Source organism: Humulus lupulus, chromosome 6 (genome assembly GCF_963169125.1).
Source record: "Humulus lupulus chromosome 6, drHumLupu1.1, whole genome shotgun sequence".
NCBI classification, from domain to species: domain Eukaryota; kingdom Viridiplantae; phylum Streptophyta; class Magnoliopsida; order Rosales; family Cannabaceae; genus Humulus; species Humulus lupulus.
In genome coordinates, this window is record NC_084798.1 from 212,513,290 (window position 1) to 212,657,468 (window position 144,179).

At 36.1% G+C, this 144,179-nt stretch overlaps 5 protein-coding genes and 1 long non-coding RNA gene across 6 annotated transcripts; 2 read left to right on the forward strand and 4 right to left on the reverse strand.

Annotated features, from left to right (window-relative positions):
• The first annotated feature begins 28,114 nt into the window (after window positions 1–28,114).
• On the forward strand, window positions 28,115–29,905 carry LOC133784461 (uncharacterized). Its single transcript, XR_009871353.1, has 4 exons — window positions 28,115–28,274; window positions 28,355–28,429; window positions 28,898–28,959; window positions 29,678–29,905. It is a non-coding gene; the product is annotated as an uncharacterized LOC133784461 (long non-coding RNA).
• An 832-nt stretch (window positions 29,906–30,737) lies between these two features.
• On the forward strand, window positions 30,738–31,826 carry LOC133785964 (receptor-like protein 9DC3). Its single transcript, XM_062225176.1, has one exon. The coding sequence runs from the start codon at window positions 30,738–30,740 to the stop codon at window positions 31,824–31,826; it is 1,089 nt and encodes a 362-aa protein (XP_062081160.1).
• Window positions 31,827–37,957: 6,131 nt separating this feature from the next.
• Window positions 37,958–40,732, reverse strand: LOC133785965 (receptor-like protein Cf-9). Its single transcript, XM_062225177.1, has one exon. The coding sequence runs from the start codon at window positions 40,730–40,732 to the stop codon at window positions 37,958–37,960; it is 2,775 nt and encodes a 924-aa protein (XP_062081161.1).
• Window positions 40,733–46,862: 6,130 nt separating this feature from the next.
• On the reverse strand, window positions 46,863–47,714 carry LOC133785966 (UPF0481 protein At3g47200-like). The gene is made up of 2 exons (XM_062225178.1): window positions 47,623–47,714; window positions 46,863–47,397 (listed from the first exon to the last, which is right to left on the reverse strand). Exons 1-2 carry the CDS (start codon window positions 47,712–47,714, stop codon window positions 46,863–46,865), a joined length of 627 nt encoding a protein of 208 aa, XP_062081162.1.
• Window positions 47,715–49,903: 2,189 nt separating this feature from the next.
• LOC133783165 (uncharacterized) lies at window positions 49,904–56,285 on the reverse strand. The gene is made up of 4 exons (XM_062222712.1): window positions 56,260–56,285; window positions 56,036–56,151; window positions 54,399–54,558; window positions 49,904–54,003 (listed from the first exon to the last, which is right to left on the reverse strand). Exon 4 carries the CDS (start codon window positions 52,797–52,799, stop codon window positions 50,166–50,168), a length of 2,634 nt encoding a protein of 877 aa, XP_062078696.1. The 5' UTR covers window positions 52,800–54,003; window positions 54,399–54,558; window positions 56,036–56,151; window positions 56,260–56,285; the 3' UTR covers window positions 49,904–50,165.
• Window positions 56,286–58,415: 2,130 nt separating this feature from the next.
• Window positions 58,416–77,755, reverse strand: LOC133785967 (receptor-like protein 6). The gene is made up of 4 exons (XM_062225179.1): window positions 75,394–77,755; window positions 74,762–75,303; window positions 74,666–74,676; window positions 58,416–58,938 (listed from the first exon to the last, which is right to left on the reverse strand). Exons 1-4 carry the CDS (start codon window positions 77,753–77,755, stop codon window positions 58,416–58,418), a joined length of 3,438 nt encoding a protein of 1,145 aa, XP_062081163.1.
• Window positions 77,756–144,179: the final 66,424 nt, after the last annotated feature.

A 144,179-nucleotide genomic window follows, 5' to 3' on the forward strand; every position in this document is an offset into this window, starting at 1 on the left:
GTTTTCACGCGGAGGCGGGGGCTGAGCCACCTGCGCCTCTGCGGCTATCCTTGCCAACTCCTCATTCCGTTTGTTGGCCTCTGCCAACTGCTGTTTCAGTTGCCGGTTCTCAAGTTCCACAATGGGAACATACCGCTTAGGATTGTAATACATATCCTCATCCCTTGGTGGAGCAGGTGGTCCACGAGAATCGGAAGATCCACTTCTTTCTTCGACATCTGGGTTTTCCATTGGCTGTTTCCCAGGACGTCTTGGGTAATTCTCTTAAGGAGCGTTCTGATTATTAGTGGCCATAACTTATTTAGGGACTGAATGCTTAAGGCTCTCAATGAAAGCACCAAACTGTTGACGCCGTTTTTCGTCAACAGTGAAAGAAGAGCACGTAAACAATAATTAGTAATAGCCAATAAAAATACGATAACACAAACATGATTTTTTACGTGGTTCAGCAGTTAAATCTACCTAGTTCATGAGTCTTTGTTATTGAACTTAAGATGATCTCTAAAAATTCTTCAAGGATGAATTCTTCAGAGTTTTCTCTCAAGATCACAAAATTTCGGTCCCTTACAATGGTGCATGACCTCTCTATTTATAGAGAAGATTTCATAATACTATCCCACATATTTCGGGAAGTTTCTCTATATATGCAAATAATTTAAATGGCATTAAATGCCTGCAATCCGATATAAAAGGAAACGTTCCCTGAAGATCAGGGGGCGTATAACTGATCAAATAATATCCCTTGGTTGTAGGGGATTTACAGTAATAAATGTAGACCGAGTCTCTTATAGATGACTCATTAGGATATTCAAAGTTATTATCATATATCACCAAGGCCCTATTCTCCCAGGTTTCTTATTGACTTTCGAGCTATAACATCTCCCGAGGCCACACGACTTCGAGCTCGTACGCGCGTCAGGCTCGGAGCCCCTGATCCGAGGCCATCCCGAGAACAGATGTACCTCGGGGTCTATCTTTCGAGCTTGTGAGGATTTCGAGGCTATCATCTTTGAAGTTGTCTCTGCTTCGCAGGTTCGATGTTTAGATTTCGAACATATTCCAGACTTTACGAGTTCATTCATTATGAATCCAGCTTTCGAGGTCACAATTCTCTTGCTCGAAATCTGGGTATAACACTGTCTAATTGTGATGATCTTAGGAAGCTTCTAATAAATTAATAATAAAAACCCATTAAAATAATTAAGCTTAATTAATAAATAAAAAAATATCAATCTTATTAAGCACACAAAATTTTTAAGTAAATTTTTTTTTTTAAAAATACGATATAAAAGATAAAATAATTTTATATTTTATATTAAATTTTTATTTTGACTTATGTGGCAATGTCATCCAAAGTATCACGTCATCATTCTCTCGCAGACAGTGATAATTGTTTGGAAGTGTTTAACGCCCAAATCATGACAACCACTAAGCGATGGTTGTAGTATAGATTGGGTGGTCGATCCACAAGGAGGTAACCTACACTACTACAAAAATGGATTTTTAGGACTAGCATTGCCAGTCCTCTATTTGAGAGCCTTAAAAATTGAGGTTTTTTAGGACTTGCGTTGCGAGTCCTAAAAAATTTGGTTGAGTGTCTTTAAGTAATTTTTTAGGACTCGCTTTGCATGCCCTTAAAAGTAAGTTTTTTTTAAAAAAAAATGCAGCTACAATTTTTATATTGATTTAGAAAAAATATATCCCTTTGAGTGTCCAAAATGTATTATATAAGTTAGATTTCTAAAATTTCAAAAGAAAATACAACCAAATATTTTTTTATTAATTACTCAAAAATATAATTTTAGTATTTAGTCTACTCGGCTTACAAAATCATATTAGATGATAGTTTATACTACAATTAAATTTTATCATCGCCAAATATTAAACAAGAAATGTATCCAATGTTAGTGAAATATATTTTTTATTCTAAAAACTTCAACTGTCAATGTTGTCTAGTATTGCGCCAAAGAAATGCATCTCAATATAGACCTGCACATTATAAAAAAATTCTTTAATTATAAATATATTAGAATTCAAACTTATAAATAAGTAGACACACACAACAATTATAAATATATATATATAAGAAATGCAAGAATTAAACTATCATTATCATTATAGGTATTCATATAGTCAAGGAGCAAACAATTTCTTGTTAGATAGTACTATTTCATAAAATGTTATTCATCCAGTATAGAGGTATTTCAAAACAGTAGCAAACTACACCAAAATCAGCAACAAAATAGACCATAAATTTAGTAATTAAAAATTTATCTCAGATCTAAGTATGTATTTAAAATTCTATAATCAACTTAATTATTAATTAGACAGTCAAATGTTAAATATCCGGATCACAAATTTATCATTATGACAGTTATCTTTTTCATATTTCCACACAAAACTAAGTACAAAAAAATCTATAGAAAATCAGACAACATATCCTCTAATTTACTAGCCTAGCCATCTGTCACAATCAACACCAACATGTCAAACAAATCAAACAACACATAGGTTTTCATCCATATATCACCGCAGCACACAAAATTCTCAGAACCTACTTCACTAAAACATGTAAGTTCTCAATCTTTCGTTATCACCGCAGCACACAGAATTCCCAGAACCTACTTCACTGCGGATGAATAACTAAGATATTCAAACTCCACTAAAGTGTAATACTAAAGCAATTAGAGAATAAACACATACACATTCCTTCATTTGATCAAAGGGAAACATAATTACCAAATCAATTACTAATTCTATTGTTAAGAGACAAACTCAGAATAAGACATTATCCACTCTAAGTTTAAAAATAGATATCAAGAGCTACGTTAGATTTGAATAAATATTTTAATATAATGCCATGTAACTCATAAATCATGGATGATGAACTAGACTAGCGGTAAATTTTTATTGAAATGGTTTCAAAAATCCTTAATGGAAAACATTGTCTAATAGAAAGCAACACCTCATTTATTTGAAAAATATTTCCCTGAACAACTTCTTAAAGATTAAAAAAAAAAGAGAGATGAAAAGGTTAACATGAAAAGCGTACTAAGTTATACTCATACCTGCTTCCATAGCTCTTCAACTTCCTTTATACAGACGCACATTTTTGCTCTATTAGATATTGCTATTGCCCAAAAGCCTATCCAGAAATACAATAAATAAAATTTCACTTCGTTGAGTTACAGAAACCGCAAAAAGATTGGCTAACGATAGAAAAAAGGGACAAAAAATGATGCTAATTCCAAACTTAAACCCATTTAATCACACACCCAATACCAAAAACAAAAACTACAGAAGTTGAGAGTTGAAAAAGAATGAACAAGCTTTCCTTAGGTCTGCTGTTTAGGCGCAGCAGCAAGTAATCTTCTTAAATTTACTTCTGTTTTTCTAGTTCCCATATTTCAAAAACCTACAAAAAGCAAAACTCAATTTTAAGCCCAAAAATATCAATCAATTTAGAATTGACCAAATTAATCATATTAATCCATTCAAACCGGTTGCAAAATGAACCAAAATCCAGTCAAGAAATATACCAAAAGCTAGTAGCAAAATACAAGTAGTAGCCTGTGATGCCCCGAATTCTCCGATATGGTTTAATGGCGGGAATAGTAGGCCGGGAGGGCCATACTTGTTTAATTATTCCATTAATTGGTATAATGCATGTATATGTGAATTATATTATAATATGATGTTAAATGCATGCATGTGGGTCCACACTTTTAAATTACAAGGGTGTGATGATAATTTTGCCCGTTGAGGGTATGATTGTATAATTGTATGCATGTTGGTGATATATTGTTTAGACCACATTATAATGTGGGTTTGTTCGAGCCATTCGGCATGAGACGACCATGGTATATTAATTAGCGGTCTAGTCATAACAGGTTTAAGTTCGGGGCTTGGGATGAGTCTCGGGGTGATTTTAATGATTAGAGCGTTATCGGGAATTAAAGGGTAACGGGATATAAATTATTGATGTTTGAGATTATTGATAATGGCAGGAATTTGAGAGCGTTAATTATGATTAACGAGATAGGTTGGAAATGACAAGTTTGCCCTTGGGAGCCTTTAGAAATCTTTAATTGACCTAGGGGTATAATGGTCTTTTTACCCCTAGGATAGATATAAATTGATTTAGGCTGTGGAATTGAAGGGAAAACAGAGCAAGTCTTAAAGCTTACCCGTACGTTCCTTTTCCTTCATCTTTCTTTGTGATTTTTGAGCTCTTGTTGAGGATTCTAGCTTGGGAAGTAGGCCTTGGGAGTTTGGGAGAGTGGTCTACCATTGAAGAGCATCACAACCTGAGTTTGAGGTGAGTTTATAGCCATTAGTTTCCTGGTTTACTCTGTTTTGGTTGTTAGTTTCAGCTTTTGATTTTGTGGTGGATTGTTGGAATTGATGGAAGTTTTGATTGAGGTATAACTTGGGTTTTGATGAGAGAGTGTTATAGATCAAGTTTAGGGGTTGTATTGGAGGTTTGAATGGTGTTTGAGCTTGGTTTGAAAGGTTGGTTCCAAGGAAAATCGCAGGGGAAGAAAAACCAGAGTTTTGGCTGAACTGGGGGTTGGGTCGCGGCATGGCCAGGGAGGGCCGCGGATCTTGAGAGGTGCTGAAGGGGGCCGCCTCTGTTTGAGGGGTGGGCCGCGGCATGGCCAAGGAGGGTCGCGGCCCTTAGTGGAATTTTTGCCAGAAATGGGTTTTTGGCTTGGAGATTCCAGCCTTAGGCTTCGTGATCGATCCTACTACCCTGTTTAGTAGTATTCGATGTCTCGGACGCTAGGTTTTGGTTTGGGAACCTTTGTTATTCATTTTATTGATGGAATCCCATAATTGGTTATGACCAGGAAACCGCTAAGGGGACAAAAGACAGGTCATTCTCAAGGGTCGTTCTTACATTAATTCTCGCTCGAACCAAAGGTAAGAAAACTGCACCCCAAATGTGACATGCATGGTTGTTCATGAAGCATGTTGATTGTGTAAATGTGGACATGGTTTGATTACTGAATGCTTAGCAAATCTTGCTCACTTGTGCATGGTACTAGCTCATTAGTCAGATTTGGCAAAGGAGTCAGTATCAACTGTGAAGCTGTGACTCATTAGTCAGGTTCGGCAGTGGTACTGGGCACTGGTCACACAGTGCTGACTCATAAGTCAGGACGACCTTAGCGTGTTCAACGCAAGCCAATAAAGATTAGATCTAATTGATAACTGCATTGGATGACTCAAAGAGCATTAATGCCAGACCGACCTCAAGTTCGATGAATACTATAAGCGCTTGTGTGACTTACCCATAAGTCACTCAACTATTAAATTAGAGACTTACCCATCAGTCTCTCATCTGTTTAAGGCTAGTGGCTTACCCAGCAGCCACTCTTCTAGTTAAGTTAGTGACTTGTTTGTCAGTCACTCAGTATGGCTTTCTAGAACCTCAAGTGATATTCACTCATCTGTTTAAGAGCTATAAGCTCTGTGTGATTATAATGATAATCATTTGATAATGTTTATATGCAATACTGTGTTTTCTTGCTGGGCTTTGGCTCATGGGTGCTATGTGGTGCAGGTAGAGGGAAAGAAAAGCTCACCCAGCCCTGGGTGGAGAACTTAGGTGGTGATGTGTACATATTCGGCCGCTTGACCACCACGGCCTTGGAGTTCTCAGAGGAACTAGGGGGTTTACCCTATTTTTGTCGCTTAGGTCGGCGGATTTGTAAATTTGAAAGTAATGACCATTTTGAGTTGTAAATAACTTGTAAATGTTTTGAAGAGTTCATGAATAGTTTATATACTTTATAAAATATATCCTTTCCTTTTTATTGATTTTCACCTTAGCCTGTTAATAGCACTTTTAACCAAAGGACTCGGGTAGCGGGTCAAATTTTCGGTTCACCGTTCACCGTAACTGTTCTGGGGTAACCAGGGCGTTACAACTTGGTATCAGAGCGTGCCAAGGTTAAGGTTCCTGTAGACTGGCTGGGCATGTACACACATCACTGAAGTCAAGCTCGACTCATGGTTTGGTAACTATTTATGTAGTTATATGTATAACTGCTTAAATATAGTATATATGCTTTACCTGTATGCATGAGACACCATGTTGAACTTGTGCCTTGAAATATGCTATCCTCAGCAACCGTGTGCTAATTAGTACTGAAATTGCTGGAACATACTCATTAGTATGGTTTTTTATGAATTATTATGCGATGCATGCTAAGTGCTGAATGTTGAATGCTATAAACATGTATCTGCTTGTATAATTGAATGATTGTGGAATGTGATAATTGTCTGCTTGTTCTTGGACTGTAAGGCGACAAAAGGTTTAATTATTACTACCTGACTGGCCGTATTGATCATTATTTCAGCAAGGTGTCAAATAAGAATGAATCCAGGGCAGACTGATACTTCAGCTGGCCAGAGTGATCAGGACCAGAATAATAATAACAGTCAGGGTCAGGAAAATGACCAGTCTCAGATTCCACAGCCAGCTCCTGCAAACTAGCAGCGGTTGTTTAATGATTTGCAGGCAACAGTGTTGAAACAGGGAGAAGAGCTTCGTCTCCTGAGACAGTAACAAGTGCCTGCAGTGGCTAGTGTATCAGAGGCACCTCCTGTGTCGGTGCCAGTAGCAAAGCAGCTGCCTGAGGTAGGAAATAAATGGGAACCTCTCTATGAAAGGTTCAGGAAGAAACAACCTCCAGTATTTGAGGGCAGTGTAGATCCTGCCAAAGCTGAACAATGGATGAGTATGATTACCACTATCCTTGACTTTATGAGGGTAGCTGGTAATGAGAGGGTGTCCTGTGCCACCTATATGTTTCAGGAGGATGCCCGAATTTGGTGGGAGGTGATTACCTAGACCAAGAATGTTAATGCCCTGAGTTGGGAGGAGTTTCAAACTCTGTTTAATGAGAAACACTATAATGATGCTATCAGGGTAGCTAAAGCTGAGGAATTCATTAGGCTACTTCAGGGAAGTTTGTCAGTCACTGAGTATGCCTTGAAGTTCGATCGTTTGGCGAAATTTTCCATGGAGTTGGTGCCCACTGATGGGACCAGAAGAGAGAGGTTTCTGCAGGGGCTAGCCCAGATTAGCTCGTGATGTACGTATCACCACTGTGGCTGGGGTTACTACCTATGCACAAGTGGTTGAGAAGGCACTCACAGCTGAGAGTGCAGAGAACAAGATCTGGCGTGATAGTGCAGCCAGGAGGACAGTTCCTCAATTTGTGGGTTTTAGTAGGGGTGTTGGCCCCAGTGATCAAAAGAGGAAGGTTCCTGACACCTTCCCAGTTCTAGGTCCTGATAGGCGGCCCCGTGGTATTTCAATGGGTCGTCTAGGGGGTAGTGAAGCCTAGAAGACTCGTCCTGAATACCCTAGATGCAAGAGGCGTCATTTGGGAGAGTGTAGGCCGAAGGCCTGCTACTTATGTGGAGCAGTAGGTCATTTTAAGAAAGATTGCCCTCAGGTAAGAAAGGAAGAACTCAGAAAAGCGGACAGCTCGGCCCCAGCTCGAGTGTTCGCGTTGACACAAGCAGAAGCTGAGGCTTCTTCCTCAGTTGTTACAGGTCAGCTTCTTAGTGCTGGAACCCTTTATAATGTCTTGATTGATTCTGGTGCTACACACTCTTTTGTTGCTAGTAGTGTTATTAATAGACTGTGTAGACCCTGTGATTTTTATGCTGTGGGGTTTGGTACTTTGTTACTCACTGGAGAGTTAGTGGTATCCAGGAGATGGGTTAGATCTTTTCCAGTGACAGTAGAGGGTAAAGAATTGTCAGTGTACTTGATAGAGTTAGTTATGACTGACTTCGATATGATATTGGGTATGGATTAGTTGGCAAAGTATGGGGCAACCATTGATTGCAGAAGGAAGATGGTCACCTTTGAGCCTGAAGGTGAGGATCGTTTTGTGTTTGTTGGTGATGTGCATGGACCCCGTATCCCTATGATTTCTGTGTTGAGGGCTAGGGATTTATTGCAAAGAGGTTGCATTGGATTCTTAGCCAGTGTGATTGATACCACTCAGGTCATCCCAGTGAGACCAGAGGATACTAGACTTGTTTGTGAATTTCTGGATGTGTTTCCAGAAGATTTGCTAGGGTTGCCACCACACAGAGAAATTGAGTTCGTTATAGAACTGGCACCAGAGACGGAGCCAGTGTCTAGAGCGCCTTACAGAATGGCCCCAGCTGAGTTAAAAGAATTAAAAGTGCAGTTGCAAGAGCTGTTGGATTTGGGTTTTATCAGACCTAGTTTCTCACCTTGGGATGCGCCAGTTCTGTTTGTGAAGAAGAATGATGGTTCTTTGAGAATGTGTATTGATTACAGAGAACTGAATAAGCTGACAATTAAGAATAAGTATCCTTTGCCAAGGATAGATGATCTGTTTGATCAGTTGCACGGTAAGAAGGTATTCTCTAAGATCGACCTTCGTTCTGGTTATCATCAGTTGAGGGTCAAGGAGGGAGACATACCGAAGACTGCTTTTCGTACCAGGTATGGGCATTATGAGTTTTTAGTCATGTCATTTGGATTGACTAATGCCCCTGCTGCTTTTATGGATCTGATGAACAGAGTGTTCAAGGATTATCTGGACCAGTTTGTGATCATCTTCATTGATGATATTCTGGTATATTCTCAGACTGAGTCAGAGCATGAGCAGCATCTGAGGTTGGTTCTACAGAGACTGAGGGAACACAGATTGTTCGCTAAGTTCAAGAAATGGGAGTTCTGGTTGTCTCAGGTATCCTTTCTTGGACACATTGCCAGTAAGGAGGGGATTAGGTAGATCCAGCAAAGATTGAAGCGGTCAGAGATTGGCCAAGGCCAAAGAATGCTTCTGAGGTTAGAAGTTTCCTTTGGTTGGCAGGTTATTATAGGCGTTTCGTGGAAGGGTTCTCAAAGATTGCTAGTGCTTTGACTGAACTGACACGCAAGAGTCAGAAATTTGTGTGGTCAGATAAATGTGAGAACAACTTCCAGGAATTGAAGCAGAGATTGATTACAGCTCCGATTCTGAGTCTTCCGACAGATCAGGAGAAGTTTGTGATTTATTGTGATGCAGTCCATCAGGGTTTGGGCTATGTTCTGATGCAATCAGAGAAGGTGATCGCTTATGCTTCTCGTCAGTTGAAGGAGTATGAAAAGAGATATCCTACTCATGATTTAGAGTTGGCGGCTGTGGTTTTTGCTTTAAAGATATGGAGGCATTATCTCTATGGAGAGAAGTGTGAGACCTATACAAACCACAAGAGCCTAAAGTACTTCTTCACCCAGAAAGATCTTAATATGAGGCAAAGGCGTTGGCTGGAGTTAGTAAAAGATTATGATTGTGAAATTCTGTATCATCCAGGAAAAGCCAACGCGGTAGCTGATGCTTTAAGCCGGAAGGGTCCGGGACAGATTTATGGTATGAGGCTGATAGCCAGAGAGTTAGCAGATGATATGACCAGAGCTGGTATAGAGTTGTTGGTGGGCCAGTTGGCTAACATTCACTACTAGAAATATAGGCTTTTACTTCGTTTTTTACACATAGAATATAAAAAAACTGAAGTAAAAGCCTTTCAATGGGTTTTTACTTCGCTTTTGGGAATGGTAGTACATAAAAAATGGATATTACTTCGGTTTCTTAAAAAAACGAAGTTAAAATAGAAAACAGACGAGCCATGTTTGGTTTGCACACTATATTGGGGCTTTTCACTTCGGTTTTTATGAAAAAACCGAAGTGAAAAGTGGAGCAAGCCAATCGCGGCCCTGAAGGCTTTTACTTTGGTTCTTATATAAAAATCGAAGTAAAAGAGTTTTAATACCCTTAATATATACCCCCCGCCCCTCATTCGTCTCTCTGAAGCAAAAATCTCAAACGCCAAACCCAGAAAACCTCCATTGTTGTCGTACTCCCACGAGGATTTGAAACCATTTTTCTTACTTAAAAGCAGAAATATTAGTTCCATTTTTATTTTTTAGGGAGAAAATAAAGACTTTGGGTGTGCGTATTTTTAGGGTTCAAAAATGGGTATTGTTACTGGACTTTGACTGGTTTTCTTACATTAAAATAAGTTCTTGAGTTTCAAAAAAGGTATGAATCACTAAATCTTTGTTTGTGTGATTTTTTTTATTTTCTAAATTATTTTCAGATTTTTTTTCTTATAGATATAATGTGTTTATTATATATAGGTTTCAGAGTTGCTAATATTGATTTAGATGTTATTTTGAGCATCAAAGAAGGTTTGTTATCTTAAAACTTTGTTTGTGTTAATTTTTTTTTTATATTATTCCGAATTTAATACTTATTTTTTAGTATATTTGTGTTATATTTTATTTATTTATTTTGTTATTTTATATAATGTTATTAATTATATATATTAGTAAAATTTAATAATTGTTGTGACTTGCTATTTAAATTTTTAAACATAGCTTCAATAGGTAATGTTGTTGCCAATGTTAGAACTTGAAATGTTTGGATTATTAGTGACATTTGTTTTTTATTTTCTATAACTAGCTAGCTTGATATGTTGTTTGATGATTATGTAACTAGTTTAATTAATTATGTAATTGATTTTTATTTGTTTTTGTTTAAGCTTTTTGGTAGGGTTGTTGATTTAGTTGCCAATTTGGTATTGATTTTGGGTGACTTCAAGAGTAATATTGGAGGTGAGTAATCTTTAAATTTTATTTATTACTATTGCAATATTTATTTATAAAATTAGAGTTAAATCATGCATGTTTTACTTTAGCGAAGTAGGTTTTGGGAAATTTGTTGTTGGCGGTGATATAAGGATGGAATTATGTATGTTGATTTTGTGTTTGTTTGTGTTGAATTTATATATAGCTATAAAATTGGTATATGCTACAAAAACAAAGGAAACTCTGCCAATTTTTTATAGATTTTATTAATTGTTTTTCTTTTTCAATTCGCACACTATGTCGAGATGTTTTGTGTGTTATTTACAAGTTTTAAAAATTTTGGAGATGTTAAAATGCAGTTGTTATGTTGCCGAAATTTTGTTAGACTTAGAAAACTTTAATAATTAAACTTCAATTATGTTTGATGTCCTAGAAAAAAGAACTAGAAGTGGATGCTGTAGATGGATATGAAATTTGGATAAGAGCACGAGAAATGAAGAAGACTCTTGTTGAAGATAATTTGGACAACAAAATTGAAGAAAGAGTTGTAAGTGTTTTAAAGCAAAGTTGGAATTTTTTTTAAGTGTTGTTACAAGTTACTAATTTAATATATCATTGGTTTGTTTCGTAGAATGAACTAAATGACAAAGTTACTAGTAGTCAAATTTGTCGCCAAGGGTCGGGAGGACATCTTGCCAATCCAACAAGAATAGTTAAGCCGATTGACGACTTAAATTTATTAGTAAGACTATTTTTTTTATACATACCTTTAGTTTTATGTGAATGTATGTATAAATGTTTAGGCTATTTTACTTAATTACAATTATGTGAATGTATATATGAATGATTAGGTTATTCTACTTAACAATTATGTAAATGTATAAATATTTAATTTTAAAAGAATTTTAATTCTAAGTGTATAAATTTTGTGATTTTTATTTTTATTATAAATTAAATGAAAATAAACCAATTCCAATTGCAAAAATATATATAACTATAAATTCATATAATTAGACTCTTAAAAAAAAAATTAGGGCAAAAAAAAAATATAAATAGAATTGGGCCATTTAAAAATAATTATTAAAAGGGGGGGGGGGGGGGAGGGGCTTTCTACTTTAGTTATTATGTAAAAACCGAAGTAGAAAGTGGTGATTCTACTTCGGTTTTTACATAATAACCGAAGTAGAAAGTGCCCTGCAAGGAAGCGTACCCCACTTTCTACTTCGGTTATTATGTAAAAACCGAAGTAGAATCCCCACTTTCTACTTCGGTTTTTATATAATAACCGAAGTAGAAAGCCTATTTTTTACTTCGGTTTTTAACTACTTTTTACTTCGCTCCGAACTACTGCGGTTGCGAATTTTAGCGAAAATCGAAGTAAATCCAGCTTAAAAATCGAAGTAAAAGCTCTTTTTTCTTGTTGTAATTACGCTACAGTCTACGCTGTTAGAGAGGATCAAGGAAGGTCAGCTGAGTGATCCACAGTTGATTAAGATCAGAGAGGATGTTTTGGTTGGAGCATCCAGAGATTATACAACGTCTGAGTTAGGTTTGCTGAGATACAAAGGGCGGATATGTGTTCCGCTGGACACTGCTTTGAGGCGAGAGATTCTGGATGAATCTCATACTACACCTTACTCTTTGCATCCAGGCACCACGAAGATGTATCAGGATGTGAGATCGTTGTATTGGTGGCCAGGGATGAAGAGGGATGTAGTGGAATATGTGGCTAAGTGCTTGACTTGTCAACAGGTCAAGGATGAGCATCAGAGGCCGGCAGGGTTATTGCAGCCTCTGGATATCCCAGAATGGAAATGGGAAGACATCACAATGGATTTTGTGGTGGGCTTACCTAGGACTATTGGTCAGCATGATTCTATTTGGGTGATAGTGGATCGCTACACCAAATCATCTCACTTCTTCCCAGTGAGGACTACTTATACAGTTGACCAGTATGCAGATCCTTATGTGAGAGAGATCGTGCGTCTCCATGGAGCACCTAGGTCGATCGTGTCGGATCGGGACCCCACTTTTACTTCCAAGTTTTGGGGGAGTTTGCAGAAGGCCATGGGGACACAGCTGAAGTTCCGTACTGCTTATCATCCTCAGACAGATGGGCTATCTGAGAGGACGATCCAGATTTTGGAAGACATGTTGCGGGCATGTGTGCTGGACTTTGGTGGATCTTGGAGAAAGTATCTACCTTTGATAGAGTTCTCCTACAATAACAGTTATCAGTCCACCATTGGAGTTGGACTTTATGAGATGCTGTATGGTAGGAAGTGCAGATCTCCCATTCATTGGGATAAGACAGGTGAAAGGAGATACTTAGGTCCTGAAGCAGTTCAGAGGACCAGTGAGGCCATTGAGAAGATTAGAGCTCGGATGCTCGCTTCTCAAAGTAGACAGAAGAGCTATGCAGATCCCAAGCGTAGGAACGTGGAGTTCCAGGTAGGAGACTATGTTTTCCTTAGAGTCTCGCCATGGAAAGGGGTGAGAAGGTTTGGGAAGAAAGGCAAGCTGAGTCCTAGATTTGTAGGTCCATTTGAGATCCTGAAGAGGGTTGGTCAGGTGGCTTACAGATTGGCTTTGCCTCCGGTGTTTTCAGCTGTGCATAATGTATTTCATGTCTCAACTCTACGGAGGTATGTATCTGATGTGAGCCATATTTTGAGTTATGAAGATCTGGAGCTTGAGCCAGATCTCTCCTTTGAGGAGCATCCAGTTCAGATACTCGACAAAAAAGACAAGGTCCTCAAGAATAAGACGATACCTTTGGTTAAGGTATTGTGGAGGAACAGCAAGGTCGAGGAAGCGACCTGGGAGCTGGAGTCAGATATGCAGAGTCAGTATCCCGAGCTGTTCAGGTAAATTTCGAGGATGAAATTTCTGTAAGGAGGGGATAGTTGTGATGCCCCGAATTCTCCGATATGGTTTAATGGCGGGAATAGTAGGCCGAGAGGGCCACACTTGTTTAATTATTCCATTAATTGGTAGAATGCATGTATATGTGAATTATATTATAATATGATGTTAAATGCATGCATGTGGGTCCACACTTTTAAATAACAACGGTGTGATAATAATTTCTCCCGTTGAGGGTATGAATGTATAATTGTATGCATGTCGGTGATATATTGTTGAGACCACATTATAATGTGGGTTTGTTCGAGCCATTCGGCATGAGACGACCATGGTATATTAATTAGTGGTCTAGTCATAACAGGTTTAAGTTCGGGGCTCGGGATGAGTCTCGGGGTGATTTTAATGATTAGAGCGTTACCGTGAATTAAAGGGTAACGGGATATAAATTATTGATGTCTGAGATTATTGAGAATAGCAGGAATTGGAGAGCATTAATTATGATTAACGAGATAGGTTGGAAAGGAAAATTTGCCCTTGGGAGCCTTTAGAAATCTTTAATTGACCTAGGGGTATAATGGTCTTTTTACCCCTAGGATAGATATAAACTGATTTAGGCTGTGGAATTGAAGGGAAAACAGAGCAAGTCTTGAAGCTTACCCGTACCTTCCTTCTCCTTCATCTTCTTTGTGATTTTTGAGCTCTTGTTGAGGATTCCAGCTTGGGAAGTAGGCCTTGGGAGTTTGGGAGAGTGGTCTACCATTGAAGAGCATCACAACCTGAGTTTGAGGTGAGTTTCTAGCCGTTAGTTTCCTGGTTTACTCTGTTTTGGTTGTTAGTTTCAGCTTATGATTTTGTGGTGGATTGTTGGAATTGGTGGAAGTTTTGATTGGGGTATAACTTGGGTTTTGATGAGGGAGTGTTATAGATCAAGTTTAGGGGTTGTATTGGAGGTTTGAGTGGTGTTTGAGCTTGGTTTGAAAGGTTGGTTCCAAGGAAAATCGTAGAGGAAGAAAAATCAGAGTTTTGGCTGAACTGGGGGTTGGGCCGCGGCATGGCCAGGGAGGGCCACGGCTCTTGAGAGGTGCTGAAGGAGGCCGCCTCTGTTTGAGGGGCGGGCTGCGGCATGGCCAAGGAGGGTCGCGACCCTTAGTGGCATTTTGGCCAGAAATGGGTTTTTGGCTTGGGGATTCTAGCCTTAGGCTTCGGGATCGATCCTACTACCCGGTTTAGTAGTATTCGATGTCTCGGAGGCTAGGTTTTGGTTTGGGAACCTTTGTTATTCATTTTATTGATGGAATCCCATAATTGGTTATGACCAGGAAACCGCTAAGGGGACAAAAGACAGGTCATTCTTACATTAATTCTCGCTCGAACCAAATGTAAGAAAACTGCACCCCAAATGTGACATGCATGGTTGTTCATGAAGCATGTTGATTGTGTAAATGTGGACATGGTTTGATTACTGAATGCTTAGCAAATCTTGCTCACTTGTGCATGGTACTGGCTCATTAGTCAGATTTGGCAAAGGTGTCAGTATCAACTATGAAGCTGTGACTCATTAGTCAGGTTCGGCAGTGGTACTGGGCACTGGTCACACAGTGCTGACTCATAAGTCAGGACGACCTTAGCGTGTTCAACGCAAGCCAATAAAGATTAGATCTAATTGATAACTGCATTGGATGACTCAAAGAGCATTTGATATGAACCACGCCAGCAAATGTGACGAAACCTGAACCAAATCTGGACAAACAACCCAAGAACACTCGAAATTGGAATGGATAACCGCGACCCAATGCTTAGCAAAGCACGAACCTTGGTATGGTGAAGGACGCCACAAACGGGGATGGAATATCCGTTTGATAAGTCAGGTTGAACACCACAAGGAAACCCTTGATAAGTTCGAAAAGTCTCTTCAAGAACTCAAGAAGAAAACTCACAATATTTTTCATTAACCAAAAAAAATCTGCCTTCCAAGTTGTCCACAAGGCCTAATATAGCCGAAAATACAAAGAGGGTTTTTTTAGACAAATAAAAACCCTAAAATAACCATAATGAAAATGCCCAAAACAAAAGCTCAAAATGACATGTCTTTTGACTCCAACAAAGACTCTAATAAAACATGAAAATATAGTTCAAACTAAAAACAAATATTAAAGGAATCAAGCTCCTAAACTGAATCAACTTTGATGAGCAACACAAGCTTTTGTTCACCCTCAATAGTGAACTCGACCTCTTCCTGTTGTAGAATTCTCCGAATTAAGTTGTTAAGTTCTTCTTTGAATCTCCTAGCTCGCGCCCTCGTCACCGGACCAACTGGAACTTGAATTGGGTCGTTAGTCTTGATGTCCTCATCAGCATTAATGCCGGATCGACCTCAAGTTCGATGAATACTATAAGCGCTTGTGTGACTTACCCATCAGTCACTCATCTGTTAAATTAGAGACTTACCCATCAGTCTCTCATCTGTTTAAGGCTAGTGGCTTACCCAGCAGCCACTCTTCTGGTTAAGTTAGTGACTTGTTTGTCAGTCACTCAGTATGGCTTTCTAGAACCTCAAGTGATATTCACTCATCTGTTTAAGAGCTATAAGCTTTGTGTGATTATAATGATAATCATTTGATAATGTTTATATGCAATACTGTGTTTTCTTGCTGGGCTTTGGCTCATGGGTGCTATGTGGTGCAGGTAGAGGGAAAGAAAAGCTCACCCAGCCCTGGGTGGAGAGCTTAGGTGGTGATGTGTACATATGCGGCCGCTTGACCACCACGGCCAAGGAGTTCTCAGAGGAACTAGGGGGTTTACCCTATTTTTTCTGCTTAGGTCGGCGGGTTTGTAAATTTGAAACAGTAATGACCATTTTAAGTTGTAAATAACTTGTAAATGTTTTGATGAGCTCATGAACAATTTATATACTTAATAAAATATATCATTTCCTTTTTATTGATTTTCACCTTAGCCTGTTAATAGCACTTAGAACACGTTTTTAACCAAAGGACTCGGGTAGCGGGTCAAATTTCCGGTTCACCGTAACTGTTCTGGGGTAACCAGGGTGTTACATAGCCATTAAAGAAGCAGCAAAAAAAAATCAGTAATTACACACAGCTACACATAGATACCCTATTTCACATTATATGGTGCACATACTGGAGTGGTTTCCATTCTTTAGTTTGTCAATATCTTGAATATGAAATCAAATATTCAAATATGTGTAATTACACACAGCTACACATAGCTACCTTATTTCACATTATATGTTCATTTCCCTTTCATTTTAAAATTTGATTAAGACATCAAACATGAGATTGATTCTATTGTAAAAAATATGCATACTATTTCAAAGAATACAAAAAGGTCATAACATGTAATTTATCTTCCCAATTCTACAAACCTTTAGTGTGATGACCGCCGTTCTCTTTGCTTGGTCCGAGCTGCAATTTTCCATGGTCCAAGTCATCGACTTGAGGTGCGGAAAAATTCCCTGAATATTAGTTGAAAGCCATTTATTTAAATGTGAGTCTCTAGTAGTTTAAACAAAAAGAAACTCATAATGAAGTTGCAACCAACTAAACCAAGAATTGATAAACCTCTATCTCTAACATCTGATATCATAACAAAAGGTTTGATAAATCCACATTTATCAATGGTGTATACCAGGAATGTATGTGCTAAGAAATAGGTTGTCTAAAGCACAAAATACAATAAATCAAACCCCAACAAAAGAAATAAAGAAACAAACAAGTGAGAGCTTCCTCCTACCATGTTTTCAGGAATAATTGGTGCGGTAGCAGTAGCCCCAAGCCCAGCCACCGTCCCTGTCGAGCCCAGCCACCATCCCAGCCCGAGCCCCTCCCTTCACAGTCGATCCAGACCCAGCCCAGCCCAACCCTAACCCCTCCCTGCGCTATCCTTGCACGATCGATCCCACCCCCCGAGACCCCCGCGCCGTCGAGCCCAGCCAGCCCGGAGAACCCAAATCGTCGTCGAGCCCACCCCCTGAGCCCCCAGCCACTGTCGAGCCCTTGAACCCCTAGCCGACATCGAGCCCAGGCAGAGCGAGAGATGGGAGGACGAAGGAGTGAGAGAGCCGAGCCCCTTGCCTCTGCATCGAGCCTGCCGCCGTGATCCGACCACTAGCCACCCACCTACCGTGACCCATGCATGCCGTTAAAGAGGAGGGTTGAGGGCTGGTTTTTGAGTTGAGGAAACGAACAAGAGAGAGAAAGAGAGAGAGTGAGATTGAGGTTGAGGGATATGGTTTAGTTATTATTATGATTATTTTTAAAAAAAATATATAGTTATTATTATGAAAATATATAAATACAAAGTATAATGATATTAAGAAAAAATAATATTAGTTTTTATTTTTTAAGTAACAACTTATAATTTTTTTTAAGAAATTATTAAAACATTTAACCATATATAAATAACTTACTTTCAACTATTACTTTCAGCCCAGTTGTTTTTAGGACTCATAAAGTGAGTCCTTAAAGAGTATTAAGGACTCTCAAAGCAAGTCCTTAAAATTATTAAGTAAAACACTTATTTTTTAGCCCAGATTTTTTTAGGACTCACATATTTTTTTAGGACACTCATTGCGAGTCCTAAATTGTGTTTTTTCAGGACTCTCAATGAGTGTCCTAAAAACTCCATAAATATTTTTAAGGACTTGCATTTATGTGCAAGTCCTAAAAAAGTGTCCCATAAAAGGTATTTTGTAGTAGTGCTAAAACCAAAAGATTAGTAGAAAACAACACAAAAAGTTAGTAACATAAAATAATAAATGGAAATGGAAAGAGATTTGAGATTTTTGTATTGTCTTTTTGATGAAGTGATAAAATGAGATAAGTGAAATAAAAGTAGGGGTAATCAAGATTTTGATAAATACAAAGGTTTTAAGAATCATCCATATGATTGTTTAGTTACTTGTTTACTTGATTTACAAAAATACACAAGTAAATAGTTCACATCCCAACATTTACTTGGAAAATCTAACATTAAAGTCCATATTCTTTTCAAGCAAAAGTCAATTTGAGTTATAAAGTTCTTTACTTTAAAAGCACAATGTTAATTTTATGAAAAATCTAAAAATGACAAAATACCCAATGTTAATCTTAGGTTTAAGTTCCCATGATTAAAAACCCATTTTGGCCATTTCTGCCCTTTTGGGTCGCGACCCCAACACCTTAGGCCGCGGCCTGATCAAGAACAAGGGCTACACCCCTCTCTGTCTGTGTCGTGGGTCACAGCTTGACAAAAAGGGGAAGCAACCCAAAGTGCCCCCAACAGCCAAAAACCTCATATTTTCAAGCCTGGGCCATGGCACACAATAAAAGGGCCGCGGCCCAACCACGAACACAGCCAAGAAACTCCATTTTTCCCATTTTAAATTCTTCCAAAAACCTATCCAAACATACCCAAATCTCATCAACAAAGTTTCCAATCATCTCAATGGCCCAAAACCATCAAAACCCAAGCTTCAATTCATCCAAAAACTCATCAAAATGAAAAATCCAATTTCAAAACTTAAGAAATTTTAGGAAACGGAAACTCAGAAATTCAAAGCTGAAATTACCTCTGATTATGTTATTTTTCACTGAATCCTCCGGCTAAAAAGCTTCTAATCATTCCTAGAATTGCTATGCCTCGATCCTTGCTTGAATCCGAAATCTAAAACTTGAGTTTCCTTCGAAAATGCGAACGGGTGTCGAAAATGGAACAGGAGGGAGAGAGAACATTCTTTTTATGTTTATGACAGGTTACTTCGAGCTTAAGTAATCTCAAGCAAATCCTAATGCTCGGGGTTCCAAAAACACCCCCATGGTAAAATAGTCAAAATTCCAAGAATTCCCTCATGATCTTACTAACTCCAAATTTATCATCAAATATTTATTCCTATTACCCAATATCCCGATAATGTGCTAAATACCCCTTGACTCACTCCGAGTCAAGTATGGATCCCATTGTGAGTTTCCCACTGGCTTGCCTCCTAGGATCGTCTCATGCTGAGTAACCTTAGCATAACCAAATAATAATGAAGTACCACACACATACCTATTATATGCCAAATATACCCAAAACGGACTAAATTATGAAAATTACCCAATTAAACATAAATGGGTCCACATGCATATTTAATACACCTAAACATGCATATCAAGTCATATTATAATATTATTCACATGATCACATACTGATACACATACATATCATATAATCACATAATTCCAAAATTCGCCATCATGGTCCCCTAATCAAAGCTCTAACCTTATTAGGAAATTTGGGTCGTTACATTGATACCAAGCGAAACTGTCAAACTTAGTTCGCGCATATGCTGATGTCGTGGCATACTTGCTTATTTCGAGTCTATCTTTCGAGACCATAATTTCTATTCTCGAAATTTGGTTGTAAAAAAAACATTTTTAAACTTAAGTGTATTTAAAGAGAATTTTGAATAATTTTTCTTTTATTGATTTTTTTAACATTTTTTCTTTAAATTTTTTCAAGAACTAATAGAAAAATAGAATTTTAAATTTTTATAATTAAAGGCGGCACAATTTGGTAGTTGTCAAAGTTCGGAGACAAAAATGTTAGTTATTTTATGCAAATTGTAACAGGGGGCACGATCTGATAATATCAATAGTTCATGAGGAAATTTGAACATACCATATATTTTAGAGGACACAATTAATCTCATAATATCAAATGTTCAGCAAGAAAAAATATTGTTTATTCAAAAATAAAATTTAAAATCTGCGTTATAAAGTCAAATAATTATGAATTATATATCCAAATATTAAAAGATCAAATGATTGTTAATTGCTAAAAGATAAAATAAAGTTAGATGTTTGGGGTTCTCAAAGTTGAAAAAAATCGTAATCTTACATGCTTTGATACCATTAGGTGTTCCTGCTATAAGTTAATTAGACAAACTATCGAATTAATAAATCCAGTCACGACTTACACTCCAATCTACGTGACTTATGATCATAAATGATAGATTGCTAGATCAATTAACTCAAAGGTTAATCTAGTAATTTATAACAGTAGCTGCCCTCAGATACGATCCATAATGCATACGATGCTTAGAAAGTTTAAGAATTGTAATTAAATTATAAATATTTATAATGATCAAATTTTCATTAGTAAAATTGTTAAATACTAAATAATCAAATTTTCAATTTGAGTTCTATAAACCCAAGATATATATACATATATTCATTATTATTTCATAACAAGCCCCTCAAATAGAACTATTTTTTATTTATTAATTTTTAATGCAATACACAACATTACGTACTTATATATTTTGACCACAAACTTGACTTGGACAAATTAATAATGTAAGCAAAATAACATTAATTAAATAAAAATATGACATGATGCATGGTGTGCATGACATATTATTGGAGAAGTTTCTTTATTACAGAGTACAAAGGCACAACTACTCAAACTGATAATTAATAATAGTTTTCTTCAGAGTCCAACTAAGTTTAATATTTAGTTAAAACTCGTCGACGATATTCTCCTATAGCCCATATTGGAAAGATATTACGATATGATGCGAAGTTTAACACCCCATTCTTCATATGTATTCCATTTACTTCCTGCAATCAAATATGTTTGATAATATATGTAAATCCTATAATTTGTATTTTTATAGAAATATCTTTTTTTCTTAAAAGAGAAAAATTGTTAATTTAATTGTTTATTTTTATTATAATTTTTGGAAATATTTGTTTTCCTTTTATTATAATTTTCGGAAATATTTGTTTTCCTTTCTTATATTTTTCGGATTTGTTTGGAAAATATTTGGTTTCCTTTATTCCAATTTTCGGAATCTCTCTTTTCCTTTTGTGTGATTTTTGGTCAATAATATGCTTCCTTATTTAACATATATTGTCTCTTTTTGTTTATAAAGGAAACAAAGGTTATTGCAAATATTCGGTACTTACCCAAAGTTATTTTTTGGATTATTTGCTGACATATTTTCGTGCAGCTCAAGGATTGCAATCAGGAAACTAGTTCTTAATGTCATTAATTACTGTTTCATTTTTAAGCTTGTTTTGAGCCGACACAGGTCTGAGCTGTCCCCACCGATATCGCATCTGTCGGATCAGCATCTTCTAAATAAGACAACTCTTCATCAATCAAGATTAACTACTGTGATTCTTGCCTTTATTAGAAGAATTCTTTCTCTGCCTTTGTGAGCACGAAAAAGACTATAAATAGGGCTCTAAAGGCAGTGAGAAAGACGAACTCTTTGGTGCATTATTCGTGAGCTTTATTGTAATATTTGAGAGTTCCTCTTTGTATTCAAGATCATAAGTATTCACGTGATCTTGTAGAATTATGTGTGTTTAGTTTTTAGTAGTGAGCTTATACCATGTTCATGAGTGAATACACATTGTAATTTGAACACAGCGTTTGTAGTCTTCGGGAGAAGATTTTTTACAAGCCTTGCGTCGGGAGGATGCAAGCACTCGCTGACCATTGAAGGGAGTTCAAGTGGTTGAGCGTTTCAATCAAGATTAGATTAGTGAAGAGAAGTACAACAAGTTGCGGAAAATCTCAAGAGGGAGTCTTGTTTTGTTTAAGTCAATGTTTTTGTACTTGTGATTCTTTATTAATTGGTTTTATTCTCTGGGCGTGGCCCCAAGGAGTAGGTTATCCGAAAGGGTTTCTGAACCTTGTAAAAATTCGCTGTGTTCTTTATTGTTTTGCACTGTCTTTTTATTGTGTTCAGTTTCTGTCGTGACAAGTTTGGTTTCTGTCCCGACAGAACTGTATTCTGTGTAAACAGTTAATTACCATTCCGCACTTTAATTAATTCACTTGGCTTAATTAATTTGGTAATTATTAAAAATGGAATTTCAATATATTCATCAAATTAAACATACTACCTAATAGAGCTTACATGAAAAATCACACTTTGCGAGGTATATATTTATACTATAGGAGTTTCAAAAAAAGCCCCGGCTGTTGTGTATTCCCAACCTGTGAATAGTTTTCGGCGCGATTTTTTTCATTACCATATATTTTGTAGTTATTTAGTAGAGTATCCTACAAATTTTCAGAAAATTCTGAACAATTTACAGTGCCGAAAACTAGATTCAAAACAAATTGTTGCATGCGTGACTAATTTTTTTATGCACGTGGAAAAAAACATGTTTGTACTTAATTTTCGGCACTGTAAATTATTCAAAATTTTCTAAAAAATTTATGAGTGCTCTAAATAACTACAAAATATACTGTCATAAAAAAAATCGCGCAAAAAACTATTCACGGGTCGAGAATACACAAAAATCCTACCAATAAAGCTCTTTTGGCTGAATCCCCTACAATAAAATTTGTCTATTCATTTATACAATTTATGAGAGTTATACATGTATATGTACACATATTGTGTACATATATAATTAATGTCATATATACCTGTTGAGGAAAGTCACCATCTTCAATTTATTCATTGATCAATAATCTTATTCCTCGATGTATGGGTTTTGGATCGATATCAGCCTGAAATTGAATATAACATTACGTGGATTATGTGTCTTATTACATTGATGAAACTTTTAATAATAATTTCTTATTCAACTTTTAACATTTTAATTTCATAATACATATATATTTCCTGATAATTTTTTTTATTTTTTTTTTTATAAATCAGAAAATTTTCATTAATCAACCAACAATTATTACAATTAAGTCCTCAAACAGCCAGAGCTACAAAAACAGGACAAACCCAAATAGACTCAATACAGATTCCCGTTACAAATTCCCAAACCAAACTAAGTTTCTTTGACTAATTTTCTTTGGCATTATATATGCAATTTTTGTCTTTACATTGAATTTCGTATTCTGTACAATCTTCTCAGGCTGAGTAATTTTCCCCAGCCAAAAAATCTCATTCCTCACCCTCCAAATTTGGTAAACCAGAGCTACAATGGCAGCCGAGTAGACCTGCTTCCTAAAAGTAATAACTTTGGCACGATCAATTCATCTAGTCACTTTCAACAGAGTTGTTGAATTAGTTTTCCAATTCAACCAAAGCAGAACTTGCTGAAAGCATTCAAATTTTTTTTTAGTTTTGATTAATTTTTTGTTTGATATTATTTTATTTATTTAAAATTAAAAATATATTAAAAGTAAGAGGGTTGGGCAATCTGCTAACAAAAAATATAATAATAAAATGGGGACAAAATAGTAATAATTTCTTAATATTTGTTGATGAAAAATTAAAATTTGGGGATCATTTTATCAACAAAAAAAAAGTTAAATAAAGACTAATTAATCTGCCTACACACACAAATGATCGAGACCAACAGTACAAATAAGCCTATAAGAGAATTTTCAATGGAATGCTAAATAAATGATGCATTGCTATATATTTATATATCTATATATACATCAATTTGCATATTAAAATGTTATTTTGCTGCTTTGTCCATTTTTTGTGACAAATTTAACACAATTCAGATGTTGTATATTAGAAGTGGTCTATCAATCTATGTTTGTAATTGGAAATATAATATACTCTCTCTCAACCACAGTGTCTGCAAGGAACTCTATGGGATTTAAGTACTGCAAGATAAGAGAGCTAAAATTACAAAATAATTAAGCTTTTTCTTCAATAATCATTTAAGGTAATTATTTAAGGAGATGTAGACTCTCTGCACATATGGACAGGTCCTATAATTATTTAATGTAATTACTGTATTATTTAAAAAAAAAAAAATCCCATGACAATGTGATCTGTGGGTATTTTCTAACATTATATTTTTTTTACTAATTTGTTATGCAACAGCAATAACTAACTATAATAATTCTCACCAAAAAATAAATGCTAAACTATATAATAAATACATTTCGTCAGCATGTGAAGATTAGTCAAGTAAACGTCATTGTCGTCTGCCTAACAAAAAGATGGGACCATAATGAAAGAAATTTCGTCCATAGTCCGCCAATTGTAAAATAAGTTATCAATAATTCAATTCCTCCATAGAAAAGTTCCGTCCGCCAATTGTAAGTATTTTGTAAGAGGGTTGGCTGGCCATAAATATAGATGATCCAATAGCATGTGACACACACTACTCATCCAACATTAATATATTAATCTCTGCTTCTCTTCCATACACTACAACAAAAAAGATCATTTACGTCAGTTTATAACTGTCACAATTGATTTTTTGCATCAGTTTGATATATGACGCAATTGCCTACAACGCAAACCAGAGTGTCATTTGCGTCAGTGGGGCACTGTCACAAACTGGCATTTGTGGCAGTGCCCCACTGACGCAAACGCTTGGCATTGATGATCTTTTTTATCAATTACAAGGAAGAGGAGTATTTTCAAAGATTGATTTGAGATCTGGGTATCACCAATTAAAGATTAAAAAAGAGGATGTACCAAAAACCGCATTTTGAACTCGGTATGGCCATTATGAGTTCCTTGTGATGCCATTTGGATTAACTAATGCTCCAGCTGCATTTATGGACTTGATGAACAGGGTGTTTAAGGACTACCTTAATAAGTTTGTAATAGTGTTTATTGATGATATTTTGGTGTATTCTCGATCCGAAGAAGAACACGAGGAACATTTGAGGTTGACGTTGGAGAAATTAAAAGAAAAACAACTCTATGCCAAATTTAAGAAATGTGAATTTTGGCTAGAGAAGGTGGCATTTTTGGGCCATATAGTCTCAAAAGATGGTATTTCAGTGGATCCATCAAAGATTGAAGCTGTTAGTAAGTGGAATAGACCAACAAATGTTTCAGAAGTAAGGAGTTTTCTAGGATTAGCAGGCTAATACCGAAGATTTGTTGAAGGATTTTCCAAGATAGTAATGCCATTGACACAACTGACGAGGAAGAATATTAAGTTTGAATGGACTGAAGCTTGTGAGAAAAGCTTTCAAGAGTTGAAGCAAAGATTGGTTTCTGCTCCAATACTTACTATTCCATCTGGATCAGGAGGACTTGTGATTTATAGTGACGCTTCAAAGCAAGGTTTAGGGTGTGTGTTGATACAGAATGGAAAAGTCATAGCTTATGCTTCTAGACAATTGAAGGACTATGAACAGAAGTATCCAACACATGATCTGGAGTTGGCAGCAGTTGTTTTTGCACTAAAGATTTGGAGACATTATCTGTATGGTGAGAAGTGCGAAATATATACCGATCATAAAAGTCTCAAGTATTTCTTCACTCAGAAGGAATTAAATATGAGACAAAGGAGATGGTTGGAGCTAGTGAAAAATTATGATTTTCAAATACTTTATCATCCTGGAAAAGCAAATGTAGTTGCAGACGCACTGAGTAGAAAGTCTCATGGTAATGTGTCATTTTTTAGGAAATTGACAAGACCACTTCAAGAGGACATGTGCAGAGCGGAGATTGAGGTAATCACAGGAAGATTATCATTAATGACTATTCAGTCTACCTTGTTAGAGAGAATCAAACAAGGTCAACGTGAGGATCCTTACTTGGTGGAACAAAAAGGTGAATTGGAAAGTGGGAAGGTCAATGAGTTTAGTGTGTCATGTAATGGGATGCTAAAGTTCAAGGAAAGAGTTTGTGTCCCTAATAATGAGGAGTTGAAGAGAGACATCCTTACTGAAGCTCACAATACCTTGTATTCAGTACATCCGGGAACGACCAAGATGTTTAATGACTTGAAAAGACACTATTGGTGGCCCAACATGAGAAAGGATGTGGTCGAGTTTGTAGCCAAATGTTTAACCTGTCAACAAGTGAAAGCTGAACATCAGAAACCTGCTGGTTTACTACAACCAATACAGATACCAGAGTGGAAATGGGAAGAGATTACTATGGATTTTGTAGTTGGATTGCCAAAGACTTCTAAACAACATGATGCTATCTGGGTTATAGTAGACCGATATACCAAATCAGCACACTTTCTTCCGGTACGCATGACTTATACTATGGATCAGTGGGCTGAATTATATGTTCAGGAGATTGTTAGACTTCATGGAGTGCCAGTATCTATAATTGCAGACCGGGATGCTCGATTTACTTCATTGTTTTGGGAAAGTTTGCAAAGAGCATTGGGTACAAAATTGAAGTTTACTACGGCATATCACCCCCAATCTAATGGACAATCTGAAAGGACCATTCAAACTCTTGAAGATATGCTTCGAGCTTGTGTCCTAGATTTTCAAGGATCATGGGAGAAGTATTTGTGTCTGATAGAGTTTTCCTATAACAATAGCTTTCATGCAACGATTGGTGTAGCACCATATGAAATGTTATATGGCAGATCACCAATTCATTGGGATGAAATGGGGGAAAGAAAGTATCTTGGTCCAGATCTGGTCAGAAGGACAACTGAAGCAGCAGAGAAAATAAGAAAAAGAATGTTAACTGCTCAGAGTAGACAAAAGAGTTATGCTGATCGAAAGCGAAGAGATGTGGAGTTCAACATTGGGGACAAGGTATTTCTGAAAATTGCCCCTATGAAAGGAGCAATGAGGTTTGGAAAGAAAGGGAAGCTAAGCCCAAGATTTATTGGACCTTTTGAAGTATTGGAAAAGGTGGGAAAGGTAGCCTATAGACTGGCATTACCGCCATCACTGTCAAATGTCCACGATGTTTTTCATGTCTCATTATTGAGAAAATACGTGCCAGATCCTTCACATGTGCTAAACTACGAGCCAATAGAAGTTGAACAAGACCTAACATATGAAGAAAAACCAGTGAAAATTCTTGACAGAAAAGAGAAAGAGTTGAGAAATAAGAAGATTTCACTGGTTAAGGTCTTGTGGAGAAGTTCAAACATTGAGGAAATGACGTGGGAACGGGAAGATGAAATGAGATCTAAATACCTAGAGCTATTTGGGTAAGAGAAATTTCGAGGACGAAATTTTTATAAGGTGTAGAGGATTGTAGCACCCACATTATTTTGATATAATATAGCCAATAATCACATGATTGCATTGCATTGCATTATATATCATACAATATGTATAATTTGAGCATATGCATATTCTTACAAGTGTTTTCATGTATAAGTATAAAAGTTGTGTATGTGATGCCTGTATGTATGCTCAATATTATTAACCTTGTGGCATTTGAGTTGTCTTTATGGGTGTTTGATGTGCTCAAGATATAAGAAAGTATGAAAAATATGGATGAGGCATGGAATTAAGTGAGGAAAGTGAGATATAGAAGGCAAAAGATGTTAAGTGGTGAAAAATAGTACAATGTCGATTACTAGTATTTCAGGGTAAAATTGAGTATTAGTGGATTTGCCAAATATAATTGAGGTATGATTAAGGTCTCATTGATGAAGTAAAAGTGGTTTTAGAACCATTAGATCAATTCTTGATGGGAGGTATACATAATCAGTGGTATTGATGCAAAGTCAAAACGAGCTTAGTATAAGTGCGCTACGCTCGATCGGGTAAGCATAACTATTGGGTATGAACTCATATAGACCTAAGGTTTGGTGTGAGTGTTTTACACATAAGGATAATAGGCCTAGCAGATGATTAAGTCGAAATTATTGAAGTGATAAGGTTCTCATAAGTCAAAAGGTGAAATGATGAGATGAAAGGTGTCAAATTTTGATACAATAAGGCCAAATCATTGAAAATAAAGAATTTTCATCAACCATTATCACTTTGCACGACCATTACTCTGAAAAACAGAGAGAAAAGAAAACCAAAAACCATTTCTTGGCTGGTTTGAAGAAATTCTAAGGAGATCCAAGTGAAATCAAAGCCAAAGAAGTGGATTAAGCTTAGTTCTAGCCTTTTTATGGTAAGTTCTTGTACTTGGAAGTTAAACCATGTTTTTGAATTTTTCTGAGAGCTTATCTATGGTATTTTATCTTTTCTAAGATATTTCTTGGTGGTTTCCAAGTGGTTTGAGGTTTAGAAAGCTTGAAGAGATTGTTTTCGCCGAAAAGTTACTCGGTAAGTGAAATTTTGTGTTTTATGAGGTTTTTGGGGTTCTTGGAGTACAAGCTGATTTTTAGTTATTTGATTGAGTATATAAGAGAGTATATATGTTTATAAATGTTTGAATAGATGTGGAGAATCATTTAATTTGGTTGATGATCTAGGAAATTAGAATTTTATCAAAATCGGTATATGATAACTTTATGATGAATTATGTTGGTATTTGGGATATATGGTTGTGGCAGGTTATTCGATGTTGATTATTGGTTGATTTTGATATTTGAGGATAGCTAAAATTAAGGGGAAACTCTGTCAAAATTTCTCCAAATGTCTAAGATAAATCTAATGCTCGATCTAGGTGGTTTAAGGCATTTTAGGCATGTTTTGGGTATGAAATTTGATATGATGTTTTATGGGTATTTTTAAATGAGAGTTCAATGTATTACTGCCATCATTATGATGAGAAATCCATGCCATTGTCAGGATAAGCACATCAATACCTAAGACACCACTTGTTACATGGTGAAATATATTTTGGACAGAAGGTAAGTAAAGTACTCAACTGCAACACAAGAGTTACATGTTATGTGAAAGTATGCATTATATGAATATTTTGTGAGTAAGTGGTATTAACATACATTGACACTTCATCATAAATTTGTATGCATGGCATAATAATGATATGGTAAATTATTATATGATATAAGACCATGCATGATATTATGATGATTAATTATATGATGCCTTTGCAAGTTTTGTGCAACATAAAAGAAAGTTTTAATAAGAAGTTTAAGTTCAGTGCCATTGTTTTGAAAAGGTAAATGAAAGTGTTAATAAGTGTAAACGGAGGCCTATAGTAGGCTTATAGTGGCTACCCAATAATTTGGGCTAGGTTTTAGTGAACCAATTACATTGTTTGCCATGTTTCCATTTTTATTTCTCCTCCATATGAGTTATTGTTATATGTATTGACACCACAGTGTGTGGCCGCCTTAACTCTTGAGCCCGACGGGGCAACGATGGAATAAGGTTTTTAATGTGCCCTACTGTGGTGATGGCTAGCCGGAGGAGAACCCATGGGATTTTATATGATATGTGTAACAAGCCCTGCAGGCATTGACCAATTCAAACAGTGTGCACAATATTAAGGGGCCCAAAATTTAAAAAGAAGTTGTGTATGTCCATTGACATTGGGTAATCATTAGCACTGCATGCATTACTTTGCTTACTGAGCTTTAGGCTCACAGTTGTCTTGTGTTGCAGGTAGAGAAAGAAATGAGTGAATGGCATAAGGAGAACTGAAGCATGGTCCTGACCCTGATTTGTACATATGAACATATCGACCTTTTTGTGGGTTATTTCAGTTATCAGTGTGATATTTGTAATAAAGTGTGAAGTTATGTTTTGAAAACAAATTTGGTTATTTAATACTTATGTATAATATGTTTGAGACACACTTTATGTTTAATGTAAATAATGTGAAATAAGTTTTCAAGTTTTAAAAAAAAAATGTCCAGACTTCCGCACTAATAAAGTATGATATAGTTTTAAAACGTAACACCTCAAATATGATTTTAACTAAAATAAGTGAGAGTGTTACAAGTTGGTATCAGAGCTAAGTTTCAACAAATTTAGCGGTAGCCTTCAAGAATTTCAACACAACTCTTTGGTATTTCTTTCGTTATCTTTTAATAACTTACAAGGCTTTTTTCCAAGATCAATTTTTCAACAAGTCAATCTTTCTTCTTTAGAACTTTTTTCAAGCAACTTGAGTGGTATCGTGCAATTAGACCAGTTTTCAAAGTTAAAAAAGCTTCAAACTCTTTATCTTTCTGATAATAGTTTGTTGTTGGTATCCAACAATAATAATGATACATTTCCCAATACTCTTTCTCAATTATATTTGTCTTCATGTGGTATAAGGGAGTTCCCATACTCCTTAAGAAGCTTAGAAAATTTAGAAGAATTGGACCTCTCCAACAATGAAACTGAAGGAAGTGTTCCCAAATGGCTATTGAATATGGGTATGGATTCATTATATTTCTTAAATATTTCTCACAACCTTTTGACTCAAATAGACTGAATTCCTTGGAGGACTCTAGAGTGCATTGACATTTGCTCCTACCAACTTCAAGGTCAATTTCCAATTCCACTTCCTAGAGTGTCATCCTTTTCCATTTCAAACAATAAATTGGTTGGGGGAATATCACCATTGATTTGCAATCTCAGTAGGCTTGAACTCCTTGATTTGTCAAATAACAATTTGAGTGGGAGAATTCCTCCATGTCTTGGAAATTTAAGACTCACAGTTCTAGATTTGCATATGAATAAGTTTCATGGTACCATTCCTCCATCTTTTGCAAAAGGAAACCCTTTAAGTGTTTTGAATCTTAATGAAAATCAATTGGGAGGGACATTGCCAAAATCTTTGCTCAATTGTAAAAATTTGGAATTGTTAGATATTGGAAACAACAAAATAGATGGATCATTTCCCCAATGGTTAGAATCTCTTCCGATGCTCCAAGTTCTTATCTTGAGATCTAATAGATTTCAAGGTTCAATAAGAAATCCCAAGCTAAAACTTCCCTTTCCAAAATTGAGAATTTTCGATCTCTCTGGAAATGAATTTGTTGGGCTTTTGCCAGAAATATTTTTTGGGAAACTTTTAAGAATGGAGGATGCTAGTTCAAGCTACTTTAACTACATGGAAGTGTCTGTAGATTACAATACTTATCAAGATTCTATGACAGTGGCAATAAAAGGATTCATCTTCGAGTTGGCAAAAATTCATAACATGTTTGTAATAATTGATTTGTCAAGAAATAACTTCACAGGCAAGATTCCAAAGTCGATTGGTAAGCTCAAGTCACTGAAAAGTCTCAATTTGTCACATAACAAGCTGACAGGTAATATCCCACCATCATTAGGAAATTTGATCAATCTAGAAGGGTTAGATGTCTCCTCTAACAAGCTTACTGGGAAGATTCCATGGCAATTGGCATCAAATCTAAATCAACTCGGGTTTTTAAATCTTTCTATGAACCAATTGGAGGGACGGATACCTCGTAGCCGACAATTCGATACGTTCACAGAAGATTCATATAATGGAAATTCAGGTTTGTGTGGTTTTCCAATATCTAAATCATGCAACGAGGACATGGCACACCAACCATCATCTTCAACGTCTCAACAAGAAGGAGATGAGGAGCATGTGAATGGATTTGATTGGAAAATTGTGTTGATGGGATATGGAAGCGGAATGGTTATAGGAATTTCAGTGGGATCCATGGTCCTTAAAGATAATATAATTGATGGGCTTGTCAAAAAAATGAAAGCAAAACAGTGGCATCTTTTCAGGAAAAGATCAAAGCGGAAAGTTCGTCAAAATGGTGGAATCGGGACAAGACATTAGTTTGCAAATTTTTAATGTTTTGTTTAAAGTGTATTAGAGCTTGTAGGTGTGTTTAAAATAAATCGCATGTTTAACTTACAAAAAGTTTAGTTTATTGTGGTTCATTATTATTATTATTATTATTTAAGTTTTATTTAATTAATTTTACTCAACTTTTGTACAGTTTGATATCGAGAGAATTTCAAAATTATACTTATTATCACATAAACATTGTTAGTCACTTCTCATTTCTTTCCTTTTGATCTCTCTCTATATATACACACTCATAAAAGTCTCACAAATGGCGATCAAAACAGATGTTGCTTAAAAAAAGATAAGAAAATACAGAGCTAAAGCTAATACAATAAAAAATATTAATTTATGGTTTGGACGCGCCTTGTAAAACTATTACAGCTTCTTAATAAAGCTATACTATCTCATGTAATATATTTATCTTTATATATTATAATTATGAATCTAATGAAACCGTTGGTTTCCATTTAGATTTTACACTTTTTTTTTATTGTTTTATAACATTGTTAGTTTTAAAGTAACAAATTACATGAATTAAAAAATAATAATAAAGTCATTTAAATAAGATAAATAAACTGAAAATAAAAATAATAAATAATAAATGAGCCACAATAAAATATTTATGTGTTTAAATTTATTATTTTCGTTCTTTTATTTATTTTGTCACTTAATATATTTTGTTTATCCAAGCATATATGTAATAGTGCTATAAGACATAAATGTAAATATTTCTTATTTTTCACGTTTAGTATTTTTTATGAGAAATTACATATTTTAATTGATTTAGCCATTAATTGAATAATATATATTTATATATAAATCTTTTTTACTTTAAATTTTTTTAATAAAAAAATTAAAATTTGATCAAATAAACTTTTTAAATACATACTTTTAATTTAGAATTTCTTAACAATTTATTATTTTGAATATTTTTTCTAAATTAATATTAGAAAATACTATTTGATTTTAAAATTAAAATCACCATATATAATATATAAATCAAAACATAAAAAAATCAAAATATAAATTATTATGAACACTAAATTTCAAACTAATAAATAACATCAAATAATTTACTTTGAAACTAGAATGTATCATATTTTTATATGTAAAAAGTGTGTATCTAACATATTCTTAGTTTAACAGATTTTTTAAAATAAAAATTACGATATCATTTATTTCTTTTAAAATTATAAACAATGTTTTGGCTTAATTTTTAAAAAATATGTTTGTGTCATTCTTTTATATATAACATTGTTTATTTATTTAAAATTTAAATGATAATTAAAAAATATAATAATTTCTAAATAAAACTAAGCAAACGTGGATTTCACGTTGTTTATATTTAATATATTATAAATGTGAGTTTAACTGAAATTGTTGATTTCCGTTAGATCTAACACTTTTATTTTATTGTTTTCTAACACTATTAGTTTTAAAATTTATATAAATTAATAAGGTAAATAAATAAAAATAATAATAAAGTCATCTAAGCAAGGTTACTAAATTAAAAATAAAAATAATAAATGAGCCATAATTGTTGACCCTCGATTTAGTCAACTGACACGGAGTCAAATGCTTGATGTAATGTAAAGTGTTGAAATAGATCTAATGGAAAAAATAATAAATGACACACAAAGTTATAGTGGTTCGGCCCCAAGAACTGGTAATGACCTACGTCCACTTAAGCTATTATTGATATCAGTTCTCAATGGAGTGATCAAAGAACTAGGGTTCTCTGAGTTTCACAGACCTGAGAGAGATGAATAATACAATCATAAGATATTAGCCCTAAGTCTCTTGTAAAGCATAAACTTAAATCAGTCAAAAAGTCCATTCCTTGAGCTATTTCTCTCTATTTATAGGCTCAATGAGGGTTACACGAATTACTTACAGATATTCTTTCCTAAATAATCGGATCATCATGGATCATGAGAGATAATCTCGGATATGATCATAAATATACAAGATCTTTTCAAAACATACGGAATATACGACCAAGCTGGTCGTATAGAAGACCCAGATGTTATGTCAGGGGAACCTCCTTGGTCGATTGGTCGAACAGAACTTCTGTCATGTGTCAGCCATGTGTTAAAAATGTCTGCCACGTCATTCACGCCTATTCTTTGGATAACAATAATAATTTCTCATCACATGTTTTAAAATTTCATATTAAAGTTTTTAAATTACTCTATCAATTATGTTTTCAAAACTATAACTGAAAAGTATTTACGTGCTTAAATTTCTTTTTTTTCTATTATTAATTATTTATTTTGTCTTTTAATGTATTTTTTTTATTGCAATATACATGTAATAGTGACATGAGTCATAAATATACATATTCTTATTTTGTTGTTTACTTTTTTAAGTGAGAAATTACTTATTTTAATTGCTTTAGATATTAATTGAATAATATATATTTATATATAATTTTTTTACATTAAATTTTTTTAATTAAAAAATTGAAATTTGATCAAATAAACTTTTTTAAATACATATTTTTAATTTAGAATTTCTTAATATTTTATTATTTTGAATATTTTTTCTAAATGAATATTAGAAAAAATTAACATGTTCATATTTCTTCCTCTCATTTTTAATGGCAAAAATTGAAAAATATATACTGTTGATTAGAGTGTATAATGCATTGCCATTTTATAATGATGATGAAGATCCCAAGTCAAATGTTTCAAGGTGAACAATTATTTGGGACATATATATTTTTAAATTGCTATTAAAAAAAGTTTTAAGAAAGAGACTTCATGATTTACATATATCTCTTCTAAATAATAAGTAGGTAGATAACGGAAATTATTGATTTTAACGATTTTTTATTTTTTTTAATGTTAACTTTAACAGAATATTCTTATATTTAACGGTAGTTTGTAAACACTTAAATTTAAATAAAATCAAATAAATAAATATTTAAAATAAGATATTTTACAATAATAATTATTTAAAAATTATAATTACTTAAACAAATTAAAATAGGATATTTTAAAGATATTTTACAATGGTAATTATTTTAAAATAACAAATAATTAATCAAATTAAAATATAATATTTTTGAGATATTTTACAATGATAATTATTTAAAAATAATAAAATCATTCGTTTTATAACTTAAATAAAATTTAATTAAACTTGAACTCACTTATTAGAATAATATCATATTAAACATATAATATAATTTACTGTGAATTAGCACAAATTATTTTTTTTAAACTAGCAATAAATTTAAATTTAAAATTCACGTATAATATTTAATATTACATTAAATATATAATATATAGTTACTTGTTGTCACTCCCAAATTCAAAAACTATAACAAACATAAACTTAAACAAAAATAAATAAATTATTTAAAATAAAATATTTATTTCAAAATTAATATGACATTAATATAAATTTAATAAATTCTATAAATAAAACTAAGCAAACGTGCATCTTGCACGTTGCTTGTATCAATGCAAAAGAATTAGAGAAATGCAATGATTAAGGATACTTAATAAATTAAAAAAAAATGAATTCCACAATTCGGGTTTCCGTTGCTTACAAAAATTGGTATTTAGATGAAATTGTACCTGTCTAATTAATTGTGATGATCTTAGGAAGCTTCTGATAAATTAATAATTAAACCCATCAAAATAATGTGTAATAAAGGAACGTAATATATAAAAGAAGATCATTCTAATTAAGCACACAAAAATCTTCTTCTTTCTTTTATTTATTTAAAAAATATATACAATATAAAAATAAATTTTTATTTTTTATTATATGACAATTCCACATGAACATTTAAAAGTGTAATCCTAACAGAAATCTCAATGTCAAATTTTTGCTTCAATATTGTCCATCAAAGTTATGAATAATCAATAAAAAAAAGAAATAAAATTACAATTAATAATTATATAACTAGCCAGCCATTTTAAAAGACATTAAAAATTTAAATGTTGACACTCCCCTTTTGGCTCTTTCGTCTTTCCTTTTTGAGTTTTGAATTTGAAAATATTGATTGGGACATAACTACTGAACATGATGAGATGACTTGACCATATCTATAATCATAACTAATATATGAATAGAAATAGTGGATAACCACGTTTGAGATGGAAATTATCTACCAAACAAAAAGGAATTTAAGAAGATTTAAATTAAAAATAAACAAAATATAATTATTTTCATTTATGGGTGCATTAATACAACATTCCCCAATTAATACTTACTGTTTTTTGCTATAAAAGAAAATTACATAGTGATTTATGTATAAATTTTTAAAGTACTAAATAATTTTTTACACTAATTTATCTAAATAAAATTTTCTATATGAAATGTACCCGGTCATTATCGTACTTGCTCCGTTATAAGCTTTGTAACTCTCTCTGAACAGAGTTTAAGTTATAACATAATCGATTGGTTTAATTAGAAATAATAAAGTTATCCCATAACTATAATACTTTCCACTATCAAATTAATCATTCTTTGTCTACTTTATTACAGCCACGTATATAAAAATATACATGACATAAAAAATTTATTTTTTAAAATTTATTGTTAAATAATATTGTTTGTATGATGAAGCTTTATAAAAGAAAATATTTCAAATAATAATCTTACCAATCACTTCTCCGATTTTACTTTGTTCATTGTAAGGGCAAATTACATTTTATATAATTTTTTTAATAAAGTTTGCAAAAATATGATTTTTTTTAAGAATTTTCACTTTATAAGTTTAGTTTCTTATATTTTTATATAAAAGTTAGTTTATAACATAATTTTACTCTTAATCAAATTTTTTATATTAAGTTAGTTATCAATTGTGTTTTTCATATTTTTTTTTTCTTTAATAAGTTTTCTCATACAAATTAATAAAAATATCATCCTCGTATTTTTAGACACTAATAGCATAAACACCATATTTATGAATAATCCCTTATCTAATCTTTAGTCTTTATTACCAAATTTATAAATATCCACGAGAATTATCTTATATTTATTATTTTGATAGAAGAACAATAAAACACATAAAAAATGTTGAAAAAAGAAGAAGAAGCATGATTATGTTATACCATTATTAATGAAGTGTTCATTAATTAAAAGCCATAACAAACTAACAGCTTTAACAACTTTATTGCAACAGTAACTAACTACAACTACCAAACTTTTATAAAAATCCTACAACTACCAAACCTTTATAAAAATTCTACTAATTCTGTTTATATAATTCTCGGTTGAAAAAACCTATGAAACTTGAGAACCAAATTATAATAATGATAGGTTTTGTTACAGTAGTTTTTTTTTATGTTCTAATATTTATACAGGGAACACGCATAAATGAGGTATTTTCTAAATTTGATTTTTCTGTGTTGAATAATTAATTGAAGATGGAGTGAAAAATGATGCTTGCAGCGGTAAAATCATACTTTTGAAGTTATAAAAAGAAGAAAACAGAGAAAAACAGGACAGCTCCAAAAGACCATTTTAGCTAGAAATGAAACTAACATTACAATAATAATAATTTCCTATTTCTCAAGAAAAAAAATAATATGTGTAAAAAAATTTATTGGCTAAATTTTATTTTAGACAAAATATTTTAAGTAAATTGAGAAAAATTAGTAGCATATCCTTAATTAATTGTCACATGATTCAGCTGGTTTTAGTATTTAGTGAATATAATATTTTTACCATATTTATTACAATTAATATTTATTGGTAAAATATTATATTTAAATTATCTTGTGAGAATATTTTAAGGCATTATGTCCATTCATAGAATATAGATGGTAATGATCTGGTCATTTTCATTGATCAACAAGGTGAGCCGAGGATGAGTGGTGATGATGTAATAATGAACATTTGCATACTTAAATTGCAAATGATGGTCAATCTCAAGTACAAAAACACACAATAATAATAAGGAAACTAATTACTCTTATTTACTCCAAGGCATTATTTTATAAATTTATACCACCCAAAAAGACAAGAAAAAAAGAGGAAAATAATAAAAACACAAAATACTACAACACCAACATGAGCTTTATTACAACATGAGACTAAATATAATTAAATCTAAATAAATAAGAGACACTCCTTGCCAATTATGACACCACATTGCTATACTACAACCACTTCACAAACAAACCTGCTCTTCCATTTGAGAAAAAATTAATATAACCTATGAAGATCCCAAACACAAAGCCACATCCATACCCCAATAGCACAACTTTCCAAGTAAATCCATTTGCATCCTCCGATTCATTTTCTTGCTCCATGGTCGATCCTTCATATTCCTCATTGCATGGTTTGGACAGTGGAAAACCACACAAATCTAAATTTCCTTTGAATGAATCATTGCTAAAAGTATTGAACTGCTTACCATTGGGTATTGGTCCCATGAGTTTGTTTTCTGAAAGGTTTAAGATTTCGAGCCATATTAAATCGGTCAACTGCAAAGGAATATTCCCACTTAGCTTGTTAGCAGAGAGGTCTAACCACTCAAGGTTAGTCAAATTTCCCAATGATGATGGTATAGTACCTCTGAGCATATTATGAGAAATGTTGAGGCCCTTGAGTGCGTTCAGCCCTCCAAGGAATACTGGAATCTCTCCACTAAAATTATTACATGAGAAATCAAGAGTTACAAGGATAGTTATGATATGCACCAACTCTAACTCATATCCTTTCATGGTCACTGTAATAGAGTCTTGGTAATAATTATCTCCCATGTACTTCAGTTGGACATTCTCTGTATTCATCATAGCTTTGAAGTTGACAAAATATTTTGTTGGAAGAGCACTGTCAAACTCATTGTGGGATAAATCAATAATCCTTAAATCAGGAAAAGGATATTTGGTTTTAGGTTCACCTATGGAACCATAAAGCCTATTAGATCTCAAGACAAGAACACGTAACATTGGAAGAGATTCTAGCCAGTGAGGAAATGAGTCATTGAACATGTTATTTCCAAGATCTAGAACTTGAAGATTTCTACAATATTCCAATGATCTTGGCAACCGTCCTTCTAGATGATTTCCATTTAGATTGAGATTTCTCAAAGCACTTCCTTTTGAAAATGTGTTGGGGACAGTGCCATATAGTTTGTTCCTAGCAAAATTCATGACTGAAAGTTGTTCGCTAAATTTTCCCATGCATTCAGGAATGATGCCACTCAAATTATTAGAAGATAAATCAAGCACTACAAGGGATGTCTGTTTGCAAAAGGAAGTTGAGATCTCTCCCTCAAATTGATTTTTGGCTACTGAGAAGAACCATAGAATTGATGATGAAATAATTGGAAGAGGTCTTGAAAACAAGTTGGAACTAAGATCAAGGTATCTTAGCCCATTCCATGGAAGTGGCTCTATGTGTGTTAACAAGTTGTGAGAGAGAGTCAAGTAGGTTAGAGAATTGTTTCCCACTTCCCATAACCATTTAGGAACACGTCCTTGAATCTGATTATGGGAGAGATCTAAAATTTGTAATTGTTTTGAAGATCTTAAAATGCGTGGGAACTCAGTAATGTTGCAAGAAGACAGATATAATTGCTCAAGATTACCCAAACTATAGTTTTTTGTGTTTCCAAAAGTTACTGAAATATTATTAGAGGAAAGGTGAAGATATGCTAACCTTTTGGAAATGAAAAGCTTTTCCAATTCCAAAGTACCACTGAACTTATTTGATGAGAGATCCAAATGTCGGAGGTTTTGACTTTGAAATGTGGATCTTGGAGTGATGCCCAAAAACACAGTTTCACCGAATGAAGTAGTTTCAAAATCACGAATTATCTCCCCAGTAAATTGGTTTTGGCTGAGGTCTAAATACTCCAAATACGGTAGGGCATATATCCATGCTGGTATTGTCCCGTTGAGTAAGTTGTTGTATAAAACCAATTTAGTGAAATTTGGAGCACTATGCACGAGATGGTTTGACGAGTCATAAAATTGAATGTTGTCCGGAAGTGGACCAACTAAGTTACTGGAACTTAAATGCAGAGAAGACAAAGATTTTGGGATATCTTTCAATAAAAGAGGTAAGTCAATGGAGAAGGTGTTATTACGGAGACGTAAACGGTTAAGTGCACTACTCCAATTAGATGTTGGGAGAGAGACATTTGGTGCTTCATTTTCTACTAAAGAAAGAGCGGTGAGATTCGACAACTCAAAAATACTCTCTAGTAGCTTCCTACTCAACTTACACTCGTAGAGATCTATATACATTAAAGAGGGGAAATTTTTGACAGAGATTACTGGTGAGAGAGAAGACAAATCAATACCAGCTAGGTAGAAACTTGTCAAGTTGGATAAGTTTTGAGAAAGTGCTTTAAAGGTATTTTCCCCTATCATGACTTTATACCCCCAATACCCACCAAGTTTGAGTTCAACCAATTTGGAAAGATGGGATATCTCTAAAGGGACATGACCGCTGAAGTTGGAGTGGCTCAGATCAAGATAGGTCATATTCTTGAATTTGCCAAACTCTGGTAAAATAAGGGAGCCTCTAAAATCAATATAAGAAAGAAGAAGCTCCTGGAGATGGTGAAGTTTGAATAGAGTGCTGTTGGAGTTGATTGTGCCTTGAAGGGTGCTACAAGATAAATCCAAACCGATGACGTGGCCTGTAACATTGTCACACGTGATTCCCTCCCACGTGCAACAATTGGTTTTGTTATTCCAGGTGTCTGTAGGATGAAATACAGTTCCATTCTCGTATAGCCTATTACAGTCGACATCTCCAAGAGCAGCATATTTGAATGAGGTCTTGAGTTGGAGAAGGGCAGAGCTTTCATGAGGATGACATTGGGGTGCATGGTCAGGAGAAGACGAAGATGATGAAATGAAAAGTTGAGAATGGATGAGCAAGAAGAAGAATACCAAATAATATAACAACATCCTCATATCTCTCTCTCTCTCTTTTATTATACAAAACTGAAAAATCTATATATTGTTTGATGAAAGTGTATAATGCTGCGCCATTTATTTATAATGATGATGAGAAGATCCAAGTTAGATTTTGAAAGGTGGACAAGTTAATGTTATTTTCTGTCCAAATTAGGAGTCCAGGTGGTAGGACCTTTATGTTTTCAATTTGCAATCAAAGAAGTTTCAACGAAGAATATATCAAGACAAATGCCATATATATATAATATATAATATTAAAAGTAATGTATGAGTTGAAACTTTGAAGAGAGAAATTGAAATGTTCTCCAACTATAGTTGTCTTTCCATACTCGGCAAGACAAAACTCAACCAAATTTTTAAAACTAATTAGTTTTTCTTTGTAAATTTTTTTAAAGAATAAATAAATAGATAAAAAATTGAGCTGAAATATGTGTCTAGGTACTAAATTAAAACCAATATAATCCCCTAAAGATACAAAACTGTTACTTTACAAAATATATATATAAAAATAGATTGAAAAGAAATCTCCAAGTCTTCCATGTAAAAAAGCAAGTCGTCCACTCAATAATAATAATAAAAGTATAATCCGATTAAAGTTTGGATGGAAATCTTTTGGTCATGATGTTATCTTTGCTAACAACTAATTTTGGGTTGGAAATTCAAACTATTGGCATGGAATGTACTTTTTTAAAGGAGTAAAGATATGTGAATACAAAATATGATTGTATGTAATGTTTGATTACATATCATTACTATTTATAAATTATTTATAACATTTTTTTTAATTCAATAACTACTACATTCACACTATCATATCTTTTTGTTTCTACTGTCACCTTTTTTTATCAATTAAGTTTACTACCATCCACACCTTTCTTTTTCTAAATAAAAATTAATAATAAAATTTTATTTTCCAACTGGTATATTTTTGGTTATTAATTGTCTCTTTACAAGACCGAAAGCACGATAATTATTTGTGAATGCTCTGGTCATCAAACTTTATAAATATAAAGTTGTTTTTACAGTTCTTTATATGTATAGAGTTTCCACGAAGTACTGAACTTTATAAGTTACAATAATTCAAACATTCTTGGATCAAGCTATACATACATGTGTTGCAAATGAATGGGTTGATCAAAATTATACTATAATTATGTGTGCTTACAGTACTTGTATATATAAAAATTATTTGAAACTTTATGTTATAAATTTTAAATTATTTTTTATATTTAAAACATATTTCAAATCATTTTTAATGTTAGAAATATGCATTTTTATTAAATAATTAAAATTTAGTAAAATTGATTTAAATTGTAACTTTTGCAACAAAAAAATACTCTACAACTTAAGTGCTACATTTCATACTACTTTTTTGCTACCAAATAAAATACTCAATGATTTAAGTGGCAACCTTTCAGACTCATTATTAATTTTCGCCGCAAATTTCCTTAAAGAAAACTATTTATGCGGTGTTCTAGCTGAAAATTCTTTATTTAAATATGGGTAGGTAACCATTTGGTACCTTGTGTTTTTACAAAGTATTATTTTGGTACCCTCTATTTTCAATAATACTTATATGGTACCCTGTATTTTAAAATCATACATATTTGGTACCCTAAACTCAAATTTAATTAATAAAATTTTACCAATTTAATCAAACTGCTGTCAATTATGTAAGTTCCAAATTTAAATTTAATTACTTAATTACATATAACTGATGACAGTTTGATCATTGTTGACTGCGTTTTTTGCCAACGACGTGAGAACGTCAAAAATGACAAATCTTCAAGAGAATTCAAACGACACAAACAGTTTAATAAAGAAAATAAAGAACACACATAATTTTTATAGTGGTTCAGCCCCAATATGTTGGTAATAGCCAAATCCACTTAGAGATTTAATTATTTTATCTACACTCAAGATCAGATGAACCTTAGTCAACTAAGTTTCTTCAATGTAGATTCTCAGAATACAAAAGAGTTCTCTCTCAAGGAAAATCACTTTCTCTCTCTAGAAAACTCAGATCAAAACTTCAAATTGCCAAAAGTCATTTTCTGATCCCATCAGCCATGTATTTATAGGCTTATGATCATACATTGATATCCCCTAGGATCAGGATATTTTATTATTCGTATTATATTTAAATTACAAAAGATATTCAAAATGCAATAGAACCCCCAATTTGCGTGAAGTATGAGAGATTCCCGCGTATACCCACCGATTCTTGCTGAAGCCGTTTCTGGGAATTTGACGTAGTCTGTTCTACTTGGTTGATGAATGTCATCTTCTGGTCGACCATACCCCTACTGACCACTCATGCAAGTGCTGGTCGGACACATGCATGCTGGACATATGCATACGGACCAGGCCTTTGTCTCTCCTCGGACATGCATCCGACCAGGCACACCCCTAGCCCAAGTACACTGTCTCTCCTCGGACATGCATCCGACCAGGCACACCCCTAGCCCAAGTACACGCCTACTTGGATGCATGCGGCTGGCCATCATCTCCTCAGGCCTAAGGTGTCCGATCGGACACGCTCAACCTGCACCATGCCAACATGGTCCGCTCGGACCAACCCATGCCTCACCGCGGACACAAGGCATGCACTCTCCTCGGAAGAGTGTCCGACCGGATGCCTCTCCTCTAGCATAGAGTGTCCGATCGGTTCTCGGACACATGGTGTCCGACCGGACACGCATCGGGCTCCTCGGGTGCACTTGGCTCGGACATGCCAGTGCTGGACAGCAAAGTCACTCCTGGTCGGAAGCAACTTACCCGGTCGGTCATGACACCTCTCAAGCAGTCAAAACTCTTCATTGATGTACTAGGCTGCTGCTAAGTCAGATCACCCAACCATTCCTTGCCACTTGTCATTTCTATTGCCACATCATCATTTTCAAATTTTGGGGATAACAATCATATTAACAAAATTTTATCTATCAAATCTGAGTCTAGGGTATCAAATATGTATAATTTTAAAATAGATTGTACCATATGAGCATTATTGAAAACAGAGGGTACCAAAATAGTACTTTGCAAAAACATAGGGTACCAAATGAGTAAATTCTCTTTCAATATTTAAAATAATGTGGCATGTATTTATTATATTATATTATATTATTTAAAATAATATAATTTTTTTATTAAATATATCAAATCAAAGAGTTTAAGGGTTACAAAAAGTCTATGTAACTTATTATTTTGATAGAAATCTGGTAACAGAAATTTACAAGATTGGTAATTTATATTCTTAATGCGTATATATTAAGATTGACAATATATCTAAAACATATGCGTCAAGATCGAATCCACATAAACCCAACTCCACACCACTTAGCTAATTATTAAGGACTAAATTAGGAAGAAAATGAGTGTAATAATAATTTTTTTGGGTTACTGAATTGCATATTGTTCACTCAAAAGATTCATATCATAGACTTAATAATTAAAGAGCTACTATTTAAGTCTTAACTAATTAAGACATCTAAATTGTCTAATGTTACACAATGTTTTAATAAATGTGATTCGTATTTTTGAGTGGTAATAGCTTTAGCTGAATCATTATTTTTCTAGTGAGTCTTTCGGGTTTTCATATACAAGCTTTTTGGAGATATGGATTTTTGTACGAGAGTTGTCAACATTGCTTAGCAATAATTAAAATAAAAGCATAATTTAAACGTAATGAAGGTGCAAAGTAAAGGTAATTAATAAGAAGATGCCACTGAAAACTCTAACTTAATTAGCTAAATTAGAAAATACAATTTGATGCATGCATGGACGATCTAATTTGCTATCATCAAGCTAACAACAAAGATGACTTATTATCCTTTTTTTTTTTAAAAAAAAGAAAAAGAAAAAGAAAAGCAAGTCTTCCAAATAAAAAAGTATTCCTAGCACATATTCCTAGCACCATAGTTTTCCAGGAGGTGAATCTATTTGTAAACTCAAACACTTTCTTGCTCCAACAATCTATTTGTAAGGGGTTTCTCTCCATTTTACAATTAGTTATTTGTAACAAGACTTACTAATTGCACCAATAAGGAATAAAACAAAATGATGGCTGTAAACGTCCTATCTCAACTATCTTTGTAAAAATGTTATTTTTATGCTTATTTAGAAAAATGTCAGTAATTATCCAGAAAGTTCAGTGGTGCCTTATTAAAAATATGCAATATGAGTTCATTTGTTCAAAAGAAAATAAAATGTATTTTGTGCTATTCATAAGAAAATAACAAAGAATCCCACTGAAGTTTAAAGTAACATAATAAATCTCAAATATGTCTGTTGGCGTTTCTTAGATTGATCGTCTTCATGGTTTCACCAAGAAAGATCATCACAAGAGTTTTGTATGGGATTCAACATGATTTGTTTCTTGTGACGAAGATCAATACATATACTTCTAAATCATATCTTAGTGGCAATGCAGAAGTAGCAACTTGTTGCCTATAGCGCTAATTTGAGCATGAAAATAAAAATGCAAAAGCACTACTAAACAAAGATTGTTGATTCATAGACTTATATTACTCTGTCAATTCTATGGAATGAACTATGAAAACAAGTATAATTTTTTTGTTTCAGTCTTATTGTTTTATCATTTATGTTATATTAACATGGCTCTAATAAGTGCAGTTAATTTCTTACATAAATCGGCTGCAGAGAACAAAAGACTACAAGTCTTGTAAAATGTAAACTTACTCATCTCTAGATCTAGAGATTATTACTCTTTCATTAGTGAATCCTTACCAAGTCCTGGTGAATCTCTTGAGGTTTATATGTGTTTTTAACTTTGCAAGGATGATATTTTATAATGTAAAATGTTCCACGATCCTATATTTTGTTAGATAGTTGACAGGAAAAATAATAGAGTTATTATATGCAAAATTAAAGCATTTCGATTACTGCTCTGTTTTCTCTCTACGCTGAGTCAAACTCATTATTAGTTATTTGCATAAGATTGAGATCACAGCAAGTGCTTAGTTAGGATTAACAGATTCTATAGTTAGTTGCCCCTATCGTAACTTTATTCTTTGAGTTCAAATGAAACTCCATACATAGAGTGTGCGAGGCCTCACACGACTAGTGAAACTTATTAAGAAAGAAATGACATAGAACACGAACGAACAGAACCTTCATATGCATAAATGCACCTTTTGTTATCAAGAATAACACTACTATTGTACATGATGGAATCAAATAAAATACACAAAAGTTTTGTGCTTTATCATTTTAATCGAAAGATGCCATAACTGTTGTATATCTTTACAACACAGAACTCAACACATATATAAAGTAAACAAGTTAATTTGATCAAACCAATTCAAGCAATAAACCAGAAATTAAAAGGACAAAACTGAAAAATAAAGAACACAGAATTTTATACAGGTTCAGCCAAACTAAGGACCTACTTCTTGTTACTCCCCTGAGTTGTATTCTCCATTGATCAATAGATTACAATGCTGAAGATTAGTTTAGTGCACCACCAAGAACCTAGGTGAAATCCCTCCTCAAAACTCAGCTTGAGTTTTCTTCCAAGAACACTGATCTTGGATTCAGATTTCCCCAACTCTCTTGCACTCTTTTCTTCTCTCTGAACACTTCTCTCACTCTCAAATTCAATGTGAATTTTTTCTTTTTCTGTCACTCATTACAAGAGATTACAAGGCTTCAATAGAATTATTACAGCAGAAAGAAAAGACTAAAATAACTTCGGTGCACATAAACTAATCTAACCGAAAATAAAGTCAAACATAACAACTTTAACTGTCAAGTTGTTAAAATATGTTTTCTGTGGATTATAATTCCCACAAACGAATTCCATTTATGATATTCCTAGACAAATCATTATGTTCTCTTCATATAGAACATGATTATTATATGCACACTGACGGGAATAGCTTTGATTTAAGAGTTCATTAAATAGGAAAACCAAAAAGGAAGAAGAAAACTAATTAGTAGTAATAAATAACTGACAATCATGCATAGTAGCTGGCTTATCATTAAGCTTCTCCAACACAGCATATATATGTAGAACTACATATATGCACACAACAAAATTCAGGCAAAAGCCACACCCATTTATAACCATAAAACGAAAATTTAGAGTCCATTACGTTTAGTTTTTGAACTACTTATTTGGGTTGATTGCGTACCATGTTTGAATGGCAGTCAACAAAAGAGCTATTATAGCAGCCGAAAGAGCAACCATAGTCCAGGGGCTTCTGAAATGGGTCTGATAGACTTGGGCCATCCAAATGGCACACTTTCTCTGGCAATGATTTTCCAGTTCTTCCATGACATCAAAATAATAGTCCTTGGGTGGCTTAAAGCATTCAGACCCCATATCATTGAACAGATCGACCACATCTTTATCACAGCTGAGATGGTTCCAAAGTACTCTTGACGCCCTTAGCTCCTTAACATCTTCTTCTTTATCAATGAGAAAATCCATAAGTTTTACATATGAAGTAACGATATAAGAACCAACATCACCAAGACACATCTCGTAGGCGACAAGATTCATCAGCTTAGGCTTCGTCCATTCATCCACAGTCAATGGAGGAAGTTTAAGATGCCCTTTGAAGTTAAAACGTTTACTAGTATAAGCTATATCAGCACCACTTGGCTTAAACTCTATCCCAGCTGATTTAAGCTCCTGTGCACTGCGAAAGTTCCTCTTTGTATAAAAAAAAGGAACTGGTATTGGGCGTGGGCGTGGGCGTGGGCGTGAGCATATGCAAAAACATTGAATCTTCTGTAAACGATATTGAGTCTTGTGCCCATGTACCATTTTGCCCGTTGATTTGATTAACGATTGGAGATGATGAAGAAGGTGAAGATTTTTATTTTCTTTATCAAAAATTATGTCAGATTGTTTTCTGATGTACCTGGAGGTTAGTGAGTCCTTCTTCATGATATTGTTGATGTGAAGGAAATAGACAATATCCTCTTTCAGTTTCGAAGATGTTTCCGTCGGCATACAGTGCAGCAACAGCACAATGACTCGGAATGGGATTTGGTTTTGAAGAAAGAACAAGTCCTCCTGGATCGATATTGCTTGCTTATTATCAATTCCAAACTCTTCTAGTTTATTTTCATAAGGGAAATTTGATAAATCATGCTTATATTAGCTTAATAATTAAAATTTGAACCAAAGTTAACCACTATATGATACAAATGCTCATCTTTCATTTAATACCAAAAATACCCCTCTCATAACAAAATCCCATACCTTTCCTCTCTAAAATCTTGCAAAAAAGATACACATGGGTAAGTGATTTTCTTTGATTCTTGTTGTTGTTGGTTGTTTTTATGATTTAGATTGCTGTTTAGATGTTGGATCTGTAGTTTGTTGGTATTTTTTGCTGTTTTTTGGGTGAAAATCGTGGTCTGTGAAAATCTGCGTTTTTTTGGGTTCCTTGAATTTTTTTCTAAATGCCCGATAGTGTCCGATATAGGCCCGATGCAGGGACGATAGTTGTTGAGTTTCAAGGTTAGTGATGAGGTCCGATGGCCACCCGATGCTTGCCCGATATGTTTTGGTTACCCGATGGTCATTAAGGTTCGATGGCTACCCGATGGTTGCCCGATATTTATTTCATTCTACAAACCCTTTAAGTACGATAATGGATCAATACTAGTCCGATGCATGCCCGATAGTTGTTATTAAGTTAATGCAGACCTATTAGTACGATTGTACACGATGGTACCCGATAAGTGCCCGATGCTTGCCCAATAGTACGATGGTACACGATTTTACCCGATGGTACACGATAGTGATAAAAAAACTTAATAAAAACCGTACCTTTCGGCTTTTCCCCTGCCCATTTCCCGTTTCCTCCCAAATCCCAACTCTTCACTCCCACAAAACCATCGAGCAACATAAGTACTCACACCCGACGCTTCTCTCTCCCTCACCCACCATCACCCGACGCTGCTCTCTCCCTCACCCGACGGTCGAAAAAACCCCCACCGGAGACGTAGAAAAACCAAGCCCCAACCCCCACTGGAGACAAAGAAAAACCAAGCCCCAACCCCCACCGGAGACGAAGAAAAACCAAGCTCCAACCCCTCACCGGAGAAGAAAAACCGACACCCCATTGCGCAAAAATGTCTAGGGTATGTGTTTTTTTTAATCTCTTCTCCATTGAAAAATGTTATAGTATGTATTGTTGAATTTGACTGTGTTAAATCTGACTGTGTGAAATCTGATAAACCGTAAAATTTTGAAAAAAATTTCTGGGTTTTTTTAGAGGTACGATAGGGTACGATAGTGGGTCGATATGGGTACGATAGTATTTGTGTTTCTCATAACTTCAGGTTGAAGATGAGTGTACGATAGGGGTACGATAGTGGTTTGATGGTGGTACGATAGGTTGTGTTTTCTGATAACTTGAGGTTGAAGATGGAGGTACGATAGGGTACGATGTTGGGTACGATGTGTGCCTGATAGTGGGAACAAATTGTTGTGTATGTTATAATACGATGGTGTACGATGTGAGGTACGATTGTGCACGATAATGTTATAGTTCCAGTTTTCCATTGGTGTCCGATATGGTGCGATAGATTCCGATAGTTGCTCGATAGTATATTGCAGAATATAAAATTTGATGTTTTTTTTTGTTATTCTATTTAATTGGGTATTTATTTGTTTTATGCAGAACTTAAGACCTCCACAACTGATAGTTCCAGTAGAGGAACATTTTACGGGACGTATCACTTGGCGCGGCAGTTGGTACTTTCCAAAGATTAAAGCAAAATTTATACAGTGTGGTTTATTGGATAGGGTGAAGGAATCCCCTTTCAAACAGTTCTTCATGGCGGAACCATTAAATTTTTCTGGTGCCTTAGTCCATCAGTTGTTGTTGCACAAATTCAGAGGGGAGAAGACTGACGAAGTCCAGTTTTATATTGGGAAAAAAAGATGTAGATTTAGCCAATTGGAGTTCGCTTTAGTTACTGGTTTAAATTTTGAGGCCGGACCGTCTGAAGCTGAGATTAAAGCGAAGACCACTTCGGATCGGTTGATTCTTGAGTACTTCAATGGTCCAAGCTGAGATTAAAGCGAAGACCACTTCAGATCGGTTGATTCTTGAGTACTTCAACTGTACTGAAACCATACCATCGTACCATTATCGGACCAATATCGTACATTATCGTACCCTAATGTCGTACATTAACTATCGTACTACATCGAGCAACGTCGTACCATATTGTAAGATACATTTAAATAATCCTACAACAAACAATATCGTGCATTGTCGTACCGGCATCGTGCACTATCGAACCAACACTGGATTATTACATATTTAAGAGTTTCATAATGGAGAAAAAAACAGAAAAAAACCTGCAAAATCCAGCACATAACAAATATTACTAGTTCAAGCAGAAATAAAACATAATAGGTCAACTAGAATACAAACAAAACAAGTTAACCTCGGTACTTGCAAGACGCTTTGTTGTGCCCTTTACCACCACACTTGCTACAACATCGTTGTATCACAACCTTGTCTCCATTAGAAGGATATCGATTTTTCCTAATTCGTCCGACCTTTTGCTTCTTCGGTCGGCCTACAGGTTTCTTCTCAATCGGTACTCCAACTTGGATGTTCTTAATGTCTTCAGGCAATTCCCAATCATCCTCATCACCAACTGGCATAATTGTCCCCTCATATGTGCTCTTCCAACTCTCTCTTGTGTAATATTGAGAGCACAATGCGTACATGCTAATATTTCGTTCTTGAGCAGCAGCACATGCATGTGGACAAGGAATCTTCATGATTTGGAATAGGCCGCAACTGCATTGTCGTGCCTCCAAATCAACTATACCACCGCTCTGAACTGTTCCTCCGGGGTGGACATTAAATGTATAAGGTCCAGCTCTGTCGACGCTTAAGAACCGAGATTTCTCAAATTGACATGACAAGTCCCCCTCCATAACTGGTGATAGAGTCGTGCTACACTTTTCAGCGTTTTCCTTTCGAGTAGCAAACCATGTTTGAATAGTAAACCTGATGAATTCAACAAAAGCAGTGATCGGGAAGGCTCTTGCGTCCTTAGTTTTGTTGTTGAAACTTTCAGCCCAATTACTTGTCATTACATTGTAACGGTCTCCTGGAAAGTACGCACGAACCCATCTTTCAAATCCAATGCCCTCAAGATATAGTGCAACTCGAACATCCATTGCTTTTATCTTTTCAAATTCTCTTTCAAAATCTGTCTTCTTATACGAGTATGCACAACTGTAAATATGATCCGTGAAGCAATCAGTCTTGAACTTGCTAGCCACGTTCATAATAATGTGGTGGTAGCATGCGCCATGGGGTGCATCAGGGAAGACAAGTTCCAAAGCATGAACAATGCTTTGATGCCTATCCGATACGAATGCTAAGTTCTCAACATCACCAATCGCTTGTTTCAACTTCCTCATGAAATAGGTCCAAGAGTCGTGGTTCTCACTGTCAACCATTGCGAAAGCAATCGGAAATATGTGGTTGTCTGAATCCAATGCCACGGCACACAACATTTGGCCACCATACCTAGTTTTCAAGAAGGACCCATCAATACATATAACAGGTCGACAAAACATGAATCCCCGCCTACAAGCACCCAGAGAAAAAAAGCAATACTTGAAGCGACCCTCGTCTACCTTGAAATCAGTAATGGAATCGGGATTGTTCAACTGCAGCATGTGCAAGTACCCAGGTAACTTCGAATATGAAGCTTCAGGCGTACCCCTAACTATGTGGAGTGCTTTCTCTCTGCATCTCCAAGCCTTCTCATAACTCATTTCGATCCCGAAAGAATTCTTCATATCTTCTCTTATTTTGGAGGCTAAATAATCTGAACCGTTAACTGAGAATTTATCCTTGATCAGTTCGGCAACTACCAAAGGTGATGCTTGACGGTTATCTTTTTTTCGAACATCGAGGGAACATGTGTGTACATTTTCAAATGCTGTCACCTCGAACATGTTAGAAAGTTGCTTCTTCTTCCCTCTTAACCTCCACCCACAATCAGGATCCTTGCATGTAATATACCAAACATCAGTACCAGACTTCTTAACTATAAAGTCGAATCCCTTCTTCATTGCAAACAAGCCAGCAACCTTCTTTAAAAGTTCCTTGTCTCTGAAAAACTTTCCTAAATGAATCTCCCCGCCCGATGTGCCACCCATAGATATATAGTGACTATTATCCTCAATGTCTTCTCTTGTAAACATCTGAGCTTTGAATTTACTATAATATGTCGAAGAAGAGAGTGGATCACTAAATTCTCTAGCATCATTTGTTCCGTCTGGACGACTACTACTAGTACCAGGTGTTTGGCGATCTTCTCTACGGGGTCTACTTCTACATGTTGTTTGCCTCGGTATTTGGTACGACAGTGGACTCAGGCTCAAAGCTTGAGAACGGACCTCTGTTTCTTGGTCGTCATTGCCCTCAAAATCATTTTCAGGGTCAGGACAATCAGGAAAATCATCATGAAATGGCATCTGTGCTACATGGTCAACTGTTGTTATGAAATGGTTTGATTCAGGTATAGCAGTGGCTACTAGCACCTCCGGATTTGTTTCTGGAACATAAGTCCCAACCTCACTACGAGTATCCTTAACAGTACTTGGTGGAGGATTACGATCAACAATGATATTCTTCTCCACCAAAGTCACAAAAAGGGGAACAAATTCATCTGGCTTCTTCAAAAGCATTGACAAATATAAGCTTACACCCTTGTCATTCCTTAAAAGTTCAGGCCGATACATTAACCCTTTCATGTACTTATAATTCACTTCTAATTTCAGGTCACACTGCACTTTGTCAACCTCCAGCTCTGAGTACAGAAGTTCAACAAGTTGTGAGTAAGTTATGTCATTCTCCAACTCGAACGTTAAATTTTCGGCTCCATTAAAAACCCAATCTCTACCTTCACGCTCCCAAACACCATTATACATTAAGTACGCGAACAAAGTTGACCCTATCATGTACAAAGAAAAAAAATCAGTAAATGGCAACAAAATGTCGAAATTTAGTTCAAATGTTTTGGCATCGTACCAGTATCGGGCCATATCGGGCGGTATCGGGCAAAGTTTTATTTATGTTTTTTGATCACTTAAAACACTAATATCGGGCAAGTATCGGGTAACATCGAGTACCATCGTACTATTAGGTCAGCAGTAACTTAATAATAACTATCGGGCATATATCAGACTACTATCGATCCATTATCGTACTTAAAAGGGTGTGTAGATTTAAAATAATAATCGGGGCAACCATCGGGTAGCCACCGTACCCTTATAACCATCGGGTAACCAAACTATCGGGCAACCATCAGGTTGCCATCGGACCTTCATCCCTAACCTTGAAACTCAACAACTATCGTGCCTGTATCGGGTCTCTATCGGACACTATCGGGCATTTAGAAAAAAACTCAGGGAACCCAAGAAAACGCAGATTTTCACATAACACGATTTTCACCCAAAAAAACAGCAAAAAATACCAACAAACTACATATCCAACATATAAACAGCATTATGAATCATAAAAGCAACCAACAACAACAAGAATCAAAGAAAATCATTTACCCATTTAATATCTTCACTATGAGCAAAAATAACACAAAGCTTGGTGTTTCTCCTCAAACAATCCACAATGTCCGAATGTGTATCTTTCTTGCAAGATTTTAGTATAAAAATCTTGTGTGTAAAACGTATGGTGAAGAGAGAGTGAGAGAGAATGTATGGTGAAGAGAGGTATGGTGAAGAGAGGTAGAGAGGAAGAGGGAGAATAGAGAGGAAATGTGTTATGAGAGGGGTATTTTTGGTATTAAATGAAAGATGAGCATTGATATTATATGGTGGTTAAATTTAGTTCAAATTTTAATTATTAAGCTAATGTAAGTATGATTAATCAAATTTCCCTTTCATAATAGCTTTGTATGAACTGTACTATAGCACACCCATCTAAGAAAAGAAACCTGGCCAGTACATCATTATCAATTGTACACTCATGAATCGAAGTTCTCAATTCCTTGATATGATTCTTGATTGCATTGAGTAATGTTTCCCCCTCCTGGGGAATCGATTTTTATTAATTTTCTTGCCAATTTAACCTTGAGGCCCTTTTTTTGTGGAATTTTTCTACACATGGTTCATATTTGTCCTTTGGGCGCTGGTCACCAGACTGGGTTTCATTCTTATGCTCATAATAAACAGGACCGATTGGCAACTCCTTTGGGTAACAATACTGATCTACATAATTCCGATAATCTGCCTGCAAAATTTGTTGAAGCCAACCTATCTTAAGTTTCTTTCCTAAAATCATCCATATTTAACAATACAAAATTACATTTCTTTCCCAAAATCATATTTATAAATACAAAAAAACACATTTATATTCAATCTAAATAGACTGTCTAACTCAAACACAAAATCAAAAGTATCAAACAAACTGATTGATCCAACAAAACACAACTCAGAGCCACCAAAGGCTTATTCAATCTTCACCCTCAAATGTAAAGTTCAGATCTAGAAGGACGAAAACTCTTATCAGAAACAAGATTTCTCTTGATCACCATCACTCCATCAGACACACGAAAATGAACTTTTCGGATATACAAAAAAAATTAAACATAGGTATAGAATAAAAGGAGAGATGAAGACAAGTACCAGAGACAGGTATTTGGCTCAAGTGTCATGCTTGCAACAATCAAATCCAGGGACAAAGACAAGTTTATGCTTGGCACTATCTTGGGAGGAGGTCAGATTGCTTGATATGCCCAAGCAAGAATGCCCACAAACAATAAAGCTAGTACTTCCTCAAGCAACCCTGAAAGATTTTGGCTTTTAACTAAAATTGGAATAAAGCGACATAAACAAAGTTAAGTTTATGAAAAATTAACCAACTCTGTCAAGTTCATGTATTGAAATAATGGACCTATTTAGAAATGGGCCAGAACTGTCAAGTTCATGCACACAAAAAAGAACACAAGGGTTCAAATTCAAAGTGGGAAAATATCAAAACTTAAGTTTTGTTTAAATATTTAAGACACTGCATAAATCAAAGTCTTAAATAGAATATGTATAGAGAAAAATTTAAACAAAAAATATTTACAACAGGAGCAAAGATTAAGACTTCAAAGTCAATTTATATACCCTTTTGCATAACCACTAACCAACTTTCTTAACTTATTGTAAAATTCAATATGAAATTGCTACTGCTCCAGAGAAAATTAGACATATTGGATGACTCAAAACACATATTAAAACAACAATTATTCTTAGTCTCTCGGTTTACAATTCAATGACTTCGACGTCAATTTGTGATCCAATACAACATTGCAAAAACAACAATTAACAGCAGAAGTGTTTTCCTATTTTTCATAAACAAGTTCTTATCATTTTCCTCCATTTGCAGTTCCTATTTTTTATAGCTTTTAATAGTAATTTCTGTTCAAATTCAAATCAGAGCATTTGAAACCTCAAACAATAAAACATGTTAGTTTTCAGTACCAAAACAGTTGAAAAAACTAAAGACTAATATAGCACCATTAAATTTCAATTTCCTCAAATGAATAAAAGGGAAAAGGATAAAAAAGAAGAAAAAACCACCTGAAAGAAAGTGAAAAGAAGTGTTCTTGCTGGGTCAACATAATAGAATCATTGAAACACATATCTAAAACTTATCTAAAAAAAGACAAAAAAGATCAAATCACTCCAGCCCCATGCCTCCTATGAATAAATCTGGATGCAAGTTGCAGTTAAACGGTAGAGTGGCATACAATTCACAGATAAGAAAAAGAAAATACAAAATCTTACTAACACCCATGTAAATTATAACAATCAACTAACAATATCATAAGTTAAAACCAGCCAAAAAACTACCTGCCTAGTTATATTCCAAATTTTCTAATGAATCACCAAATACCAAACCCCAAACTCTTAATAACTAAGTCATATGTTGGGGGAAAATAAAAAGAAATAGTTCACAGCAAACTTTTGATGCTATTAGAAATTGGTTATTCATGAAGTAATAGTACCAAACCACACGAAATCAGAAAGGAAATGTACAACTAAAAAAGCTGACTAAACAGAGTTTGGTGCAAACGTGGAGGATATTAAAAAACAAAAAACATAATTTTTATTTCTCATATACTCAAAAGATAGAAAACTCATCGATAAGCTTAATAACCTAAAAAAATAAAGCATCAAAGCTAATAAAAAGTGGTTGTTGCTGAAGTACTAGTATCAAGCTACATGAAAACAGAATGTTAAAAAAATACAGTAAAGGTGCCTAATTTGTGTACCTGAGAATGAGTGAAACAGCTGGTGGGTTTGAGGTATTTCTCATAATAGAAGAGGCTCCTCCATTGATAGAGAAAAGGGGAACTTGGTACAAAGAGGAAGAGGCTCTAACGGTGACCTTCATTGCCAGAAGAAATGCAGATTAGAAAAAATGTATAAAATCACAGCTATCACCTACTTCATGAAAATATCAAATAATATGTCAAAAAAACTATAAAACACATACATATCATATTTTTACAGATCAAAATCATAAAATAAAAAATGGGTAGCAATTACCTTACTCTGTCGCCGTCCATGGAGGTGAGTGCGGGTCTCGCAGGGGGGAGGAAGTAGAACTCCATTTAGCGTGAGAAGAGGAATTTACCGAAATGGATGGCTTAGCTTTTATATTTTTTTTTTCATTTATTTTTTTTTTTTAGGGTAGGTAACTACCATGTGTTCTTGTAAATAATGGTTTTATGTCTTGTTTATAATAATGCTTATTTGTTATTTTATATTTTGAAATTGTATATATTTAGTACATTATATTTTAAAATCATACATAAAACTCAAATTTAATTAATAAAATTTTACCAATTTAATCAAACTGTTATAATTGTATGAGTTTAAAATTCAAATTTAATTACTTAATTACATATAATTGATGACAGTTTGGTTATATTGTCAAAAATCTTATTAATCAAATCTGAATCTATAGTATTAAATATGTATGATTTTAAAATCCAGGATAATATATGAGCATTATTGAAAAAAAAAAGTACCAAAATGATACTTTGCAAAAATACATGATACCAAATAAGTAAATTTCTTTTTTTTTATATATACTGATATGCCATTCATTAATATTAGAGTGATATTACCTTAATACATATAGGCATAACCGATCATATCATTTAGGTGATGTTGAATTGGCAGAAGTAACTTCTGTAACACAGGGCCAAAGTTTTGGTGCTGTTGAAAATGGCTAGGCATCAAGTGTATCTGGAAATGTGACTGAAGTGAACGAGGAGCTTAGGACCTCGCCTGTTTTGGTGAGTACATATCTTAATCTGCTTTATTCGTTATATGATGAGAATGTGGTTGGGTAAATGAATTTACGTTTCTCCATTGTTCTTGTTGTTTTTGTTTATGAAACTCGTAAAAATCTCAGATGAAGTTAAAGAACCAGTTTTTTTTTTTTATAATATAGTTTGAAGTTGTCAATAAATTGAGCTAAATTACAATGTAGCATTGAATGATTTTATATAAGCCCTCAAGGTTATATGTCCAGTCTAAAGTTTTAAGGTTGTTCGAGTAATATATACGATCCACTTGCCACATTGGTACTATTTTCTTGTTAATGTTAAAATACACTAAGCGACCTTCTACGACTATGGATTGCTTAGGGTCGCTTAGTTCAATCTTCTTCTTAATGTTGAGCTAATCATCACCAGCTTTTTCTTCTATATATGAAAATGTATGTAGAGATATGTGTTTACGTATATTTGCGAATGGAATATTAAGGTGTGTGATGGTGATCTTTGAGAGGATGATTGTTGATGGAGTTTGTTGATATCGGTAGAGTTTTGGGTCTATTATGTTTGTTCGTCAAAATGCTTTGACCATTACATATATATAAATGTAACTTTTTTTCATGGTGGGGTTTAATTCTTGTTTCAGGAAATATCCAACATTGCAGTTCAAGATTTCTTACATGTTTGTTTAAAATTTCGTTATTTTGGGTATCTTTTCCTAGAAATTAAGTTGATGATAATCTTGTTCTCAATATGTTTGTTTGATATTTTTTCAGTCGGTTATTGTGTTTTAAGTTGAATAAAGTACTATAAAAGCTACAATTTCTAATGAGATTATCATCCATGTTTTAGTGTTTTATGTTTTGATTAACATCCTTTACATCTGCAATGTACCTATATGCTTTATTAAAATTTGCTTCATTGCTGTATGAGACTTCGATATCACAGTTTGTTTGGTTCTCATTGTTTAAGGAAATAATATACAGAGAAATTTTATTTCATTGGGTTATTCACATTATGATGGAGATTCAAAATATCATATAACTAGTATTATTTTTGACATTGAAAAATAGCATTAACATAAATTAGTCACACAACCATATGTTGTTACTGTAATTTGATTTGGCCACTTATTCTTTTCTTTTTGGCAACATATATATTTTTGGCATGGAGGTTTCTTTAAAAAAAATCAAATTGGTGGAAATTGTTTGTTTTTGTTGCCATGTCCTTCGTTGGTTACTGCTCTCATGTGTGTGTGAGTGTGTATATATTGTTGGGAATGCTAAAATTTTGAAAGTAATACCAAATTCCAGGCAGTATTGGGAGGCTAATAGTTAATTTTTGGGGACTAAAGGATTGTAAATTGCTATCTAAAATTTTCAGTTACTAGCTTTTGTTCTCTAGATGAATTCTCTCGAATATCAAGCGAGAATTCATCTAGAGAAATTTCATCAAACAGCTTAGATGCAATTGTATGCTGTGATTCTCTACCAAGAATCCTAACCATGAGTTCAATAACCTGGCTATTAAGTTTCACTTTCGCAGGCCACAAATTCGACAAAACCCATTCAAACAACAAAAGGGATCTTTCCCAATTCCCAGAAAGGTCCAAAGCTTTCAACAGACTAATCAAATCAACCTCAACCAACTCAACCTTTACAGAATCAAAATAACCATTCAAATCATCCAAAGGCAACTCTACAATCGAATTAAACAGCATCTTACCCTTTGTTGTGAGAAACTCAAGGAACCCAGTTTCCAAACGACCTTCTTCTTCGTCCTCCTCCAGCTGAGAGACTAAAACCGATGTGGGATTTTCGTAACCGCCATTTTCAAGCTGTTTCTGAGTAGAACCAACCGAAAGTTTAAGAGAACGCAAATGGGCATTGCTGAAATGATGTGGCTTCACAGGTTTAACAGTGCGAGGAGTTTTTGGAGACGAAGAAAGGTGTAGAAGGTGTTGGAGGAGAGAATCAATGGGGAATGAGGGATGGAGATGGGGATTGAGTAGGAGGAGGTGGTGGAGGTGGAGGTGGAGGTTGGGCTGTTGTTGGATTGAGCTTCCATGGCGGGAAGTTTGGTTGGGTTGGTTTATTTGAAGGAGTGGGATATACAGGTCTTGAGGGGAAGAGGGAACCCTCCATTGATGATGATAGTGTTCAAAGCTTTGGTTATGGGAAGAGTGAGAAGTGGAAAATGTGAGAATGAAAGAAAGTTTGCATTTTGATGACAGTGAGATAGAGATGATTGGTGTTGATTCAAGATCGAATTTTGGATAGAAAGATTGGTTTTTTATTTTCTTTAGAGAAGAGACAAGAGTATAATAAATGGTAGTTTTATTAATACTAAAAATTTGGTAATAAGCATATAATATACATATTTCAAAGTGAAATTATTTTATTAATTTTTATTTTCTTATTTACTTTTTTTGGTTTGATATTGAATGGAGATAAGTGGTTTAAGTAAGTACTTCTTAAGTTAAACTAATACAAAATTTATTTTTATATTTAATTTAATAAAAAAATGTAAAATTAATGGTTAAGAAAAAGAAAAGGTGAAACTAGTACTTATTCCAAGATTGAAGTGGTGTGGTGTTTGTATGAGAGCACTCACAAGAGCTACATCAACTAATTTTAAAAAATACATAGAAGAATTATAAAAATGAGCTTCCAAATGAGTGAGTTAAATTTGAGTTATTTTATACATTTTTTTATCTTAATGAATAGTATCACTCTACATGTAGAGAATTATTTATTGAGTTAAAATTATTTTATTATTATTTTTTCTTTATTAATCATATTTTATTTTGTTTTGTTTCCTTCTTTTTTATATTTTAGTATTTTAATTAATAAAAAAATAATATTTAAATAATGTAGAGAAAATATAGAAAAGAAATAAAAAAAGTATGTATAGTATAATGTAAATGTTTGATGTAAAATAAAAAAAAGTAAGATTTTTGTACTATATTTGAAAAAATAAAGTAGAATATCTATTCCAAGTGCTCTAAAGTTGGAGTTGATCTTGTTATTTACATGTTTTTTAATTAATTTTTAGTCAAAAGTGAATTTGTTTATAAATTGAAATCGAAGAATTTTATTTCAATTAAAATTATAGTAACTAATTCAACTAAAAAATAGTAATAAAAATTTTGTACGAAAGAAAAAAAAATAATGAAAATGGAAAGGAAAAAAAAAACGAAGGTATGCTTAGTCTGCAATGAATATTATCACAAAATCTTTGCTCATATTGTTTTTTAATATATATACGTACCTTTAATTTTGGTTAGACACAAATTTATACCATTTTTAAGAGAAATACCACTTTTGACCATTAAGTTTACTAAAATACACTTACAAAATTTAGGAAAAAAAACCGACTTACCGCTTTTGTTAAGAGAGATTTCGACTCTCTGATTATTGTATTTCTTCTCATATGCCCCATTTTTCTTCATACGGCACCGTTTTGATATATATATATACACACACGAGGGATTTACATGAGAAAATTTTCTAAACTTTAATAAATATGACATTTTTTTATGTGCATTTTATATGGTATTTTATGTTTTCTTACTTTCTTTATGGGATTTGTATTCTCATATTTATGTAATAAATTATTAGTTTTACCGTATTTAATTATATAAGATTATTTTGGCTAATTCTTAACTTTTTGTAAGGGTATTTCAGTAATTGTAGGTATTATTTTTAATTAATTTTTTTATTCAGATATTGAAAAATCTTTTGTTTTCTTATTTTCTTTTATTTTTTATCATCTTCAATCAATATTTTCTCTGCTGTAACCGGTTACCACTATCAGAACAATTTTGATTTTTTAGTAATGTACTATTATCAAAATAGTAGCTAAATTGTAACTGATTACTTAGTGAGATTTTGAGAAAAAAATTGATATGAAAAAAACAAACTAAATTGATGGTGAAGGTAATTGGTTACAATTAGGTTTGAAAAAAACTAGTTGTCATGGTAACCGGTTACTTAGCCAAATCTGAAAATAAATAGGATCAAAACAAAAATCTAAAATGAGCATAATTGTAACTGATTACAACTACGTTTGAAAAAAAAAATCAAATCTGAAAAAAAAAACAATTACAATGGTAACTGGTTACTTATCTAGACCTGGAAAGAAAATCGGATCTATATAAAAAAAATATAAATTGATTGTTATTGTAACTAGTTACAACTAAGTCTAGAAAAAAAATCAAATACGAAAAAAAAAAATCAGTCTTCATAGTACCTGGTTACTTAAACAGGTTAAAAAAAAAATCAGATTTGAACAAAAAACCTAAACAAATTGTGATGATAACCGGTTATAGTTTGGGCTGGAAGAAAAAAATCATATCTAAAGTGTAAAATTAGATTTAAAATGCAAAATCAAATGTGAAAAGAAGAAGAGCAACAAGAACAACCAAAAGAATAACATTAAAACCACCACCACAAGCAAAAGAAGAAGAAGAAGAAGAAGAACCAAAGCGGAGGTGGTGTCTTCAACAGAGGGCTGAGAAGAAAGAACCAAGTGGGGAATGAGAGATAAAGAAATGAGAAAAGGAAGAGAGATAAATGTGAGAGAGAAATGAGAGGATGAGAAAGTTTGAGAGACTTTTTTGTAAAAATATGTTAATTTAATTTTTATATTTTATGGAATTCCCATGTTTTAAACTTTTTTTTTTTAAATTCACCATATTTTGTAGCATTTCTTTTTTGTCTATAAATATAAAAACTCATCTTCTTTTTCTCATATTTATGTAAACTTCTATATATATTTTAATATGTCATTATTCTAATTGTGTTTGAAATATATTATTTTTCTAAAAGTGCTTAAAAAATATTCTATTTTTATAGCCGAAATGGAATTATCAAGATTGAAAATATTTCATCCTTAGAGTTGTAGCTATTTCATCTTAGTCAATGGTTGTCGTTCTTGAATATTTCAATTGTAATTTTTCTTTTATATGAATTTACCCAATCAAATATTTCTAGTTGGTTAAAAAAGGTGATGTATTAAAAAAATATATAAATAAGTTATATTATTAAAATACAATTAGAATAATGTCACATATGAAAACATAGTTGGAGTATTGCCAAAAAAGAATGGTATAACTATTTTCTCCCCCAATTTGGACGCAAGAGAAAAATTACAAAAAAGTTTGGTTAAGTACAACTTTGAACAATAGTTGTGAGTAGTTGGGGGCAAATATTTTGTCCTAAGTAAAATTTTCAGCAAAATTAAAATTATTAAATCAAAAGAAAATCAACAATTACGAAAGAAAACAAAGATGTTGTTTGATTAACTTTAAATTATTTTATCTATTTATATCATATCAATTTGAAAGAATATTTTGGTATGCCAAAATTTTAATGAGAATAACAATACTGTAATATACAAAATACATGGTATGTCCAACAATAATTTCATCCATCCAATTATCAACTAAAAGCTACCAAGATACTAATTAATAAAAGCCAAATTGTAAGACAACATGGGATTTTTTTTCAAACTTTAAAAAATATGGCAGTTTTTTTCCTTAAGTTTATATCACATATTTTTTTTGTTCACATTTTTATGGATGTTTTTCTCTCATATATTTGTAAAATTTTATTTGTATACAATATTTTAACTTTTTTATACACTTTTAGTGGCTAGATTTGATATGTTTTGAAATTATTTTTATAATTTTAATCTATTTGTATTGTTTATTGTCATTTATATTTTATAAAAAATAAATTTACATAATTCTTTCAAGAAAAAAAAACTGAGACCTTCATCACTATACTTTTTATTCTCATTTCTTATTATTTTCTTCCATTTTTTTATATTCTTTAATCAGTATTTTATCCACAGTAATTGGTTACCACTATCAAAATAAATTTGATTTTTTTGTGATAGTAATCATATGCCACCGTCAATTTTTTTTATTAGTTATGTGTGGAAACTGGTTACAACTATAAAATCATTTTTTATTTTTAAGTGGTGTTGTAGTAATTGGTCACAACTATAAAAAAAAAAATTAATTTTTTTGGTAATGTACCATTATCAAAATATTAACTGAATTGTAACTGATTACTTAGTGAGATTTGGAAAAAAAAATTGATATGAAAAAAATAAACTAAATTGATCGTGAAGGTAACTGATTACAGCTAGGTCTGAAAAAAAAATGAAAAAAAAAATCATTTGCGATGGTAACCGGTTACTTAGCCAGACCTGGAACAAAATAAGATCCAAACAAAAAATCTAAACTGATCATAATCGTAACTGGTTACAGGTAGGATTAAAAGAAAAAAACCATAACTAAAAAAAACACAGTCGCCATTGTACCTGGTTACTTAGTCAAGTGTGAAAACAAAATCAAATATAAACAAAAGAATCTAAATGAATCATTATCGTAACTGGTTACAGTTAGGTCTAAAAAAAATCATATATGAATAAAATGAATCAGTCATCATGGTACCTGGATACTTAAACAGATTTGAAAAAAAAAACAACAAAATCAAATATAAAGTGTGAAATCAGATTTAAAATGGAAAAATATGATGTGAAAAATAAGAAGATGAAGAAGAAGAACAAAACCAAATTTGAAGAAAAGGAAAAGAAGAGGAAAGAAAGAAGAAAAAAGAAAGAAAGAAAGAAAAAAGAAGAAGAAGAAGAAGAATAGGGGTGAGGTGAGTTGCTGTCGGGGCAGCGGTGGGAGGTGGCATCGCCGGCAGAGGTCTGAGATGAGGGAACCGAATGGGGGAGGAGAGAGGAAGAAAGAAGAAGAGACAGAGAGATATCTCAAGGGAGAAAGGAGAGAGTGAGAGAGAGTTGTGTAATTAGGTTTATGGTAATTTACTTTTTATATTTTATGGAATTACCATGTTTTAATTTTTTTTTCGGAACTTACCATTAATATAGAAATTATATTTATTTTTCCCATATCTATGTAAACATCTCACGTAAAATGAAATTATTGATTTGAAATGTCAAAGAATAAAATAATTAATCCACAAATTTATATAACTAAAAAAATGTATAAATCTAGTAAGATAATGGTAGATAAATTTGCTTTATAGAGATAGGTAACAACAAGACTCTATTTAAAAGTAATTCCAAAATTATTTATTTTTTAACAAATTTTATATTTAAAACCACATAATAAATCACTTTCTTATATTCCTACTCATAAAAAAAACTTTCTCTTACAATTAGAAAGAATGATGAACCACATATATGTTTTAAATTATTGTTTTTTTTGGAGAAAATTTGGCCTCGTTAAAACCTCACGAGCAAAACCTAGTGGGAAAAAACTCTAGGGCAGAAAAGAGTGCAAATGAGATATGATTGATTAGAGGTATCAAGCCAGATAATAACATTAATATAATGGGAGTGGTCAGACCACCAAACATGATGAGAATCCATAGAGAGAGTTAATTTGCCAAACAATGAGTTGCTCCATTAGCTTCTCTAGGACAATGTCTAAAAGTAATATCAACAAAAGCATTACTTGTTACAATGATATCTCTAACAATGCAATCTAGATAAGAGAAGTCCAGTCTCTTGTTGAGGATAGCTTTAAAGATGGGAAGACAGAATCAACAACTATGGACATGTAACCTAGGCTGTGACATAGGTGAAGGTTGTGAAGAATCTCCATTGCCTCTGCCATGAGAGGTTTATAAGAAGCCAAAAGAGGTCAAGTGGCCGAGGCAACTGAAGAGCTCTCATAGTCACGCAGAACCATACTAAGACCCATTTTGCCTTGTTGATTGGAGATTGCAGCATCATTGTTGACTTTGACAATGGGCAAGTGGGTGCCACCATTTGTTGACAGTTGGGCTGCACTATAGTTCAATACTTGATTGAGAGAAATTAGCAATTACATAAGACTGGTAATAGTTAAAAGCCCAAGGACACAATCAACTTGTCATGAACAAGTTTATTCTTATTGACAAAAGAATTACATCTGAACCAAATTCTCCACATAATAGTCAAGATTTCTTGAATCTTGTCACTAGGAATCAAATTGGAAATACGCAGAAGCAAATTATAAAAATCGACACTATGGCCGTGAGGAAAACTCACCAAATTGAGGATTGCTTTTTGGTATTCTAAAGCAACGAACAACCCCACAAAGCGTGCAAAGTAGTCTCAGGAATTATTGTTTATTGTATACTTTTATTTTATTTAAAATAGATAAGTTTTTGTTATTATTTATTTTCAATCTAATGATTTTTTTAGTACTAATTTGATATTTATATTTAATGTCAAGTTTGGGGTGTATTTCAAAACTTAAAGTTGTTTTAATATTTTGTTTAAAACTTATTTTTTAACTTTTTTTTAGAGAGGCCTTACTTGATTTAGTGACATATTTATAAAATTACAGAAAATAATATTTTCTTTAAAAGGTAAATCAATATATGTTTTTGTTAGTTACGTTTATCTTAAAAATCTTAAATGTAATTTTCCCTTTATGATAGTATTTTTTTAACCTTTTTGATATCTATGAAAATGATATATAATTTTTTTTCAAAATATAAAAATTCAATAAATAAAAAAGAAAATTTTTTTTAACGTAAATTGTTATTAATTACTCAACCTCTCGTGATGGGTGAAACAGTAGTATAATTTTTTTTTTTGGACAAAAGTGAAACAGTATAAATTATTAAAGAAAATTAAAATAAAACTTTCTTTCTTTATTTATTATTTTATTTTTGTCATTGGATTTAGTTTTATTTATTTATTAAACATTAAAATCAAATGGAAAAATGAATATTTAAAGGGAATAAATAAACAAAAAGAAAAAATTAGGTTAGTAAGACTTGCTTTTACTCTGTAACTCTACTCTTTCATACCCACTTCACTCACTCCTCTTGTTCCAAAATTGAATCGTTGAAAAAACCCAGAACTCATATTCATCAAATGAGACTTAGAATCATCATCACCATCGCCATCTTTTTCTCTTTTTTTTTTTTGGGTGTAAATGAACTGAGGAAATTTGTGGTTCAAGCAAAATGCCAATGGATTCTTTGCTTCTGAGCTCATTTACCACTCCTTCTATATATTAGCAAAATGTTTGTTTTTCCCACTACTGTCCATTTGTTGATGCACTACTTTATTTGGTTTTAGCCTTTATTTATTTATTTTGGACAAAAATGGGTTATTTTGGACTCATAGATTTGTATCACTGTTGTTTGATTGATTTTTATTTTGTGGGTTTTGGGTTACTTAATTGTAACTCTACTCAAAATTTGTTCTTTATATTTTTAATGTAAAAAACTTGAATTTGTTCATACGTTTTCATCTAAGACTTTTTTGTCTATTATTGCACTGCATTTTTTTATTATTTCACCCTTTCTTCTTATTTTTAGCATTTGACTAGGCTGAGGGATTTAACAATCATTTTAGAAACAAATAGAATGTCATATTTGTTTTTTCCTTTTTGTCTTTTTTTTCTTCCTTTTCATGGAAAATCTTTAATTATCCAATCACTTAATTTTCTCCCTGTAAGTGCTTTACTTAGGCAAAATGAAATAAAATTGGATGAGTTGCCCTGTTTACTGCTCACATATATTCTTAACTAGAGAAGTTGAAAAATGATTGATGTTGAAGTGTAACTTCTTTGCTGCTTTTGTGCTTGTGTTGCATCAACAGACTTTCCTGTTGGTTAAACACTTAGTTTGATAAGATTTTTGACATAAAACTTTACCTCTCACTGCTGAGACATGGGTTCAACATATTATTTTATATAATCAGGTCAAATAGAGTAGATATTTTGTTTTCCTCATATAAAGGCATTACTTTTTTTTTTCTTGAAGCTTTCTTACCATTGCTTTTGATATATCTTTGTCTTTGATTTTGAAAGAAGAGTTCTGTTGATTGGGATGGTTTATTGGATTTAAATTAACAATTCCAATGTACCGCTTGTAAAGTCTATGGTAAGAATTTTTGTTTCTATTTTTGAGAAAACAGAACTCTACTAAAGATGCCTTGGATGTTTTCTATAGGTTTTCTCGGCCACCAATAAGTTAAAATTTAATGGGGTAGCCCCAGCTAGTTGTTCATTATATTAATCTAATTCATTTGAGCATCAATTTATTGATAATATTGTTTCTTATCAAGTTTTGGAGGTTCGTTTGATTTTTGTTTTCAGAAGCAGGCATTGACCTTACCACATATCTAATATGGTTCAAATAAGAATAATGTTAATTTGGGTATCACAAACTTATCATTTTGTATTTGCAGCCTATTATAATCCAACCTAGCTATCATGTTGTTAACCGAGATTTTCGGCAACTATATTAATGAATAATATTTACTGATAATAATAATGAAAGTAGAAGATCGACACGAGGTTTTTACATGGTTGGGGCGTTAACTAGCCTTAGTCCACGAGTCTATATATTAGAGCTATAAGAAGCTTTTACAATGGAGTTTTCTAACTCTATCTGAACAGAGTTTCTGCCTTTTTTTCCTCCCTTTCTTTTTCTGTACTTTGTTCTACAACTTATATTTATAAGCTGAAGGGAACACCGGGTCCGGGCCAGACCCGACCCGGGCCCATCAGAGAAATGGGTACAAGGGGCATCTCTAGTGGAGGCCCAATACAAAAAGGTATACAATACACAAAATTTAGACCAGCTAAGGCCCAATTGGTTGACCTGAGATACAAGCCTTCGCCCGACAAAACGGCGCTTTGGCTCTGACCACTTCGAGTCACGAGGCTGATTCAGGAGACAAGACTGGTCAAGGTACTTGGCTGCGCAGTCCTGACACACCAGTGGGCAATCCCGAGGCGACCTTTTCTGCAGGCGAAAAGTGGGGGACAATGCCCACGCGAAATGAGGCGATTTCAGGATCCTGGACGCCTGGCCCTTCAACCGGGGAGGAGGTGATCCAGGTCCGTTTACCATTGGCCCGCTCCGTTTACCTTGGGCCCGGACCATACCAGGCTCTGGGATAGGGACGCGTAGGCCGCGATGGGTCCGGGCGCTCTGGACATCGCTGGGACCGTTCAAGATGAAGACGAACCCGGAGGGACGTCCCGGAACCCTCCAGACGGGCCCAGTCTAGAGTCCCTGGTCCGTACCAATTCCCTTGGGCGATATTCAAACCAAGGGACCTTGGGCCAGGCCCATATGCCGAGCCGGACCTCTGACCGTGGGCCAGGGCGAAGGCCCAAAGCCCTTCCAGGAAATGGGGATAACACATGTTATTTTTAAGAGTTTTGGCCTTGGATGGATCGTTGGGTCATGACCATTATTTTGGTCCTCTTCATCACTATTATATTAGGAACTGCTTATTCAATCAATGTGAGTTGATTTAGTCTCATATGAATTTTCATACACAATGCATAATAAATGGATTTTTTGAAATAATTGACTTAGTTTTATTACTTTGTTTCTCACTTGGAAGAGATTTGCTTTAGTTACAGCAATGTGCATCCTTGTTGTTTTATCTATTCCTCTTGCCTTGTTAACAAAGTTGAACTTTCGATGTCTCTTTCTACACAATCCAAACATTCTTATTTCTTGTGTCATTTACTGTATAAGTTTTCACAATGTCATTTACTGTATAAATATAAGCAAAAGATATGGATCATGTAGGATAAAAATAGAAGGGTAAGGATTAATGTTTATTTTGGGTATCATGTAAACTATATTAGATATGTGGTAAGGTCAATGCACTTTCAAATTTCAATGGTTTTTCAACTACTGAAATATGGATTGCTTTTCAGACCCATGTCTTTATGAGACCAGATGCTTTCTCAAGGCCTATCATCTTTGCAACTAAATTTATGAGCTTCTTCTCAGTTGTTGTTATAACATTATTTAAAGTATCAACTTCTTTTTCTCTATTTCTATTGAACTTTTAAGTTGTTTGCTTTCAAAATATGTTTATGCTTTTGGTTTGGGCACATGTAACTCGGTCGTAAATAAAATAGCTTATTTTTATTTGTTGGTGAATAATGTATAGGATATACCTGATATTAATGGAGATAGGATATATACGACATCCTATGTAACGCCCTGGATAACTAAGACCGTTACACTGTGTGTTTAAAATAGTGCAAGACTTGCTAATCAAGTCATTCAGACAAAGTGTAAACTCTATACCATTATCAGAGTAAGAATAAAAAGATTTTGGTCACAAACAGGCTATTTTCATTAAAAATGACGGTTTAATACATGGAGACTCAAAACAGGGTTAAGATGTCTTAGTTACAACAAATTCTAGAAGTTACAAATAGTTCAAGCCACTCTAATGGCAAAATATACATTTTAGGTTTCCGTTCCTGTTTAATTTCTCGACCGTGGCGGCCGAGCAGCTGACGATGTACACCTCGCCCCCAGAGCTCTCTAACTCATGGTTGATTCAGCCTACCCTTGCCTTTACCTCCACCACGTAGCACCCGTGAGCCAAGGCCCAGCAAGAAAGCATAATAACATAGCAAGATCAGCAACACTCATCAAATATTTCACAATGCTCAACCAAGAATTCAATATTTCATAACATTTATCCAATCAGTAATAACAGTTTGTCATCCAAACAATCAACCAACTATATTCATAACACAATATTCACATTCATAATCAATAGATTGTCATATCCATCAAATAACATCCAGGGTTGGCGCCCTTAGTCGCACCCTCTATTTAACACACTGTCTTCGGCTCATTAGGGCCGCCCCCAGTGTAATACTCATTGACTCCGGCCAGCTTAACCGAGCTCAGTGATAAATAAGCTGCCTCAGCTACCAGTGGCCGAGCCGCGCCCCAGTGCGCAAATATTGATTCCGACACCCTTAGGCCGGTAATCGCATGTCCCATGGCATAATAACACCATCTCACGACATGATATACAAATGTAGGGAGCTCTTAGTCCCATCGTGTCCACATGGTTAATCACATTCACATAACAATGCATACAAACATAGGGAACACTTAGTCCCAACCTAACCACATACTCAGGTGCAGCTTTCTTACCTGTATCACGAGCTTCCGATGCCCCAACGCCGCGAGCACGGTCCTCTATCCCGAGCCTCACCAAAGACCTAGTCACAACACAAACGAAACATCCTTTATCACTAACCAATCCAAATCTACTTCCCGGAACCAGTCCCACACTCTCTGAATGCCCCCAAATCCCTAAAACAATGCACCAAAGACATCCCCCGAATCCCCGGAGCAAAGGCTCAAAATTGCAAAATATCACATTCTAAAAATGGCCTAGCGCCGCGGCGCCCAGCAAGACAGAGAGCACACGCACCGCCCAGAAACAGCCTTGCGCCGCGGCGCGCTAGAACAGCGCCGCGGCGCTCCTTCGCGAGCCCAGAATTCTGGGTTTTTCCCCTGCGTTTTCCCGAACCCATAACACTCCAAATCACCCCAAACTTATACCTAAGCCTCAAAATCAATTCAGAACCCCAAATGAACCCCTTTTAACAACCTATAAACATCACAAACAACCCCAATCACACAAACACACCCCAAAATCCTATCTTGAGTTTCAAATTCCTAAAACTTTAACCATGGCTTCCAAAACTACAAATCATGCTTCAAGAGTCTTAAGCCACACCAATTACGAAATTAAACACGCTAAAGATTCTTACCTCAATCCAACTCAGCTTGAACTCCTCCCAATTCTAGCTCCCAACCTCTTTGCTCTTGATTGCCCTAATTGAATTTCAAAGTAAAACCAGCCATATTCCCTTTAAGTTTTCTCACTTAATCTCTGAAAATTCAGACTTAAATTCAACTTAAACAGAGCACAATTCTTACCTTTGAGAAATCCTAGCTTAAACCTGGTTTTGATTGCCTCAAACTCCCTTTGAGTCTCCTCCTAGGTCCCAAGTTTAGGCCCTTCTTCATTTCCCTTTTCTTTCTAGCCCTTTCTTTCAAATTCAGCATAAACCAAAATATAACAAAGTATAATACGTATTCCCTTTTCCTACAGCTGAAGTAATCCTAATCCTTGTCTAATGACCATTTTACCCTTCCATCTAACTCCCATTCCAACTAAACCTCAAGGCCCTTCTTGTCATTCCTACTTCCTTACAATTCTACCACTTCTTTTAACCAATCTTGTTACTCTCTATGGTTACTAGCAGTTACACAAGTTACCAAATTACCAGTTACCATTATCTCACAAGAGCTAACTTACAAAATCCCCAAAATACCCCTAGACTCCTCCCGAGCCGGGTATAAAATCCCCGTTGTGACTTCTGAGTTATCTAGCTCTCTAGGACCGTCTCGGCACGTGCATCGCATTGATATCACCACACCCACGTGGTACAAATTACATCACATAATTATCACACTTATGCCCTCAACGGGCTAAAATTATCACATATCATAATACACATAGTCATGCATCTTAATCATTGAATTCACGCATACTTCCCATTATGCCCTCCAGGCACGCTAATCAAGGCCCTTAAGCCTTATTAGTGAATTTGGGTCGTTACATCCTATCATTTACTGTGTGCTTAAAATGGAAACCTTGTTTTCTTTCCATACTAAATCATATTGTGTAGGTGTTTTGGATATGCATTTTCACTACTTGAAATTGCTTATACATTTGCACTTTTAGAGGGAGCATTTGAGTAATATTTGAGTTGTTAATTCTGTAGGAAATAATGCTCTTTATTCTTTTTGGGTTTATTGGCATAAATATCACTATCTTTGTTGTTTTTTCCGCCTGCTACAACTTTAAGGGCTCAATAAATAGTGATAGGTTGTATGAGTGTTGACTTATTATATGTATGTTTCCTTGTTTAGGTATTGGGACACACAATCTTGGCTTCAATACTTTGGACTAATGCCAAGTCAGTTGATTTAAGCAGCAAAGCTTTGCTGCAGTAACATCTTTTTACATGTTCATATGGAAGGTAAGTAACTATGGTGCCAAACTTACTTTGTTTAACACTTATTCTTGGGCATCCCCTAAATTTTTGTGTATTGACTCTCAAATTGCATTGATTCAAAATGCAAATCTCTTATTCCCATTTTCTCAATCCCTTTTATGTTCCATCGTTGAATGATATTTCTTTTTATTTATTTTTACATGTGCATTGATTGTCATTTTAAATGAGTTGGCTGCTATTGATTGGTGGGATATAGAGGAGACAAAAAAATGGTATAAGACATATGAATCCATTTATTCAAGCATTTTACCACTTAAAAAAGTGATAAATACTTAATGTTTCGATGTTATTTTTACTACGAATAATGCTAAAGAACTCGACCTTTAATAACAAGTGATGCAACAGATGAGTTTGTCATACATTCATTCGATGAATCATGAATGCTATAAATCCACAAATTCCAATGTTGCAACTAATATGCCACATCAATTGACATTAAAATGTTAAAGAGTTAAAACATGAAAAGATATCTCATGAAATCTTTATAGGACTTTTAGAAATCTGAATTATAATCTATTTTTCATAGAAATAGGAACTTTAGGACTCTTTATGGTTAAGGGATTGACATGATGTGTAGTGTTTTTCAGTTAGCTTGATTTGATTTGATTTGATGATGTGAGAAAGTGAAATTAGCATAATAATCTTGTTTTTATATTGAATGACGTGTAGGGTTGCTTAATTGATCTTGAAAATTATTTTGTAATGGCAAAAAAGAAAATCCATTTGGTGAAAATGGACTTTAAAACTTCAACTTGCCAAAATAACATGCTATTACAAAATAATCTTTAGTGTTGTTGAGTAAATTACTTTGCAAATAATATATCAACATAAGCCTTTAACCATCCTTAAGAAAACTAGTTTGCAAATAGTTTTCTTGAAAATTATTTTACAAATAAATTTTCTCATTAATTAATGTCATTTCTACAAAGCATTCTCCTCAAAGAGTAATGTTATTCGTTATGAATTCATGATTCATTTGTAAAAATATTTATTGTTTGCTAAAATTTATTATTATATCAAATTATTCATTGACATGTTTTGTGCTATATGCATCATGAATTTTAACATGTAATGAATTAAAAAAAAAAATTATGGTACCTCCATCTTACTCTATCTCTTAGTTGTGTTTGTGATTATAAATTGTCATTTATCTTTTCAATTTCATCTAGGGGCATTATATTAACATCCCAAAATTTGATTAAGACACTCTATTTTTATTAAAAATTAATATAAAATATATCTTTTTTTATTAACTTATGCTTATTTAAAAAAAAAAAAAATTCTTCTTTTGCATATTCTAAAAATACATATAAATAAAATATAATTTAAATATTTAGACATAAAAAATCAAAACAAAAAAATATATGAATTAATGTAAAAGTTGTAAAAAAATATTGAACATTATTTTCTAAAATATTATGAAAATAAGAAAATAAAGTGGATTAAATTAACACAAAAAAATAAAAAATTAAAGAATATAAAAATAATTAAGAAAATGATTTATTTTAATTTTTTTAATATATGGGGTGCCTATATAGATTATTAGAGTGTAAATATTATTTGCCTTTCATGTTTTGGAGAAAATTTCTATGAAATGACAATGATACCCTTAAAGGTTGAATACTAGTCATTGTCATTGGTTGTATTGATTTTAGGATATCTTTTTAATCTAACATGCTTTATTTGGTTGTCTGTTGTGAGTAAATTTTAATTTTATTTTTTGTCACAAAAATATTAATTCGATAAATGAATTTACACTTATATAAACTCTTCCTCAATCCATGTTGAAATGGGTTTATATATCCTAATTTATTATAACTTTTAAATGATAGTTTCAATATTATATAATTAAAAATATAATTTTTTTTATAATGAATGAATAAATTATTAGTCACTTGTATTTAAAAATTATTTCTTGGTGGATATTAATTGGTTGATCTATAAAATGATGTATAAAGAAATCTTGTTTAGTGATAAGTGTTTCATATATTAACAAATTGCTTTATATCATGCATTCAATAAAAAGAGATCTATGGTCTGCCGTTGTATTTATAATTTTGTTAAAATAGAAATAAAAACTTTTATTGAGAATACTAATAATAGTTCAATGTACAATGTGAGATAATCATAAGATTTATTCGACCCAAATCTTCTATGATCTTATTATGTTTGTTTTGTTTGTTTGTTTTTTTTTTTTATACTTTTCAAAAAACACAATCATTTACTTAATTTGTTTTTTTTGTATATAGAATAGATATGTTCTCTAAGTATTATGATTAACATGAACGCAAACCCAACATTTGTATTATTATTTGGATGAATTAATCAAGTAATTAATATGGCATTTTTTTTTCTTATCCTAGTTTCTTACCAGAAATTAAAAAAAAAAATTCTCTATCTTATTATAATGCACATCATCTCTTTATTTTTAGTTTTATTTTTCATTCAAGTAAAGTATTGTTATTGAAAACAAAAAAGAGGAATATATTGCAATGGAAAGAAATGTATGTCCAAACCATAAATTAATTTTGTAATTGTATTTGAGTTGTACATATTCTTGTCTTATTTAAGAAACAACCATTTTTATCATCATTTGGGAGACTTTATAAGTGTATAGAGAAAAACGAAACCAAAAAAAAAAGTTCATTTAAACAGCATAGTTTTTGTAAAGTTGACTAAAATTCATTTAAACAAAAACTTACATAATAATGAGCTACAATAACAAATAACATACATTTAAACAAAATGAAACACAATATACTAAAAATGTAAGCTAATATTTTCTCTCAATTTCCAACATTTTGACGAGCCCTTCTCTGCTTTGATCTTTTTGGTAAAAGATGCCATTGTTCTCCTTTCACTGTTTTGACAAGCCCATCAATGATTTTATCTGAAAGGAACATGTATCCCACCGAAATTCCAATAACCATTCCACTTCCAAATCCCATTAACACAATTTTCCAATCAAATCCATTCACATGCTCCTCGTTGTCTTCTTGCTGAACTTGGGGTGTGGTGTTCTCGTTGCATGATTCTGAAATTGGAAACCCACATAAGCCCAAATTCTCTTTGTATGAATCGTTTGTGAATGTATCAAATTGTCGACTGCGAGGTATCAGACCTTCAAATTTGTTCGAAGAAAGATTTAAAAATTGGAGTTGATTGAGATTTGCTGCCAATTGCCATGGAATCTTCCCCACAAGCTCGTTTGATGAGAGATCTAACCATTCTAGATTGGTCAAATTTCCCAAAGATGGTGGAATACTGCCAGAGATCTTGTTATGTGAAAAATTGAGCCCTTTGAGTGAGCTGAGTTTACCAAGCAATTCTGGGATCTCTCCTGTGAAGTTATTTCTTGAGAAGTCAATGACTATAAGCATGGTTTGAATTTTCTCCAACTCAACATAATATCATTTTATTGCCAACGAACTGATTTCATAATAACTTAATCCTAAATGTGCTTCCATGTATCTCAAGGAATCTGAAGTAGCATTCATCATTCCCACAAAATTCTTAAAATACTTTTGCGGAAAATGACCTGTGAATTCATTGCCAGAGAGATCTATAATTCTCAAATTTTGAAAGGGATGTCTCACCTTGGGATTGCCTATTAGACCTTGAAATCTATTAGATCTCAAGATAAGAACTTGGAGATTCGGAAGAGATTCCAACCACCAGGGAAATGATCCATTTATCTTGTTGTTTCCAATATCTAAAAATTCCAAATCTTTACAATTGAGCATTGACTTTGGTAAGGACCCTTCCAATTGATTTTCATTGAGATTCAAAATCTGTAGGAAGCTTTCCTTTGCAAAATGTGAAGGAATGTTCCCATGAAACTTATTCTTGTGCAAATCTAGCACTGAGAGACTTGATTTTCCTAAGCATGGAGGAATGTTCCCACTCAAATTGTTATTTGACAAATCAAGGACTTGAAGAATATTGAGATTGCAAATCAAATGTGGTATTTCCCCAAACAATGTATTGTTTGAGATTGAAAAAAATATCGTATAAGGTGGTGGGATTGGAAGATGACCTTGAAGTCGGTTGGAGCTGAGGATAATGTATTCTAGATTCTTCCATGGAATATGATCTATTTGCGTTAAAGAGTTGTGAGAAATATCTAGGAAATACAATGAATCATTACCCATATTCCACAACCATTGTGGAACACTGCCTTCAATTTGATTGTTGGAGAGATCCAAGAATCTTAAATTTTCTAAGCTTCTTAAGGAGTACGGGAACTCACTTATACCACATGAAGACAAATATAAATGAGAAAGAGTATTGGGCAAAGTATCATTATTATTATTGTTAGATACCAATGATAAGCTATTATTAGAAAGAGCAAGAACTTGGAGCTTTTTTAACTTTGAAAATTGATCAAATTGCACGACACCACTCAAGTTATTTGAGAAAAGATTCAAAGACGAGAGATTGACTTGCTGAAAAATTGATCTTGGGAAAGAGCCTTGTAAGTTATTAGAGTCTAAATAAAGTGATACCAAAGAATTATGTTGGAATTCCTTAATGCTACCACTAAATTTGTTGAAATTAAGATCTAAATATTGCAAAGATGGAAGGGAATAGAACCAAGATGGTATTGTCCCATTAAGCTCATTATCAGATAAATGTAGATATTTCAAATTCAGTGGAGGAGAACTCACTAATTGATGTTTTGAAGAGACACACGAAAATGAATTTTTTGTTGAGTTACTACAAATTTCTGGAATTGGGCCTACGAAATTATTCCCTGAAAGATCCAAATAGGTTAGTTGTTGTAGATTTAAAATGGAGGACCATGGGATATAACCACCAAAATTATTAAAAGAAAGGTCTAAGGAAGTGATTTGTGTGCGGTTGTCAAGCAATGTGGGAGAAAGTTTTAAGAAATTGTAATTCCTTAGAGACAAAATGTGTAAATACTTCAACTTTCTACAAAGATGAGGTAGATCTATCATGACTCCAGATTCAGAAAGATTCAATACTTTAAGTGGGCTGCTCCAATTATATTGTGGAAAAGACCAATTGAGATTTAGGTTGTGACTCAAATCAAGTTGTTGAAGGTTTGGCAAACTAAGAACATTTTCTGGAAGTTTCCCCTGCAAAGAACTCCAACTAAGATCAAGAGATGTCAAAGAAGTTGACAGATTCATAAAGGAATCAGGTGAAGTTGAAGACATATTGACACCACTAAGAAACAATTCTCCGAGACTTGTTAGGTTTGCTACAGTTCTTTTCCAGCTAGAAGTATCTAGTATCAAACGATCATTCCCACTCAAGTCAAGTGTAACCAAGTTGGACAAGTGGGACAATTCGAGAGGGGCATGGCCAGTGAAACCAGAGTGAGAAAGGTCAAGGTGAACCATATTTGAAAACTTACCAAATTGAGATGAAATTTCAGAATCATCAAAAAGATTGTGAGAGAGAATAAGAGATTGGAGATGAGCAAGAGAGAAAAGAGTGTTGTTGGAGTGAAGAATGCCTTGAAGGTCACTGCATGTAAGGTCAAGACGGATGACATGAGCTGTGACCTCATCACATGTGACTCCACTCCATCTGCAGCAATCCATATTTTTGTTCCATGAAATTGTATTATTAGGATTATTAATCCTACGAAACTCTATAGAGAACAATGTATCGTTATATAAGGTGAAAGAGTTTCTAAAGTGGAGCAAAGCAGAGCTTTCATGGGGATGGCACAATGGAGGTGGAGAAGGAGAAGACAAAGAAGTAACAAAGAAGAAAAAGAAGAGAATGATGAGAGAGTAGAGCCATGAAAACAGACCCATCATTTTCACCCAAATCAACTATAATGGAAGAGAAGCAGAGATTCAAATATTAATGTTGGATGAGTTATATGCTATATGTTGGCTCATCATCTATATATATTGGCTTATCAGAATTAATTGGCTCAATACTTACTATTAATTTACTGAAGTTTTCTATGGAGAGAGTTAATTAGTTAAAACAATAAAACTTTGTTTGGTCCCAACGTTTACTTGACTAAATTTCACATAGCTGATGACATGTATTTATTATAGTCAAGAAAATAATGTTGACTTATAATTACTAAATTATCATTATTTGTCATTAGTAAATTATGAGAAGAAATTATAGACAAAAGTTTATCAACGATGGTCTTACTAATATTATATGACCTGATTTTTTCTTTTAAAATCTACTTAATGTTAAAAAATTAAAAATTATTAAAACATAATTATTACACTTTGTAAAAATAAAATCGTGAGGGATAAGGTTTCCAAATAACAAAAAATTATAAAATAAAATTTAAGAGGTAAATTTATAAAATTGTAACATTTATAACTCACAAAAAATTCATATAATTCATCAATCTAATGCTATTACACTTTCGAAACATGACCTATCAGAATAATAATATAAAAAATAGACAGAAAAAGAATCTCAACTTCAATAATAATAATAATAATATTGGGTCACTTCAACTTGTGTTTTGGGTTGGTCCTATAGTGTGTAATAAATAATTGAAGAATTATTAATCCAAGTCAACAAACACATTTCAAGTCAACAAGTTTTCTACAACTCAATTGTATTTCAGCAAGTATGAATGTGTATTGACTTTATAATTAAACGAAATCAAATATAATTTGGGGAAAGATTTTGCTTCAAATAATAATAATATTGGGTCATCTCAATATATATAGCTAATACTATAAAATTTAGCTCAAAATCATCAAAAATACACTTCATTTGGAAGAGTTAAATCACTCATTTATTTTAACTCATTATATTTTTCAACTCCACATGTAGTTAAGGCTTACATCTTTTTCAAACATTTTTTTTTTATTATTTTAGTTCTTTTTATTCTCTCTTTCTAAATAAATTATTTGTTTATTCTTTATCTACTTTTTTTATTATTTTAATTAATAAAGATATTTAAAAATATAATATTTAAATAATTTAGAGAAAAAATATATAGAAGCTGATGTATGATGTAATGTAAAAATTTGAGGTAAAACACCATATATAATATTATAGGTAGGAGATGCTCTTAGTTTAAGATTACTCATGCAAGTTCCATCCCTTTAGTTTATTGCTTTTTTGATATGTATATCCATCCCTTTCAAAATAAATAAATAAATTAGAAAAATAATTTTATTGTTATTTTTTGTTTAATTAAGACATTGCCAGAATTCATTTCTCGCTATATTAAAAGTATATGAATTATGAATGAAATCTAATTAAACTTATCCAATTGTGAGCAGTTAACATGGGAAGCATTTTAATGGTAATATAAATTAAACTTAAAATAATATATCTCGTAATAGCTCAATAAGCAAACAAAATTTCTCAATAAAAGAAGACTTTTTTTATTTAACAAACTTTTTCTTCATTTCACAATTGATTACCTATAAGGACTAACTGCACAATAACAAATAAACAAAATTATAATGATAAAAATAGATAAAAGAAGAAATCTCAAAGTCTTTCAAGTAAAATAAATAAATATAATGATAATTTAGTTTTGTCTTTGTGTCAACTTTATTTTTGGTTTTGTCTTGTGTCAATATTTATTTGACTTTGTTATGTTATTAGTTTTTTTAAAAAAAAATTGATGTTATAAGTTTAGTGACTATTTATGGTTTGAATTTTTTGCTATATTTTTTTTTATTTATAATCTCGGTTGAAAGAGTTTGTTGGTTTTTTTTATTTAACTTGTATAAGAAAGTTTACCTTTAATCTTATTTGTCTTTTATGTGGTCTATAAGCCAATTTTTTGATCGATGGTGCTTTTCTAGGACTTTTATTTTATGGGATTGTGTCAAGTGGAAGCTCTTGCCTTATTAGAGGGATTTTTTTGGGACTCAAGTTTCTCGGCTTTTTACATATTTATGTTTTTGTTTTCTCAATTATGTAATTTTTTTGTCTAATTTTCTTGGGATAATTCTCTCTTTTGTTGGTTGCTTTCTTAAAAAGTAGCTAATAAATTTGTTTATATGTCTTTTGGTTAGATAATAAGCTAATTGGATGGAAATGATACACCCATTTAGTTTGTTCTCTACAATTCTATCTATGGTGATATAATTACTTTTTTTTTTTAAAAAAAGTGTAAAAACTTGAATAAGAATGGATGACCTCAATGTATTTATTAGACACTATGGACCTCATTATTAAACATCTCAAAATCTTCCATGTAAAACAAAAGTATACATAGCATAACCACTTTAATAATTGATCTTCTAAACTTTTTTTTTGGGTTTGGAAATCTTGATTCATCCTATCTTATTCTATGCTAGACTTTTTAACACATCTATTGATTGTACAAATATTGCTATGGTCTGAGACGTGACTTGCATTAAAGACTTTGATGTAAAGTTTTTTCTTTCCAAACTTGACTGTATGAAGTTTTGTTAGTTGAATTTTTTTAGTTCGTGATAGTTACTTTCACTCTATTCATCGATCTCACTATTTACTTGATCAAAATTATTTGAATGGATTTTTTTACCTCTAATTAGCACTTTTTTATTAAATAAAAATCGAATGAGAAATTTAGGTTGTCATCATTTTAATTTATGCATGTTCCTGTTAAGTAAGTATTGATCTATATATAAAATTTGGAGTAAATATATTAAAATTTGGCAGTCACATAGAATAATAGATTAACAAAAAAAATTATAAAATTACCTTTGAAGTAAGTTCTTTACTTTTTGCTGCAGCAACTGATTTTCCAGTTGGTTAAATACTTTGTTTAAAAAGATTTCTGAATCTTGACATAAAATTTTACTTTTTAGTTCTATTGTAAGGACATATATGTAGGCAAGTTCTTTGTTTTTTTTTTTCAAATAAATTTATATATATAAAAAAAGCATGAATTGTTTTCAAAAAGTTAAGTTTCTTATTGTTGATATTTTTATATCATGATTACTTCAATTAGTAATCACTATTCTCGATAACCATATTTTGCTGAAAGAATTTGGTCAGTTTATTTAAAGGGAATTATTAAGGATTGAATTTGCTTAGGCTACTTCCAATCTAACAGTTTAATAATTTATGCTAGAAATGATAAGGCTCATCCAACGAAGTATTTGCTTCATATGACAACTCTTTTGGCATAATATGCACATCTATTACTTGGCTCTTTCAACATTTATTTTTTGGACTTTGAATTTTCATTCCATATTAATTAGTTATGAATTTGTCAAAGCCTTTTCAAGTAAAACAAAAGTATTATCATTGTCGATTGGCCTAACAATATGACTTGATCATATCATCAATTATATGAATCTTCTAACCTTATATTTTGGGTTGGAAAATTCTTGTGTCTGAATGCTAATTTGGACAAGTATTATGTGGTGTAGAAGTAATGAAATTGACCTTTACATACATTTTAAATGTCCAAAGGACTTTCCAACGTTATTTCCATGGTGCACCATTGTTGCATATATATATATTCACTTTAAAGATTTCACTATTTACTAATTGTTATGAAAAATATACACCCAGAAATTACAAAATTTGAAAATTTTCGAAAAATATGGTTCATGTGGTGAACTAGGTTCGTGATTGGTTTGCTGAGTCAACTGAGTGAGTTGCTCAGGCAAATCATGCTTTCTTGAAATATGCATATTTTGTGATTGTCTTTGATTTTATATAATAAATTTGATAGCTGTGAAGTTTTTTGATTAGTTCTTGAAAATGTATATTTAATGTTCTTAAGCATTAAAATAATTAAGTTTTAATCAATATTTTTATGAAATTAATGTAATATATTTTATTATTGAAAATATTTGATTTGATTTTGAATTTATGTTTATTTTGCATAAATAATAATGCATTGTGGAAAATATAAAGAAAGAAATTAAAAAGAAATAAAGATGCAAGCTTTGAAAGAGAAATTGGTATTTTTGAAAATTAAAAACCCACAGAAAAATTACATTTTTAGGGAAAGAATCCAAAAAAATAGAAGTGGCATTTGTACAATAGATCCCCATATTCATATTTAAGGCCAGTGTGACATGAATTTCAAAACTTAGAGTTGTTTTATTATTTAATGCTTTTAAAAAAAAAAATTAACTTTTTTTTAAAAAGCTCTTAAATGATTTAGTGGTGTATTTCTAAAATCACAGTAAATTATATTTTCTATCAAAACTAAATGGGTTTTTTACATAATTCATTACAATATTATTTTTAATTACTATATTAATATCAATTAATATATTTTCATTTATATATACAAATCTTAACCAATTTTTTATTTTATTTACTAAAATTATTTTTATTGTTTCTTATACAAATATTATATAATTAATTGAGAAGCGTGATATTAGGGTATGTATTTAAAATTTTTTCTCTTTTTGGTTTATTTCAAAAAAATTATGAACCTCTGCCATAAAGTACCTGTTATATACATTTTCCCAAATTAAAAATCAAAACCCCAAACCTCTTCTTCTCTTCATTCCCAACCGAAAACTCATACACTCAAACCAATTTATATTCTTCATCTTCCAAACCGATGGTCTCAGCGAGGAGCGTCGGTGATACTCTTTCCATAGACTCGCCGGAGAAGGAAGAAGAGATGGAGGTTGAGTCTGAACCCAAGGAGACTTGCCATTGATACTCTTTAACGTGACTGTTTCTTTATTTTTATAAACTCAATAGTATATTTTTATTTTAAATTTAATATCTTGGTTATTATTAATAGTAATTTTGTTTATTTTTATGTTTATGCTCATGATGTCATTTTTAATTTTTTGGATTGTTTTGTATGTTAATTTATTTTTTCTTTTTATGAATATAAACTTATGTTTATATTTATTTTTATGAATATTTTTTGCTATGAATATACCGCTAAATTTATGTTTATTTTTTGGAAAACATTATTTATTTTGTCAATGTTGAATGAATATATTGTACTTTAAAAAGATTTGTTTATTTTTTAATTGTTATTTTTTGCTTTAAATTGGTAGATGTGGTAAATATACACAGTTGTCATATTTGTTTATTATGTTTTAATAAAATAAACAGTATTGTATATGTTAGACAATAACGCTATTGTTAAACACTATTTTCATTTATTTTTATCATGGTATAGTAAAATAAACAAAAATATTTTAGTTAGACGGGTAGATTGTAATTATACATAGTAATTTTTTTTAAATCTTTATCGATAAAATAAAAATAAAATAATACATTAGAATAACATGTTATAGTTATATAAACATTTTGTTAATTTATTGTTCAATGTGTACTTTTATATTAAATACTTTTATGTTTATTTTTTTCACTATATTAGTTTATCAATTTATAGTAGTTTTTCTGAAGATGGTTATTCAAATATTTCACTAATTACCGCCAGTTAATTGTGGTATCTCATTTAATTGAGATAATAATTTGAATATTATATAATTACTATTAGATTTATAAATTGAATTCATATAATATTAAATATGGGAAGTTATATATATATATAAAACAAATTAGGAAAGTGGCTTAATTGGTGGGATTGTGTTTGTATAATTATGTTTAATAAAATGGTATATATTGTATATAATCTTGTAAATAATATATGTGATATTATTATAGTAAATTCTTTACATTTGTTGTATATAAGTGAAAAAAGCTCAAACTAAATCAATATATGTTTTTGTTGGTTATGGTTCTTTTAAAAGTTTTAAATGTAATTTTTTTTTCCTTTATTGGGATAGTATTTTTTTTTTCCTTTTTGATATGCATGAAAATGAAATATAAATCTTTTCGAAAAAGAAATATAAAAAAATTCGTTAAATAAAAAAGAAAACAAATTTTTTAACGTAAATGGTGATTATTTACTTACTCATATCACGAGAACCTCTTAACAAGAGTAAAACGATATAAATTGTTATGTTATTTTATATAATATAATGTTAGATTAAATAATATGATAAAATGTGATTTGTCGCACAAATATGATTTGTAACATAAAATGGCTGTTACAAAATTAGACATATGTGTGTGTCCAAGTGTAACATATTTGGAGTTACAAAATCAGTTACAAATTTGTTGTAACTCCCAAATATTACCCAATAATGTGTAGATTGAGAGTTACACATTTTGTTTGAATTTCACAAAGCCTTAAGGTGATATAGCTGTTGAAGATATGATTCTAACTCTCATTATGTGTTGGAGGTTACAAAATAAAGTGGGAAATAGTTTGAGACGTTTTGGAAAAAGTGGAAAATTTGGGAGGCTGAAATAGCACGCTGGTCGCGACCACTAGCATCCCAGACTGCGGCCTGAGAGTCAGGGACTAGCGGCCACGACCGTGAATGTCCCTGGCCGTAGTCAGGTGTGCTGACAGCCAAATCCCAATTTTTTGTTTTTCAATTTTGAACGGTTTTAACATCCCAAGTAACTTCCAAATCTTTATTTTAATTCCATAAACATCTAATTAAACATTGGTAACAACCAAGGGGGTTGGTTGAATTTGAAATTCAAAGGAAGTCTCAAAACTCTATAAATATGAGCATAATATTCACTTGCATGACACACTATTTTCAATCCACAAAGGACTTGGCTGGAAAATACACCAAAATACTTGATAATTCCAGAGAGCTATTTTCAAACTTCAGAGTCCCTTAGTGCTTATAGAATAGGGAGAAATATGTTTTTGGACACTTTGGTGATCCCCACCTCTCTACACTTTGGTTGTGTGAGTGTTAGAGTGTTCTTGTTATTTGTATTTTTTTTTCTATTTACTATTGTTCTTATTTCTTTCTTCATGCTCTTTGTTCTTTATATTTACATGTACTATTTTGCTTTGAGTTTGTAATCTTCTTCTCCTCTACTTCTTCTACATCCCTTCTATTTATTTGTATTTTTAGCAATTGAGTTGTAAATTTATTTTAATCAAACACCTTGTATATTGTATTTGATGCTTAGAGTTGTATCTTGATTTTATATATATTTAATTAAATAATATATTCTCTAACATAAATATTTTGTTTTTCATTAAAAGTTCAAGTTGCCACTCCTACGAATGCTGGTTTGAAGCTCTCAAACTATGGTAGTGATCCCGTCGAAGATGCCAATTTGTATAGGTCTATTGTTGGTGATTTACAATATGCCACGGTCACACAGCCTGAGATTGCTTATTATGTCAATAAGGTAGCTCAATTTACGCACAATTCACATGCTTCTCACTGGATTGCTGTCAAAAGGATATTGAGATATCTTGCTGGAACACTATTCCATGGTATTCGTATGCAAAGGTCCTTGACTCTGCTGTTTGAATCTTTTAGTGATGCTGATTGGGCTTCAGATCCTTATGATCGCAGGTCCACAACTTGCTTTTGTGTTTATTTTGGAGGAAATCTTATAGCTTGGCAATCTAAGAAGCAAAACATCATATCTCAGTCATCCATAGAAGCTGAGTTTGGAAGCTTAGCCAATGTTGTCACTGAGTTGACTTGGATTCAACCCTTACTCCGTGAGCTTCATGTCCCTCTTCGGGAACCACCAACAGTTTGGTGTGACAATCTAAGCTCGGTTATGCTTGCTGTGAATCCAGTCCTCCACGCTCGAACCAAGCACATAGAAATTGATCTATACTTTGTTAAGGACAAGATGTTGTCGACTGTTTAACCAAGCCCATTTCCTGCAATCATTTCTCAGATTTGAAAGACAAGCTCACTGTGGTTTCCTTATCCACATGGAGTTTGAGGGGCTGTTAAGGAGTTACTGCTGTTAAGTTGTTAGGTTCGTTATTGTTGTAGCTTAAAAACTTCTTTGGTTTTAGTTGTAACTAACTCTATTGATTGTATTTAAGGGGCTGATCCTTCTTTAATCAGCTAAGTCAATACAATACAATTCCTCAATTCATTCTTTCTTTCTCGAGAAATCTAATAATACCACTGAATAATTAATTAAAGATTATTTGAGAAATGATGTTCATACTTTGAAGTTATAAACAGAAGAAAACTGAGATAAACAAGACAAAGTTCAAAAGACCATTTGAGCTAAGAGCAAAACGAATTAGCAGTCAAAGTCCAATTTGGATTTTCCATCGGTCATGAGAAGATACAAAAAGCTGAGATGAGGATGAGTGGGTGTTGACGCCGTTTTTCGTCAACTTAAAATGTAGAGCAATTAAACAATAAAAACTATGGCACAGATGAATAGTAAGGTAGAAAAACAAGAGTTTTTACGTGGTTCAGTAGTTAAATCTGCCTAGTCCACGAGTCTATTTTGTTTAGACTTAGGAGTTTTCTGGTTGCTTCTCAGAGAATAATTGCTCAGAGGTTTCTTCCAGAAAATAGCATTCGATCCTTTACACATGGTGTTTTCTTCTCTATTTATAGAGAAGATCTCATAATTCATTCCCACACATTTCAGGAAGATATTCTGTAAATCAATTTATTTAATGACATTAAATTCCGTAACTCCTATATACAAGGAAACCCCCCCTGAAGATCAGGAAACGAGTAATAGTATCCCTTTAATGTAGAGATGTTACAACAATAAATATCTTTAATTGTGGGAGATGCGTTATATCAGATGACTCATCAAGTCTTCGAGGTCAGCAACCAGCATTATATCAGCCAAGGTTTACAAATAAGTTGCAAATTGTCCTTCTTATTCCAGGACTTACTTGGAGCAAACAAATACCATCGAGGCTGTCACATTTCGAACTCGTATCCCTTTAAGCTCGGGCCACCCAAACTGAAGGCGCCCAACAACGGGTGTATCCCAATGTTAGGTTCTTTCGAGCTTAGAAGCAATCTCGAACTTACATGTCTTCGAGCTTGCCGTCTTGCCTCGAGGGTTTTACAACTGGACCTTAAAAATACGCGTTTTATATATTCCGAGCTCACACTTGACGAGATCAGATTTCGAAGTCATAAGCTCATGTCTCGAAATTTGGGAGTAACAGTTTGCCCCCTCAAAAGTATTAGTTCGAATCCTATGAGAAGGAAACTTTTGAACTACTTTCGTTGGGAACTGTTCCATCAAACATACTCGAGTGTGGACACGCGTCAGCTGGGTATTGCCCATTCAGAGTACTTGAGTACCTTGGAAACCTGCCCACGTCTATCCACCTGCCACGCGGGTTCCTAGTCACTTGATCAGATACGGAATCTGGCCAATGGCCCAGATTAATCCGACCCTTTGCATTCCCTCGGACCTATAAATAAGACTCCAGTCGTCTTCCTCCTCTTTCATTTTTACGTTTATCAGAGGGAAAAAAGGAAAGAAAACCCAGAGACAAACCCAGAAAGAAACTTGCTTTGTTTTTATATGTTCTCCCAGCCAAAGAAGCAAAGAACCATTAGCTTGTTCGAGACCGTAAGAGCGTACTTGCAGCCTCTCCTTCAGTCATCTGTTTCTCTGCAACCACCATCTACAATGTGTAAGTATCTGTTCTTGGCTTCTTTGGATTATATATTTTTTCCTTTTTTATGTGTGTTTCTGCTTCTATTGCACTTTAGTCACTAGAATTGCGTTGGTTCATTCTTTAGTTTAATGTACTAGGACGTTTCGGCTGATTGATATTAGATTTAGGTTTCAACATCACTGGTTCTAAACCTAGTTCATATGTAAGAAGACCCAAATGTGGTCATTTTTCTGGGTTTTCAAATTTCGAAGGACATATCTTGCACACCAAGATATCGGGTACAAAATCTGGGTTTTAAAGAATGCACGATTCTCAAAAATACCACTTTTGAATAACTGCAACCTTTTTTCCCTGATATTTCGAGATTTTCAAAAATTAAATCCACTTTCCTCCCTTTTTTGTGAAATACACGCCCTGACACTAATCAAGTCCCTTTGATCGAGCTCGTTCCATATCCCAAACACATTCGATCTTGAACCATCCAGATCGTTATTCTTGATCCCTTGCGTGCATCGCCCTCACCATTTTTTCTTTCTTGCTAGATGTCACAGAATTCGGAAAGACGGTGAGGGTCGTTGCTTGCAATCCCATATTCGCCAAAAACTCCGAGCCCGGAGTCGTTGTTTTCCCGGAACCAGCGTCTAATTCGCGAGCACGAGCTAGCACGTGAACAAGAAGAAAGGTCATAGAGAAGAAAAGAAAAGTTCTTCGAGAGGCTCTTTACCCAGATTTGGACTCCGAGCCTAGACCAATTCCTCTTGATCCCAGGCTGAAAGTGACAGTCGCGTACAAGTCAGGAGATCTTCGATTCTCGCTGATGGGAGAACCCTTTACTTCGCAGCCAAGGAGGGAATTCTTCGAGGCCGAACACTACTGGAGTTCGGTCATGTCGCTGGGACAGATATCTGACATTCTGGCCCTGCATGGCTTAGGACTGTCAGGCTCGCTGAGGTGCTGAGCTCCGACTTCTCATGAGTGGAGTTGCCGCGGTCCGGGGGATGGAAATCCTGACAGTAAGCTGAGGTATGCAGCTTGGAGCCAGGAGCACATGAAGGCAGGAGCTGTTCTGCCTTTGAAGTCCTTCTTTAAAGGCTTCTTGGACTTTGTTGGGCTGGCTCCCTTCCAGCTCAACATCAATTCTTATAGGGTTCTGTCCGCCCTAAGGTCGCTTTACCACGAGCTGAAGTGGGAAGGACCTTCGCCTGAAGAGATCTTAATCTCTTTTGCTTGAAAAGCAATCCCTCCCGAGCTCGGGGAGGAGACGACTTCTACTATCTTTAGAGCTATCCCAAGGAGCCAAAGATCTTCAGGGACTTACCCAATCACCCACCAGATTTTAAGAAGGCCTTCTTCTGGACGGATGGTCTGGCTCCGTCCCGTTACTATTCGTTCAGGCGAATTCGTAAGCATCCTGAACTTCTCCTTTTTTTTTTCTTTTGCTCAACTTTTGTTTAGGCTCGTGCTTAGTTAAGATGTGTTCATTTTTCCAGCCAACTTCCATCATCCCACTCCCACCAAGGAGATGAGAGAGTACAAGGAGGCTCTGCTCCAACTCCCTTATGGCAGGAGGTCCCTCTCTTATCTCCTGCATGAAGACAAACTCCGAGCATGCGGCCTCCTAGAGAAGGATCAGTCTACATTTGATTGGTCCAATAAGAAGTATGACCGGTGGGAGCTCGTGCCTCTCCCAACTGGCAACCCTCCCCCAAGGAGACATGTGAGGCCACCATCTCTAGCTTGGCGTCATGGGAGTCCGCGATCGGGGAATGAGGCCAACGACGAGGCCTCGAGCTCGGATTCAGATGAGAGAGGTACGGTCATCCTTAGCTTGGATTTGTGGTCTCCCTCACTACTAAAGCATAAGCCAGATAGATTAGTCTTATGTGAGGACGATAGGGACCATTTCTATATATGGTCTTGGGTAGATGAGAGGGTACATAGGTGTTATACCCAGATTTCGAGCCATGTTAAATGTGACCTCGAAAGCTGGATTCGCAACGAATGAACTCGTAAAGTTTGAAGTATGCTCCAGGATTAAATATCGAGCCTGCAAGACTGAGAAGACCTCGAATGTGGTGGCCTCGAAACGTTCACGATCTCGAAAGGTAGCTCCTGAGACACATCTATCCTCAGGAATGACCTCGGATCAGGGGCTCCGTGCCTGACGCGTGTACGATCTCGAAAGCCATGTGGCCTCGGGAGATGTCGTTAGCTCGAACGATGGTGAGAGACTTGGGAGAATGAGACCTTGGAGATATATGATAATAACCTTGAACATCTACAAGTGTTGTCCATAAGAGACGCAGTTCGCATTTATTACTGTAAATCCCCTAAAATCGTGGGATATTATTTGATTAGTTATACGCCCCCTGGTCTTCAGGGGCGTTTCCTTTTATATCTGATTGCAGGCATTTAAAGCCATTTAATTTATTTACACAAAAAGAGTAACTACCCAAAATATGTGGGATAGTATTCTGCAACATTCTCTATAAATAGAGAGGTCATGCACCATTGTAAAGGACCGATTTTCTGCATCTTGAGAGAAAACTCTGAAGAATTCATGCTTAAGAATTTTCAAAGATAATCTTGAGTTTAATAACAAATACTGGTAGACTAGGCAGATTTAACTGCTGAACCACGTAAAAATCATGTGTTGTATTGTTATATTTTAATTGGCCATTACTAGTTATTGTTTACGTGCTCTTCTTTCACTGTTGACGAAAAACAGCATCAACAGTTTGGTGCTTTCATTGAGAGCCTTAAGCATTCATCCCTGAAAAAGTCATGGCCACCAACAATCAGAACACACCTGAAGAGAATTATCCAAGACGTCGTGGGAAACAGCCAATGGAAAACCCAGACGTTGAAGAAAGAAGTGGATCTTCTGATTCCCGGGGACCACCTGCTCCACCAAGGGACGAGGATATGTATTACAATCCTGAGCGGTATGTTCCCATTGTGGAACTTGAAAACCGGCAATTGAAGCAGCAGTTGGCAGAGGCCAACAAACGGAATGAGGAGTTGGCAAGGATAGCCGCAGAGGCACAGGTAGCTTAGCCCCCGCCTCCGCGCGAAAACCAAGTCCCTCCTCCAAGGGACGTACACGTTCCTCCTCGTAGACCCCGTAGGCGTCCACGAAAAGATGTTGCCACAAGGAGGCCAGCTCAACCTCCTGCACCAGTCGAGCCATCTGCTCCACCTAGACCCCAGAGGAGTACCCGGACTCGGGCCCCAGCTAACCCGCCTGTGGAGGTACCTGCAGGAACTGAGAATAACCGAACCCCTGCAGAGGCTCGGACTCAGATACCTGGGAGTGCACCAAATGCAACCGACCCATCTCGGGCAAATTCTAGACCATCTAGGCCGCGACATGGATGGCAGCCACCGTCGCCTATACGGTTTCCTCCATCACCTATAAGATATCCTTCGCCTCCCTGCAGGAACGCTCAACCCATTCGAGATCAGGGCGAAAAGCGTGCGGGAGGAAGACAAGGAAATGGAGAGAGGCTTTCCAGGAGCGGAGAAGAGCCCCATCTGAAAAAAGCCAAACATCTCGGTCTCGCACGGCGGAGACGAGGCGACATGGAAAGAATCCATCGCAAAATAACCAGGCGACGAGTTTTACCAGTGATGAATCTGGAGATACCGGGTCGGTCAGCAAGCATGACCGAGGTTGTAAGAATACTAGAAATCGCAGAAACCGTCCCGACCTGCGAGAGCATCTAAACCAAAGTCGAGGTAATGGTGACCCAACAAATCTGGACCCGAGGGATCGCTTGAATAGGCGTAGAGATCCCTTGCGGAGACGCGAGCCTGGAATCACGATCAATGACAATCAATTCCAAACCGTACCTCCTACGGACCCAGTCCAAGAAAGAATCGATCAGCTTGAAAAAGCCTTTAGGCTTTTGAAGAATGAACAAGAAAATGGTCGATATGAGGACTCTGATGAGGAGCTCAAACTGTTTGCTCCCCATATTTCCAATACTCCATTTCCTCAAGGGTTTCGGATCCCTCACGTCCCAACGTTTGAAGGAAAGACCGACCTGTGTAGTCATCTGAGCACGTTCAACACCATAATGAGAGTCAGTAATGTGGGTTACGAGCTCAGATGCATGTTATTTCCAGCATCATTAACAGGACCTACCATAAGTTGGTTCGAAAAGTATAAGAGACACTCAATAACTTCTTGGGAGCAGTTGTCTAAAGACTTTAAGAAGCAGTTCAGAGCAATGATGAGGGTCAGACCAGAGGCATCAACCTTAACTAACGTTCGACAACAGCCGGGCGAAACACTAAAAAGTTATTTAACAAGGTTTAATCTGGAAGTCGCCCGAGCTCGGGACGTGGATGACAGTGGGCACCTAATGGTTGTCCGAGCCGGCGTAATGCCGGGAAGTGCCCTTTGGGACGACATGCAAAGAAAACCAGTAAGGTCCATAACTGAGTTTAACAGACGAGCGCAGAGGTTTGTCAATGTAGAGGAAGCGAGGTCGACGCTTAACGCGACTTCCCAGCCCAAAACTACAACGATAAACGTCAACTCTGCCTCAACCTCGGCGGACCCTGCAGCTCCAAAGCCTGTCGCAGAAAACCCCTCCAAGAGGAAAAAGAACGAAGGAAGTAACCCCGAAGCTCAGGGAGGAAAGAAAAAGAAAGGGGAGAGATATTTCTTCGTGTACAGAGTATACACCGAGCTCAATGAGTCTCGGGAAAACATATACCTGGCTAATGAAAACCAGGTCTCCTTTAGGCGCCGGACCCGATGATGAATGAAAAATCCAAGAGGGACTCCAGCAAGTATTGCCGATTTCACAGAGACACCGAGCATACGACTGATGAATGTCGACAACTGAAGGACGAGATCGAAGGGTTGATCTCGAGAGGTTACTTTCGGTAGTATGTCAAAAACCAGAGTACTAGTCAGGCGGCCGCGAGCCAGAGAGTAGCCGCGCCTCCGATGACACAAAACAATAACTCCCGAGCTCGGGAAGAAGACAAGCCCCTGTCGATAGATGGAGAGGATGTAATAACCATCTCGGGAGGGCCTCATCTCGCAGGAGTGGGCAGGAATGCCCAAAAGAGATATGTTAACGAGCTGAAGACTGGGGACGGGTCTCCTTATGAACCCGAACCTAGGGCTCCAAAAAGCCAGAGGATTGAGACACAACCAATAAACTTCATTGAGGAAGACGCATCCCATGTCCAGTTTCCTCACCATGATCCCCTGGTCATTACTCTTCAGCTGGCTAACAAAAGGGTCCACCGAGTTCTCATAGATAATGGGAGCTCAGTCAACATTCTTTACAAAGCAACCCTCGAGAAAATGGGACTCTCCCTTCGTGACCTGAAAGCGTGTGTAACTACGTTGTACGACTTTTCAGGAGAAGGAATCGCCTGCATGGGATCCATTGAGCTCCCCGTGACCTTGGGAGACTACCCAGTCTCGGTAACCAAGATAATGGAGTTCGTGGTAGTAGACTTACCATCTGCCTACAATGTGCTGCTCGGGAGACCCACCCTGGTCGGGCTGGGGGCAGTTTCATCAGTAAGGCATCTGGCCCTTAAGTTCCCGACCCCCAGCGGAGTCAGGACATTGAAAGGAGACCAATTGGCAGGGAGGGAATGCTACAACATCTCCTTGAGGGGAAAGAAACAGACAAGCGCTCAAGCACTCGTCATCATACAAAACAAAGACGGAACGGTCTTAGAGATTGACGAAGAGATTGATCCAAGGATTGAGGAGAAAGTTGACCTCGAACCTTTAGAGGAGCTCGAAGAAATTCAGCTCGAGGAAGTCGATCCCTCGAAAAAGGTGAAGGTCGGAAAACACCTCCCAGATGAGACAAAATAGCAATTAATTTGCTTTTTGAAGAAAAACCAGGATGTCTTCGCGTGGTCACACTCAGACATCGTGGGGATAAGCCCGAATATAGCAAGCCACGCACTGAACATAGACAAAAGCTTCCCCCCGAAGCAACAAAAGCGAAGACAGCTGGACGAAGACAGAAAGAAAGCACTAAAGGAGGAGGTTGACAGATTAAAGGCAAACCAATTCATTAGGGATGCCTTTTACCCTGACTGGGTAGCCAATCCGGTGTTGGTCCCAAAGCCCAACGGGACATGGCGAACCTGTATTGACTACTCGGACCTCAACAAAGCTTGCCCAACAGATTGTTTTCCGTTACCAAGGATTGACCAGCTCGTGGATGCCACGGCGGGGCACGGCTTGATGTCATTCATGGATGCCTATTCTGGATATAACCAGATTCCCATGCATGCCCCCGACCAAGAACATACGAGCTTCATAATGGATAAGGGGCTATACTGCTATAATGTCATGCCATTCGGGCTCAAGAATGCTGGGGCCACATACCAGCGGCTCGTAAACATGATGTTTTCAGAAAAAATAGGGAACAACATGGAGGTTTATGTTGATGACATGCTTGTGAAGTCTCAACTCAACAAGAACCATGTTGATGACCTCGAAGAGTGCTTCGGCGTGCTCCGAAAGTATAACATGAAGCTAAATCCTCAGAAGTGCACTTTTGGGGTATCTTCAGGAAAATTTCTGGGCTTTGTTGTGAACTCTCGTGGAATCGAGGCTAACCCCGACAAGATCAAGGCCCTGATCGGCATGCCCTCACCTCGAAGGCACAAAGATGTCCAAAGTTTGACTGGCAGGATGGCAGCCTTAAGCAGATTCATCTCGAAGTCTACGGATCATGGCCTTCCATTTTTCAACTTATTGAGAGGAGGTAAGAAGTTTGAATGGACGAAGGAATGCGAGCTGGCCTTTCAGGAGCTCAAAAAGCACCTTGCGGAGCCACCCATCCTGTCAAAATCTGAAATGGGAGAAATACTGTACCTATACCTTTCAACCACCGAACACGCGATAAGTGCAGTGCTCGTTCGAGAAGAAGAGAAGGTGCAAAGACCCGTTTACTACATCAGTAAAAGATTACTGGGGGCAGAGTCAAGGTACCCGTTGATGGAGAAACTCGCGCTCAGTTTAATTCATTCATCTCGTAAACTCCGCCCTTACTTTCAGGTGCATCCCATCCATGTGCTGACTGATCAACCACTTAGGCAAGTCTTGTCTAAACCAGAGGCTTCAGGTCGACTTCTTAAATGGGCTGTTGAGCTCGGACAGTTCGAGATCACCTACCACCCGAGAACGACCATTAAGGCACAGGCATTGGCAGACTTTATAGTGGAATGTACTGGTATAGCCGACGACGAGGTAATAACCACGGCCCATGAGCTGTGGAAACTTTACGTCGACGGCTCATCAAATGAAAATGGAGTGGAGGCAGGGGTCATTTTGGTTACCCCCGCAGGGAGCAGATTTCATTCTGCCTTAAGATATGGCTTCAAATCATCAAATAATGAGGCCGAATACGAGGCTTTAATCGCGGGACTTCGTATAGAAAAAGAGCTCAAAGCTAGAGCTATACATTGCTACAGTGACTCTCAGCTCGTGGTTAACCAAATCCTAGGAGAATACCAGGCTCGTGGCACGAGAATGGCAGCTTATTTGGAGAAGGCAAAATCCGCGTTAGAGTGTTTCAAATTCTATACAATCGAACAGGTTCCCCGCGAGCAGAACTCGAATGCAGATGCCTTAGCTCGACTCGCCACATCCACCGAAAATGAAGAACTGAATGTTGTACCCATAGAGCACCTTTCGGCACCTAGCATTAATGATCCGGAGGAGGAAGATGTGTGTATGATCGAAACAGAGCCTACCTGGATGACCCCAATAATTGAATATCTCGAAAACGGAGTCCTTCCAAAAGACTGAAACCAGGCTCGAAAGTTGATGTATCAACTTCCCCGTTACACTGTTTTGGATGGAAAACTATACCGAAGGGGATATTCCATGCCATTACTGAGGTGCGTAACCCCTCCCGAAGCTAAGAAAATCATTGAAGAAATTCATGAAGGGTTCTGCGGAGATCACACCGGGGGGCATAGCCTGTCCAAGAAGATCATACGCCAAGGATATTTCTGGCCAACCATTAAGACGGATTCTTTCGAGTACGTGAAGAAATGCGACAAATTCCAGAGATTCGCCACGATACCTCGAGCTCCACCATCCGAGCTGACCATGTTGACTTCCCCATGGCCTTTCGCGGTATGGGGCATCGACCTCATAGGCTCTCTCCCGATTGGCAAAGGCGGAGTAAAATATGTTGTGGTCACCGTGGATTACTTTACAAAGTGGATGGAGGCTGAACCATTGGCAACCATAACTTCGAAAAAGATCCTTGATTTCGTAGTAAAAAGCATTGTGTGCCGATATGGGGTGCCGAGGAAGATCGTATCCGACAACGGAACCCAGTTCGATTGTGACTTGTTCACCAACTTTTGTGAAAAGAACGGCATAATAAAGAGTTTTTCATCAGTAGCTCACCCTCAAGCGAATGCCCAGGTTGAAGCTGTGAACAAAACTCTCAAAATTTCTCTAAAGAAAAAGTTGGAGGAAGCAAAGGGATGGTGGCCCGAAGAATTGCCCCATGTCCTATGGGGATATAGGACCACAGCTCGAACATCAACAAGGCATACCCCGTTCTCCCTAGCATACGGCTGCGAAGCGATGTTACCCATCGAGGTCGAAATCCCAACGATCCGAACTCAGATTTACGATCAAAGTTCAAACCACACTCAGCTCGAGGAAACCTTAGACTTGATTGAAGAAAAAAGAGAAGAGGCTCAGCTGAGAAACGCTGCTTACCAGCAACGAACTACCAGGTATTTCAACAAGAGGGTTCGAGATCGAAAGTTCGGAATGGGAGATCTGGTGTTGAGACGCGTATTCTTGGCAACTCGAGATCCAGCAGCTGGAGTGCTCGGGCCGAATTGGGAAGGACCGTACCAGATAGAGTCAGTCATCCATCCCGGTGTGTACAAACTTGCGAGATTGAACGGGAGCCTGGTACCGCGAGCATGGAATGGCGAACACCTTAGACCTTACTATCAGTAGTGTAGGAAAAGTGTTGCCTGTAACCATGATTTTCTATCTGTATTAGTTTGTTTGCTTTTGAATTCCATCAAATAAAAGATCTATTTCGTTCAATATGTTATCTCTTTTTATTTTTGTAATCTCTCTTAATTTAATAACCTATGGTCACACTCATAGGATATTAAGGGGGCATCATTGGTACTTATACCATCAGCTTAAAAAATAAAATAACATACACGAAAACATAAAAGTATTTGGATGTAACCAGATACGCGAGCTTAGATAGTTCGGACATAACCAAATTATCAAAAACACAAAAGTATTTGGATGTAACCAGATACGCGCGCCTAAATAGTTTGGACAACCAAATTATCAAAGGATAGTAACGTTTGGATGTAACCAGATGTGCAAACTTAATAGGTTTGGAACAAACCAGCCTATACCGACTTCGAGATAAGTCGAGATCGAGGCTAGAATATCTTAAAGAAAAATAGTTTCGAACTCTTAACCTTGGAATAAAGACTGAGGACGAGGAAAAGTGACTAAGCAAAAAAGATATAACCAAACCATTCACGTTACATACCATATAAGTACTTTCGGGTTCAAGGTTAAAGTAATATCCGACTTTGAGGAATAACGAGGTCAGAAGCGGATAATTCAAACAAACTATGCATGAATGCATCGAGTTTCGAGCCTAAATCCAAACTATGTTTGTGTGAAGAAATAAACATAAACAGCTCATTCATATAAAATGTGCAAAATATTTCGAACCAAGAAATATAAAGCATATATAAGCCAATATTAAAAGAAATTGTATTAGCCGTGTGGGAATAAATTAAAATAATTACAAAAATAAGGGGACGCAGCCCCAATAAATGATTTCCCCAAGATCATATTTAAGAGGGAGGAGTCTCCTTGGCCTTCTCAGCATCAGTAGTACCGGACCCCCCAGGACGAATAGCATGACTATCCTTCTGAGCAGCCTCTCGAGCAGCTTCACTTGCCTCAAGACGGGCATTCCACCGCTCAACATACTTGGCCTCGAGAGGACCCAGGAAGCTGGTATCGAGGTCGGCATTATCAACCCAAATTTTGTACATGGCCTGGTCGACCGCCTTCTCCTTCTGCTCTTTAAACTCGTCCAGGAGGCGGGCCTTCTTGCTTTCCATGATGTCGAAGGTAGCAGACTTCTCCTCTTCGAGCTTAGCATTAGCCTTCTCAAGCTCGGCAAGACGAGTCTTCGCCTGTTCAAGCTCGGCTTTCATCTTCTCCAGCTCCTTGAGACGGGTCTTCATTTTTTCAAGTTCGGTCTTTGAGTCCTTGAGTTCGTCAGCCATCTTAAGCTGGAGATCCTTCGACTTTTGGGCCAGAGACATGCTCGTGTGCACCTCGTTGGTCAGCTTATAGTTAAGCTGTGTTGAAACGACAAGGGCCTGAAATACAAAGAACGAATTAGATTGCGAGCTGAGACACAAACATTTAAAGGAGAGTTACGAAGGATACCGCGGCAGTGAGTTCGATACTCTTATCATAAAGAGTATTACAGTCCGAGGCCTTGTGCACAAGGTCCCAATGGTCGGCGCCGAAGCCTGAAAAACTCCGGCCCACTCGAGAGAGGACATCTGAGCTGAGCACAGCCCCTTGGGTCCCAGCGGCGCCATCAAGCACGAACTCCTCAATATGAGGTCGGGCCGTCGGCAGTTGAACCTTGGAGACAGAAGGTTTCTTCGGGGGCCGACCGACTGTTATTTGAGTGTCGGTCGGAGGAAGCGAGATGGGCGCGGTTGAGCCAGACGCATCAACCTGGACAATCGGTTCCTCGGTTGTGCTCGAAGTAGTCTGGGTCGTTGGGGTCTTCTCGTGGCGTCTGGGGATCTTGGATGGTCGGTCAGACCTCCGCGGGATTCTCGGACGTTTACTCTTCTGAGCTCCGGCTCCCTCATCGCTAAAAAGCACAGCGTCGAGATCGGGATCCATGGCACCTGCGCAAGTTCCAATCGAAGTTAGACATAATGATAATAAGCTTGGAAAGAAAAAAAAGAAAAAAAAAGCCAAGTAAAGAAAAGACCTAACTGGAACTCTCCCTCGAACTAGAGCTCGGGGACCATGAAATTCCTCCATCTTCAGAAGAAGCGGGGGGAGTACCTTCCCTATAGGTGGGTGTCAACCTCGAAAGGTCCCTATAATCGTTGGTCCCGTATTGGACAGCTATCCCGTTCCACACCTCGTCCGAAGTATACATGGTGTCATACTTCCCGAGCCCACTATCAAACCTATGAACACAGTCGTCTACCCAACTCCATATGTAGAAGTGGTATCTATCATGCGGGCATGAAACTAACCTATTGGGCTTATGCTTTAGTAAGGTGGGGGACCACATTCTCGAGGTATGGAGGGCTTTACCTTCATCCGAATCCGGGCTCGAGGCTTCGTCATTGGCCTCGTTCCCCATTGGTGGACTCCTCCTACGGACTGGAAGTGGGGGCCTCGCCTCTCTCCTCGGAGGGAGGACGCCTGTGGGCAAAGGCACCTGCTCCCAATGTTCATACTTTTTATTGGACCAGTCAGAGGTGGACTGGCCCTCTCCCAAAAGTCCGCAAGCTCGGAGCTTGTTCTCATGTAAAAGGTACAAGAGAGACCTCCTGCCATGAGGGAGTTGGAGCAGGGTCTCTCTATGCCCCTTCATTGCCTCGTCAGGAGTGGGACGCTGAAAATTGGTTGAAAGGCAAGACACATTTCAACTAAGTACGGATCAAACAGCTAAAATCCCGAGCACAGAGATAAAGAAAACTGGGAATACTTACGAATCCGCCTGAACGAGTAGTATCGAGACGGGGACAGGCCGTCTGTCCAGAAGAAGGCCTTTTTGAAATCAGGTGGATGATTGGGGAGATCTTCAAAGACCTTTTTCTCTTTGGGATAGCTCGAAAGATAATAAAAGCCATCTCCTTCCCGAGCTCGGAAGGGGTTGCTTTTCAGACAAAAGAGATATAAAATCTCTTGAGGCGAAGGCCCTTTCCACTCCAGCTCGTGGTATAAGGACCTCAGGGCAGACAGCACCCTGTAAGAATTGGTGTTGAGTTGGAACAGAGCCAACCCAATGAAATCCGTGAAGTCCTTGAAAAAAGACTTCAAGGGCAACAATGCTCCCGCCCTCATGTGTTCCTGGCTCCATGCCGCGTATTTCAGCTTGGCGTCACGGCCCCTAGGGGCGAAACAGCTTCGTTCGTGGTCGGCCGGAGCTCGACACTTCAAAGAACCTGACAAGCTGAGGCCATGGAAAGCCAAGATGTCAGTTATCTGACTAGTCGAGGTAACCGAGCTCCAATAATGCTCGGCCTCGAACATTTCTTTCCTCGGCTGCGAGGAAGAAGGCTCCCCCATCAGCGAAAATTGAAGTTCTCCTGGACTATACGCGACAGTGACCTTTAATGCGGGGTCGAGGGGGATCGGCCTAGGCCCTGAGTTGGACTCTGGATAAAGGGCCTCCCAAAGAGTTCTCCTCTTCTTCTCTATGACCTCGTCAATTTGACGGCGATAATGAGCTCGAATATCCTCCTGCTCGCGCGCAAGCTCGTACTCCCGAATTCGATGTTGATTCTGAGCGAACAGCGATTCCGGACTCGGGGATTTTGGCTCGTAAGGGATTGCCAGCAACGACCCCCACTGTCTTTCCAGATTCTGTGACATCTAGCGAGAAAGAAAAAATGGTGAGGGCCATGCATGCAAGAATTACAAGCTCGATAGGACGAGCTCGGAGTTTAGGAACAAAACAAGCTATATATTAAGACCCTTATTAAAGAGTCGGGACGTGCGTTCCACGAGAAAGGGAGGAGAGTAAACAATTTTTTTGAAAATCCCGAAAATCAGGGGAAAAAGAGTGGCGGATAACCAGAAAAGGCAATTTTGGGTTTTGTGCATTTGTCAAAGCCAAGGTTTTCTACCCGAAATCTTGGTGTACAAGAAACGTCTCTTAAAATTTCAAAACCCAGAAAACAGGAATCTTGCTCAAACATCAAAACTGGGTATGAACCAGTGATGTAAATTCAGTATGGAAATCTAAAAAACATAAGAGCCTATTGGGTAAAAAATTCCCTAATGTATTGTGCTAAGAAAATAAACTAGTACATTCAAAGACATAGCAAGAACAGTATGAACAAAGACTGGGATAAGGGAAGACAAAGATTGGACACTTACACAATAATGGCGATTGTAGAGAAATTGCTGACTGAAGGAGAGGCTGCAAATATGAGCTCACGGACTCGAACAAACCGGAGGCTCTTTGTTTTTTCGGCTGAGAGAACATGCATGAGAAAGAGGTTTTCTGGGATAGCCTCTGGTTTCGTCCTTTCCGTTTCTTTGTTTCTGATGCGTGTAAAGTAAGGGGATGAAGAAGACTTTGAATATATAAAGGGGAAAAGTGATAAAAAGGATTAATCTGGGTCATTGGCCAGAATCCTCTTGAAATCCAACGGTCAGGGGACAATGACATGATGGCACCGAAAAGGTGGCAGATGAACGATCGTGGGCAGGTTTCCAAGGTACTCAAGTACCATGAATGAGCAATACCCAACTGACGCGTGTCCATTTTCAAGTGTATGACGGTACGGTTCCCGAAGAAAGTAGTTCAAAAGTTTCCTTCTCTTAGGATTCGAACAAATACTTTTGAGGGGGCAAGATGTTATACCCAGATTTCGAGCCATGTTAAATGTGACCTCGAAAGCTGGATTCGCAGCGAATGAACTCGTAAAGTTTGAAGTATGCTCCAGGATTAAATATCGAGCCTGCAAGACTGAGACGACCTCGAATGTGGTGGCCTCGAAACGTTCACGATCTCGAAAGGTAGCTCCCGAGATGCATCTATCCTCAGGAATGACCTCGGATTAGGGGCTCCGAGCCTGACGCGTGTACGATCTCGAAAGCCATGTGGCCTCGGGAGATGTCGTTAGCTCGAACGATGGTGAGAGACTTGGGCGAATGAGACCTTGGAGATATATGATAATAACCTTGAACATCTACAAGTGTTGTCCATAAGAGACGCAGTCCGCATTTATTACTGTAAATCCCCTAAAATCGTGGGATATTATTTGATTAGTTATACGCCCCCTGGTCTTCAGGGGACGTTTCCTTTTATATCTGATTGCAGGCATTTAAAGCCATTTAATTTATTTACACAAAAAGAGTAACTACCCAAAATATGTGGGATAGTATTATGCAACCTTCTCTATAAATAGAGAGGTCATGCACCATTGTAAAGGACCGATTTTCTGCATCTTGAGAGAAAACTCTGAAGAATTCATGCTTAAGAATTTTCAGAGATAATCTTGAGTTTAATAACAAAGACTGGTGGACTAGGCAGATTTAACTGCTGAACCACGTAAAAATCGTGTGTTGTATTGTTATATTTTAATTGGCCATTACTAGTTATTGTTTACGTGCTCTTCTTTCACTGTTGACGAAAAACGGCGTCAACAATAGGTTCGATAGTTGGCTCGGGAAATACGACACCATGTATAGCCTGAACGAGGTATGGGATGGAATAGTCGTTCAGTACGGGACTAATGACTATAGGGACCTTTCGAGGTTGACTTCCACCTATTGGGAAGGTACTCCCCCAGCCTCCTTTGAAGATAAAGGGATTACTTGGTCGCCGAGCACGAGCTCGGGGGAGAGTTCCAGTTAGGTTTCTCTTTACTTATTCTTTTATTCTTTGACTATTAGCACCATGCTAACTCCTTATTATAATTGTGCAGGTGCCATGGGCTCTGATCTCGATGTCGTGCTCGCTAGTGGCGAGGGGGCTCAAAAAAGTAAGCGTCCGAGAGGCTCACGGAGGTCAGACCGACCCTCCAAGATCCTCAAGTGCACGGAGAAGACTCCTCCACCAGCTCCGACCGTTGCAAGCACAGCTGTGGACCCGACCCCCCAGGTCGAAGCGTCCATCTCGGCCACTCCCTCCATGCCTCCCTCGGTCACAGTCCACCCAACGCTCGACCCACCCTCGAAGAAGCCCTCAACCTCCAAATCACACATGCTGTCGATCCGTACTCTTGTTGATGAGTTTGTGATCGACAATGCTGCTGGGACCCACAGAGCTACACTCGGTTCGGATATCCTATCTCGGGTGGGTCAGAGCCTTGGTGGCTTCAACGCTGCACATTGGGAATTTTTGAATAAAACTCAGGACTGCAATACTCTTTATGATAAGAATATTGAGCTCAATGCTGCGGTAACTTTTCACAACTTATTTTTAGTTGTATTTGTGCCTTAACATATGTTCCAATTCAATCTCTTTGTGTGTCAGGCTCTTGCTATCTCGGCTCAGCTTAATTATAAGTTGACTAACGAGGTGCACTCGAGCATGTCTTTCGTCCAAGAGTCGAAGAATCTCCAGCTTAAGCTGGCTGACGAGCTCAAGGCTGTGAAGACAGAGGTGGAGGCTAAGACAACTGAGCTCAAAAAAGTGAATGCTCAGCTTGCGGAGTTGGAGAGGGCCAATGCTAAGCTTGAGGAGGAGAAGGCTACCACTTTTGAGGTAATGGAGAATGAAAAGGCTCATCTCCTTTCTGAGTTTAAAGAAAAGAAAGACAAGGTGGTTGATCTAGCCATGTATAGGATCTGGGCCAGCAACGCCGACCTCGACACCAGCTTCCTAGGCTCTTTCGAGGCAGAACTCGTGGCCAAATGGCAGGCTCGTCTTGATGCGAAGGAGGCTGCTCAGGAGGATAGTCATGCTATTCGTCCTGGTGAGTTTAGTGCTGCTGATGCTGAGAAGGCTAAGGAGAATTTTCCTTCTTAAATCTTACCTCGGGGTTGCGTCCTTTTGTATTTTTTTTTTTGTAATGATCTTTTATGCCTACGGGGCCAAGACAATTTTACATCTCGTAAAAGAGATGCCTTTTCTTATGATATTTGATATACCATTTTTTGACTGCACTTTAATATATATGCTTTACATTTCTTGGGTTGAACTATTTTGTGCAATTTATATTAAAGTGTCGTATATGCTTGTTTATTCATACAAACATAGTTTGGATTTCAGCTCGAGGTTCAATTCATTCATGCACAGTTAGCTCGAATTATCCGCTTCCGATCTCGTTATTTGTCAAGGTCGGATATTACTTTTTACCATGCACCCGAAAGTACTTATATGGTATGTAATTGTGACAATCAGAATCCCGTGATCCGTAAGGGGAAAGACCGGGTAAGCTGTGCAATCCCACACCGCCTGGGGAAGGTCAAGTGTAATGATTCTAAGACTGTGTAGGTATGGGACTACACAGTTAAAGAGAGCTTAAATGGATTGATGGGTACTACCTATATCAGGAAGATGCATCTTCTTTTCGGTAGCCCATCACTTGAGAACTCCAAAGTCAAACGTGCTTGGCTTGGAGTAATCTAGGGATGGGTGACCTTCTGGGAAGTTTTCCCAGGAAGTGTACGAGTGAGGACAAAGCACGCTGGAAAGTCTTGTGTTAGTTTGTAGGGCCAGTCGTCATTCCAGAAAGCAGCCATAGTGATGTGGGGCGTCACCTAATGGTATCAGAGCCTTGACCCAGCCGGAAGTGTGGCCGACGGGGACGTTGGGCCCGTAAGGGGGGGTGATTGTGACAGTCAGAATCCCGTGATCCGTAAGGGGAAAGACTGGGTAAGCTGTGCAATCCCACACCGCCTGGGGAATGTCAAGTGTAATGATTCTAAGACTGTGTAGGTATGGGATTGCACAGTTGAAGATGGCTTAAATGGATTGATGGGTACTACCTATATCAGGAAGATGCATCTTCTTTTCGGTAGCCCATCACTTGAGAACTCCAAAGTTTAACGTGCTTGGCCTGGAGTAATCTAGGGATGGGTGACCTCCTGGGAAGTTTTCCCAGGAAGTGTGCGAGTGAGGATAAAGCGCGCTGGAAAGTCTTGTGTTGGTTTGTAGGGCCAGTCGTCATTCCAGAAAGTAGCCATAGTGATGTGGGGCGTCACAGTAATGCAAATGGTTTAGTTATATCTTACTTTTTTAGTTACTTTTTCTCGTCCTCGGGTAGCTCCCTGAGGTTATGAGATTGAAACTATCATTTTGCAAGATACTCTAGCCTTGACCTCGTCTTAACGCGAAGTGGGTTTATATTCCAACTTTTCGTCGATTAGTTCTAGCTAGTTTGTTCCAAACCTTTTAACTCGCGCATTTGGTTATATCCAAACACTTGTAGGTTTTTTTTTTGATAATTTGGTTACGTCCAAACTATTTTAGCTCGCGTATTTGGTTATATCCAAACACATTTTTTTTCGTATATGCTATTTATTTTTTCAAGCTGATGATATATGTACCACTAATGCCCCCTTAATATCCTATGAATGTGACCATAGGTTATTAATTAAGAGAGGTTGCAAAAAATACAACATATTAAAACGAACTCAAACTTTATTTGAAAAATCCAAACATTGAAAAACAGTACAGATGAATAAGCATGGTTATGGGCGACATCCTTCCTTCATTATTGATAGTAAGGTCGTAGGTGTTCGCCATTCCATGCTCGTGGTACTAGACTTCCATTCAATCTTGCCAACTTGTACACACCGGGTCGGATGACTGATCCTATTTGATACGGTCTCTCCTAGTTTGGCCTGAGCACACCAGCTACTGGATCTCGAGTTGCCAAGAATACACGCCTCAGCACGAAATCTCCTATGCCGAATTTTTTATTTTGAACTCTTTTGTTGAAGTACCGGGTAGCTCGCTGTTGGTATGCAGCATTTTTTAATTGAGCTTCGTTCCTTCTTTCTTCGGTTAGGTCCAGAGTTTCTTCGAGCTGAGAGTGGTTCGAGGTTTGGTCATAAGCGAGGGTTCGAATTGTGGGAATTTCGACTTCGATTGGTAACATAGCCTCGCAACCATACGCTGGAGAAAATGGGGTGTATCCTGTTGATGTACGGGCCGTGGTTCTATATGCCCATAGAACTTGGGGCAATTCTTCGGGCCATCTTCCTTTAGCTACTTCCAACTTTTTCTTTAGCGAACTCTTTAGGGTCTTGTTGACAACTTCGACCTGGCCATTCGCTTAGGGATGGGCTACTGATGAGAAGCTCTTTATTATCCCTTTTTTTTTCGCAAAAGTTGGTAAACAGATCGCTATTGAATTGAGTTCCGTTATCAGATACAATCTTCCTTGGCATCCCATATCGGCATATGATGTTTTTTACTACGATGTCGAGGACTTTTTTCGAGGTTATCGTCGCCAAAGGTTCGGCTTCAGTCCACTTCGTGAAGTAATCAACGACGACTACTGCATATTTCACTCCACTTTTGCCGGTCGGCAATGAGCCTATGAGGTCGACTCCCTAAACTGCAAATGGCCATGGGGAGGTCATCATAGTTAGCTCGGAGGGTGGTGCTTGAGGAATTGTGGAGAACCGTTGGCACTTATCATATCTTTTGACGTAGTCAAACGAATCTGATTTGATGGTAGGCCAGAAGTATCCCTGGCGTATGATTTTCTTGGACAGGCTATGCCCCCTAGTATGGTCTCCACAGAATCCTTCATGAATTTCTTCTATGATTTTCTTAGCTTCGGGTGGAGTCACACACCGGAGTAGTGGCATGGAATATCCCCTTCTATACAACCTTCCATCTATAATGGTGTAACGAGGGATTTGATACATCAACTTTCGAGCCTTGGTCCGTTCTTCCAGGAGCATGTCGGTCTCGAGGTATTCAACTATCGGAGTCATCCAGGTAGGCTCGGAATTGATCATACACACATCCTCTTGTTCTGGCTCGTCAATACTAGGTGCTGAGAGATGTTCAATTGGTACGACATTTAACTCGTCATTCTCGGTAGAGGTAGCGAGCCTGGCTAAGGCGTCCGCGTTCGAGTTTTGCTCTCGGGGGACCTGTTCTATCGCATAGAACTCGAAATACTCCAATGTTGATTTTACCTTTTCTAAGTACGCCACCATTCTCGTACCACGAGCTTGGTACTCTCCCGAGATTTGGTTAACCACAAGCTGTTAGGAAAATATAAATTTTGCCTCAATGGAAATTATAATAAATTACAACTCTATGCAATATATTACAAATAAATAATGATTGATTAAAAAGAGTTACAACTCTATAACTGAAAATAAAAATAAACTAAAGAACAAGAAGAAGAGAAGAAGAATAGAATAGTGAAAATACAACTCAAAGCAAAATATTACAAGTAAAGTAAAAGTATTTGAAATAAAGAAAAGAAGATTACAACTCAAAACAAGGAGCCGTAGACAGGCAAGTGAAATCCAATCCAGAAATACAAATAAACAAAGGAGAAGAATATGAATATGAAGATGAAGAGAAATAGAGTAGAAAGAAAGAACAAACAAACTAAATAGAAACAACTCTCACTCACACTACCAAAGTGAAAAGTATTGGAGATCACCAACTTGAACAAGGTTTGAAACCTTTGTCCAAAAGATTATTTCCCCCTAACTCAAGCACTAAGGGATCTCTCACAGATTATAGGAAATGCTTTCTGGAATTATCAAGCCTCAAGGTGTTTCTAGCCAAGTGCTCTAATGGATAGAAAATCATGTGTCTTACAAGTAAGCTATAGGCTCCTATTTATAGAGTTTAGAGACACCCTTTGAATTTCAAATTTCACCAACCCCCATGGCTGTTACCAATGTTTAATTTGATTAATATGGAATTAAAATGGAGATTTGAGAGTTATTTGGGTATTTTGAGCCATTCAACAAAGATTGAAAAAACTGAAAAAATGCTCAGTTTTTGGCCTGTGGCCGTAGCCAGAGACATTAGTGGCCGCGGCCACTAGCCTCTGTCCCACTGGCCGCGGCCACCGACCATTTTCAGCACTAAAAAATGTGTTGTTTTTCCAAACGGTTCAAAACCCTCCCAAATGATTTTGTAACCCCCAAAACACATTATTGGGGTTAAAATCATATCTCTAACAGTCATATCACATATGACTTTATGAAATTCATCTCAATATTGTATAACAAAAAATTTACACAATAAAGGGTAATATTTGGAAGTTACAAATTTGTAACACCAAATATGTTACATTATTTGGATATATCTCATATATCTAAATATTGTAACTCTCTATTATATGTTACAATATGTGACACTCTTTGTCACATTTATTTAATCTAAAACATTATATTATAATATAATATAATATTACATTATATTATAAAATAATATAACATTCCCCCACTAGATCAAATAGTTATCTATTGTAACACTTATTTAATCAATCATTATATTTTGAAATATAACATATCCCCCACTTGATTAAATAACAACCCTCTTTTATAGGAGTCATTGCATTAGTGCATAAAGCAAAGTGTTTTTCAACTTGAACTTTATTATAGTGTAATTATCACAAAATTTGTCGAAAATTTGGTTGCACTAGGCATTGAACCATCTTTTCATGATAACAAATCGGTGATAACACACACACCTTTGCGATGTTCACTTGAGACCTCTATGTCTCGTTTTGCACCGTTAATGGCCATGTGCACTTTCCATTCATGGACGTTCTTGAGAATACTCCCAATTCTCATGAGAGGCAGCACCACCCCTAGGTCCATATAGGTAGAATTCTTACAGTATTTTGTTACCAAAAATACTTGTCTTTACAAGACTGAATTCTATTAAAAAACCTTTCGGTTTTAACCCTTCGCTTGGCAACACACAAGTACTCAATATCTCAGATGGGACTTGTTTTGAGTACAACTAATATTTTCTTGATTGACTTGTTATTACCTATTGAACCTAACACTAGTTGAATAACTAGTGTTAAGATAGGTTACCATTAATCGTGAATCTCTTTAGGGAGTTTAAGTCCTATCCCTCGAGATGATGCAGCCACTAAATCCCTCGTTAGTGGCTTAGTGAAAGGATCCGCCAGATTTTCACTTGTTCTCACATAGGATATTGAGATGACTCCTCTTTGAATCAATTCTCTTACATATCCATGTCTTAGACTAATGTGTCTAGACTTCCCGTTATACACTCCGCTGTATGCTTTAGCCAATGTTGCTTGGCTATCACAATGTATCGATATAGTAGATACATTCTCTTTGATTATGGGAATCTCTATCAACAGATCCCTTAACCATTCGGCCTTTTTGCCAGTAGCAGCTAGAGCTATGAACTCTGCTTCCATAGTGGAATGAGTATACAGGTTTGTTTCTTGGAACCCCAAGAAATTACACCTCCACCAAGTGTAAATACCCAACCAGTTGTGGACAAGTTGTCCCCAAGATTGGATATCCAAATTGCATCTGTATATCCTTCTAATATCGAAGGAAATTTGGAGTAGTAAAGGCTTAGTCCTTTGGTTTTCTTGAGATAACCTAAGACTCTTCCAATTTCCTTCTAGTGATCCACACTTGAATTACTTGTAAACCTACTAAGTTTACTTACCGCAAATGCTATATCAGGTTTAGTACACTGGGCAGCGTACATTAGACTCCCTATAGCACTAGCATACTCCAATTGAGCCATCGCTCTTCCTTCATTCTTCTCTAGTTTTACACTATGATCGAATGGAGTACTAGCATCTTTAACCTTGAGATGCTTAAATTTGTTCAATACTTTCTCAACATAGCAGGCTTGCCCTAACGCAAAACCCCCACTATGTTTCTTTACTTTGATACCGATTATGGTATCAACTTCTCCAAAATCTTTCATCTTGAAGGTTGATGATAGAAACCTCTTCGTTTCTTCTATCCCTTTCATGCTATTACTTAGAATAAGCATGTCGTCCACATATAAGAAAACAATGATCACATATCCCTTACAAGTTTTGGAATACAAACACTTGTCTCCATTGTTATGTCTAAACCCATTAGACATGATGACTTGATCAAATTTCTCATGCCATTGCTTAGGAGCTTGTTTCAATCCATATAAGGATTTTACAAGTCTACAAACTTTATGTTCATATTTTGGTAGGACAAAACCTTCAGGTTGTTACATATAGACCTCCTCATTGAGGTCACCATTAAGGAATGCTGTTTTGACATCCATTTGATGAACATACAAGTTGTGTATAGAAGCTAAAGCGAACAAAATTCTTATAGAAGTTGTTCTTGCAACAGGCGCATAGGTATCGAAATAATCGATACCCTCTTTTTGCCTAAACCCTTTAGCTACTAATCTAGCTTTAAAGGTTTGGATAGTGCCGTCAGTGTGATATTTTCTCCTAAATACCCACTTACACTCAATTGGCTTAGACCCCGGTGGGAGGTCTACCAATTCCCAAGTGTTATTAGAAAGAATGGAATCCACCTCATCATTGATGGTTTCTTTCCAAAATGCACTATCTCTTGATTGTATAGCTTCTCTATAAGTCTTAGGATCATCCTCAACGAGAAGTACAATATGAATTTTCTTAATGACTTCCTCTCTATTTCCTTCTACCATGTAGAATGAAATTCGTTGAGAATCTATCTCATCCACTACTAGACTTTTGTGATTTTTAAGCCTTTAACCTCTTCTAGGTTCAAAGGGTTGCTTTACATCCTTTTGAGAATTCTCCTCTTGAGAATCAACTTTGGATGTAGACGCTTGAGAATTGTTCTCATATAACAAATTCTCCTTTAGAGATGTTGAAGCTTGAGAATTGTTGTCACATAACATGTTCTCAAAGAATTCAACTTCTCTAGATTCAATCACAATATTAGACTCTAAGTCTAATAGCCTATAAGCTTTACTATTGTTGGCATAACCAACAAAAGCACACTTTATGGCTCTTGAACCCAACTTTGTTCTATTAGGTTCGTTTTTCTTGCAATATGCAAGACACCCCCACACTTTGAAGTACCCTATGTTGGGTTGTCTTCCTTTCCATAACTCATATGGAGATATCTCATTTTTCTTCATCGGTATTCGATTAAGAATGTGACAAGCGGTTAAAAGCGCTTCACCCCATAAGTTGAAGTTCAACTTAGAAAACACCAACATAGAATTTATCATCTCTAGATAAGTCCTATTTTTCTTTTCGGCAACACCATTGTGTTGTGGTGTATAAGGTGTCGTGCACTCATGAATTATACCATTTTCTTCACAAAATGTATTGAATCATTAGAGAAGTCTCTCCTCCTCTATCACTTCTTAGCACCTTAATCTTCTTATTTAGTTGGTTTTCAACTTCTAATTTATACAATTTAAAAGCATCAAAAGTTTCATCTTTATGCTTTAAAAGAAACACCTAGGTATATCTACTAAAATCATCTATAAAAGTAAGAAAATACCTTTTACCACCTCTAGTTAAAATACCATTTAATTCACAAAGATCACTATGGATTAAATCTAGTAAATTAGATGATCTTTCTACACTAGGAAATGGTTTCTTAATCATTTTCGCTTTAACATATGTTTCACATTTACCATATTTTTTAATATTGCATGCAATCATACCACATTTTACTACTCTTTTCATGGTTGAAAAATCTATATGCGATAGTCTAAGATGCCACAAAAATAAAGAATCATACTCAACAATATAGGTGGAATTAGCATTTTTATTGATAACATTGAAAGTTACATCATTGGTGCACAATTTAACCATTCCCTCACAAGAGTACCATATTCCCAAGAATACATTTGATTTGGTAAGTATAAGTTTACCGGACTCAAAAATAACTTTAATGCCGGGCTTGCCAAGAAAATCACCACTTACCAAGTTTATACTCATTTCGGGAACATAAAGTACATTCACTAATGTAACTTTCTTGCCGGAGGTGAAGTAGACTTCAATAGTACCTTTGCCAAGTACCTTGGATTTTCCCTCATTGCCCATTTGAATCTCATGGTTGCCCTTTGACTCTTCAAAGGTCTTGAACAATGATTTGTCATAGGTGACATGGACGGTGGCACATGTATCATACCACCACCCTTTCACCTTGCCTTGGACCGCATTCACCTCAGTAAGGGTAGCAACTATGTTTTCCTCTTGAGTTGCGTTCACCTTAGGTCCTTGTTGGTCTTTTCTATGTCTACACTCTCTAGCATAGTGATCCTTTTTCCCACACACAAAGCAAGGACCTTTCTCGCCCTTAAACTTGTTTGGGTTTGTTTTTGGACCCAAAGGTTTCTCATTACCCTTTTTCCCTTTGTTTTTGGGATGTTTTGGTTGTGACACCGCATTTGCTTTGGAAGTCTCTCCATTAGACCCCTCCACAAGTTTATCTCTACATATCGATTCCTCTTCGATTCGAATATGTTTCTGGATCTCCTCCAAATAATAATCCTCATTTTTATGAAGGATTCTTTTCCTATAGCTCTTCCAAGTTGATGGTAATTTAGCCACAATAGCACCAACTTGAAAGGCCTCGGGAAGCTCAATCTTTAAAACTTTCAGTTTATTAACAATTATTTGCAATTAATGAATTTGAGGAAGAATAGGTTTATCACCAACAAATTTGAAATCAAAGTATTGAGTTATCAAGAACTTTTTGGTACTGTTGACGCGGTTCTTCGCCAACAGGTAATTAAAAAAAGAAAGAGGAAGGGATTAGTGCTTGTGTTGAACCGAAATAGATGAATGATCTTGGAAATGGAATGGTGACACAAAATACGTTTTTTAGGCAGTTCAAAGGTTAAAATCCTTCTACTCCACCAGTCAGTATTATTGCTATATACTGGGTATTCTTTTACAGAGTGTTTTTTTACATAATAGAATCCAACCCTTTGTAACTCCCAGGGTCTCCATATTTATAGGAGAAGGCACCTGGGAGTTGGTAAGAAGGTCATCCCATGACCTTCTTACCTATCATGTCAACTCTGTGACATTCATAATTAATTCCTAAACCTGACACATAAGTGTGGTCAAATCAATAGGTAAGGGGATAATGGGCCGCACGGCCCAACCCAGTCGTGGGTGTCTGAATACGCATGTTCATGCTGCGTGTCCGTGAAGTCAGGGATATATCAGACACGTGATGTCTGATATATGCACGTTTACCTTGCGTGGTTGACTTTATAAAGGGTCACAGCCTCCAACTCTTGCTCGTACCACGAGCTGGATGCTTCCCTCGACCTGCGGCCTGCAGAGTCCAGACTCAGTCCTTAAGCAATCTTGGCGAACCCTTGGGATACCTCGAGCTAAGGAGGTAGGATCTCATGATGGCAGTTCCGGTCTTGGGGATGTCCACGTGGTAGTCATGATTGGGCCGTATCTCAGCTCGTTAATCAGCCCGTGGGAAAATCAGGGCGTACATCTGCCCCCAAGCCTCTGCTCGTGGTACACGACGTCATGTAGGGCCACAGTAGGGGCTTTTAGGCTTCCCCATGAACTCTTCATATTCCACATTCTACGCAGGCGCCGAATACGTGGAACATCGTGGTTGGTGATGGTACGTCTTCCGAGAACCGCATTTAATGGCCTAGCCTATGCCTAGCCGTCGTTTCGTCTTTCGAGTGGAGGGCCTTGGATCCCACATCAGGGCAATCCAATGGTCCTCCCCATGTGGCCTTTCATGGATATAAAAGGGGTGGCCACCTTACGCATGGGCCACCCTGTCCATTTGAAATTTTTCAAAAAGATTTCTCTTCTTCTTGCTCTAAAAAATCCCCCCTTTTTCCTCTTTCCGGTTACCATCTTCGGCGTTCCAGAAACTCAGGTGAAAGGGCTCCTTCGAAGCTTTGGAATCAACTACCCGACGAAGCCCCAACCCAGGCGATCCCTTCATCCTTTTCTCAACCAGAACACTCAGTAAGTCTTCTGACCGTGCATGTGTTGAAATTATTTTTCACTGTAGCTTAGGTAAATATTTTACTGTAGTCACATGCAAGGGTTTGCTGGTTTTTTTTGTGGGCATGAAGGGTGAAAGCCTTTTAGGTTAGGGTATTGTTTGTAGTAGAAAACCGTTTAGGAGCATGGTTTATAGGATGCATTTTCTGGGGAAAATTTACTGGGTAGGATTTTTGGTAGGCTTTAAAAAATATCTAGTATTTTGGGTGCAAAACCGGGTAGCTTAGGGGACACGCTTCACAGGCGGTTTTGCCTTTCTTGCCTACTGGAACTTTCCCTCCAAGGCAAAATTCTATCCTGACCCTCCTGACACACGAATTCTGAGTGATCGGGGATCTGTTGGGAGCATAGGCGCGTGTTCATAGAACCGCGTGGTCTCACTCTCCACGAGCTGGGCTTACCTCAGCTCGTGTCAAGGAAACAGATTGTTCTTCATTTTTAAGTCGTCTTCTTCTAAAATTTCTTCTTTTTGTTCGCTAGGCGACCAGATGGGACCCAAGAAGAATGCTCCCAAGAAGCCTGTAGGTAGCTCGTCCTCCCGACAAGACAAAGGAAAGGAGGTGATGGCCGAATCCCCTATCCCCAACTTCGGGCCAGCAGTGGAACAGGAGCTCGAGGTGGCTCCCGACGCGTTCTTTGAGGCGGAGAGGATCGTCTCAAAGATTACTGACCAGGCGAGGGTAAACAAAATATTCCTCTCCCATAACATCGAGCTGGGGAGAGGATCCGTGGTTGCCCGACCTCCTTTAGAAGGCGAGCAGAGCTGTGCGCCGCTTGATGAGGCGCTCTCGGCCTGGAGCGACGAGCATTTCAAGGTGGGGGCCTTCCTCCCGTTGGACCAGTACTTTGCTGATTTCCTCAATTACGTGAGGTTGGCCCATTCCAACTCCCCCCCAACTCTTACCGTTTGTTGGCGGGGTTAAGATACTTGTTCCTGAAACAGGAGTGGGAGGTCCCCACTCCTGCGGACATTATTTATTTCTTCTGCCTCAAGGCCAGCCCGGAGCAGCAGGGGCGAGGCGACGGGTTTTATTACTTAACCCGGTTCCCCAACACGGCTGCTGTCATCGAGCTGCATAGCCACCCCCAACGACTTCAAAGATCAATTCTTTATGTCAACGGGGTTCCAAAACTGCGAGATCCACTACTTCAATCGTCCTCGTAAGTGCCTTTCAACTTAGCTCGTAAGTTAAGTACCATTTAGCTCCTCTTGTATCCCTGTCTAACTTAGATTAATTCTGCAACTATCTTCGCGAGGACAGAGAAGTATGTGGTCCTTGGGAACCAGTACGAGACACTGGCGGCTTTGCCCCCCAGTGAAAAGGACTACCGTCAGCTCGTGACTGACGAGACGATGGTGGCCTGCAAGCTGATCGCCCCAGGCCAGACTCTGAACCTGAGGAGGTCCCGGGTGCCTCCCCCAGCTCAGGACATGAGGCCTATCATCGTGGAGGAGGTCGCGGGGGATGAGGATGAGGAGGACGAGGACGAGGATGACGAGGTGCCTCTTGTGAGGACGAAGAAGCGGGCGTTGGAGGTCACCCAAAGAACGGACGAGGAGAGGATCCGGTCCGGAGCAGCCGCGGGTCTTCTGGCCAAGGTAACCCATACATGTTTAGGAGCTTAGATAGGGCCACTGCCAACCCTCGGCTAGCTAGGTACAATCCCAAACAGATCGTCAAAACGTCACCAAAGTGACGCAGACTTAGATGAAACCCTGCTCCACTGCGTCGACCAGCTCGTGCTGGACTACGAAAGTAGCGACCTAGGGGGACCATAGCTGTAGATAACACCCTAGCTTTTAGGTCGGTCCTATTTGAGGAGTATGGGACTAACCTTCGGTCATGGCCCTCACTCTGGGAGGGTACCGTAGCTCCAGGACTTAGGCAATATGTAGAAGAGTCTAGTCCTGAGCCGGCCTCGGATCCAGAACCCGCGCCAGCTCGAGAAGTGATTGTCTTAGATTCCCCCGAAGAAGCTCCGGGGCCGATGGTCGTAACCGTAGACTCTTCCTCTAGCTTGGGGGGTAGGATTCCCCTTTAGTACATATTTATACTTGAATTTTGCATTTTTTCTTTCCTTTGCTTTTGTTTTTGTATGACTGCTAATTTCTGTACTAACCATATCTTTGTTTTGACTAAAGAGATGTCTCAGTCCGGGGGACAAAGCCTGTGGGCTGCGCTCATTGGGGGGAACTCCTCAGCTGGGGCCTCTGGGCCCAAAATGAAGAAGCTCCGGATGCTGAAAAAAGGCGTTGGGACCCCATCCAAGTCTCCTGCCAAGGAGAAAGAGCAGCCCTCAGCCGCTTAGGTCGTGGGAACTGTTCCTCCTGCTGTAGGGGGGAGCAGCATGCCCCCACCCCCTCTGCGAGCTCCGGCCTTCGTCCGGGACACAGGGGCGGAGCTCGGGACTTCGGCAATCTCAACCTCCGAGGTGCGCATCCCAGTTGACCCCCAGGACTTGGAGAAGATTCCAGAGGCCTTCCGGGGGACGGTGTACGAGACGATGAACTACGCCGTCAGCCACATCTACAAATTCAACGAGAAGGAGCTCAGGGCCATCGAAACAATGAGCCCGGTGGGCGTGCTAGAATCTTCACTGGGCATGGCCCTAATGGTAAGCTGACCTCAACCTTTTATGGTTTCTGGACTATCATGCCTTACCCTGTTTATCCTTTCTCCCTTCTCTTTTTTTTTTCCTAAGGCAGTTGCCTCTCCGTTTTCGCAGAGCGCCGTTGCCCTCCATCAAAGCATAGCCAGGACCAAGGCCCAGCTCGAAGATATGCGGGGAGAGCACCAGGTGGTTAAGGACGCCCTGGCGGCCATGAAGGCCGAGATTGAAGAAACTCGTCCCAAGCTTCAGGAGGTCGAGGCAACCAAGGCCGCCCTTGCTGCCGCGCGGGCGGAGCTAGACGCCGCGAAGGCTGGGGTCGAGGAGGCCAAGACCGCCCTCGCCGCTGCTCAGGCGGAGCTAGATATTACGAAGGCTGGGGCCAAAACTGCCCTGGAAGCCGAGCAGGCGGCCTTCGGCACCGCCCTGGAGGACATGCTCTATAACTGCTGGGCCTACAACCTGGATGGTGACTTCTCCTTCTTGGCAATGGATGTTTGGGAGCCCTTGCTGGAGGGATTTAAAGCTCGCCTCGAGAAAGAGGCACCTTCCAAGGCCGGGGAAACCTCCGGTGTAGCTGAGGAGGGCGAGACGGCGACCTCCACGGGGCAGCCTGGCAGAGCTTAGGGCCTTCCTTCTTTGCTCCCACTCTTTTATTCTTATTTTTTTTGTGTAACTTTTGCACGAGGCATTTCCACCTCGAGACAATCCAATTATCAATTTTATTTTTAATTGACTTATTTCCTTGTCTTTGCGCACTTTAGTTACTATTTTGAAAAAACTTAGTTCACGTTAATTTTTATCAATATCTCGTGCTCTTTAGGAAGAACAACAATCAATCGATTTAAATTAACTTCCAAGTTTTATGACCTGGTTATATCCAAGAACTTAATTTGAAAACTTAGTTCGTGTTAATTTTTATCAATATCTCGTGCTCTTTAAGAAAAGCAACAATCAATCGATTTAAGTTAACTTCTAAGTTTTATGACCTGGTTCTATCCAGGAACTTAATTTGAAAACTTAGTTCGTGTTAACTTTTATCAATATCTCGTGCTCTTTAAGAAAAGCAACAATCAATCGATTTAAGTTAACTTCTAAGTTTTATGACCTGGTTATATCCAGGAACTTAATTTGAAAACTTAGTTCGTGTTAACTTTTATCAATATCTCGTGCTCTTTAAGAAAAGCAACGATCGATCAATTTAAATTAACTTCTAAGTTTTATGACCTGGTTGTATCTAGGGTACAACTTAGTTCGCGTTAATTTTCATCAATATCTCGTGCTCTTTAAGAAGAACAACGATCAATCGATTTGAATTAACTTCTAAGCCTTTTAAGGCGACCTGGTTATATCCAGGCACCATATGCCCCCCAAGTAACTGGGAAAGGGTCTTTCGTGGTTACTTAGGATTACACTTGTAAACATGTACAATCATAAACGAAAAAGTTAATTCTCATTGCGTAATACATAAAAAGCTGCCTTTTAGGCCTTACAAGGGAATTATTGATAATATCTCTTCAAATGGATGGCGTTCTAAGTCCGTGGGACTGCCCCTCCATCAAGCCGAGCTAATTTATAAGTTCCCTCTTTAATGACCTTGATGACTTGATATGGTCCTTCCTAGTTCGGTCCCAATAACCCATCTTTGGAATCCTTCTCGGCTAAGAAAACTCTTCTAAGGACCAGGTCGCCAATGCTGATGGCGCGCTTTTTGACTTTTGAGTTGAAATAACGAGTGATTTTTTGCTGATAATGGGCGAGCTGGAGTTGCGAATCTTCTCGTCTTTCATCAACCAAGTCAAGGGAAGTGCAAAGCAGCTCGTGGTTGCGATCCTGGTCGTATGACTGGACCATATGCGAATCTTCTGTAAAAATGATCGGTTGTTTCTCCAATCTCTGCTGCTTCGGCAGACGCTGCTCCGGGACGAACTATACTCCATTGTGCGCCTTGAGTTCGTTTACATACCTCTTCTGGGCGCCCCTGCTCGTGCCAGCCATATGTGGACCCCCCGATATTGTGGATATCTCCCCTCCTATCAGGGGAGGAGGGACGTCCTGATCTACTTGAGACCCGGGCTGACTGATTGGGACTTCTGGCGCAGGTCGACTTGCTGTAGCCCTGTTCCGCGCGTACTGGGCCAAGGGGCCGGCTCGGATGAGAGTCTCGATCTCATCTTTCAAATGCATACAATCATCTGTATTGTGGCCAACATCGTTGTGAAAACGGCAAAACTTGGAGGCGTCTCTCTTCCCCTTTTGGTGCTTCAACGACTCTGGCCTCTTCCAGGGGAGGCGAGTTGAGTTAGCTAGGAAGATGTTCTCCCTAGAGTGGGTGAGCTCCGTATAAGTCCCGTAGACGGGCTTAAACTTGTCCACGGACTTATTCTTCATTGGGACGTGCTGGCTGCCCTCGCCATTCCCCTTTATTTTGACTCCACCGAACTGGTTGTTCTGTGTGACATTTTGGGTCGTTTCCACGACCTCCGTCCCCACTCCAGTGGGTTGTTCAAGAACCTGGCTGGTCCCAGCAGCTGAGGCTTCGGCCTCTTTCAAGTTGATCCACTCCTGGGCCCTGTTTAAGAATTCGTTCACCGAGCTAACTCCCTTCCTTTGTATATCTTTCCAGAGTTCTCCTCCGACGAGGATTCCAGTTCTCAGGGCCATGAGCTTGGAGCTGTCATCCGCGTCCCTAGCCCGAGCAGCGACGTTCGCGAACCTACTCAGGTAAGCCTTCAGAGTTTCGTCGGGCTGCTGCTTCACGTTAGCCAGAGAATCGGCCTTGACGCGGGCAGCCTGGGAGGCCCGGAATGCCCTTTTGAAGTTAGCCGAGAAAGTCTTCCAGGAGCTGATTGATTGTCTTTTTCTTTGCTTGAACCACTGTCTGGCTGGTCCAGTCAGTGTGGAAGGAAATATCAGACATCTCAGCTCGGGGCCGATGTTGTGGGCCATCATCAGGGTGTTGAACATCCCCAGATGATTCGACGGATCTCCCTCTCCATTGAATTTGGACAGGTGTGGAATACGGAAACCAGGTGGGTAAGCTGTTGCTGCTATGCTGGGGGCGAAGAGCTCCATCTCATCCCCTGAATCATATTCATCTTTTTCTTTCTTCGACAGGAGCTTCCTCATCAGCTCCTCCATCTGAGCCAGGCACTCGAGGGTCGCGTCCTGATTTCCTTGGTTATTCCGGGGCTGCTCAGAAGCACCGGATCCATTGTACATATTTGGTGGGTTACTGCCCCTCCTATCCTGAGATAGGTTATTTGAGGCATTCCCGCCGTTACGTACTTCGGACAGGTTCTCCCTCGAGCGAGCATGGCTGCCGCCCCCTACTGGCTCTCCTCTATGAGAGTTAAGGCGATCTCGTAGGTCGCCCCCCTGGGTGGTTTGAGGACTTCGTGCCAAGCTTAAACGCTAGCGCAGGTCTCCGCCAGAAAGGTCGCTCCGGCGACTGTCGGTCCAGTAGCTCCCGTTGGAAAAGCTCGGAGTTCGCCTTTGGGGGTGAGGATCTGGGCTTCCTCTCGGCGCCCCGCTATGTCGGGAAGGTTCCACGGACGGCGGGTTTCTCCTACTGCTTCCATGAGCTGGGATATCTCGGATAGGCCGAGGTGGAGACGGGTATCTTATTGGTGAAGGAGGATGCTTAACTGGAGATGCGATCCTGGTTCCATCAGGGCGGATCAAGTTAGGTGATGGCCTCGTGGCCCTGCCAACCTGCGGTTCCCGCACCTGGCGATCTGGACGAGGCGCAGGACGGCTGGTGGGGACGGGCTGATGCTGTGAGCCCTCCCCAGATCTCCTTCTGGAATTTCCTCGAGCTCTTCTGAGCGCGCTCGAGGCTGGTTGGGAACTGGGTGTTGAGGTTCGGACCGAACGGCTGTACTGTTGTTCGGCTCTAGGCATCTCTTCGAAGTTGGCCTCTCGAAGATGCGAGGAGGGAATGGAGTTGGCTGTCGGAGGTCTGTCCGAGCGGCTAGGCCTGGACCGATTACCCCGGTGGGACTTACGAGTCTCGCCTTGCCTCTTTCTGACATTATCGTCGGTTGTAAGAGGGGGTAGTCGGGCCAGCACCACTTTGATCTGCCTATTAGCTGTTGCTAGCTGGCTCCTCAGCTGAGCATTCTCCATCTCCACCGCAGTGTAATAATCTGGATTTGGATTGGGTGGCCGGGGCGCCGAACTTCCAGTGTCATCTTGGCCCACTGGCTGCTTGCCTGGCTGCTGTTGGACCTCAGGAATTTGTTCGCCGGGGATGGCGGTATGATGAGCCTCCTGCCCATCATGCTGTTCCGTCTCGTTACCATGTCTGGATCAAGTGGTCACCATAGTGGATGTTTGTGACAGCACCAATCCAACTTGCTCTCAATGAAAGCACCAAACTGTTGACGCGGTTCTTCGCCAACAGGTAATTAAAAAAAGAAAGAGGAAGGAATTAGTGCTTGTGTTGAACCGAAATAGATGAATGATCTTGGAAATGGAATGGTGACACAAAATTCGTTTTTTAGGCGGTTCAAAGGTTAAAATCCTTCTACTCCACCAGTCAGTATTATTGCTATATACTGGGTATTCTTTTATAGGGTGTTTTTTTACATAATAGAATCCAACCCTTTGTAACTCCCAGGGTCTCCATATTTATAGGAGAAGGCACCTGGGAGTTGGTAAGAAGGTCATCCCGTGACCTTCTTACCTATCATGTCAACTCTGTGACATTCATGATTAATTCCTAAACCTGACACATAAGTGTGGTCAAATCAATAGGTAAGGGGATAATGGGCCGCACGGCCCAACCCAGTCGTGGGTGTCTGAATACGCATGTTCATGCTGCGTGTACGTGAAGTCAGGGATATATCAGACACGTGGTGTCTGATATATGCACGTTTACCTTGCGTGGTTGACTTTATAAAGGGTCACAACTTCCAACTCTAGCTCGTACCACGAGCTGGATGCTTCCCTCGACCTGTGGCCTGCAGAGTCCAGACTCAGTCCTTAAGCAATCTTGGCGAACCCTTGGGATACCTCGAGCTAAGGAGGTAGGATCTCATGATGGCAGTTCCAGTCTTGGGGATGTCCACGTGGTAGTCATGATTGGGCCGTATCTCAGCTCGTTAATCAGTCCGTGGGAAAATCAGGGCGTACAGGTACCTTCCTCTTCCGCCTTAAACTTTTTCTCAAGTGCATCCCATATCTCCTTGGCCGATTTGGTCTCAGTGTAGAGGTCATAGAGCCTATCGGATAGGGCATTAAGGATATGACCCCTACAAAGAAGGTTGTCCTCTTCTCTCTTCCTTCTTTTCTCCACCTCCTCGGGAGTGTCTTTGTCGGATGGCTCGGCTAGAGGTGCCAAGGATGACTCAAGGATGTAGGCTATCTTGAGTGTTGTCAAAAGGAATTTCACCTTGTCTTGCCACCTAGTGAAATTGGATCTATCAAACCTATCCAACCTCACTAGATCTTGGTTCATGATCTTGATGGTCTCCCCTTCCATTGAAACAAAAAAGGGGTAAGCTTTTGAATGTTAGGAAAATATAAATTTTGCCTCAATGGAAATTATAATAAATTACAATGTAATGACCCAACTACTCTAGACTTTTGGACCATTAACGAAAACTACACATAGACCCTAATCCTTAATAGAACTTACAAGTGAAAAAGATCATACTTTATTAAAAACTTGTAAAAACAAATTGTTAAACTTACATAAACTCGAAGCAGGATATGGGATCCCATTGTTTTAAAAAGGAAAAACATAACTTAATTGTAATAAAAAGGAGATTACATAAATAGGTGCGGAAAAATACACATAAACCATAAAACAAAGACTTCATCCTCGAAATCGAAACTCTCAACTCCTTGAATCCATTCCGCCTCAATACACATTCCCCAAGCTGCCAAGAACCTTTCCCGCCACTAAAACTATTTTCCTGCACATATAAACAAAAAGGGTGAGCCTAATGCCCAGCAAGGAAAATCTAACATATAGCCATATACATAAATATTCGTAATGCAACATAAAAAAACATACCATAACACTTATGTCACATACATACTATAATGGCCATTATTACTTGGGGTCCCATAAACTAAACAAGTCATATGCCCATTAGATTAGTGGGGTCTTGCTAGCTAAGCAAGTCATATGCCCATAATCTATTTGGGGCTTGTTAGTCATATAGGTCATATGCCCAAGTCTACAATCATACTTAACATAACTTATTACATAACATAAAATCATAAGATAACATATAAAAATCATATAATCACATAAATCCTATCATATTTTCCTTACCAAAATAACCGGGATATGGGAACTGATTTGGGACCTTGGGACACTCCTAAAAACCATTTATAAAATGATGAGTATATTGAAGAAAAGGGATGAAAGTGAAGAAGGAACTATACTATCAAAATATACTTACCACAAACCTTGTGCTTAAGAACTTGGATTTCCTAACCAAGAATAAGAGTAAGGTTAGAATGAGTAGAAGACTATGAGAACTTTAAAGAACATAATATAGAAATGGACTAGAGTTTGGGATACCTTGAGTATTTCTATGATCAATCTAAACCTTGAACCGAAATGTGAATAGATCTTACTTCCCCAAGTGTTTGATAAGCTTATAGTGATCAAGCTTATAATTCCCAACCCAAGTGTTTACACTCTCACACTCACCTAGCAACTTGCAGCCTCTGAACTTAGAGTAATAGATGAATAAATGGCTGGGTACTAGGTCCTATTTATAGAGTTTAGGAATGAAGAGATCTTCATTTAACTTGAATAAAAATAATGGCTTTTTAAGTGAAAATAATTTGAACTATCGTTCAGCAGAGGCTGAAGACTCGTTCAAAAAGATGTTGGACTTATCAAGAGGTTGAAGGTTTGAATGGAGAACGTTTTTGAAAACTTTCAAAATATGCTGAGAGGGGCGATATATCGCCCCCTGTAGGCGATATATTGCCTGGGCCAGTATGCCCGAGGCAATCGTGCAACGTTTCGTGTTTTTCGTATCTTCATGCAGCGATATATCGCCCCCTATAGCTGCGATATATCGGTATACGCTGATTATTTAAACACGAAATTACACATTTTTAGCTTAATTTGAATTGAGTAAACAGCCTTGACTAAGTCCTCTAACGTTTTCAAAGCTACTGACTGACCTTAGAGTATTCAAATTTTAACCTTAATAAATTTAATCCTCAAAATACTTAATCATTAATAAACCCATACATAACATGTGCTATTATCTAATTGGTTCTTATCTAAACCTTATAGTATAATAAATATTATCCTCAATATCAGTCATATTCATTAAACCTTAGGTTAAAATTAATATTCCTAAACTATAGGTTAAACTTAGAAAATCTACAAGTACTACTATGAGTGTCCAAATAAATCCCGGTCTGAACCAAAAATCCACAGTCATAAAGATAATATTATTATTACTATTATACTACTATCTAACTTAGCTAAGTAAAGTTCTTGGACTCTACATACAACTCTATGCAATATATTACAAATAAATAATGATTGATTAAAAAGAGTTACAACTCTATAACTAAAAATACAAATAAACTAAAGAACAAGAAGAAGAGAAGAAGAATAGAAGAGTGAAAATACAACTCAAAGCAAAATATTACAAGTAAAGTAAAAGTGTTTGAAATAAAGAAAAGAAGATTACAACTCAAAACAAGAAATACAAATAAACAAAAGAGAAGAATATGAAGATGAAGATAAATAGAGTAGAAAGAAAGAACAAACAAACTAAATAGAAACAACTCTCACTCACACTACCAAAGTGAAGAGTATTGGGGATCACCAACTTGAACAAGGTTTGAAACCTTCGTCCAAAAGCTTATTTCCCCCTAACTCAAGTACTAAGGGATCTTTCACAGATTATAGGAAATGCTTTCTGGAATTATCAAGCCTCAAGGTGTTTCTAGCCAAGTGCTTTAATGGATAGAAAATCATGTGTCTTACAAGTGAGCTATAGGCTCCTATTTATAGAGTTTAGAGACACCCTTTGAATTTCAAATTTCACCAACCCCCATGGCTGTTACCAATGTTTAATTTGATTAACATGGAATTAAAATGGAGATTTGAGAGTTATTTGGGTTTTTTGAGCCGTTCAAAAAAGATTGAAAAAACTGAAAAAATGCTCAGTTTTTGGCCTGTGGCCGTGGCCAGAGACATTAGTGGCCGCCACCACTAGCCTCTGTCCCACTAGCCGTGGCCGCGGCCACCGACATTCAGTGGCCGCGGCCACCGACCATTTTCAGCACTAAAAAATGTGCTGTTTTTCCAAACGATTCCAAACCCTCCCAAATGATTTTTAACTCCCAAAACACATTATTGGGGTTTAAATCATATCTCTAACAACCATATCACATATGACTTTATGAAATTCATCTCAATATTGTGTAAAATATCTGGAAGTTACAAATTTGTAACACCAAATATGTTACATTATTTGGATATATATCATATATTTAAATATTGTAACTCTCTATTATATGTTACAATATGTGACACTCTTTGTCACATTTATTTAATCTAAAACATTATATTATAATAGGGTCGCTGTAGCAGTGTATTGCTTTAGCTTTGAGCTCCTTGGCTATACGAAGTCCCGCCAGTAAAGCCTCATACTCAGCCTCGTTATTCAACACATCGAAGTCAAATCTTAAGATAGAGTGAAATCGGCTTCCTGCAGGGGTGATCAAAATTACTCCTGCCTCTGATCCATCTTCGTTAGATGACCTGTCAACGTAAAGTTTCCACAGCTCATGGGCCGGGGTTACAACTTTATCGTTGGTCATGCCAGTACACTCCACTATGAAGTCTGCCAAGGCTTGCCCCCTAATGGTCGTCCTTGGATGATAGGTGATCTCGAATTGTCTGAGTTCAACGGCTCATTTAAGCAGCCGACCTGAAGCTTCTGGCTTGGACAAGACTTGCCTGAGTGGTTGATCAGTTAGTACATGGATGGGGTGCGCTTGGAAATAGGGTCGAAGCTTTCGAGATGAGTGAATTAGGCTGAGCGCTAACTTCTCCATCAAGGGATATCTTGATTCTGGACCCAGTAATCTTTTACTGACGTAATACACGGGCCTTTGCACTTTTTCTTTTTCCTGTACGAGTACCGAGCCTATGGCGTGCTCAGTCATAGCAAGGTACAAGTACAAAACTTCTCCTGTAAGGGGTTTTGACAAGATGGGAGGTTCTGCGAGGTGTTTCTTGAGTTCTTGAAAAAGTCGACTCGCATTCCTCTGTCCATTCAAATTTCTTGCCTCCCCTCCACATGTTGAAAAATGGAAGACAACGGTATGTAGATTTTGAGATAAATCTACTTAGTGCCGCCATCCTGCCAGTCAAATTCTGGATATCTTTGTGTTTTCGATGTGAGGGCATATCGATTAGGGCCTGGATCTTGTCTGGATTAGCTTCTATTCCTCGAGCATTTACAATGAAACCCAGGAATTTTCCTGAAGATACTCCGAAAAGAGCACTTCTGAGGGTTAAGTTTCATGTTATATCTCCGTAACACGGCGAAGCATTCTTCGAGGTCATCCACATGGTTATTGTTAAGTTGAGATTTGACTAACATATCGTCAACATAAACTTCCATGTTACTACCTATTTGTTTGGAGAACATTATGTTCACGAGTCGCTGGTAAGTGGCTCCAGCATTTTTGAGCCCGAATGGCATGATGTTATAACAATACAACCCTTTGTCTGTTATGAAGCTCGTATACTCTTGGTCGGGGGCATGCATGGAAATCTGGTTATATCCAGAATAGGCATCCATGCATGACATGAGTCCATGCCCTGCCGTGGCATCCACGAGCTGGTCGATCCGAGGTAAAGGGAAGCAGTCCTTAGGACATGCCTTGTTGAGGTCCGAGTAGTCAATACAGGTCCACCATGTCCCGTTAGGCTTCGGGACTAGTACCAGGTTGGCTACCCAATCGGGGTAAAAAGCATCCCTAATGAATCAGTTTGCTTTTAATCTGTCGACTTCCTCTTTAAGGGCCTTCTTCCTATCATCATCCAGTAGTCTTCGCTTTTGTTGCTTCGCCGGGAAGCTTTTGTCGATATTCAACGCGTGACTCACCACATTTGGACTTATCCCTATCATGTACGAATGTGACCATGCGAAGACATCTTGGTTTTTCTTCAAGAAACAAATTAATTGCTATTTGGTTTCTTCGGGGAGGTTTTTCCCGACCTTTACTGTTTTCGGGGGATCTGCTTCATCGAGCCTGGTCTCTTCGAGTTCTTCCAATGGTTCGAGATCAACTCTTTCCTCTATTCTTGAATCGATTTCCTCATCTATCTCATAGACTGTCCCGTCTTTATTTTGAATAATGATGAGTGCTTGTGCGCTCGTCTGTTTCTTTCCTCTTAAGGAAATGATATAGAATTCCCTTCCGGCTAACTGGTCTCCCTTCAATGTCCCGATGCCGTTAGAAGTTGGGAACTTGATGGTCAAGTGGCTTACACCACTTAGCTAATTATCAAGGACTAAATTAGGAAGAAAATGAGTGTAATAATTTTTTTTTGGGTTACTGAATTGCATATTACTCACTCAAAAGATTCATATCATAGACTTAGTAATTAAAGAGCTACTATTTAAGTCTTAACTAATTAAGACATCTAAATTGTCTAATGTATATACAAATCATTTTCTATGACAGGCCAGAAAAAAGACAATCTTGTTAGGCCCTAACGTGACTGTTACACATGCAATGTTTTAATAAATGTGATTCGTATTTTTGAGTGGTAATTAGCTTTAGCTGAATCATTATTTTTCTAGTGAGTCTTTCGGGCTTTCATATATAAGCTTTTTGTACGAGAGTTGTCAACATTGCTTAGCAATAATTAAAATAAAAGCATAATTTAAACGTAATGAAGGTGCAAAGTAAAGATAATTAATAAGAAGATGCCACTGAAAACTCTAACTTAATTAGCTAAATTAGAAAATACAATTTGATGCATGCATAGACGATCTAATTTGCTATCATCAAGCTAACAACACAGATGACTTATTATCCTTTTTTTTTTTTAAAAAAAAAGAAAAAGAAAAAGAAAAGCAAGTCTTCCAAATAAAAAAGTATTCCTAGCACATATTCCTAGCACCATAGTTTTGCAGGAGGTGAATCTATTTGTAAACTCAAACACTTTCTTGCTCCAACAATGGTGGTGGAGAGTTTTGCCCCCAACAATCTATTTGTAAGGGATTTCTCTCCATTTTACAATTAGTTATTTGTAACAAGACTTACTAATTGCACCAATAAGGAATAAAACAAAATGATGGCTGTAAACGTCCTATCTCAACTATGTTTGCAAAATTGTTATTTTTATGCTTATTTAGAAAATGTCAGTAATTATCCAGAAAGTTCAGTGGCGCTTTATTAAAATCATGCAATATGAGTTTATTTGTTCAAAAGAAAATAAAATGTATTTTGTGTTGTTCATAAGAAAATAACAAAGAATCCCACTAAAGTTTAAAGTAACATAATAAATCTCAAATATGTCTGTTGGCATTTCTTAGATTGATCGTCTTCATGGTTTCACCAAGAAAGATCATCACAAGAGTTTTGTATGGGATTCAACATGATTTGTTTCTTGTGACGAAGATCAACACATATACTTCTAAATCATATCTTAGTGGCAATGCAGAAGTAGCAACTTGTTGCCTATGGCGCTAATTTGAGCATGAAAATAAAAATGCAAAAGCACTACTAAACAAAGATTGTTGATTCATAGACATATATTACTCTGTCAATCCTATGGAATGAACTATGAAAACAAGTACAATTTTTTTGTTTCAGTTTATTGTTTTATCATTTATGTTATATTAACATGGCTCTAATAAGTGCAGTTAATTTCTTACATAAATCGGCTGTAGAGAACAAAAGACTACAAGTCTTGTAAAATGTAAACTTACTCATCTCTAGATCTAGAGATTACTCTTTCATTAGTGAATCCTTACCAAGTCCTGGTGAATCTCTTGAGGTTTATATTTGTTTTTAACTTTGCAAGGTTGATATTTTATAATGTAAAATGTTCTACGATGCTATATTTTGTTAGATAGTTGACAGGAAAAATAATAGAGATATTATATGCAAAATTAAAGCATTTCGATTACTGCTCTGTTTTCTCTCTACGCTGAGTCAAACTCATTATTAGTTATTTGCATAAGATTGAGATCAAATTTCTCTTTAAAACAATCCCATACTATTTAATTTATTAAATAATAACTCACAAAAAATTCCTATAATTCAGCAATCTAATGCTATTTCACTTTCTAAACATGACCTATCACAATAATAATACAAAAAATAGACAGAAAAGGAATCTTAACTTCAATACAATTTCAAAAAAAAAAAAAAAAACTAACCTTCAATAATAATAATAATAGGTCACCTCAACTTGTATTTTGGGTTGGTCCTATAGTGTGTGTGGTATAGAATAGAAGTAATAAATAATTGAAGAATTATTCAAGTCAACAAATTTTCTACAACTCACAATTCTATTTCAGCAAGTAGGAATGTGTATAATTCATGCCATTTTAATCAACAAAGTGAAATGTATTGATTTTACACTTAGGGAAAGATTTTGACTCAAATAACTCAACTTGTGTTTTGGGTTAGAAATCTTGTAATTTTATCTCCGCCATATATATATATATTTATATTAATTATCTCGAATCCAAGTGATACAATCTATTAAAATATATATTGGATGAGTTAAATCACTTCTCTATTTTAGCTCATCGTATTTTCAACTCCACATATAGCTAAGATTTATCTCTCTTTCAAATATTTTTTATTATTATTTTAGTCATTTTTGTTCTCTCTTTCTAAATTAATTATTTGTTTATTCTTTATCTCATTTTTCTATTATTTTAATTAATAAAGATATTTAAATAATGTAGAGAGAAAACATAAAAAAACTCATATATGGTGTAATGTAAAAATTTGAGGTAAAATATAAAACGTAAGTTTTAATGAGGTGGTTTGAAGGATAATAGAGCACCTGTTGAAAGTGCTCTTATTTTAATATTACTCATGCAAGTTCCTACACTTATTTGTCAAGAAAATAATGTTGACTTATAAATAAGATAAAAAAAGTACTAAATTATCATTATTTGTCATTAGTAAATTATGAGAAGAAATTATAGATAAAGGTTTTTCAACGATTGTCTTACTTAATGTTAAAAGAATAAAAATTATTAAGACATAATTATTACACTTTGTAAAAATAAAATCGTGAGGGATAAGGTTTCGAAATAACAAAAAAATTATAAAATGAAATTTAAGAGGTAAATTTATAAAATTGTAACGTTTATAACTCACAAAAAAATCATATAATTCAACAATCTAATGCTATTCCACTTTTGAAACATGACCTATCAGAATAATAATATAAAAAATAGACAGAAAAAGAATCTCAACTTCAATACAATATAATAAAAAAAATTCAACTTCAATAATAACAATAATAATAATATTGGGTCACCTCAACTTGTGTTTTGGGTTGGTTATAGTGTGTAATAAATAATTGAAGAATTATTAATCCAAGTCAACAAACACATGTCAAGTCAACAAATTTTTTACAACTCACAATTCTATTTCAGAAAGTAGGAATGTGTATTGACTTTATAATTAAATGAAATCAAATATAATTTGGGGAAAGATTTTGATTCAAATAATAATAATATTGGGTCATCTCAACTTTTGTTTCAGGTTGGAATAAATCTTGTAATTCTATCTTCGTCCTATATATATATTATATATAGCTAAAACTATAAAATTGAGCTCAAAATTATCAAAAATACACTCCATTGGAAAAGTTAAATCACTCCTCTATTTTGGCTTACTATATTTTTCAACTCTACATGTAGTTAAGACTTACCTCTCTTTCAAACATTTTTTTATTATTATTTTAGTTCTTTTTAGTCTTTCTTTCTAAATTAAATATTTGTTTATTTTTTTATCTCCTTTGTCTATTTTTTTAATTAATAAAGATATTTAAAAATATAATATTTAAATAATTTAGAGAGAAAATATAAAGAAGTTGAATAATGATGCAATGTAAAAATTTGAGGTAAAATATAAAAAGTAAGTTTTAGAGGTAAAATATAATTTGCAATCCTCGGATTTCAGCCTCCTCCCATCGCATCGTCGGATTTCTGTCTCCCTTTGTTGCCTTCGCGTCAGATCCAAATGTTGTCGAACCTCTGCAGTCCTTAGATCCAGATCTCCTTCTGACGACGATTTCACTACAGGATTCGACTTTGGCCCCGATCTCCTTCCACCAGTTTGTCTCGCACCGACGACTTCAGCTATGTGACTTTGCAATGCACCCCTCCGACAACAACACCTGAAGAAGATGAAGCAATACAGGAGACCAAGGATTCAACTTGGGTTACTTTGTTTAATTATTTTTTATTTTAAAATGAATTTATATAATTTTTTATTTAAGATGTATTTTTAATTATATAAATAATTCATGAATTTATGAATCTCAGGGGTATTTTGGTCATATTTAAAAAAGTTTGACCAAAATCAGGCTCATGGTATTATTTTGTTTCATTTTGCAAAATATAAGGTCAAAATTATCATTTAACAAATAGAAAGTCCAATTAGTAACTTTTGTAAAACACATGGTTCAAAATGATATTTGAGGTAAAAATATGAAGCTCATGCAAGTTCCTACACTTATTTTGCCACCTTTGTAGTTTATTGCTTTTTTGATATGTATATCCATCATTTTCAAAATAAATAAATCAATTAGAAAAAAAATTCGTCCAAAACTCATTTCTCGCTACATTAATAGTATATGAATTTTGAATGAAATCTAATTAAACCTATCCAATTGTGAGGAGTTAACATGGGGAGCTTTTCAATGGTAATATAAATTATAAACTTAAAATAATATATCTCGTAATTGTAATAAAAGAAAATAGTTCAATAAGCAAACAAAATTTCTTAGTAAAAGAAGACATTTTTTATTTAACAAACTTTTTCTTCATTTCACAATTAATTACCTATAAGGACTAACTGCACAATAAGAAATAAACAAAATTATAATGATAAAAATAGATAAATGAAGAAATATCAAAGTCTTTCAAGTAAAATAAATAAAAGTGAAATCTTGGTGCTAATTTGGTTTTAGCTTTGTCTTGTGCCAATTTTAATTTAGTTTTATCTTTGTGTCAACTTTATTTTTGGTTTGTTTTGTGTCAATATTTATTTGACTTTGTTATGTTATTAATATTTTTTTTTTTTAAAAATTGATGTTATAAGTTTAGTGACTATTTATGGTTTAATTTTTTTGCTATATTTTTTTGACTTGTGATCTCGGTTGAAAGAGTTTGTTGGTTTTTTTAATTTTTATTTAACTTGTATAAGAAATTTTACCTCATTAATCTTATTTGTCTTTTAGGTGGTCTATAAGCCAATTTTTTGATTGCTCGTGCTTTTCTTGAAGGACTTTTTTGGGACTCAAGTGATTGATTATGTCAAGTGGAAGCTCTTGCTTTGTTTTCTCAATTGTGTAATTTTTTTTCTAATTTTCTTGGGATAATTCTCTCTTTTGTTGGTTGCTTTCTTAAAAAGTAGCTAATAAATTTGTTTATATGTCTTTTGGCTAGACAATAAATTAATTTGATGGAAATAATTCACCCATTTAGTTTGTTCTCTACAATTCTATCTATGGTGATTTAATTACTTTGTTTTTTTTTTTTTTAAAAAAGTGTAAAAACTTGAATAAGAATGGATGACCTCAATGTATTAGATTGGAAACTAATATGGTATTTTATTCATTACGTCTTCTTATTATCTATCATTAAGACATTATGGACCTCATTATTAAACATCTCAAAGTCTTCCATGTAAAACAAAAGTATACATAACATAACCACTTTAATAATTGTTTGTCTAAACTTTTTTTTTGGGGTTTGGAAATATTGATTCATCCTATCTTATTCTATGCTAGACTTTTTGACACATCTATTGATTGTAGAAATATTGCTATGGTCTAAGACGTGACTTGCATTAAAGACTTTGATGTAGAGTTTTTTCTTTCCAAAACTTGACTGTATGAAGTTTTGTTAGCTGAATTTTTTTAGCTCGCGATAGTTACTTTCACTCTATCCATCGAACTCACTGTTGACTTGATCAAAATTATTTGAATAGATTTTTTTTACCTCTAATTAGTACTTTTTTATTAAATAAAAATTGAATGAGAAATTTAGGTTGTCATCATTTTAATTTGTGCATGTTCTTGTTAAGTAAGTATTGATTTATATATAAAATTTGGAGTAAACATATTAAAATTTGGCCGTCACATAGAATAATAGATTAACAAATTTTTTTTATAAAATTACCTTTGAAGTAAGTTATTTACTTTTTGCTGCAGTAACTGATTTTCCAATTGGTTAAACATTTTGTTTAATAAGATTTTTGAATTTTGACATAAAATTTTACTTTCCAATTCCATTGCAAGGGCATATATATAGACAAGTTCTTTGTTTTCTATTTTTTTAAAAATAAATTTATATATATAAAAAAAAGCATGAATTGTTTTCAAAAGGTTTCTTACCATTGATATCATATTTTGATATCATGATCACTTCAATTAGTAATCACTATTCTCGATAACCATTTTTTGTTGAAAGAATTTGGTCATTTTTTTATTTTTTTTATTTATGTGTGTTATTAAAGAAAATTGTTACAAGTATGATTAATAAGGATTGAATTTTCTTAGGCCAATTCAAACCTAACAATTTAATAATTTATGCTAGAAATGATAAGGCTCATCCAACCAAGTATTTGTTTCAAATGGCGACTCTTTTGGCATAATATGCACATCTATTAATTGGTTCTTTCAACATTTACTTTTGGGACTTTGAATTTTCATTTCATATTAATTAGTTATGAATTTGTCTAAGTCTTTTCAAGTAAAAAAAAAGTATTATCATTGTGGAATGGGACATAACAATATGACTTGATCATATCATCAATTATATGAATCTTCTAACCTTATATTTTGGGTTGGAAAATTCTTGTGTCTGAATGCTAATTTGGACGAGTATTATGTGGTGTAGAAGTAATGAATTTGACATCCACATACATTTTAAGGCCTTGTTTGGACCATATTTTTGTAGCTGCAATTCACTGAGAGTCAAGAGTAATTTGATTTGTCTTTTCTATTTTTAAGAAATCTTTTCCTCGTATAGAAAAGATAAAAAAAAAATGTGTATTTTTATAAAAACAATTATTTTTTTATGTGATTATCTGATTTGCATATTTCATATATCTCACTAAACAGTGCAGTAATTAAGATTTTCGAAAATGAATATGGTTCTTATGGTGAATTAGATTCGTAATTGGTTTGTTGAGTCAACTGAGTGAGTTGCTCAGGCAAATCATGCTTCCTTGAAATATTGCCTATTTTGTTTGTCTTTGATTTTACATAATCAATTTGATTGCTATGAAGGTTCTTGATTAGTTCTTGAAAATGTATATTTAATGTTCTTAATGTTTTAGTTAATATTTTTATGAACTTAATGTAATATATTTTATTATTGAAAATATTTGATTTGATTTGAGTTTATGTTTATTTTGCATAAATAATAATGCATTATGACAAATATGAAGAAAGAAATTAAAAAGAGATAAAGATGCAAGCTTTGAAAGAGAAATTGATATTTCTGAAAATTAAAGGCCCACAGAAATATGACATTTTTAGGGAAAGAAGCCGAAAAAATAGAAGTGACATTTGTACAATGGATCCCCATATTGATATTTAAGGCCAGTTTGGCATGAATTTCAAAATTTAGAGTTGTTTTATATTTAATGAGTTTAATTTAATTTTATTTTTAAATTTTTTAAAAAAAAAGCTCTTAAATTATTTAGTGACGTATTTCTAAAATTACAGTAAATGATATTTTCTATCAAAACTAAATCAATGTATGTTTTTGTTGGTCACAGTTCTTTTAAAAGTTTTAAATGGTATATTTTTCCCTATATTGAGATAGTACTTTTTCTTACCTTTTTGATATGCATGGAAATGAAATATAAATCTTTTCGAAAAAGAAAAAAAGAAAAAGAATTATAAAAAATTCATTAAATGAAAAAGAAAACAAATTTTTTAACGTAAATGGTGATTAGTTACTTACTCATATCACGAAAACCTCTTGTGATGAGTAAAACAATGTAAGTTGTTATATTATTTTATATAATATAATATTAGATTAAACAATGTGACATAATGTGATTTGTCACACCTTTTAATATAATATTGAGAATTACAAAATTTGACATATGTGTACGTCCAAATGTAACATATTTGGAGTTACAAAATCAGTTACAAATTTGTAACTCTGAAATACTAGCCAATAATGTGTAGATTGAGAGTTATACATTTTGTTTGAATTTCACAAAGTCATAATGTGATATGATTGTTGACGGTATGATTCTAACTCTCATTATGTGTATAGAGGTTACAAAATCAAGTGAAAAAGAGTTTGAGACATTTTGGAAAAAGTAGAAATTTTGGAAGGCTGAAATAGCACGCTGGCCCCGGCCACCTGCATCCCAGACTACGGACTGAGAGTTAGGGACTAGCAGCCGCGGTCGTGAATGTCACTGGCTGCAGACGGGTGTGCTGACAGCCAAATCCCAATTTTTTGTTTTTCAATTTTGAACGGTTTTAACATCCCAAGTAACTCTCAAAACTTCATTTTAATTCCATAAACATCCAATTAAACATTGATAACAACCAAGCGGGTTAGTGGAATTTGAAATTCAAAGGATGTCTCAAAACTCTATAAATAGGAGTAAAATGCTCACTTGCATGAGACACAATTTTCTATCCACAAAGTGTAACGACCCGACTTTTCTTAACTAGCCCCACCGAAATACGACTATGACTATCCGGGGTCAACTGGACCTTTACAGTCAACTTTGGTAAAAATCAAACATTAAGAACTAAATAAACTTTAGAAAATTTTACATTGGAGTACTTTGAAATAAAATAGTGTTTGGATGGGATCCCATAGTTTTAAAAACAAAACGTAGTTAAACGTAACTTAAGAAATTGTCTGTGGCCATAGGGCCTTCTTTAAATAAAACTAGTAAACATGAAATTGATAAAACTGTTACTAGACTTAGCGGAAAACTTAAGAGAACCCTGACAACCCTGCAGGTCGGTTGTTTCACAGTATGCATACTTCAGACGGAATCCCCTCCAGCTTATTGCACCGCTCCTTAAGCTTTGCCCTTACCTACACACACAGAGTAACTGATGAGCTATAACGCTCAGTAAGGAAGCTAGCTACAACTTATGATTCTACTAACCAAAACAAGCTTTGCATAACGATAATGCACAACTGGAAACTGTAAACTGAGCAATACGTCTAGCATATTCACATAAGTTAAAGTATTGCATAACATACTGAAAACATATAACTGAGCCATCGTGTTATTTGTGGGGTCTTAATCCTTGTGTGGCCTCCGCGGCCTAGAGAATACTCACCTCCCGTGCCAAAGGGGTACACTCCGTTAAAACACGATGACTTTACTGACTTGGCAGCTAACCCTACTACACGACTGCATGGGATCCACCCTCACAAGGTTTCCCTTATAACTGAGCCATCGAGTTATCTGTGGGGTCATGATCCTCGGGTGGCCTCCGTGGCCCATAGAATACTCACCTCCCATGCGAAAGGGGTACACTTCGCTAAAACACGATGACTTTACTGACAAGGCGGCTAACCCCACCACACGGCTGCATGGGGTCCACCCTCACAAGGTTTCCCTTGACAATCACGAATATTGCACATTTGCATTCATGATAACTTTATTGTACTAAGCACATTCAAACCTGATAGATGGGTACTATTATGCACATCCATTCATATAATCACATATATATATATATAACAACTAGAATTTAACTGGCAGCATACAACCATGCAAACAATTCACTAAGATCACAACAAGCTAAGTTACTCTTGGTGTATACTTCCTTACCTCTTGTCCTTAGCTTTAGCGAATTATGTCTTTGTGAGTATTTCCGATCGCGTTTAGACTCTATAATCATATTGGGACAATATGTCTTTGTTTATGCTTACTAAGATTTTAAATGTATATAAGGGAATTTAAAAACAAGAATTGAAATTCCCGACCCTGGCCCAAACCCGAGCCCTTGGGGTAAAATGACCATAATACCCCTCTCAAAATCCTGAAATCAACTTAGAAAATTGTTATTTCCGATAATCATTTTATCTTAAACTATATCCGAAATTTCAAGTCAAAACTCTAATTATTTCTTAAAATTTTGTTTTCCGGTGCTTGAGTCCAATTCACGAGTCCCGAGCCCACCTCTTGACCTTGAGACTTCAAATTGGTAATATTGTACTTCCTAAAATATTTTCTAAGTCCTTGAAAATATTTCGTAGGTTCTAAGTCATCAAATCTAAACTTTGAAACTAACTCCCAAATTTAGAATTTTTCTTGAAGCTTACATAATAATTCCTGAGCCTAGCTTGTAATAAATTATTATACTTGGAAAATTAACTAGAGAATTTTTATCCTTAATTCTCAATAATAAGATTTTGATCTTAGAGTACCTGATCCCAAGCCTTGCAGTAACTTTCTAAAGTTTCGGGACCAAATATCACTTTTAGTCCCTTTTGGTTACAAATCTGTAACTATTTGTAACCAGTTGAACACAAGCACACCACTACATGCACACGTGACCATTTTCTCTTGCTTTCTTCTACAATCAAAACAAAGGTTATAAGGACGTGTCTAAGGTCTGTAACCCAAGGAAAAACCAAAGAAATGACTCACCTTACCTTCTTCTTCTTCTTCTTGGACCCGAAGTGGTCGTGCACTACAAGAACACAATGTGTTCTCTTTCTCTAATCTCTCTCAGTTTTTCCCTCACGGTCAAAGATGGCTGAAACAAATGAGGAAAGACAACGGTTCTAATTTCCTCCCTGGTAACCTCTAAAAACTGCCATGGCTATACAAACTATGTTTCCCTCCAATATGTGTGCCCAGCCGAACACATTGTACACTTTTCAAAAATAAAACATTAAAACTATAGCTTAAGAATGATAAATATAAACTATAGTCTAAACACCAAAAATGCAACTTTGGTTTAAACTTCTTTCTATGATTTTATGTGAGTCCTTTCAACATAAAATCATAACTTTATTCCCATAAAATTCCTCTTGAATTATTTATAGACTCTTAGTGAATAAGTCACAAAATCATAGTCTAAAATGATTCTAAAATTTTATGAGGATTCCAAAAACATAAATCATATATTTAAACTCTTTGAATAAGATGTCCATCTTAGATTTATTTTACATCTAAGTTCCTACACTATGGTCTAAAGCGATCAACTCACACTTCTTTAATTAAAATAATATTCACCAAATATTATTTTAATTATTATTCATACTCTTAATAATAATAATAAAAATTCACAGAATAATGTTTACATAAAACACAATAAATAAAATAAAAAAAAATTCCGAGTTATTACACAAAGGGTTTGGCTGGAAAATATACAAAAATACTTGATAATTCCAAAGAGCTATTTCCAAACTTGAGAGTCCCTTAGTGCTTAGAGAAGATGGGAAAATAAGCTTTTGGACACTTTGGTGATCCCCACTACTCTATACTTTTGTTATGTGAGTGTTAGAGTGTTCTTGTTATTTTTACTTTGTTTTCTATTTACTATTATTCTTATTTCTTTCTTCATGTTCTTCTTTGTTTTTTATATTTACATGTACGATTTTTCTTTGAGTTTGTAATCTTCTTCTCCTCTACTTCTTCTACACCCCTTCTATTTATTTGTATTTTTAGCAATTGGTTTGACAATCTAAGCTCAGTTATGCTTGCTGCGAATCTAGTCCTCCACGCTCGAACCAAGCACATAGAAATTGATCTCTACTTTGTTAGGGACAAGGTACTGCAGCATCAGCTTTTGCTCAAGCATGCTCGTGCACTTGATCAAGTTGCCGACTGTTAAACCAAGTCCATTTTGCCATCATTACTCAGATTTGAACGAGAAACTCACTGTGTTTTCCTTATCCACACTAAGTTTATTTAAGGGGGCTGTTAAGGAGTAGCTATTGTGTTAGTTAGTTATTAGTGCTTGTTATAGTCTATTAAGTTGTTAGGTTTGTTATTGCTTTAGCTTAACAACATCTTTAGTTTTAGTTGTAACTAACTCTACTGATTGTATATAAGGGGTTGATTCTTTTTTAATCAGCTAAGTCAATACAATACAATTCTTCAATTCATTCTTTCTCGAGAAATCTAATACTATTGAATAATTAATTAAAGATTATTTGAGAAATGATGTTCATACTTTGAAGTTATAAACAGAAGAAAACGGAGAAAAACAGGACAAAGTTCAAAAAACATTTGAGCCTAGAGAAAAAAGAATTAGTAGTCAAAACCCAATTTGGATTTTCCATCGGTCATGAGAGGATACAAAATGCTGACACTACTACAAAAAAGGGCAATTGTGTCAGTCAAACGCGTCAGTCAACGCAGTTGACTGACGCTGTTGACCAAGAATTAGCATTTGTGGCAGTTGGACACTGCCACAAATGAGGGCCCAATTGCGTCATAACGTACACTGACACTGTTTAATGGGACCGTTTGTGTCAGTGGGACACTGACGCAAACGGGCCGTTAACGGCGTCAGTGGCCCACTGACGGTAACGGAGCGTTTGCGTCAGTGCCCCACTGACGCAAACGTCTGATACCGTCAGTGGGCCACTGACGCAACTGGGTCTCCCTATAATAAAACCCTCATCGTCCCAGCCAAGCCCCATTTCACTCAAACCATAATTTCAGACCGTTTTCCTCCCAAACCAGCGGCGCCCAACCGAGTTTCTCCCCATTTAGGTACGTTTTCAGCCATTTTTTTTTTCAATTTTAATGTTAAAATAATGATTTATATATGTTTATGAAACTTATATATATAGTTTTTTTGGATTTTTTTGTATAGATTTTGTTTTTTGAAGATATAATTTGAAAACCCATAATCTTTATTGGATTTTTGGGGTTTTCTACATCAAGAACCCACATTGCACAATTACCACAAGTAAGTGTAATTTTATTAATTTTTATGATTTAAATATAATTTTTGTGAATTTTTTTTTTTTTATAAATTGACTATATTTCAGATTTTTAATTTTTAGATAGTTTTATTAACTTTTTTTTAAAATTTAATTAAATTTCGAACTTACTATGTAAATTTTTTACTGTGATTTTAGCCAACGACGTAAGAACGTCAAATACGACAAGCCTTCAAGAGAATTATCAACGACAACAGACAGTTTTTATCAATGAAAGTAAATAACACGAGATTTTATAGTGGTTCAGCCCCGATAATCGGTAATAGCCTAATCCACTTAGAGATTTTATTACTGTATTTACACTCAAGATCAGATGAACTAGTGTCAACTGAGTTTCTTCAGTGCAAATATTCCAGAATACAAAAAGGGGTTCTCTCAGGAAAAACACACTTTCTCTCTCTAGAACACAGATTAACTCTCAATTTGCCAAAAGTCCTTTTACGATCCTCCCAACCCTCTATTTATAGACCTGGGATTCTCAACTGATATCCCCTTTAGATAGGGATATTTTATTATTCACCTTATATTTATATTACAATAAATGTTTAAAATACAACTGATTCATAAATTCGAGTGAGGAGTGAGAGATTCCCGGATGCCCAGACCAATTCTCACTGAAGTCGTTTCGGGAAGTTTGACGTAGTCTCACATGCATGTTGATTACTCCTTCAAGATTTCCGTGGATCAAAGGTGGTATATGCATGGCTCTCCTCGGACTAAAGGTCATATAAGTTTGGCTCTCCTCGGACCAAGGTGGTCCGAGCCCACCTCCTTTTCTCCTTACCTTGGGCAAGTCTGAGGTAAGCTCCTCCATGACTTGTCCGATCGGACACAATGGTTTTCTCCTTGGCTTAAGGTGGTCCGAACCACCCTCTTTGGCATCTCACCTCGGTCAAGCCCGAGCCCATTTCCTTCAATCAAGGTCCGATCGGACCTTGTAGTTTTCTCCTCGGACCAAGGTGGTCCGAGCCATCTTTTCCATACCATCTCCTCGGACCAAAATGGTCCAAGGCACCTCTCCCATGGGCATGTCCGATCGGACATGATGCCCTACTCCTCGGACCAAAGTGGTCCGAGCCTTTCTTTTTCAACCAAGGTCCGATCGGACCTTGCAATCTTCTCCTCGGACCAAGGTGGTCCGAGCCTACCTTCCTCCTCCTTCTCACCTTGTACAAGCCCAAGCATACCTCTTCCATGGCATATCTGATCGGTCATTATGTGGCCTTCCCCTTGACTAAAACTTAAGTCTTAGTCATTCTCTTCAGACACGTCCAAGCCAATACTTAGGAAACCTTGAGAGGTTTACCTCGGACACACTCGAGCCAAAATATCAAGAGGCTCCTCAAGCTTAGGTCCGATCGGACCTGTTGCTTTTATCCCTTGAACCAAAATCCAAATCTCTCCTTCATTCTTCTTGGACTTGGCTTCAAATCAATTACTAGAGTCTTCAAACTGGGGTCTGAGCCAAGCAACCCTTAGACCAAATATTCTCTTCGGTCGGGTGTATTTGACTTGACTATCTGTCCAATTTCTTAACTGGTGTATTGGGCCACTACTAAGCCAGATCACCCCACTAACTTATGCCATGTGCCAATTTTATTGCCACATCATTCTTTTCAAATTTTTGGGATAACATAAATGAGTATATATATAGATTAATGTATATATTTTGTATAAGTTTCATTTTATTAAATGTTTAGTTTGATCATTTTTAGTAAATTTTTGTTTATATTTTGTTAACTTTTTAAAATTATTTTTAAATTTTGGGTTTAATTGGTTAAATATGTATATATTAAAATTGTTTGTTTTTTAAGTTATATTTTATTATTGATTTAGTTAGGATATTTATAGTCGATTTTTATTTATGTGAGTTGTTAACTTTTTAAAAATATATATATTTCGGGTTTAAGTAAACAAATGTGTACATATAACAAATTATTTGTTTTCTTTAAGCATTTTATTGTTTATTTAGTTACAATATAGCTTTATGATATTTTTCTTTATATTTTGTTAACTTTTTTATTATTTTTTTGTATATTGTTATATTTGAGTAGGTATTTTGTTGACAACTTTGTTGGTGAGATCAAGCTTTGGAGGATTTTATATTAGAGGTAATATTTTAAACCTTAATGTATAATTAATATATTGAACTTAGTAGCATGTACGAATTATAAAATAGTGGAGATAGGATCTGGGACTGTGTGCTGCGGTGATATAAGGCTGTAATTGTGCATGTTTGATTGATTACTTGATTTGTTGTATTTATGTGATGAATATATGTTTATTTAAATTTTGGGAAATATGATAGAAATAGGGGAAATACTGTCCAATTTTTTTTTAAGATTTAGTAATTTGGGAATTATGCATGTTTGATTGATTAATTGGTTTGTTGTGTTTATGTGATGAAATATGTTTATTTAAATTTTGGAAAATATGATAGAAATAGGGGAAATGTTGGTCAATTTTTTTTAGGATTTAGTAATTTGAGAATTATGCATGTTTGATTGATTAGTTGAATATTTTTGTGTATACCATGTGCTGTATAAATGCTGTAACGACCCGACTTTTCTTAACTAGACCCACCGAACACGACTATGATTATTCGGGGTCAACTGGACCCTTACGGTCAACTTTGGTAAAAATCGGACGTTAAAAACTAAATAAACTTTAGAGTAAACCTTAGAAAATTTTACATTGGAGTACTTTGAAATAAAATAGTATTTGAATGGGATCCCATAGTTTTAAAAACAAAATGTAGTTTAAACGTAACTTAAGAAATAGTCTGTGGCCATAGGGCCTTCTTTAGGTAGAACTAGTAAACATGAAATTGATAAAACTGTTACTAGACTTAGCGGAAAACTTAAGAGAACCCTGACAACCCTGCAGGTCGGTTGTTTCACAGTATGCATACTTCAGACAGAATCCCCTCCAGCTCATTGCACTGCTCCTTAAGCCTTGCCCTTACCTACACACACAGAGTAACTGATGAGCTATAACACTCAGTAAGGAAGCTAGCTACAACTCATGATTCTACTATTCAAAACAAACTTTTCATAACAGAAATGCATATCTAGAAACTGAAAACTGAGCAATACGTCTACCATATTCACATAAGTCAAAGTGTTGCGTAACATACTGAAAACATATAACTGAGCCATCGTGTTATCTGTGGGGTTTTAATCCCAGTGTGGCCTCCACGGCCCAGAGCAACCTCACCTCCCGTACCAAAGGGGTACACTCCGCTAAAACACGATGACTCTACTGACTTGGCGGATAACCCCACTGTACCGCTGCATGGGGAATCCGCCCTCACAAGGCCTTGTACTGAGCCATCGAGTTATATGTGGGGTCATGGTCCCCGGGTGGCCTCCGCGGCCCAGAGAATACTCACATCCCGTGCCAAAGGGGTAATCTCCGCTAAAACTCGATGACTTTACGGACTGGATGGCGAACCCCACTACACGGCTGCATGTGATCCACCCTCACAAGGTTTCCCTTGACAGTCATAAACATTGCACATACATTCATGATAACTTTACTGCACTAAGCACATTCAAACCCGATAGATGGGTAATATCATGCGCATCCAGCCATATAATCACACACATATATAGCATCTAGAATTTAACTAGCAATCTACAAACATGCAAACAATTCACTAGAATCACAACAAGCTAAGTTACTCTTGGTGTATACTTCCTTACCTCTTGTCCTTAGCTTTCGCGAATTATATCTTTGTGAGTATTTCCGATCGCGTTTAGACCCTATAATCATATTGGGACAATATGTCTTAGTTTATGCTTTACTAAGATTTTAAATATAAATAAGGGAATTTAAAAATAAAAAACTAAAATTCCCGACCCTGGCCCAAACCCGAGCCCTTGGGGTAAAATGACCATAATACCCTTCTCAAAAATCCCGAACTCAACTTAGAAAATTATTATTTCCTATAATAATTTTATCCTAGACCACGTCCGAAATTTCAAATCAAAACTTCAATTATTTCTTAAAATTCCGTTTTCCGATGCTCGAGTCCAATTCACGAGCCCCGAGCCCAACTCTTGACCTTGAGACTTAAAATCGGTAATATTGTACTTCCTAAAATATTTTCTAAGTCCTTGAAAATATTTCGTAGGTTCTAAGTCATCAAATCTAAACTTTGAAACTAATTCCCGAACTTAAAATTTTCCTTGAAGCTTAAATAATAATTCCCGAGCCTAGCTCGTAAATCATTAATCTTAGATATTACTTAGATAAATTTTCTAACCTTGATCCTCAAATATCAGTTTGTAGACTTTGGGGTACCTAATCCCGAGCCTAGCAATAAAATTCTAAAGTTTTGGGACCAACTACCATTTTTGGTCCTTTTGGTTACTAATCAATAACCATTAGTAACTACTTGGACACATGCTCTTACATGCACGTGACTACCCCCATCACCTTCATCCTTATACACATTCAGCCATGGCCATCCTAACCAAGGTTTCTCACCATGGCAGCCACGACCTCACTCCATAGACCACCATGCTCATCACTTGGGCCACCACTAGCACCACCGTCACCACCACCGGCCTACATCCATGATAACCAAAGTGGTAGCCTCCCACGCACGGCCGACTACAATCTCTAACCATCATCAAAACACCCCAAACCTCAAGATCACTCATATTAAACTATCCCCAATATCTTGATGAGTGTTTCTAATCCCAAAACACTGATTAAAACCATACATAACAACCCATAAATTCATCACCATCCTAAGAAACAAAAATAAAAAATCAGAAACGTAAAGCTACGAAGGAAATCTATGAATATATACCTCTTACTGTGGCCGGTTCTTAGTGTGTTCTTTCTTCTCCTCAACTTAGTCCAAAACACTATGAACACAAAAAAACCATTCGGCATGAATTTGGTACTTAGAATCTAAGAGAAAAACCAACGTAAAGTAGGTTCGTACTTACGTTTTTCCTTCGAACTGTTCTTGTACCGAAACCTTCAAGAATACTCTCCTTTCCTTTGCTTTCTTCTACAATGGATTAAGAGGTTCTATGAACGTGTTAAGGGTCTGTAACTTCAATGAAAAACCCAAAGAAAATAACTCACCTTGTTCTTATCCCCTTGGACCCGAACGTACAACACTACAAGCACTGTGCACTTCTTCTTCTTCTTCCTCTCCCTCGGTCCTTTCCAATATCGCCAATGGCTGATGCAAATGAGGGATAATGTCTCTAACTTCCTCTCAACCTCTAATAACCACCCTTTGATATTCAAAAATTTCCCTCCCATTTAGAGTGCTTGGCCGAGACTTAATGAAGAAGTACAATGCATATGTGCTGAAAGTTACATATATTTATCCAAAAT

Bases quoted from the DNA above. Each gene is read 5' to 3' on its own strand.
- LOC133785964 (XM_062225176.1), top strand. From the start codon at position 30,738: ATGAATAAGTTTCATGGTACCATTCCTCCATCTTTTGCAAAAGGAAAC.
- LOC133785965 (XM_062225177.1), bottom strand. From the start codon at position 40,732: ATGAGGATGTTGTTATATTATTTGGTATTCTTCTTCTTGCTCATCCAT.
- LOC133785967 (XM_062225179.1), bottom strand. From the start codon at position 77,755: ATGGGTCTGTTTTCATGGCTCTACTCTCTCATCATTCTCTTCTTTTTC. The intron at 75,304-75,393 runs GTTCGTTGGCAA...ATAACTTCACAG, and splicing joins ATTAAGTTATTATGAAATCA to GAGAGATCCCAGAATTGCTT.
- LOC133783165 (XM_062222712.1), bottom strand. From the start codon at position 52,799: ATGGCCCGATACTGGTACGATGCCAAAACATTTGAACTAAATTTCGAC.
- LOC133785966 (XM_062225178.1), bottom strand. From the start codon at position 47,714: ATGCCGACGGAAACATCTTCGAAACTGAAAGAGGATATTGTCTATTTC. The intron at 47,398-47,622 runs GTACATCAGAAA...GAACTTTCGCAG, and splicing joins AAGGACTCACTAACCTCCAG to TGCACAGGAGCTTAAATCAG.